General features: G+C 37.0%; 3 protein-coding genes and 1 long non-coding RNA gene across 9 annotated transcripts in view; 1 reads left to right on the top strand and 3 right to left on the bottom strand.

The window, feature by feature from the left end:
• The first annotated feature begins 2295 nt into the window (after positions 1-2295).
• LOC137236626 (uncharacterized protein DDB_G0288805) lies at positions 2296-97450 on the top strand. 2 transcript variants are annotated; one of them, XM_067759471.1, is made up of 6 exons: positions 2296-2472; positions 81948-82359; positions 82458-83042; positions 83526-85353; positions 91734-93160; positions 95952-97450. In XM_067759471.1, the coding sequence occupies exons 3-6, from the start codon at positions 82474-82476 to the stop codon at positions 96031-96033; spliced, it is 3906 nt and encodes a 1301-aa protein (XP_067615572.1). In that variant the 5' UTR covers positions 2296-2472; positions 81948-82359; positions 82458-82473; the 3' UTR covers positions 96034-97450. The 2 variants fall into 2 exon arrangements, with proteins under 2 accessions (XP_067615572.1, XP_067615573.1); XM_067759472.1 differs by lacking the exon at positions 2296-2472 and adding an exon at positions 53152-53275.
• Positions 63915-67654, bottom strand: LOC137236635 (uncharacterized). 4 transcript variants are annotated; one of them, XM_067759487.1, is made up of 8 exons: positions 67362-67654; positions 66909-67036; positions 66656-66844; positions 66134-66296; positions 65900-66070; positions 65470-65835; positions 65035-65367; positions 63915-64968 (listed from the first exon to the last, which is right to left on the bottom strand). In XM_067759487.1, exons 1-5 carry the CDS (start codon positions 67396-67398, stop codon positions 65994-65996), a joined length of 594 nt encoding a protein of 197 aa, XP_067615588.1. In that variant the 5' UTR covers positions 67399-67654; the 3' UTR covers positions 63915-64968; positions 65035-65367; positions 65470-65835; positions 65900-65993. The 4 variants fall into 4 exon arrangements, with proteins under 4 accessions (XP_067615588.1, XP_067615586.1, XP_067615589.1 ...); XM_067759485.1 differs by having other exon boundaries at positions 65470-65823; XM_067759488.1 differs by having other exon boundaries at positions 65470-65765.
• A 514-nt stretch (positions 97451-97964) lies between the features above and the next one.
• Positions 97965-99669, bottom strand: LOC137236643 (uncharacterized). Its single transcript, XR_010948535.1, has 2 exons — positions 98416-99669; positions 97965-98208 (listed from the first exon to the last, which is right to left on the bottom strand). It is a non-coding gene; the product is annotated as an uncharacterized lncRNA (long non-coding RNA).
• Positions 99670-120678: 21009 nt separating this feature from the next.
• Positions 120679-121896, bottom strand: part of LOC137236634 (uncharacterized) — a 1954-nt gene continuing 736 nt past the window's right edge. The window contains exons 3-4 of one of the 2 annotated variants that reach the window (XM_067759483.1): positions 121291-121391; positions 120679-121233 (exon numbers count right to left, since the gene is read on the bottom strand). In XM_067759483.1, coding sequence (XP_067615584.1) covers positions 120827-121233; positions 121291-121391 — 508 coding nt within the window. In that variant the 3' untranslated portion in view covers positions 120679-120826. The remainder of the gene's footprint in view (positions 121234-121290; positions 121392-121896) is intronic. The other variant, XM_067759484.1, reaches the window with a different exon arrangement.

Raw genomic sequence — 121896 nt, 5'->3', positions numbered from 1 at the left:
CCCGATGTCGCCAGAGTAAATCTAATATTATTTTTGACCAGCAGAAGAGAGTGGCGGCTTATTTGCTATTTTAATAAAAAACAAAGTGCACCAAATAGCCGAAAAATAAATGAAAATTTAAATCAATCGTTTGTACCTTTTTGAATTATTAGCCGTGTTTTTTTACAAGCGTATACGTCTACGTTTGCGCGTAAAAAAACGCTTATCCTCGCTTAGATAATGCTTAGGAGACCCACTTAGCGGCAGTGGTTAAATAAATAGCTACAGCACAGGGTGTACCGACAAGCGGAGACACAACCCTCTGATGGCCATAGGGTATAAAAAAAAAAAAATGTAAGGAGCGATAACCTCCGAAGAGATCTAAGGCCGAGCTTCTCTTCCAATTTGCGTCGTGCTCCTCTTGATTTTTCCTACAAATTGGCCGGACGGGACCTACATGTTTTATGCCGACTCCGAAGGGCATCTGCAAAGCAGATGAGTTTTCACTGAGAGCTTTTCCCGGGAGTTGAACCCATGCATGCATGTATGGAGTACTCGCTATGGACCAACCGAGTGCTCCAAAATTAACCACAATTCATACAAAAAATATGGTCCAATTAACATTGCGATGTCCTAGGACTGGACCATACACTCCAGCTCCGCATTACATCAGAGTAATCCATGGAGTACCCACAGTCCAATAAACATCGTGTAGTGATTACAATCGTTAAAAACGAGCAATGATCGGCTTACAACATGTTCGTGTAGAAACATGAGTTGGTCCATCGCTGCATTACAGTGGAGTAGAATGGTAAGTACTCCAGTGGACCACGTGGTCCAACGATTTTTGCAGGGATATAGCTGAATCAGTTGCGATGAATTTTGGACACACATAGAATATATACAATTAGTGTAGAAGGTGAAACATGGACACATATTTCAGTTACATCTGAGTATAATGCGTATTGAAATTTAGTAGGACAAATTTTATGCGCAGCAATTTCAGATGTGAAAAAGAAGTGGTAAAGATGGGTTTGATGGTGAATGAGGACAAAACGAAGTACCTGCTGTCATCGAGCAAAGAGTCAGCGCATATGCGCCTTGGCAACCACGCTACTGTTGGCAGCCATAGTTTCGAAATAGTAAAAGACTTCGTTTATTTGGGAACCAGCATCAACACTAGCAACAACATCAGCACTGAAATCCAGCGAAGAATCAATCTTGCCAATAAATGCTACTTTGGACCAGGTAGGCAATTGGAAACCAAAGTCCTCTCTCGGCGAACGAAAATCATACTCTACAAGTCACTTGTCGTACCCGTCCTGCTATATGGGGCAGAAGCATGGACTATGGCAACAGCAGATGAAGCGGCTTTGGGAGTGTTCGAGAGAAAAGTTCTTCGAAAGATTTATGGACCTCTACGCGTTGGTGATGGCGAGTACCGAAGAAGATTTAATAATGAGCTGTACGATCTATACGCAGACATCAACATAGTCCAGCGAATTAAAACGCAGCGGCTGCGCTGGCTAGGCCATGTTATGCGAATGGAAGATGATGCTCCGGCCAAGAAAGTGTTTCTATCGGAACCCCCACCTGTGGAAGCAGAGGTAGAGGGCGGCCCCACTCCGTTGGAAGGACCAGGTGTAAAACGATTTAAACTCCCTTGGTGTGACCAATTGGCGCCGGTTGGCGGAGCGAAGGAGCGACTGGCGCGCCTTGTTGGACGGCCATAACCGTTTAGACGGTTAAGCGCTAATTAAGTAAGTAAGTAATTTCAGACGTGTATTTAAAGTTTGACGCTTAGCAGTCCATATAAAGTTTAAGCATAAACGTCTATAGATGTTAAAAAAGAACACAGCTAATATATAATTTTTGTTAAAGTTTGCTATGATTTAAGTTTACAGCTGCTGTGGTGTAAGCAAGTAGCAAATGCTTGGCTACGGCTCTCTTCAGGCTTTGCTCTGTTCTTGTTGTGGGCGGTGGCCGCCTTTCCTCAATTTAACCTGGCCAATGGCGGACTTACATAGATTTCTGGCTCTTATCCTTCGCCTGAAAGATGAGTTAAGCAATTGAATCGATTCTAAGGCTGGCTGCCAACAATTTTTGTTGTATGCGATTATTGCTAATTCATCTTCACCATTCAATGTCAGATTAAATTGATCAACTGCTTTTATATTCCAAACAGTATTTTCTCTATCACTGTGACAAAATCACTATTGTCTCAATATTTGCCAACTCTAAGTTGGTATACAAAATTTGATATGGCAGCCTTTGTTTGTGTAGATTTTATGCTGAATCTAGTTGTGGAACGTAAAATTTCGGGGCGAGTGTGTTGAAAAATAGGACAAGAAAATATTTCTGCATGTGAAATTAGAAAATTAAGTTTGCTAATTAGTTGAAAATAAGGAATTATTGTTTTTTAAATTGTAGAGAAAGGCGTAAAGTGCACTGCAATGTATGTTTTTATAGTGATTTTGCTCAACTTCATTCAAGGTAAAGTTGAAAATTGTTACACCTATTCTTTCATCATCAGACATACGCATGTACATAAAAGTAGCACCAAAATGGTGGAGTGTGCAATAGGAAATTGGATTAGGAGAATGTAACACAAAATATTATTAACAGAAACTGCAAGAGCAACATACAAATTTACATGTTTTAAAATAACTTTAGTAATTAGTGTTTTTCTCAATGCATCTCGCCGCTTCTAACACCAGCAAGCGCACGAATGGTCCATGGTCAACATGAGGAGAGTCCCAAATTTATGGGACACTCCATCTTGCTGTCGCAAAGCTATTGTGCGTTTCCTTCTGAACTCCGTTTTCCTTATCTATGTTTTTTGTTCATCTTCGTTGTCGCTTATGTATAGCTCACATGAATATTTGGTATCGTCTCGTCTGGTTTCCAAATGTGAACTCCGTGGTCGGGTGTTTTCGTTTGTGCTGGTTAATATATGCACGAAGCGCACCAGGAGGAGCAAATACGAATATACGGTAAAAGCAAAATGAACGATTGAACGAGGCTAGGCCATGGAGCAGGCCAAACGACAACTATACACTTGTGCTCACACATACAAGTTATGTACGTATATGTAGACCGTTCTTGAAGAGGGTGGCATGAAGGATTCGGAAGACTGAAGGTCGATTCCGGAGTAAATTACATCGAAATAAAATGGTTGGCTATCATAAATGAAAATATGTAGCTTAGTAATTTATTAGTTTTGTGAAATGAGTATATTTGATCATTGATGTATCTTTGGTTGCAAATTATTGGATACCCAAGTGATGCTATTAGTAACAATATGGCTTACATTTTACCATGATCCATTCAAGGAATTACAGCATCTAGATTAATTTCGGTTTAAGCATTGTCAATCCTGTAACATTTTTATTACTTTATGGCAGCTTTCAACTGCAATTCATATTGCTTTCGAAATCTAGCAGACTACTGGTGTCATTTATGCCGTTGAAGTGCATTCGATTATGACTCTCATGAAACCGTAAACATATTACGATGGTAGATGCAGGGGGCCAGAGAGGGATGACAGTTCTTCCTTACGTTAGAGCGAACTGCCGATTTGAATACTACTGAAAACCGCACCTTCATCAATTTCAATAAAGGAAAGTGGGAACAAAACTTGTACAGACAATCGTTTTGCTGCCCTCCCTATCCCGACTGATGCCCATCAAGGGGAGCGTGCTTTCCGCAAGGTTATTGAATCCGCGTATGCGCACTTCATTCCCGGCGGAAGAATCCCGGAAATGCGGCCACATTTTCCAGCTGAGGCCGCAACTCTAGCGAGAAAACGTGGCCTTATAAGACAGCATGACCTCGGCGACCCCCAAATAAGAGATATAAACCAACGCATCAGATTGCTTGTGGATGAACACAAGCGGGCGAAATGGGAGGAGCACTTGAAGAATTGTAAGTTCTCTGCCGGTGTAGGTAAGCCATGGTCCACCGTTAAGTCCCGACTAAGCATGATGACAAAATATCCATCGCCTTCGGCGATAAAGTGCTGTCGGATGCGAAAAAATGCTCGAGTCGACAATATGTAATGCATTCTACGGTTGACGAAACCAGACGGCGGCGCAACAGACGCGCACGCAAGTATAATTACAGCGGGTCCCCAATTACCATCCCTGCCACAGAGGCTGAATATGCCATCGTTCATGCTAAACCATCTGAAGCAGTAGGCCCAGACGGCATAGCCATGTCGGTGCTTAAAAACTTGGCAAAGAGGGATTTAATTATCTAGCGCATGTCTTTAACCTATCCACCTTCGTCATCCCCGAAAAACACCTTTCAAGGTGTTGCCAGCGCAATCTAAAGCTTCTCCAACCCAAGTGCCACCCTCACATACCCGTGGCGAATCATGTATCTTTAGAAGCCAAGGCTCTAGCGAACCCCAAATTCCACGGAATTAGGGGTGTGGGCGGGATGGCCTAAAAACTTCAACATGGCCATATTAAATCGTTCCCGCGATGGTCGGTCTTGTACCTTAACGGTTCTTGTTACCGGAATGTACCGGATCTATACCCGGAAAAAGACCATCAACATCGATAACACCTCAAAACCTACGGGCGTGTGATGCCAGAAGGCAGTGTCCAGTTAGAGTGCCTCTCGTGAGCCTTAAATCTTGTCTCTTTGGAGATATGAGGAACTTTGTGAGTTTAACGTCGTAGGATTTGCATATGATCTTAAAAATGTTGTCGAACCGCGCTGAGTCAGACGGCTGCAGCTTAAGCACGCTTCCTGCAGAATATCTGCTGCCTTCTTTACGACTACAATTTCCGCCTGAACGACACTGCAGTGATATGTCAGCCAGTAGGATCTACTTATTTCGGGATCGACACTGCAAACAGCAGACCCGACCCCTTACGTTAATTTGGAACCATCAGTATACACGTACATAGTGTGTTCCACCATTTCCGTACCCTTGTGCCAACTCGCCGGCTCTGTTGTATTGGGATTTCTTTCGAAGCTCAGGTACGGGGCCATATAGTGCATTCGCCTGTATAAGTCATCGCTATACTGCTATGGCATAAGGCCTATACTCAAGCTGCCGCTGGGCCTTAAACCGTTTTGGAGTTGCTAACGATATACTTTTGTCCATTAGATCTGCAGGCGGGGTAGTTTTTAGGGCTCCCGTTATACTTAGCGTTGATAATCTGCATACCCCCCTCCCCTCCCCCCAACCCTCCCCCCCTATTTTTTTGGTAAACGTACTTTTTTGTGTACTTTTAATCGGCGGCGGCGGCGTGGCCGGCGCGTTGACAAAGTCATCGGTGTAAGCCTCTGAATTGAATGGCTGGACTTCAGAATATCACATTGTGCACAACTAATGAATATGGAAACATACAGCTGACGCTAACGGTATTTTTGACGATCTGAAACAATACCATTGCGAACAGTAGCAATCCCGACCACCAGGCGCTACCACGCATCCTGGCCCTTATACCATATGCCAGCACAGAAGCCATAAGACTGCCACTTCGAACTCATACCTTGTTGTTGTTGTAGCAGTGCTTCGCCCACCTAACAGCCGCGATCGAACACAAATTGTCATCAATATCCTCTAACGGGAGTCCAAAGAAACTTGCTGTTTCAACATGGGTGGACCATAATGAAAGGGGTGTTGGCTCCACATTACAATTAAAGAGATGGTTGGTGTCATGTGGGGACACATAGCAAACGGGGCATACATTTTGTATGTCGGGGTTGATTCTGGATAGGTAAGACAGTATCCAGAACGAAGTTGAGCAAGAGTGACACGCGTTTCCCTGGGGAGTATTCGTTCCTCTTCCACAAGTTTTGGGTACTTTTCTTTGAGTACTGGATTCACCGGGCAATTCCTGACATAAAGGTCCGACGCCTGTTTGTGGAGTTCACCAAGGACCTGCTTGTGTTTTTTTGCTGCATACGGCTGTGTTCTCGGGTGCCGTATTTCCTCAAAATGCTTACGGAGATGACTCCTTAAGCCCCTAGGCGGTGTTGGCTCATCAATCAGATGTCTGTTTCTGGGTATTCAACAGGAACTGTTTGGTTAGCATCTCATTTCTCTCCCTGATGAGGTGTATTCTCACCTCATTATGTAGATGGTGTTCTGGGGACATAAGAAGACAGCCCGTGGCGATTCTGAGAGCAGTATTTTGGCAGGCCTGTGGCTTCTTCCAGTGGGCAATTTTTAGACTTGGCGACCATATGGGTGACGCATAGCACGTAAATGCTGGCCAATTGCTTTTTATGTATGTTTTATATGAGCGTTTTTTTATCTTTTCCCCAGGTACAGCAAGGAATTTGAGGATTTTATTACGGCTCTGGATTTTCGGAACAATTGCGGCTGCGTGCTCACCAAAATGTAGATCCTGATCAAATGTCACACCCAAGATTTTGGGGTGTAGGACAGTCGGTAGCGTAGTGCCATGGACGTGGATGTTCAAAATGGTTGACATTTGGGACGTCCATGTTGTAAATAAGGGCGCGGAAGATTTAGTCGGTGATAATGCCAGGATTCGCGAGGCGAAAAAACTGGAGAGATCAGGGAGGTAGCCGTTTATTCTGTTGCAGAGCTCATCGATCTGTGGGCCTGGACCTGTGGCCATTATTGTGCAGTCGTCGGCGTATGAAATGATAGTGACTCCTTCTGGTGGTGAAGGTAGCTTAGATATGTAGAGATTAAACAAAAGTGGGGATAGGACACCACCCTGTGGCACCCCTTGTTTAATTCTTCTTGGTTTTGATGTTTCGTTTCTAAATTGCACCGATGCCTGCCGACCACCCAGATAATTTGTGGTCCACCTTTTAAGACATGGGGGACCTTTCCAGGTCTTGCAGTAACGTGCTATGGTTGACCGTAACAAAAGCTTTTGATAGGTCTAGCGCTACGAGTACTCTTCTATTGTGGGGTTTTGATTTAAACCGCAATTTATCTGGGTGCTGATGGCATTAAGCGCGGTGGTGGTGCTATGGAGTTTTCTGAAGCCATGCTGATGACAGGCTAGCTGCAAATTTGCTTGGAAGTAGGGGAGCAAAATGGCTTCAAGTCTTTGCTACTGGCGATAGGAGAGATATCGGACGATACGACTCTCCTATGTTAGCTGGTTTCCCAGGCTTTAGTAGCGGGTCCACTTTGGCCATTTTCCATTTTTCGGGTATGACAAAGGTGGAAAGAGACAGGTTGAAGACATGTGCTAAGTATTTGAAACCCTCTTTCACTAGGCTTTTAAGCATCGTCATGGCTATGCCGTCTAAGCCCACTGCTTTGGATGGCGTGACCAATGGCATCTTCAACCTCTCTGGCGGTGATGGTAATTGGTGACGCGCTGAATTTATGTTTATGTGCGTGTCTGTTGGCCCTCCGTCTATCTTTGTCGGCCGTAGAATGCATTACATATTGACGGCCGAAAGCGCTCGCGCTTTTTTTCCAATCCGACAGCACTTTATCGCCGAAGGCGATGGAAACTTTGTCATTGTGCTTAGACGGATTCGATATGGACTTTACGGTGGACCAAAGTTTACCCACACCGGCAGAGAGGTTACAACCTCTTAGGTGCTCCTCCCATTTCGCCCGCTTGTGTTCATCCACAAGCAATCTGATGCGTTGGTTTATATCCCTTATTTGGGGGTCGCCTGGGTCGAGCTGTCTCATAAGGGGTCACGTTCTCTCGCTAAATTTGCGGCCTCCGCCGGGAAGTGGTCCGAATTTCGGGAATTCTCCGGGCGGGAATGACACGTGCCGAGGCGGATTCAATGACCTTGCGGAAAGCACACTCCCCTTAGCGGGCATCAGTCGGGATAGGGAGGGCAGCAAAGAGGTTGTCTGTAAAATATTTGTATTCGTCCCACACTCCTTTTTTAAAGTTTATGAAAGTACGTTTTTCTGTAACGATGAAGTCGGCGGTACGCTCGAACGAAATAAGTATAGGCAGGTGGTCGGATGCCAATGTTACCATCGGCTGGCAATGTTACCATCGGCTGCCAGTTGACGCAGTTTACGAGTTCTGCGCTCACGATTGAGATATCCGGCGAACTGTGACAGCTTCCTACCATACGTGTGGGGGCGTCTCCTTTTATTGTGCAGAACGTCGTTTATTCTATTTGATCCGCCAACATCTCACCCCTACTGTCCGCCCGCAAGTTTGAATGCCATATATCGTAATGGGCATTAAAGTCGCCTAAAATAATGCGATTGTTGCCAGTGAGTAAGGCGCTAATATTAGGGAGGTATCCACTGGGGCAACAGGTGGCAGGAGGGATGTAGATGTTTATGATTTCTAGGTTTGCATCGCCTGACCGGACAGATAGGCCTTGACGTTCTAAGACATTGTCCCTGCGGTCGATGCCAGGATCAAATATGTGATATTGCACAGAGTGGTTTATTATAAACGCGAGGCCGCCTCCATTTCCGCTCTCGCGATATTTTCTGTGGACCTTATACCCAGAGCAGGTCTGCAATGCAGATCGTGCTGTGAGTTTAGTCTCTTGACAAATCCGCAGCAATGCGGATGTTGTGCCGCTCCATGAAATCGACTATCTCCGTGATCTTCCCAGTTAGTCCATTACAGTTAAACTGCAGAATTCTGAAGTGCATAGGGGAGTAAGTGGCGGGTGACTACGCCTGGGTAGAGGAAGGCCAGGACGCAACTGCTGTTGTGGCCCTGGGACTGGGCGTCCTTGGGCAACCATTGGGGTACCCGGTAGATTGGGGTTTGCGACTTGGCAACATGGCGCAATGAAATCCGTCGGGGGGTTGCCGTCACGGAGACCAGAACATCTAGGAAAGTGGCACCGCCCAAGGTAGGAGCTGCATTGGGCGGATGTCGCAAACATATACACACCTGCTCAAAATAATAGTTACACAACAGTCCTTCAATTTCAAAACAGGAAAAATCCATTTTATTAAATCAATATTATGAAAATAAAACATAATTTTATCCTTGTCCTGTTTATTAATGAAAATAAGTAAACTTCAAACTTCACATTAAAGTAACGAAAAACATATTAGTTATTATTTAAAAACATTATTTGGCAGAAATTAACCTGCTCATAAAAATAGGTACAATTTTGATGAGATAGTAAGTATAAAAAAAAATATATGAAACAAAACTTTTCTTTTACACATTTAACATTGCTTAGTTAATAACCAGTATATCCACCTTCATTCTGAACTACTTTACCCATTCTTTTGACCATATTGTTACGGTCTGCTGCTGCGGTCTACGGCCATGATCCCCTTGGGAGCGTGTTCACGCGAACACACCTAGCGATGTGGTGAAAGTGGCGATAGAAAGAAAAATATCGAAAGGAAGGGAACAGACAGACCGGCCATGAGGAAGAAAAATTTTTCTCTTCTAGCATGAGTTTCCGCCCGATACACACCAGAAAAGTGATATTTGCTATATCTTTGCAGAAAAAGAAAAAAATTATTACCGAAGTTACAGAAAGATATCGGCAACGTTATCAATCAATCTGCAGGAAAATAAAAGTGATCAAAAAGGACAACAGTTGGCAATAGTTTTATAATACATTTCTTTACTATCAACTATAAAAAGCAGAACTTCCATTTTATGTTCAATCAATCATATCTTACTAAGTATAAAATATACGAATTTTGCTGAACGCATTAAAAACAGCGAGGAGTCTCACTACAATTGAAAAATTTGTTCACACATTTGCAAGCGGTTATGTGTACATGAATGTGGATGCAGTAGAATTACAACCACCTGTGGCAAACTCTTTATATGCTCATGTGCCCGTTGAAACGGCAACAACAACAAACCGGGGAAATTTTTTTAAATTAATTGCAACTTTATAAAATCGATTTTGTATTGAATACGTAAAACGGTCTTTGGCAACATGAACGTATTGGCACAAATAACAAATGGTAAAATTCAACAACAACAGCCAATGAATTGAATCGGCAGTATCAGCAGCATCAACAACAGCAAGTTCAACCGCAGCAGCAAAGGCCGCTACCTATAGGCCCAACGAAATAAGCCGGGCACACCCAGAGCCGGCCACCTCAACCAGAACAACTACCGCAATAACCACATAAAGGGGTGAGTCCGTTCCAAAGCCCCTTGAGTGGAGCTTACATACACTCCTAGGTACACGTACATAAGGGTAGGCACACGAAACATGATATACGACACAAACACTATTTACATCTAATCGCCACCCATTTACACGTATGATTAGCTACCTAAATTGGGTATAGTTATATGCATATATAGACATATACCCAATTAGAGTGCGCGTTGAGTGCAGCCACCTAGAAAATGTACCAAGGTGCGTAGTGAGTAGGGGTATATGTACATATAAGCATATGACCACTTAGGTTGCACATATGTATGCAACCCCCCTTATGAAATACTTGCCTAAGTTTAGTCAGCTGGAGAATGCCAGCCGTTGTATTACGTTTGAATTCCACCACTATTGTACCTTTGCGTTAAATACGCAAAACTAATGCTATGCTTTGTGGTAACCCTAAATAAAATTTCGCATATGTCCTGGCTATGCCAATTTCGTATAGAATTTTCTGACTAAGATTAGGTAAGGTTTGCATTAACGAAAGACAACCAAGAAGGCATACCCAATTTGGAAATTTCGGATTATTAAATTTAAAATCAAGATAAATACAATTAAAGATTTGATATCAGATGCATATGCATGATGATAAATACCTTGACTATGTATGTATATTTAGCCTTAAAGGACTAGACATGCCAATTTGTATGTTATATACACATACTTGAAATGTAAAAGTTAAATATAATATTTAAAAGGTGTCAGATTATTTTTATTTGTTCTTATTGAAAATTAGTGTATTCATACATACATATGTATATTGGAGTTTTCTGTATTTTTCAACTTCGCAAGTAAACATGTTTTAGATGATTAATTTAGGAAAGTCGGTCTGTATTTCCCCGATGGTATAGCGCGCCTAGTATTTATTTATTTTTTATATATTTTAAATTTTAAATAAAAGCCTAATTTACACCGTACACCTAAATAAAAATGTAAATCTTAAGTACAGACGTTGAAGTATTGCGTCAAACGCTAAACGTTTATTGGTCAATTCTAACCTGCATATGTTTCAGGGTATTTTGAAGAAAGTTCGTGGTTTAAAACGAGAGATTTGTAAGAACAAATGGGTCTGTCCTTACGTATATTTAAGCATATTCATTTAAAACAATGCTATTCGACATATGCCCACAACAAAGTGAGCAGGTATAAGGAAGCTTCCATGTATACCCCTGCCTACCCTCCAATTGGGATGGTCTACTTTTTTTTGAATTCAGTACCAAAGTAAATATGACCTGGATCTAAATCAAGTTTATATCAAAAGGAATGAATATATGTACATACTTTTTTTTCTTACTAATCACTCCTAGTGAACCTCCTTTTTGTACGGCATCATTTCGCTCACTTTAATGTACCTAGCTGTAAACTTATATAAATTAAATCATAATCCTAAGTAATAAGCCGTAATGAAAATGAATTATAAATAAATTTGTAATTGAAATGGGAATGCTGGCGTCGCCAATTATTTAGAAGGCATAAGGTAAGACAGGTAAGGGGCCACCGAAATTATAGGTGCGTCGGTGGCCATGGTTATTTGAGGGTGGGTTAAAGCACCGGGCGTCGCAACACCACCCGCGGCGCCCCTCTGTATATTCGGCCCTTTTTGTGTATTTCCCTTTTGTTTATTTGTCTTTGTATTTCAGCTTTTTTTATTTCATTTTTCAGATTTAGTAACCGGTCGTTTCCGGTTCGGTTAGTTTTTTTTGATCGTTAGTTTCTTTTTTTTTGACAGTTTTTTTTTGAATTTGAATTTTTTTTTTAAATGTTGGAAAGTCAACGGTTTGTCCGTGGCATCCGGTTCGACCGGATGTCGTTTTAATTTTGAATTCTAAGCGTTTTGAGTCGGTCTCTGCGCTTCTGTCGGGTTTGTTTTGAATTTGACAGCTGCTCGTTTTGATAGGCATGATAGGAACATTTTTCTGTTTATGGCGCAGGAACAGTAAGGTTGGCAAGGACCCGCCCCAGCCGACAATGACTAGCCACTGTGCACCAACATATCATGCCGACCGCCTTCCTTACTGCTTCCCTTGTAAATGCGTAACCATAACAGATGGCGCCCAACGGGATTTGGTGCCCGAGGCGCTGTCGCGCTGGTCGTTTTGGTCAACTTGTGAAGTTGACCATCCCATCAGTCCGAGGTGTGCAGCCGCAGGAGCAGCCACCTGCGTTGCGGTGGGATGGTTGGACGGATCAAGTTGTCCAGAATGATCATCGATGACAGTTGCTGAGGGCGCCATAACAGATGGCGCCCAACGTGGCGCCTGAAGCGCTGACCGCGGGGGTCAGTCGGGTCAACCTGTGAGGTTGACCATCCCACCAGTCCGAGTGAGCAGCCACAGAGCTGCCACCTACGTTGCGGTGGGATGGTTAGACGGATCAGGTTGTCCGGGCTGGTCATCGGGGGCAGTGGCTGACGGAGCCACGTGACTTAACGTCAGTTATCGGGATTTTGTATTCACCCGATGAGGCAGTGCTAAACGCACTTGATTTTTTTTGTAAGGGGGTTTTTTTTTATTTTCCCGGAATGTTGTCCGTTAGTCGGCTTTGGTACATATATGTCCGCTAACTGGGTTTTGAATTTTTTTTTTGCTTAAAGTTAATAGTTTTTTTTAATTTTTTTTGCCGAATTTTGTGTTGTTAGTGTGAGTGCGTGTATGTATGTAGAAAAAGAACCCCAGCTCATCCCACGCCCCAGGTGGTAGTTTAGAATACCACCTGGACTGTGACGGGTTGAGCTGGGATTCAAAGTGACACCCTTCCCTGTCCCACCAGTCTGGGGAGTGGCCCTTGAAGCCGCTCCACCCATAGCGGCGGAGGCAGGAGGGGTGTCCAGGGTGAATGGACGGGAGGCCTCAGCACCCCCAGCCAGTCCCACTAGCGCGTCCCCAGAGACCGCCTCTGCGTTGCGGCTGGGTGTGTTGGGACTAACCTGTGTGTGTAGGACATTGACCCTAGTGGCCCCAACCAGTCCCAGAGGCAGGTCCTTAAGACCCCCTTATGCGTTGCGGTTGGGAGCACTAGGGACAAGGATGAATGAGTTTGTGTTTTTTTTTCCTTTTTTTCTGTAGCCCTACTGCCTTCGAAGGGGATGCCAGCATTCTCATCACACCCCTTCCGGGAGTAATGGTAATTTTTTTATTTTTTTTTACCAAAATTTTTAAATAGATTTTTTTTTAAACTTACAATTTTTTTTGTCTGGGCGTTTTGGCGGTCGGGGACATCTCGCCCAGTATTCTCCCCGAGCAATGACCTCATAGGTTGTTCACACGCGTACTCACCGAGGACCGTGAACACCCTGGCAGTCCACGCTTAGGTCGGACTAGCCTTTCGGAGTTTTGACGAGTTCTCCATATCAAAATGTCTATACACCTTTTTTTTTGTCTTGCATTCCGGTGGGAGCGATAACCTCTAGGAATCATCTTTCGGAGTTTTGACGAGTTCTCCATAACAAATGTCTAATTGCCGCAAAGCCCGTATAACTAGGAAACAGAAATTACTCCCAACTTGACTTAATTTTTTTTTGATAGACCTATGTTGCCCGGCTAGCTTCGTAGTGGGACTTGAGACTCTTATCTCAGGGGTGAGTCGTGCCCCACGTTGCTTGTCGTCGGAGATCCCTGGCAGTAGCTTCCCACAGAGGATCCGGGTTCCTGTTCGCTTCATCGTCAGGTCTTCAAAGCGAAGCAGGTTTGTTACGGTCTGCTGCTGCGGTCTACGGTCATGATCCCCTTGGGAGCGTGTTCACGCGAACACACCTAGCGATGTGGTGAAAGTGGCGATAGAAAGAAAAATATCGAAAGGAAGGGAACAGACAGACCGGCCATGAGGAAGAAAAATTTTTCTCTTCTAGCATGAGTTTCCGCCCGATACACACCAGAAAAGTGATATTTGCTATATCTTTGCAGAAAAAGAAAAAAATTATTACCGAAGTTACAGAAAGATATCGGCAACGTTATCAATCAATCTGCAGGAAAATAAAAGTGATCAAAAAGGACAACAGTTGGCAATAGTTTTATAATACATTTCTTTACTATCAACTATAAAAAGCAGAACTTCCATTTTATGTTCAATCAATCATATCTTACTAAGTATAAAATATACGAATTTTGCTGAACGCATTAAAAACAGCGAGGAGTCTCACTACAATTGAAAAATTTGTTCACACATTTGCAAGCGGTTATGTGTACATGAATGTGGATGCAGTAGAATTACAACCACCTGTGGCAAACTCTTTATATGCTCATGTGCCCGTTGAAACGGCAACAACAACAAACCGGGGAAATTTTTTTAAATTAATTGCAACTTTATAAAATCGATTTTGTATTGAATACGTAAAACGGTCTTTGGCAACATGAACGTATTGGCACAAATAACAAATGGTAAAATTCAACAACAACAGCCAATGAATTGAATCGGCAGTATCAGCAGCATCAACAACAGCAAGTTCAACCGCAGCAGCAAAGGCCGCTACCTATAGGCCCAACGAAATAAGCCGGGCACACCCAGAGCCGGCCACCTCAACCAGAACAACTACCGCAATAACCACATAAAGGGGTGAGTCCGTTCCAAAGCCCCTTGAGTGGAGCTTACATACACTCCTAGGTACACGTACATAAGGGTAGGCACACGAAACATGATATACGACACAAACACTATTTACATCTAATCGCCACCCATTTACACGTATGATTAGCTACCTAAATTGGGTATAGTTATATGCATATATAGACATATACCCAATTAGAGTGCGCGTTGAGTGCAGCCACCTAGAAAATGTACCAAGGTGCGTAGTGAGTAGGGGTATATGTACATATAAGCATATGACCACTTAGGTTGCACATATGTATGCAACCCCCCTTATGAAATACTTGCCTAAGTTTAGTCAGCTGGAGAATGCCAGCCGTTGTATTACGTTTGAATTCCACCACTATTGTACCTTTGCGTTAAATACGCAAAACTAATGCTATGCTTTGTGGTAACCCTAAATAAAATTTCGCATATGTCCTGGCTATGCCAATTTCGTATAGAATTTTCTGACTAAGATTAGGTAAGGTTTGCATTAACGAAAGACAACCAAGAAGGCATACCCAATTTGGAAATTTCGGATTATTAAATTTAAAATCAAGATAAATACAATTAAAGATTTGATATCAGATGCATATGCATGATGATAAATACCTTGACTATGTATGTATATTTAGCCTTAAAGGACTAGACATGCCAATTTGTATGTTATATACACATACTTGAAATGTAAAAGTTAAATATAATATTTAAAAGGTGTCAGATTATTTTTATTTGTTCTTATTGAAAATTAGTGTATTCATACATACATATGTATATTGGAGTTTTCTGTATTTTTCAACTTCGCAAGTAAACATGTTTTAGATGATTAATTTAGGAAAGTCGGTCTGTATTTCCCCGATGGTATAGCGCGCCTAGTATTTATTTATTTTTTATATATTTTAAATTTTAAATAAAAGCCTAATTTACACCGTACACCTAAATAAAAATGTAAATCTTAAGTACAGACGTTGAAGTATTGCGTCAAACGCTAAACGTTTATTGGTCAATTCTAACCTGCATATGTTTCAGGGTATTTTGAAGAAAGTTCGTGGTTTAAAACGAGAGATTTGTAAGAACAAATGGGTCTGTCCTTACGTATATTTAAGCATATTCATTTAAAACAATGCTATTCGACATATGCCCACAACAAAGTGAGCAGGTATAAGGAAGCTTCCATGTATACCCCTGCCTACCCTCCAATTGGGATGGTCTACTTTTTTTTGAATTCAGTACCAAAGTAAATATGACCTGGATCTAAATCAAGTTTATATCAAAAGGAATGAATATATGTACATACTTTTTTTTCTTACTAATCACTCCTAGTGAACCTCCTTTTTGTACGGCATCATTTCGCTCACTTTAATGTACCTAGCTGTAAACTTATATAAATTAAATCATAATCCTAAGTAATAAGCCGTAATGAAAATGAATTATAAATAAATTTGTAATTGAAATGGGAATGCTGGCGTCGCCAATTATTTAGAAGGCATAAGGTAAGACAGGTAAGGGGCCACCGAAATTATAGGTGCGTCGGTGGCCATGGTTATTTGAGGGTGGGTTAAAGCACCGGGCGTCGCAACACCACCCGCGGCGCCCCTCTGTATATTCGGCCCTTTTTGTGTATTTCCCTTTTGTTTATTTGTCTTTGTATTTCAGCTTTTTTTATTTCATTTTTCAGATTTAGTAACCGGTCGTTTCCGGTTCGGTTAGTTTTTTTTGATCGTTAGTTTCTTTTTTTTGACAGTTTTTTTTTGAATTTGAATTTTTTTTTTAAATGTTGGAAAGTCAACGGTTTGTCCGTGGCATCCGGTTCGACCGGATGTCGTTTTAATTTTGAATTCTAAGCGTTTTGAGTCGGTCTCTGCGCTTCTGTCGGGTTTGTTTTGAATTTGACAGCTGCTCGTTTTGATAGGCATGATAGGAACATTTTTCTGTTTATGGCGCAGGAACAGTAAGGTTGGCAAGGACCCGCCCCAGCCGACAATGACTAGCCACTGTGCACCAACATATCATGCCGACCGCCTTCCTTACTGCTTCCATAGTAAATGCGTTTCCATAACAATATTATTGATTAAAGTCTGGCAGGTTTCTACGGGTATATCAAAACAAGTTTTTTGAACACATTCCCACATTTCCCCACATTCCCGTTGCCTATTTCTGCTGCTATCACCTTTGATGTCTTAAAAGAAATCCTTTGAGGACCATGATGTTAATGTTTTGAAGTTTCCTAGTCAATCCCCGGACTTAAATCCGATTGAAAACCTGTGGGAGATTTAAGAAAGAAATTGGCAGGTAAAATTTTCTCCAACAAAAACCAGTTATGGGAATGTGTTCGAAAAACTTGGTTGATATACCCGTAGAAACCTGCCAGACTTTAATCAATAATATGGTCAAAAGAATGGGTAAAGTAGTTCAGAATGAAGGTGGATATACTGGTTATTAACTAAGCAATGTTAAATGTGTAAAAGAAAAGTTTTGTTTCATATATATTTTTTTTAATCTTACTATCTCATCAAAATTGTACCTATTTTTATGAGCAGGTTAATTTCGGAATAATGTTTTTAAATAATAACTAATATGTGTTTCGTTACTTTAATGTGAAGTTTGCTTATTTTCATTGATAAATAGGACAAGGATAAAATTGTGGTTTATTTTCATAATATTGATTTAATAAAATGGATTTTTCCTGTTTTGAAATTGAAGGATTGTTGTGTACCTATTATTTTGAGCAGGTGTGTATATTCTGTGCTAGCAAACGGTGTAAACGGGGCTAGGGACTAAGAGTCTGTTTCCCTGACCTACACGATTGCCTGCCGGAAAAGAGGGGGGAGAAGACGGGGGCAGGGGCTGATGCTCAGCATTGGTACCGACTCTACTACGAAGATAGTAGTTATGAGTGGTAGCAGCTGTTTGAGTTGTTGGGAAAGTGGAAAGTAGTGGGAGGGCGCTAAGGCGTAGACCACGGGACGCCCTTGGACGTAAACAGCAAGGAGCCACAAAATATTTATAAAAGTTACGTGGACATCGGGTTTTGGGATCAAGCCCAGAACAACCTGTCCGATGCAACCATCCCTTACACGTGACACACTGAATAGAGTATGACCGTCCTAAAAAGATTCTTTTCCGGCAGATGCAGCAAAACCATTTCTCAGGACCAGGGTCAGGAGACGGTTCCGGATTGGATTCGATACCTTCCCGGAGCAAGAGAATATGGAGCAGTCCCGCTGCAAGGAGCTGCTGGGAGGATGACAATTTGTGGGAGGGACGCAACAAATAAAATGGGGTTACACTGAAATGACAGTCCTTGGTCGGGAAAAATCCCGAGTCGCTCCGGTACATAGAACCGACTGCCTTGGGAAGCGAACTCATACCTTCGTCGACGACACTTTCCTCGAGGGATTCAAGGGGTTGTGTAGCGCAATATATAGCTTCTCCAACCCAACTGTCAACCTCACCTTCGAGCGGCGAATCCCGTTTCACTAACAGACGAGGCTCTGGCGACCCCAAGCTCCTCATGGAACTTGGGGGTGGGGAGGGAGGGATGGCCTGAAGGTTCAATGTGGCCATATAAATCGTTCCCGAGATGGTCGGGCCAGCACCTTAATGGTGCTGTGTTACCGGAGCGTATCGGATCTGTATCCGACAAAGGACCATCACATCGATAACACTCCCCAAAGCCTTCGGGGAGTAACCTAATCGCTACAACAACAACAACAACACTTTCCTCGAAGCTCTCGGTGTAACTCCGAAGACATTCCGACGGATGTTTTTGTCGCGCTATGCTTCCGAGTTACACAAAAAAAAAACATCTTGAAACTTTAGGGAGTAATTATTCGGTCAAGGATGCCGCCCTCGAAATCATAAGCAGTCTAAGTGGATATCATTACGTAACTCATGGGTGAAAATCGTATAATCCTTGGCGCATCTATATAATTTAAACTTTACAAGGACCGTGGATAAAAGTTTAGAAAAGTAGACCAAAATTTGCAGACGTTTGTGTTCGATACATTGACCTCAATAGTCTTCGTTTCCGGACTTATGGTATAAGTGTTCATTATGGATGACCGCCTTCAGTTTTCAGACAAGTTCGACTATCCCCTACGTTAGGGTAGTAGAACACCCGGTGTTCGACTGTCTTGAGAAAGCTTTTGCTTCACCACTTTGAGTGTTCTTGCGAAGGACAAAGCCTAACCTGGTTAAAAAATGTGCCTACGTATTCACATTTGTAACTGGAGCCGTCACGTGTAAAAAAATAAATGTAGGTCGTATTTAAACATGTTTGATAGGCTATATCCAATCTGATTCACTCCAAGGGACTAGTTGGGGGATGGGGCAGCCAACTTTAGGAAATGTCAAACCGGGATATTTGGGTGTTGAATGATGAAGTGTGAAAATCAAAATTAAGGTTGCAGACGCTATTTTATAGTTAAGCAAATAAAGTGATTTTTCAAACCCTTCTCATGCGTGTTGAAGATATATGCAACTTAAGTGTGAGCTGAGAATCTTTTTCAAGGAGAATTTAAACCACTGGAGCCTACTAAAGGATTTTGCATCACTGATTTCGCTTATTCTTTCAGCCAATCGGAATATAAAATTCGGCACCTTTTTCGGTTAACTTGCTTTTTGAACAACTTGAGGACAATTTGAAAATATGTGCGACATTTTGGGACATTTTATTTAAATTCATTGTATTTTATAAATTTTTTGAAAAAATTATGCGAAGTGAGCATTTAAATTTATTATATAACTTTTCTTTAAGTGTTTTGTTTTAATAACTTGGTGAATTCGGTGATGCAAAGTCCGAGATAAGCTGGCATTGAACGGGCCAGTTTTCTCAAATAACTTTTGGACGGTTAGAAAGTGTTAAATTTCGCAATTGGATTTTTATAACTGGCAGTGATGTGCATCCCTTGATACCCCTTTCGACCATATCGAACCAATTTTCGAGATGAACAATACATGGCCTAGACAGTCTTAAAAGAGTAGAAAGTATAGTAACGCCCCGAACGCCGCCGCCGCCGCCGCCGCGCCGATATTTTTGACAATCGGCGGCGGCGGTGGCATTTATCGGCGGCGTATATCTCTAGTATATATATCAAATTGTGGTTCCGCGGTAATAAAGTTCAAGTTATGAAAAGGCCAGTACAATAACCGGTATGAAATTCAACTGAAAATCTGTGGGGGGAACTGTGAGAAGCGCGGTAAAGGGGGAATTAATGGTGACTTATAACCATAAAGCCATAACCAGATAAAACAGCTGATCGAAGCTACCTTATGGAAATCAATGTAATCGAGTTAGCTTTATGGTATGGCACCATTAATCGATTACATTAATTTCCAAAAGGTAGGTTCGATCAGCTGTTTTATCTGGTTATGGCTTTATGGTTATAAGTCACTATTAATTCGCGGCCGCCGTGGTGTGATGGTAGCGTGCTCCGCCTACCACTCCGTATGCCCTGTGTTCAAACCCCGGGCAAAGCAACATCAAAATTTTAGAAATAAGGTTTTTCAATTAGAAGAAAATTTTTCTAAACGGGGTCGCCCTCGGCAGTGTCTGGCAAGCCGATGAAAAGCTCTCAGTGAAAACTCATCTGCCTTGCAGATGCCGTTCGGAGTCGGCATAAAACATGTAGGTCCCGTCCGGCCAATTTGTAGGGAAAATCAAGAGGAGCACGACGCAAATTGGAAGAGAAGCTCAGCCTTAGATCTCTTCGGAGGTTATCGCGCCTTACATTTATTTATTATTTTTTTAAGTGATACTCACATCACTTATCTGATACTAAGTAAATAAAGCCACAACAACAATAAAGCAAGCTGCCACACTTGTATGTACGTAAACAAATTAATCATCATGTACACACATACATACAAGCAGCAGAGAGATACTCACAAACGCATGTCATCGTCAGCTACTACTTCGCTCGAATATACACACGCTCACATATACACACTACAAATACACGCGCGTATGGCTGATGACCAGGTAGAGGATTCTAGAAGAAGAAACGTCTAGACATTTGGGCAGGGTTATAAAAGCAGCAGAAGCTGAGTAGTCCGTAACAGTTTGATTTAAGTATGCTATCAGTTGTGAAGTTAAGTGTTATTGTAAAGTACTTTCAAAGTAGTCTAATAAAGACCATTTTGCATTATTGAATGTAGGAGTTATTTATTCAACAGTTTAGCGATGCGAACGTTAGTAGAAGGTTGCAAATAAGCGGAGGTTCCCTAATTTCGTTACAATATGGCTGAGTGGTTAGTATGAATGCGAACGTAAAAGCTACGTGGGTACCTGTTTTGGAGGACGCAACCCCACGGTGTACTTAAACACTGATCAATATCCGTTGATCACCGGCCCAACAAAGTTCGTACCAATCGTCTGAATTTGGGTGTTCAAGTCAACCATCCTTGGTGAGGCCGGGGAGGCCTATCTATACCCGCCATTCCATTTCGGGTAAATGGCACCCGGTTGCTCGGCAACTCAACCGCGTGTTCCGAGCTTGTCTCAGTATCCCTCTTTATCTCAATATCTGATAAAAATTTTAATCAGCATGAGATATGTATTTGTTTACCCCAATTTAGGAAAGTGACGAATCTATTCTGCCCAGCCATCGCAACAATGTCGACAAACTGCATTTGCTTCGATATTGCTTAAGGCGGTACTTCCTTGCAAACGCTATGTACCTTCTTGCGCTTTATTTTTGATTCAACTTTCACTCCAGTTATCATTCCGACTTTCTTTCCTATTAACACTCCAATTTACACTCCATTTGAGGTCTGTGGTAAACGTTTTCTACACATAGACCTGTTAGCAACGCGCACCTGCCTCAACAATATTTTCGCAAAGCAGTTCGCCCACTGCTGTCATCCGACATACTCAGCCGATTACTCAACATCTTCCGTCAAATCCTGCCACAGTTTTAGATGTGGCCGTCCGTTCTGCAAAAGCATCCTTTCAGGCATCCTTTCTTAACGTAGCCTATGGCAGCTTCACACATCTCAAGAGACAAGATGAGCACTGGCCCACTCGTACAATTATCGATTGTTTTTAGCTGACGATAGGCATCCGTTACTTCATTTACGCACCGTGTTTCTCCGATTGTCACAATTATGGGATGTGACCAACACTTTCGTCTGCCCCTCAGGGTCAGTTTTCAATGATTGAGGTTTATCGAGACAAGCAAGAGACCGAATTTCCCTGGGTTGGAATCCCAAGGAAAAACTTTATTGTCTACTCAGAGCTAGTTTATAAGTGAACTCTTAGCTTGAAACCACAACCACCGCGATTCTCCCACAAGGGGCAAGCATCATGCGATGCAATGTATCAGGTCGCAACTGGCTTCCTGCTCCCCGCGGTACAGTTTTTAAAGACCATGCTTAGTGTCGTGCAGGTGGTACACAGCGTCCACTCTGCTCCCTTTCGAGTAAATACACCTTACTCATGGATTGGTTAGCCATAGTATTATGATCGCCTTTTACGATCGGTATACCTACCGCGGCCATATTCTTTGCCCCTAACACTAGTATGAATGTTGAAGATTCGAGTTCAATACTCAGCTCCCGAACAGCTAGCTGATGAAGAAGTGAAATTCAGAAACGTGTCCTAGTAACCATCGCCGTTTGTAAACTTTGCAATTTTTCTCAAATATCAATAACAAAACAATTGTATAAAGCAATATGAACAAGTCTCGCTAATTAAAATACAGATAAAAATTTATCATTAAAACTCAAAATTAAAGATAAAGCATGATTTAAAATTTGTTTAATATTTCGAATATTTAAAATTTCCCAACCAAAAAAAAGGGTAAATCAATTTTCAAAGGCGAGAAAGCAGTATAAAATGAATATTACTGCTTTTACTCTTTGAAAGTTGGTAATACATAGAAATGTTATATTTAAACATTAAAATAACATAACAAAATTTGACTGCAAGGGGTCGTGCATATATGACGATTTTTGGTCGTTTTTGATCATCTTACTATGTCTAAATTTGAAATTGCATCTATTGATACGGCAATCAAAGAAAATAATCTTTTTGATCATTTTGATTCGATTAGCATTTTAAAATGTAACGGCCGCGACATGGTTAGTTTTTTAGTGTATTTTGGTCGATATCTCCACAACCGGATCCAAATTTTGGACAACTTCTTGAAAACGAGGGTTACAATAGAAAAACAAGTAAAGGTGTCTAAGTTCGGGTGTAACCGAACATTATATACTCAGCGTGAGCTTCAATTGTACATTTCTTTTTAGATAAATTACTTTTCTACATAACACGTAGCACCGCCTGTTTAAAAGAAAAATTTCTCCCCATTTCCTCTTACAATAAAACTTGATAAGTGAAATATCATTGATTTAAAACTATTTTTTGCTAAGTTATAGCTTATTATCTTAGCCTACGACTCTTTTAAACTTGTTTTATATTGTAACGAATTTACTGCAAATCCTCTTATTTGCAACCCTCTGTTATGTTCGAATCACTAAACTGTTGAATAAATAACTCCAATATTGAATAATGGAAAAATGGCCTTTATTAAAGTACTTCATAATAACACTTATACTTTGCAACTAGCTTGCTTAACCAAACTGACTGATAGCTTAAATGAAACTCAACTCCCGCGCCGCTTACGAATATTAGCAACACTAAGGGGTACTGCCATCTCTAAGCCGAAGCTAAGCAGTGACTTGATGCACATCAATAATTCAATCATTATGTCTACACATATGTACGTACACGCAGCGGAGAAGCAACGCACAAACACATGCGTATATCTTATCTGAGGTGCTCACAAGAGCGGGCAATAATTTGTGCAAGTATTACTCACGCGCATATGAGAAGCTATAAACGTAGTTGTGGCTGGTGATTTTGTAGCTGATAACTAACTAGTAAGTTCTGGAATGGAAAAGCCTAGAAGTATGCAACGAGGAAACCAGACAGTATAAAAGGCGACAACAGTAGAGGCGCGAGAATCATTTTGAGTTAAGCAAGCTATCAGTAAGCGAAGTATAAGTGTTATTGTGAAGTACTTTAATAAAGGCCATTTTGCATTATTGAAGAGTGGAGTTATTTATTCAACAGTTTAGTGATTCGAACTTAGCAGAAGGTTGCAAATAAGAGGAATTACAAGCAAATTCGTTACAATTGGAGTCAGAAGAGGAATTGTTGAATAAATTCCAAAGATTGCGAATACAACTTGGACATGGCAAAGTTGAGTGAATTGAGAATCCAGCAACTGAAGGAGTTGGAGATACGTGGATTGAATACAACCGGCAATAAGATCGAACTTCAAGCACGGCTACGAGAGGTAATGGAGTCGAAAGGAATTAATGTGGACGATGATGTCTTTCATCCTGATGGGGACGAGACAACAACAAAAATTGAAGAGAAGAACGGAAGTCCGGGTCCAGTCGCAAGCGGCGAGAATAATGCGATATTGGCTTTGTTATCACAGATATCGGCAAAAATGGAAACCCAGGAAACACGCATAGCAGAAATGTCATCACAAATATCCACAAATATGTCAGCACAGCTCGAAGTACGAAAGACATATATAACATCTCAACTGGCAGAACAGAAGACATATATGGAATCGCAGGAGACACGCATAACGTCCAAGATTGAAGCACAAAAAACGCGTATTTCAGAAATGTCGACACAGATAACAACCAAGATGGAAACACAGTTAGAAGAACAGAAGACATATAAGGCTGAGCAGTTGAAAGCACATGAAACTCGCATATCCTCGCAGCTGGAGGTACAGGAAGCAAGGGTATCATCAAAACTTGAATCGCAGGATGCAAAAATCGCTCAATTTCAGGCAGAAGTCGATGATTTAAAAGTTCGTATGGAGCAATTACAACTAAATCGCCCGGCTGTTTCAGCAAGCAATCCGAAGGTAAAAACTCCATCTTTTGACGGATCTGTTCCTTTCCAGGTCTTTAAGCTTCAATTTGAGAAGACATCAGCAGTGAATAACTGGAATGCTGAAGATAAAGTTGCTGCACTGTTCGTGGCAGCTGAAATCTTACAGACAATTTTAGAGTACGAACGGCACAACTATGAAACATTGATGAGCGCTCTAGATAGACGTTACGGAAGCGAGCATAGGAAACAGATATATCAAATTGAGTTGCAAAATCGTTACCAAAAGGCGAATGAGACTTTTCAGGAGTTTGCGTCGGATGTTGAAAGATTGGCTCATCTCGCAAATGCAGACGCACCCGTGGAATACACCGAGGGGGTTGAAATTCAGAGCTTTATAAATGGAATACGGGATGCCGAAACGAAACGAGCTACATATGCGAACCCAAAGCCAACATTTGCTGAAACGGTATCCCATGCACTGACTCAGGAAACAGCGTCACTTTTGAGTAAGCCCGCATACAAAGCTCATCGCGTGGAAGTGGAAAGACCAGATTGGGTAGACACAATTTTGGAAGCACTGAAGGGATTACAACAAAAAAATGACGGAGTTATGAAGTGTTTCAAGTGCGGTAACCCAAGTCACATTGCACGTCATTGCAGCATCGGTCATGGTAGTTCCAACTTGGCTGGTCGTAAACGCAAAGCTGGAGGAGATAAGCAAGAGCGAGTCAAATGTAAAGATCGAAAACTTGCGCCAGCTATTGAATGTCGTGTGATACCTATCTCGCAAACTGGAAGGAAATCGAGCAGTCTTACCGTCAAAGGATATGTGGTTGGCAAGGAGCGTGTACTGACTGTAGATACGGGCGCATCTCATTCTTTAATCCTATCTGATTTGGTCAATAGGAGAGTAAAGCCATTACCTGGAGCAAGGTTGCGTACGGTCACTGGCGAGTATAATCAAGTCCAAGGAGAAGTGGTATGTGAGGTATTAATTGGAAAGGTCATGGTTCTACACAAATTCATTGTGGCGTAGATTGTTGATGAAGTCATATTGGGAGCGGACTTCTTAGTTGACCATGACATCAGGATCGACATGGAGGACCAGGATATACCACTTAACTTCAGTTTGCCGAAAGGGTTCAGTAGTAACCGAGTACTGGTGGAGAAGACTCGACAAATACCACGAAAGTCAAAGGCAAAGGTTGATGGATCGAATGGGCCAAATAAAGCGAAATCAAAAGTACCTGCGAGAGAAACACTGGCATTGACAAAAACAAATGGACGCAGAAAAGCGAAGGAAAGAATTTTCCAGAAAGAATGCAAGGGTGGTTTCAAGCCAGCGCGCACTACTGTTGTGAAATATCAAGACGATACTGATGATACAAAGTCAATCTGTCAAGATCAAGCTCTGCGAAGTAGTTCTTCATTGGCCAAAGAACAGAGTGTGAGGGAACGGCCCAGGGTACTGAGTAGTAAGATGAAACACTGGCATGACAAGAACTTTAATTTGGAAGGTTTCTTGGAGGGATATTTGGTACTGCTATACAACTCTCACCGGCGGAAAGGTGTTCCATCCAAATATCGGTGCAGTTGGGAAGGCCCGTACAGAGTTGTGAAGAGGATCAGTGATGTCATCTACCGCATACAAACAATTGGGAAACCATAGTAGGGCGGTTAATTTGGAGGTGCAACAGCGGTTAGAGAGATTTGTCTGATCGGGTACTGCCATCTCTAAGCCGATGCTAAGCAGTGACTTGATGCACATAAATAATTCATTCGTTGTCTACACATATGTACGTACACGCAGCAGAGAAGCAACGCACAAACACATGCATATATCTAATCTGAGGTGCTCACAAGAGGGCAATAATTTGTGCAAGTATTACTCACGCGCATATGAGAAGCTATAAACGTAGTTGTGGCTGGTGATTTTGTAGCTGATAACTAACTAGTAAGTTCTGGAATGGAAAAGCCTAGAAGTATGCAACGAGGAAACCAGACAGTATAAAAGGCGACAACAGTAGAGGCGCGAGAATCAGTTTGAGTTAAGCAAGCTATCAGTAAGCGAAGTGTAAGTGTATTGTGAAGTACTTTAATATAGGCCATTTGGCATTATTGAAGAGTGCAGTTATTTATTCAACAGTTTAGTGATTCGAACTTAGCAGAAGGTTGCAAATAAGAGGAATTGCAAGTAAATTCGTTACAATATAAAAGGTGGGCGTGGTTATCATCCGATTTCGCTCATTTTCAATACCAATCTATTCTGGGTTCAGATAAGCTCTTGTACCAAATTTGGTGAAGATATCTCAGTATTTACAACTCGTGTTAACGGACAGACGGACGGACGGACGGACATGGCTCAATACAATTTTTTTCGATACTGATGATTTTGATATATGGAAGTCTATATCTATCTCGATTCCTTTATACCTGTACAACCAACCGTTATCCAATCAAAGTTAATATACTCTGTGAGCTCTGCTCATTGAATTAAGTGGACTTGAAATAGTTGTGTCTGGCCTGTTTCGCTCTTGATTAAAAAAAATTCGGTTAAAAAATTGTGCCTTAATTATGAAGGAAATGTATCGCGTATAAAAAGTTATAAAAAAATCAAACGGGCTAACATTTTTAATTGAAATTTTCATATTGTTATATTTACTTTGTTTTTGTGAATCGAAGGATTAATTTCAAAATCGTACTCCGCGTAGAAATCAGCTGATTTCCGGCTGTCACCTGTTCCTGGTTCCTCCATGATTAAGATGTTGTTTGACACGTACCCAAAGAATTACATTTTCAAAAGTTCTAGTCCTCATGTTATTAACTTTTACCCATTTTCCTGTAATGGTCTTTCAACTTCGCTAGAATATCCAAATGCAAAAAAATTTTAAATTATTATGGAGAAGCCTTAACCCAGATATGCCGACGGACCTCCTGGTGAAGCAATTTCCACAATTTTTTTAATACCGTTCTTTTAAAATGAAATATTACAGAAATTAAGATAAATTACAAAAAAAAAAAATATTTTTAAACGATTTTGTAGGGTGTGCCACATGTAGTACGCTAGGCACATACACAAGGAAAAAGTAGTAATTTTTGGTTATATAGGAAAAATCGTTTTTGTTCTTCTAGAGTACTTATTATTTCATTTAAAGTTAAAACTGAAAAATTTGTTGTTTTTTTTTTTAAATTTTTTTTGTACTCTAATGCCGAGCGTACTACATGTAGTACGCCAGCAAATAAATCCACAAAAATCACATATAATTGGGTTTTACACTTCGACTACTGGTGTACCTCAATTTCTACAACTATTTTTAATAAAAATATACAAAAAACAGAACAAAACAAAATAGGCTTAAATATTTTTTTCTTACCGATTACGCGACATCTTCACACTTTTGACAATTTCACAAAACTCGCATTTTTGATATTAAAAAAGGCAATCAAGGAATTGCAATAGAAATTTTTTACAAAGCCAACTATGATGCCTGTTTTGTACAGTAGCACATCGACAGGTTGGTTACTTACTTTAAATTACTGTTTACGAAATATTTTGAAAATAACAGGTGTTCTACATGTAGTACGCTCGGCATATCTGGGCTAAGTGAACGTACATATGTAAAATTGGTTACAAACATAGAGATAGCCCTGGAATATAAGCAGTATGCCTTATGAGTCTTCTTGGACATCAGGCCCGGCGATTCAACTATGTCTCTAAACGGGCGAGCATGTGTAATTGCAGGAAAACTACTTCACAATGGAAGTTGTATAAGGCCACGGCAGGGGCACGCCGAAGGGTGGGGTATTATCACCTCTGCGGTGGAGGCTGGTAATCAATCAACTGCTCAGGCGGTTCGATAAGGGATCCGTCAAACTTAAGGCTTACGCAGATGACGGTGCAGTTGTCACAAGTGGAAGGTGCTTCCAACAATTAGCTCTTCGATATCGGACTGGCTGCCAAGGCGGAGTAAACGGATATGGTCTTGTTTACTAAAAGGGACAAGGTCCAAAATTGGACCAAACCTAAGCTAGTAGGAGTTACCCTGCAGAAGAAACCTTGCACAAGCTATCTAGGAATCATTCTAGACAGCAAGTTGTACTGGGAGCTCATCGTGGAGGAGGGAGTGAAGAAGGCCTCGACGACCCTTTATGCATGTAAAAGAATGCTGGGGTGTACGTGATATTTATCGCTCTCTCTTTCTCTCATTGGGAATTTACAGTGATTGTAAAGCCTATCTTTTACTATGGAGTGCTTGTTTTGTGGACTGCCACTCTATGCCATTCTGCATATTCCACCTGTAGACCTGGGCCCGTATTATGCGTTACGATCAGTGACTGAAAACCATTTTCACTCGAGCGATAACAATGCAACTGTCTAACGAATTCTAAAAATTAAAATAAGTTATGGATCTAACGAGTACTTTTTGCCGCTAGTTTGCATATACCAATAATCCGATCCACCGTTACAGAGCTATTGTGATTTAAAAAATGAGTTTCGATCACGGATCGTAACACGTAATACAGCCCTGGTGGCAAAAAATAGCTTTAATAACTGCAACGAGGGTCAGTGCTTATAGCAGCTTGAGCACAGGCCTTCAGGCCCTAACGTCATCAATTATAGGACGAACAGACTACCTGATTCCGTATATGCGCCTCGAAGAGGCTCTTAGAGCCATAATAGAAGTGGATGTTTACCCAAGGATGCCCTAATGGCAGACGAAGCGGTACATGTGTACACCGATGGTTCCAAAATAATGGAAGGAGCTTGGTATGCGATATACTGTGCTGATTAGATTCTACAAGATGCCAGATCACGGTAGTGTTTTTCAGGATGAAGTAGTACCCGATACCAAAGCTGTAGAAACATCTATATTGGGTCCAGAGTTTGGCATTATTCGAATACATTTTTATTAAGATAATTATTCGAATTTAAATTTGTCATAAGACAATTATTCAAAGCTAATTTATTCATGAATAAACTATTCCTGAAAAAATTACCTATAGATAATTTTGTGTTTGAATAATTTTCCCATTGGAAATTTATTTCAAATCTCATATCCTACTCATTTAAATATGAAGCAAACAAAATTATTTTGTATGTCAATTCAAAGAAAAGAAGTGTTTATTATTCGAATAACTAACAAAATAATTCATTCGTCACTCAAATAAAATTTCTTTAAATAAAAAAAAATTATCTTCATTCGGGAATAACCAAAAAAAAATTATTTAAATTTTTATTTGTTATTCGAATAAGTTTTGCCCAACTCTGATTGGGTCCCAGGGTATATGGGATAATAAGATTGGGCGATATTAAGAGAAGGCGAGAGTTGCACATGATCGACCAAGCGGAAAAGGCGTGGACCCAAGCGCGCGGCCCTAAAGTGTCGAAGATCATGTGTAGGTCTTAAAACCTTATACTAACAAAGTTACTCCTATCATTAAAAACAGAGAACTTCAGACTCATGACGGTTATTCTGACTGGACACTGCCTTCTCGCGTCACATGCTTTTAAACTAGGCTTGGTCAGTGATAGCAGATGTTGGAAGTGCGGTTTGGAGGAGGAAACGATCGATCACGTTTTGTGCTCGTGCTCTGCGCTTGGATGGATTGAAATTTATATATGAACAAAAAATTAAATTTAGTACTTACATTAAACAATTTTCTTTCTTAACACTTAATAGTCAATGAGAAAGAGTTGCCGCATTGTTCCAGAAAATAAATTTAGCTTAACTTATGAGGGAACCTGCATGTGTTCTAAATGTATACTAAATTTGAAATATTACAATTTCTCACTGCGATGATAACTCGTGACCCTACCACTGACTGCAGTAGCTCCCAATCAAGCAGTGACAATAATGTTGGGTTTAAATGTCATTAGTAACAATAGACGTATAATCACCTATCACAAATTGCTTTACTTTATAAATTTCTAGCGTACCCGGCAGACGTTGTCCTGCCCTACATTTGAAAAGTAGTCTTCCCTCCCGTTACCACTCTACGTCAACTACTACTTCATCTCCCATTTCTTCTGTCCTTCCCTTTATCTCCACTCCCTTCTCATTCTACTTTTCCCTCCCACTCCCAAACCAATTTCCAGTTCCAGTCTCACTGCCGCTCACACTCTTACTCCCCCAGTTCTCTTACCACTATCACTGCCACCTCCATTTTTGGACGGCTTAACACGAGTTTCTTGAACCTAAATGAACCCGAGCTTCAAATGTTTCTAAAAATGTAATTGTGATTTTTGGCGACCTCTTAATTAATTACTTATTTTGTTTAAAGCTGGCTTCAGGTCAAATTGAGTAAAACACAATATGTTTAAGTTTTACTACCAATATATTTCGGCTACTCTTCCGGTAACCGTCTTCAGGGCGTAACTATTGACAAAATCGAAACAAAATAAAATAAAACATTGACAATTGCACATATTAAAAATTATAAAATTGAACAAAATATATGTACATACATTGCATTTATTTACACGTCTGCTCTGTCTGACGTGGAGCTGTGTACTGTCTTGTTGGAAAGTAAATATTTGTAGCTGTGCGCGCAGTTCGCTATATCTGTCTTATAATTGAGCCTAATGTTTGTATCTTTGTCGACGATATGTAACATTTCTAGAGTGAAACGTTTGCTATAATGTTGTTCTTGCTGGAGAATCTTTGTTTCTTCAAAATTTGGTGTATGTGCTCTCATTTTACAGTGCATAATGAGTGCTGTTTTTTGATGTATTACATTATGGCAATGTTTTAAATCCGACTTGTGTTGGGCAATTCTACTTTTCAATTTTTGTTTGCTTGTTCCTACATAAACACTATGGCAAGACTCATTGTTTTTACCTCCTTTGCATGGAATTTCATAAACTACGTTACTTTTTTCCATTTAGGGTATTTTAGATTTTGTTTTGTTGAAAAAGTTTTTCAAGGTATTAATAGGTTTGTGTGCTATTTTAATATTTTCTTTATTGTAACAATCTGACGTCGCGAGTCGTTCAGAGAGTTGAGGTACATAAATAACTGATTTAAAAATTACTGGGTTTTCGGATTTTTGCTTTTGGTTTTGATGTTTTGATTTATTTAATAAGCTTTTAATAGTTTTATCGGGGAAATCGTTATTCCTTAGTAATGTAAATATTTCTTTTTCTATTTGGTTGTGGTACATCTCATCTGAACTTTGTAACATCCTTCGAATACAGCCCATTGCTGTATTTCGTATCATCGCCTTTGGGTGTTTAGAAAAAAAGTTGACGATTCGTCCTGATGCCGTCGGTTTATTGTACCACTTTAATTTGAGTACATTTCCATACTTGTTTATCATTGAATCCAGAAAAGGTAATTTTCCGTCTTGTTCTAGTTCTATGGTGAATTGTATACTTTTGTTGAAAGAATTTAGCGCGTTTAAAGTGTTTTGTACCTCCTTTTCACTTACTATTGTAAACAAGTCATCGACATACTTTGTAAGCAATCTTGGTTTGCATCCCAATTTTTCTAATGTGTTTTCCAAAAGTTTTTCAATTATTATGTCTGCAATGATAAACAAGTATGGAAATGTACTCAAATTAAAGTGGTACAATAAACCGACGGGATCAGGACGAATCGTCAACTTTTTTTCTAAACACCCAAAGGCGATGATACGAAATACAGCAATGGGCTGTATTCGAAGGATGTTACAAAGTTCAGATGAGATGTACCACAACCAAATAGAAAAAGAAATATTTGCATTACTAAGGAATAACGATTTCCCCGATAAAACTATTAAAAGCGCGGCCACCGTGGTGTGATGGTAGCGTGCTCCGCCTATCACACCGTATGCCCTGGTTCAACTCCCGGGCAAAGCAACATCAAAATTTTAGAAATAAGATTTTTCAATTAGAAGAAAATTTTTCTAAGCGGGGTCGCCCCTCGGCAGTGTCTGGCAAGCGCTCCGATTGTATTTCTGCCATGAAAAGCTCTCAGTGAAAACTCATCTGCCTTGCAGATGCCGTTCGGAGTCGGCATAAAACATGTAGGTCCCGTCCGGCCAATTTGTAGGGAAAAATCAAGAGGAGCACGACGCAAATTGGAAGAGAAGCTCGGCCTTAGATCTCTTCGGAGGTTATCGCGCCTTACATTTATTTTTTTTTTTATTTTTAACTCTCTGAACGACTCGCGACGTCAGATTGTTACAATAAAGAAAATATTAAAATAGCACACAAACCTATTAATACCTTGAAAAACTTTTTCAACAAAACAAAATCTAAAATACCCGAAATGGAAAAAAGTAACGTAGTTTATGAAATTCCATGCAAAGGAGGTAAAAACAATGAGCCTTGCCATAGTGTTTATGTAGGAACAAGCAAACAAAAATTGAAAAGTAGGCTTGCCCAACACAAGTCCGATTTAAAACATTGCCATAATGTAATGAATCAAAAAACAGCACTCATGATGCACTGTAAAATGAGAGCACATACACCAAATTTTGAAGAAACAAAGATTCTCTAGCAAGAACAACATTATAGCAAACGTTTCACTCTAGAAATGTTACATATCGTCGACAAAGATACAAACATTAGGCTCAATTATAAGACAGATATAGCGAACTGCGCGCACAGCTACAAATATTTACTTTCCAACAAGACAGTACACAGCTCCACGTCAGACAGAGCAGACGTGTAAATAAATCTGTGGAGTTTTGACAAAACAACTTATCTTAAGATAGGAAATATTTTAGATATTAATTGCATGTAATTTTGTCAATTGGTATGCATATTTTGGTCTTACTGGTTTATTTCTATGATGTTTAGTTAGAAAGTTACAGTATCCGAAAAATCAACTTAACTCATTTTTTTTCTAAACTGCGTCGGTGAAAACAACTTTTCTCAGTTAAGTCGAAAAATTCAAAAAACTTCAAATAATTGTAATCATTGTAGTTTTTCTATAACAACTTATTTCGATTTAAGGCGGCCATGAAAATAAAAATCATATTTCACAAAGCACCCTTTTTCCAAATAAATTGTTATGTCAAATTACAATTAATTTTTTTGGCAACTTATATTGAAATAGTTTGTTTTGTGAAATTAGTATCGGGGTAATTTTAAAAAAACAAGACATCTTATTTTGAAATACGTGCTTTTGTAAAAGTGAAAAGAGTGTTCAATATATTTTTTATCTATAAATAAGTGCTTTTTCCAAATACTGTATTGAAAAAATTTCAAAAATAAGTGATTTCGGTTACAATAAAACCATTAAAACTAAATATGCAAAGGGGACGCCAGATGGCAGATATGGCTAGGAAATTGTCTAAAAATACAAATCTAGTTAATTTATCAGAAACAAAGTGTGTCAAAGCCATATTTTGCTTGATGATGGATTAGTGTTAGAGCCTAAATTCATATAACGTGCAACAAAAAAATACGAAAAACAGTGAAAGTGATACAGAAAGTCCAAAATCTTGTGACAATGAAGATATTTTTTATGACACAGATTTTCTTTACTCGGATTATATACCATCTACTCTGTCGAATTTGAGTTCTACTTCGGAGAATATCGAAGACAGATCAGTAGTCCCAAGTTATAGTACTAATTGGGATCTACCCGAAGAAAATGATTCTCCCCCAAGAATGAAGGAAATGAAAAAACTTAATAAGCAAAACAAAAATTTGGGTAAAGAGTACTATACTAATAAAAATAAAAAATGCCAGCTAAACAAATTGAAAGGTTAAAAAAATGCCGCAGGAAATGTCACTTAAAACTAAACTTTGACCAGCAGAAAACCCTTTTTAAAAATTATTGGAGTTTGGGGGACTACACTAAAGGCCGACAATTTGTATCAAGTTTAATTGAAGTTGAGGCGAAAAATTCTGAAACTTTTCGAAAATCAGCAAATCCTCGCGATCGCAAATATAACTATTTGTATCACTTTGAGATCAGTTCCGCAAGACATCGGGTATGTAAAATGTGTTTCTTAAAAATATTTGGGGAAACCGAACAAATGATCAAAAGAGTAAACAAATACAAAGTTCAGCTGGAGTGTGGTGGACTTATTAAGGGAGATCACCGCGGAAAACACGCTCCATCACACAAACTCTCAATTGAAAATCATAATGAAGTTTTGGAGCACATAAGCAGCATACCAAAATATCAAAGTCATTATAGCCGTAGACACACCTACATGTTGTACTTCCAAAGTGATCTCAATATTTCGAAGTTATACAATCTGTATGCGGAAAAATTTGATGATCCAGTTTCAAAATCGAAATATTGTGAAAATTTTCGTTCTTTGAATATCAAACTCAAAAAGCCGCAGCTTGATTTGTGCAACACTTGCGAGAAGTTTATGTTGCAAATACAAAATTCTTTGGACGCCGAAGAAAAATCTAGTCTTAAGTCACTACAAAAAGAGCATCACGACCAAGCAGACTTTGCCTAAAGCTGTAAGAAAGCCGATAAACAACTTTCTGTAGCCGACAAAACTGTCATGATGTTTTCAATGGATTTAAAACAATGTTTGCCGACTCCACGTATAAATGCATCAGTGTTTTTTTACAAGCGTCCGTTATAGACATATATTTTCACAATGCATGAGGGATCTACAAACAAAGCCCATTGTTTCATTTGGAATGAGACAATCGCAAAGAGGGAATCAAATGATATAGGGTCGTGTATTTTTAAATGCCTTTCAACGGTACCTCCGATGGTCAAACACATTATTTTATATAGTGACTCATGCCCTGGGCAAAATCGCAATGCAAATATCTGTGCAATGTTCCAAATTGTTTTAAAAAGCACAACTATTGAAACTATTGACCACAAATTTCTTGTAGTTGGTCACACCCATATGGAATGTGACACAGTACATGCCCAAATCGGGAAAAAGATAAAAAATCTTCAGGATCTATCCAACATCCACATGATTGGGAAAACCTTATCGCAGCTGCGAACAAAAAGTATATCGTTCACGAACTAAAACAAAACGACTTCTTTGATTTTTCCGGCTTGTTTAAAAATAACTCTAATTGGAAAACAACAAATAGCTCAGGTACACACATAGATTATTTTATCAAAGTCTGAGTGAAAAATCATTTTAGGTCCGCAGGCGTTTCGAGAAGACCCTATCTCATTATATTATCATAAGTTATAGTAGAAAATATTTTCCCCGGGTTCACAAGTTGTCAAAAATGGATTTAAAAAATGGAATAAGCAGCACACTGCAAAAATTTCTTTTGGAAATAGTCATAAAGAGAAGTTTTCAAACCCGGAGGCAGCATTTTAATCTTTTGATGATATGTATAAATATATAATTCATTTATTCACTTTTAAATTATGTTTTCCCACAGGCGAGAAATTCGAATGGAAAAATATACGCTGGTTGCGGTATAAAAAGTCTACACCAGGCGTATTGCATTATAAGAATTCCTTTGACTGTAATGAAAGTTTCAAGGAGGTAAATATTAATCAAAGACGACGAAAAAAATTGGATTTTTCGTTAAATAATTGCTACGCAAGACCCCTGGCTATTTCTTCCAGCAAGAAGAAATGTGTTACCTTTTATAAATACAGAGTTCCACTGTTACTACAAAAATTTAAAAGTTGAAGGCGATTGCGAAGTGGAAGTAGACTCAGATATTGATGAAATCGAAGAAAATGAATAACGAGATTTTGATAATAATAATAAAATTTAATATTTTAAATAAATGCATATGTAACTATTCATAAAAGTTATTGGATTTCCATAAAAATATACTATGTGTTTTTTACGTTTCACCTTATTTCACATTTGTTTGCTTGGCTAAGTCTTACAAAACAACCTATTTTGAAATAGGTGGAAATTATTATCTATTTTATGTAGAAAATAGTTTTGACAAAACAACTTAATTGAAATAAGTATAAGTTTTACATAAAAAAATTTTGACATAACAACATATATAATTTTAAAGGCATTTTAAAGAAAAGTACTGCATTAAAAATTAAGAAATACATTTTAAAATGCGGGGCAAATTTCCTTTTATTATATCCGCTGTATACTTTGCCTTAAATATCTTTCAGTTTAATTCAAATCACATATTTAGCTCTACTGAAAAGTTGTCAGATTTGAAATAAGTTGTTTTGTCAAAATTCCACAGAAATGCAATGTATGTACATATATTTTGTTCAATTTTATAATTTTTAATATGTGCAATTGTCAATGTTTTATTTTATTTTGTTTCGATTTTGTCAATAGTTACGCCCTGAAGACGGTTACCGGAAGAGTAGCCGAAATATATTGATAGTAAAACTTAAACATATTCAGACCAATTCTAAATATTCTCGCGGAATTTTGTTCTCGCGGATTTTTTTATTCCCGCGGAAAAATTCCTCCAATTCTGTTCTCCTAGGGAGAACAATAATTGGGGAACAGGAATTTCGAATTTTCGAAGTCAGCTGTTTTGTCAATTGAAATTTCGTTGCACATTTCTTATTTTGTTTAAAAGATTGAAAAGTTTAATTATTGTTGCAAATTTGTTGGAAATTAAGAAATAAAATATAAACAATGCACAGTATTAATTGCATTTCATGTGGTATTCACTAAATTAGTAATGAATTGGTGCCACAGCAACATCAACAGCGGAACATAAGAAGAAGACGGCCGCATAACACAAATCTGCCGGAGTTGCCTGCTTTCGTTCAGCAAAGCAATTTTCTGGCGGCCAAGTTGAGTTGAATTTCTACTTCTTCATATGCCAAAATCTATTTAAGCCTTATTAAAAAATCCTTGCACAATTTCTGGATGGCTGCATCAAATATGTATACCAAGAGCTCTATCGTTGCTTATGATATACTTTTCGACTTAAAATAAATATTGTGGTTGTTGTTGTTGTTGTATTAACAGTGAGAATATTGGGGTAGAATGTAAATACATATTTTAGCACAAGTTTGTACAAATAAGTGTTCTTTCTTAAAAGAACCAATTTCCTTTAACTATTTTGATGCATTCCCTTTGATTTAACTAGTGAAAAAACTCCTATGAAATGGTAGAGAAATCTCTCTCTCCCTCACATTCATAATACCTACTTTTCTCCCATAACCGGTTTCCGCTTTTTCGAACATTGTTCAGAATAGGAGGAAAGGGAGAAGTGAAAAAACTCACAAGGAATTTTTATTTAGAATACGAGGAATGGGAGAAGGGAAAAAACTCGCACGGAATTTTCGTTTAGAATTGGGCTGATTGTGTTTTACTCAATTTGACCTGAAGCCAGCTTTAAACAAAATAAGTAATTAATTAAGAGGTCGCCAAAAATCACAATTATATAAAAACGGAAGGCACGCCGTAGGCATATAACAAATTACAATGGGATATGCAAGTATAAAAACCAACTATGACAACACCAAAACAACAATCAACAAACTTCAAGCAACATCCAAAAAATTGGTAAAAATTAAGTGTAATATAAAGTTCCTTTTACAATGTAGAAAGTCTAAGCTAATTCCGAATTTCATAAAAAATTCAGATAAATGTTATAAATTATTTGTATCTGACCGTGACACATACACTGACATAGAAAAACTTCTACAACAACACACACATTACTATCAAACAAAAATTTTAAACTTACTAATCAAACATAAACATAATACAATGGGAGATCTAAATAGAAAAATAGAAGAAGCAACAACAAAATTAAAAGAACAATTAAGCGAAGAAGATTTCCATGAGTTTATGGAAAGCGAAGAAAAAATCGGTAAAAAACTAGCAACAACGATAAAAAACCGACAAAGTGTGAAATATGAGAAGCTACGAACCAAACGAAATTCATTTTTTACCAACAACAATAAACAAAAAGAGTGGTTTATAAATACAACGAAAGTAGAGATTCCACATGACGTAAAAGCATTGTTAGCAAAAGGACCAAAGTTTGGTCTACCAGTGGACAACAAGAGCTTTCCTCTCTTCAAATATATAGCGGATGGAGAGGAGCTGATACAAACCCTTAACAACAAAGAGCAGCAAGAAGATGCCCGCACGAAATTCTCGTGGCTTATAAAAAACCACACGAGAACACATCGGCAAAGTGCAATAGATAGAACAATAACAGACACAGTGGAGCAAACACGAAATTTTCTTAGCAAAAATAAAAACATAAAAGTTTTAACATCGGACAAAGGTAAAGAAACCGTGGCAATGGAAATTGACGAATATAATGAAAAAATGACAGATATTTTAAATGACAAAAATACGTATAGAATTCTAAATAAAGATCCCACATCACGATTACAAGCCAGGAACAATAATCTAGTCGAAAAGCTGTTTAAAAGGGAACTTATAACAAAGGCAAAGAAGCAAACTTACATCTAATACGTCGTTACCGCCCAGAATTTATGGCTTACCCATAAGGAAGGATTACCACTTAGACCGATATGTTCGGCAATCGGATCGCCATCGTACGGATTATGTAAATATATTACGGATATACTCAAAAATTTAACAGCGAACTCCATATATAATATACGAAACACACTAGATTTAAAAGAAAGAGTAAACAATGCCTACATAGGTGATGACGAAAAACTTATATCATTTGACGTTATTTCCCTATTCCCGAGTATACCTATACAATTAGCACTTGACGTTATTTTAGAAAAATGGACAATAATACAAGAACACACAATGATACCAAAGAAATTATTTATGGAAATAGTAAAATTCTGTATTCAGGAAAGTAGATATTTTAAATACAACGACACTGTATATTCGCAAATAAAAGGCATGCCAATGGGATCACCTGCTTCGCCAGTGATTGCAGACATAATAATGGAAAAACTTTTTGGAAAACACATTAGAAAAATTGGGATGCAAACCAAGATTGCTTACAAAGTATGTCGATGACTTGTTTGCAATAGTAAGTGAAAAGGAGGTACAAAACACTTTAAACGCGCTAAATTCTTTCAACAAAAGTATACAATTCACCATAGAACTAGAACAAGACGGGAAATTACCTTTTCTGGATTCAATGATAAACAAGTATGGAAATGTACTCAAATTAAAGTGGTACAATAAACCGACGGCATCAGGACGAATCGTGAACTTTTTTTCTAAACACCCAAAAGGCGATGATACGAAATACAGCAATGGGCTGTATTCGAAGGATGTTACAAAGTTCAGATGAGATGTACCACAACCAAATAGAAAAAGAAATATTTGCATTACTAAGGAATAACGATTTCCCCGATAAAACTATTAAAAGCTTATTAAATAAATCAAAACATCAAAACCAAAAGCAAAAATCCGAAAACCCAGTAATTTTCAAATCAGTTATTTATGTACCTCAACTCTCTGAACGACTCGCGACGTCAGATTGTTAAAATAAAGAAAATATTAAAATAGCACACAAACCTATTAATACCTTGAAAAACTTTTTCAACAAAACAAAATCTAAAATACCCGAAATGGAAAAAAGTAACGTAGTTTATGGAATTCCATGCAAAGGAGGTAAAAACAATGAGCCTTGCCATAGCGTTTATGTAGGAACAAGCAAACAAAAATTGAAAAGTAGACTTGCCCAACACAAGTCGGATTTAAAACATTGCCATAATGTAATGAATCAAAAAACAGCACTCATGATGCACTGTAAAATGAGAGCACATACACCAAATTTTGAAGAAACAAAGATTCTCCAGCAAGAACAACATTATACCAAACGTTTCACTCTAGAAATGTTACATATCGTCGACAAAGATACAAACATTAGGCTCAATTATAAGACAGATATAGCGAACTGCGCGCACAGCTACAAATATTTACTTTCCAACAAGACAGTACACAGCTCCACGTCAGACAGAGCAGACGTGTAAATAAATGCAATGTATGTACATATATTTTGTTCAATTTTATAATTTTTAATATGTGCAATTGTCAATGTTTTATTTTATTTTGTTTCGATTTTGTCAATAGTTACGCCCTGAAGACGGTTACCGGAAGAGTAGCCGAAATATATTGGTAGTAAAACTTAAACATATTGTGTTTTACTCAATTTGACCTGAAGCCAGCTTTAAACAAAATAAGTTTCTAAAAATGTTTGTTCTTTATAATAAAAAACCCAAATGTATCGGAAATATCATATATCAAACTAAATACACATGAGGCATAACTTTTGTCCACCTAGAACCTTCTTCATCCGTCCCACTGTTCGGCATATGCCTGCCATTGGATAACTCTCGGAAGAATCAGGCCCTTCAAGATGTACAAATAAATGTAAGGCGCGATAACCTCCGAAGAGGCAGATGAGGTTTCACATGGCAGAAATACACTCGGAGTGCTTGCCAAACACTGCCGAGGGCGGACCCCGCTTAGAAAATTTTTCTTCTAATTGAAAAACCTTTCTTCTAAAATTTTGAGGTTGCTTTGCCCGGGCGTGAAGCCAGGATCTACGGTGTGGTAGGCGGAGCACGCTACCATCGCACCACGGTGGCCGCCAGATGTATACGCCTTGAAAATCTGACGTCAGGTTACCCGCCAGCACAGAAAAGACGGATCTGCATTCCTCAAACTCTGAAGCTGCCACACACATTTTTGAAATGTTACTTAATTTGTTAAAAGTTTCATTCGCTTCTCAGTATTCGTGAATGAATTACTCATCCAAATTTCTTAAAATTTTCGACATAAAAAAGTGGGCGTGTATATCACTCTGTTTCGCTACTTTTCTGCTTCAAGATGACCACTATAACATATTTTCTGATTTTTGTTAAAGTTATCGTGTTAACGGACAGACGGGGTGGGTGACTCAATCGAGTTCCTTTTTTTACCCTGAACTCTATATATATCTCCATTATGCCCCACGAATTTATTGTTATTAATGTTAAATAAACATATATGGTACATCAATTTGTTGCTTTCACTGGATATCCGAAAATACGGTTATTAGCCGGATCTTCATAAATCCGGATATCCGGATAGTTTCACAAACGAATATTATCCGGATATCCATGCCGTCCGGATTTTTTCCGTGTCAACGGATATCCGTATGGATATCCGGATATTCGAATATGCGGATAGTCCCAGCCCTAGTTATAACGTTACAACTCACCCTTCTTAGGTGATTACAATATAAAAAGTGTTACCATGAAAAATATCAATACAGGGAACCGTTATTTGCAATCTATGCTGGTAAGAAAATGGGGTGGATGTCGGGTGCTATCTATGGAAAACTAAATATTCATTTGTTGTTGGGCGAATGTTGGGCTTCGTTTTAGGGGTTTAATATTCGAATTGAATATGTGCCATTTAGTGGATGGTGTCAGACAGGGTGATATGAGATTGCGCTTCCAAACCACAGTGGGCCACGAAGGGGTCAAAAGTGGCCATAATTCAAAATCTTATCGAAATAACTTACAAATTGCTAACTTGAGATTTTTCATTTTTTGTTTTTAGTTTTCTAAAATTTTGAAAAAAAAACATTTTTTTTCGTAATTTTTTTTAATAAAATTTTTTTAATTTTTAATTTTTAGTTTTTTGATTTAAATTTTGAGTAAAAAAATTTTATTTGTTTGTAATTTTTTTTTAATTATATATATTTTTTTTGTTTTTGCTTTATTTTTTTAAATTTTGAGTAAACAAATTTTTTTTGTAAATTATTTATTTTTTTTGATTTTTAAATCTATAATTTTTAATTTTAAGTGAGTTTTCTTGTAAAGTTTGAGTTAAACAAGTAAGGAAGGCTAAGTTCGGGTGTAACCGAGTATTACATACTCAGCTGAGAGCTTGGGAGACAAAATAAGGGAAAATCACCATGTAGGAAAATTAACCTAGTGTAACCCTGGAATGTGTATGACATGGGTATCAAGCGAAAGGTGTTAATGAGTATTTTAAAAGGGAGTGGGCCTTAGTTCTATAAGTGGACGCCATTTCGGGATATCGCCATAAAGGTGGACCAGGCGTGACTCTAGAATGCATTTGTACGATATGGGTATCAAATGAAAGGTGTTAATGAGTATTTTAAAAGGGAGTGGGCCTTAGTTCTATAGGTGGACGCCATTTCGGGATATAGACATAAAGGTGGACCAGGGGTGACTCTAGAATGTGTTTGTACGACATGGGTATGAAATGAAAGGTGTTAATGAGTATTTTAAAAGGGAGTAGGCCTTAGTTCTATAGGTGGACGCCATTTCGGGATATAGACATAAAGGTGGACCAGGGGTGACTCTAGAATGTGTTTGTACGATATGGGTATCAAATGAAAGGTGTTAATGAGCATTTTAAAAGGGAGTGGGCCTTAGTTCTATAGGTGGACGGCTTTTTCGAGATATCGCCATAAAGGTGGACCACGGGTGACTAGAATGCGTTTGTACGATATGGGTATCAAATTAAAGGTATTAATGAGGGTTTTAAAAGGGAGTGGCCTTAGTTGTATATTTGAAGGCGTTTTCGAGATATGGACCAAAATGTGGACCAGGGTGACCCAAAACATAATCCGTCGGGTACCGCTAATTTATTTATATATGTAATACCAAGAACAGCATTCCTGCCAAGGTTCCAAGGGCTTTTGATTTCGCCCTGCAAAACTTTTTCATTTTCTTCTACTTAATATGGTAGGTGTCACACCCATTTTACAAAGATTTTTTCTAAAGTTATACTTTGCGTCAATAAACCAATCCAATTACCATGTTTCATCCCTATTTTCATATTTGGTATAGAATTATGGCAATTTTTTAATTTTTCGTAATTTTCAATATCTAAAAAGTAGGCGTGGTTATTGTCGGTTTTCGGTAATTTTTTATACCAAGATAAAGTGAGTTCAGATAAGTACGTGAACTAAGTATAGTAAAGATATATCCATTTTTGCTCAAGTTATCGTGTTAAGGGCGAACGGAAGGACAGACGGTCGACTGTGTATAAAAACTGGGCGTCAACCGATTTCACCCCTTTTCACAGAAAACAGTTGTCATAGAATCTATGCCCCTACATAAGGATTGGTAAATTTTTGTTCGACTTATGGCAATAAAAGTATTTTAGACAAATTAAATGAAAAAGGGCGGAGCCACGCCCATTATGCAATTTTCTTTTATTTTTGTACGTTGTTGTGGAGTTGAATGTTGACATAATTTGCTTATATACTGTAAATATATTAAATTTTTTGTTAAAATTTAACTTAAAAAAAATTTTTTTTTAAAGTGGGCGTGTTCGTCTTCCGATTTTGCTAATTTTTATTGGGCTCACATATAGTAATAGGACTAACGTTCCTACCAAATTTCATCATGATATCTTCAACGACTGCCAAATTACAGCTTGCAAAACTTTTAAATTACCTTCTTTTAAAAGTGGGCGGTGCCACGCCCATTGTCCAAAATTTTACTAATTTTCTATTTTGCGTCATAAGGTGAACCCACCTACGAAATTTCGTTGCTTTATCCGTCTTTGGTAATGAATTATCGCACTTTTTCAGTTTTTCGAAATTTTCGATATTGAAAAAGTGGGCGTGGTCATAGTCCGATTTCGTTCATTTTAAATAGCGATCTGAGATGGGTGCCCAGGAACCTACATACCAAATTTCATCAAGATACCTCAAAATTTACTAAAGTTATCGTGTTAGCGGCCACCGTGGTGTGATGGTAGCGTGCTCCGCCTATCACACCGTATGCCCTGGGTTCAACTCCCGGGCAAAGCAACATCAAAATTTTAGAAATAAGATTTTTCAATTAGAAGAAAATTTTTCTAAGCGGGGTCGCCCCTCGGCAGTGTCTGGCAAGCGCTCCGATTGTATTTCTGCCATGAAAAGCTCTCAGTGAAAACTCATCTGCCTTGCAGATGCCGTTCGGAGTCGGCATAAAACATGTAGGTCCCGTCCGGCCAATTTGTAGGGAAAAATCAAGAGGAGCACGACGCAAATTGGAAGAGAAGCTCGGCCTTAGATCTCTTCGGAGGTTATCGCGCCTTACATTTATTTTTTTTTTTATCGTGTTAACGGACAGACAGACGGTCGGACGGACGGACATGGCTCAATCAAATTTTTTTTCGATGCTGATGATTTTGATATATGGAAGTTTATATCTATCTCGATTCCTTTATACCTGTACAACCAACCGTTATCCAATCAAAGTTAATATACTGTGTGAGCTCTGCTCAACTGAGTATAAAAAAATGTTTTTCCTATAAAAAAGATTATCTGTGATGTTTTATTCGAGTTCATCATCTGACAGCACAACATCATCCAACATGCTTAAAGTTTGAAATAGTCCACTTTCATCTACTTCTTCCTCATTTTCTTCCACAAATACAGCAGCTGATTTGGATTCAACTTCTAGCATACTGAGCAAATTGCGCACTTCTGCTGGAATTGACAAACATTGTTTATGTTTTAAACGCATTTTGAGACCAATACTTGATATTATTATATCAGATGTGTCCATTGCTCTGTTAAAAACATCCTCAATATTAGATTCTCTGTTATGCTTCCTGCTATGAGCTCGTCTGAAATTCTTGTAGTCCTTATTTCGGGCTTCAGAAGCTCTTCCCCTAAAACACCAACAGGTAGTATACTTGTACTAATTATATCAGCACAATGCAGAAGCAGTTTATGCAATGTTGATGGCATAGGGTACCAAGGATAGAGATTTACATATTTCTGAGCAGCAGAGTCACAAATGCGTTGGAATTTCATAGGATCTACTGGAAGATAAATTGAAATCGCGATCGAAATTGTCTTTATCTCTTTCAATAACTCAAAGTCAATTCCAAGACATTGACTTAGTATGTCTAGATTTTCAAAAGCTTTCCGGGCAGTGTTACCGTCAATGGTATTTCCAGTACCTTCTGCTTTTGGCTTATCCAAAGTAAGTCCTAATTTAGATCTAAACTTTTCCTGGATGTGTTTCTTTCTTTCAGCAAATATTGATTTTTGATCAGAGGTACGTATTTGCCATATCTTAAGATATGAGATTTTAAAAAAACAGCCGAAAACGTTAATCCACGCATGTAAGGGTCTAATTCCATAGACAAGGGATTTTGGGTTCGGTAAAAAAACTCCTTTTAGCTTATTCGAAAGATCGTTAAATAATTTGGGTGTGGCATGACAGATATGACAAATATGTCCTTTGCATACTTTTAGTACCCGTAATGATATTGAGCACCTTGTCATCTATTAGAGTCAGGAACAAAGAGAAATGTATTGAAATTTTCCGATCATCATCCACAGCAGCCTGAAAACTTTCTAACTTGTCGATTTGATCCTCTATATTCAACTTTTGCCTTAGGATGACTTCCGCTGATTCAGAAACATTTTCCAAAGATATAGGTCGACAAAATCTGGCTGATTGTGGTGATCTGTTATTCCACAAAATATTATTTACGGTTAACATTCGTTGTGGAATGAGCGTAGTTGCAAACCAATTTTGGTCAGTTGGCTTCGAAAGGTTTTCATCAGGAATTGATTTATAATGTTGTTTACAAGCTGAATGACCAGAACTGCCATCAAATCCCCATGAACATATTAAAACAGCAGTCGATTCCATAGCGCCGTTTGCAATCATATCATGTATAATATTCTTCTGCAATTCAACAATTCTCTTTGCTGTGTGGTTTAACAAAGCTTGTAGTGACACCTCAATTCTGTTCTCAGAAATAGAGATGTATTCTTTAGATGGTCTACATTGAGACTTCATTTCCCTCACATCATTATATGGTGGCTAGATATCGGCACCACTTGATTTGGATTCTAAACGCATATTTGTGTATACGATCTTAGTAAGATTATTGTTCAACAAAAAGGCTAAAGCTTCTTCAGTGGTTTTTGCTTGGATTGAACTTTCAAACAATTTTCGAACTTTTCTTGTTTGCTCAATATTTTTTAAAACAAAACTTATCTGAATAAAAATCTTTGTTTCCACTTCTACTTGCTGACTGGCGACATGCTATTAACAACGATTCTGGGCTATGTTTTTGATGCGAGTTAATTTTTGAAACTTCACGTCGTTTAAATCGAGAAGATTTGTCATCAAATTTAAGACTCGGACGGCCAGGGCGAGGGCGAGAACCCTGTTCTTGTATTACATAATCTTCAATTTCCAGTTCAGGGATATTAAAATTGGAATTCAACCATTCTGCACGCTTTTGTTCGAATCGAGATTTTATTCTACATTCAGCGCTATATTTCACATTCCGCTTACCATTTAGAGAGTTAATTGATAGTTTCAGTCTAGAAAGAAACTTATTGTCCACTTTGGAAATATCTATATTTTTTTTTCTGAAAAATATAGTTCATGACTAAATTAATATCTTTTAAATCATCTAACTGCTGAAGAATTTCCCTTTTAGTAAATTCTGCCATATTTACGTAAATGTACTTAATCGAAAGAAACAAAATCACGAATATTTAAAAAAATATGATAAAAAAGCTGAGTTCAATGAAATGCATACTTGATATTAATTTAAATATTACGGCAATTCGGTAAACTAAAAGTTGACCATCAATTTTCGACAAACCCACGGCAATAATGTATTTCAAGGAAATAATGAATGTGAATTTGAATCGACTCGACCAAAATTGCTCAGACGGGAGTAGCGCCAGTTAAAAAAAAAAAAAATTTACAAAAATGAGCAAACATGAGCAAGATCATCGTAAAGTATATTAAATGTAGAATATATTTTATGTTAAGCGTTTGTGATAGGAGGTGGTACGTAGGAGTACAGGCAAACGATATGGAGCACGCCTCATAAAAAATGAACATTTTAATCAATAAAATACGCTAAAATTTATAAATAGGGACTTCTTTAAATCGCTTTTTACTATTTTTTATCGTAATGAACAGTGTTAATAAGAAAAAGAAGAGAAACGTTAAATATTTACTATTTTATACTAGGTTCAAACACACACCAAATTGGCAATTTATACTATTTGGGCAATTTATTACGCAATTTGTCATATAATAAATTGTAATAATAAATTGCCAATTTAAAAAAAATTGCGTAATAAATTGTTTCAAACTACAAATGCAACATTGTAAAGTGTGTTTATTGAGTATATTTAAACGTCACTTACGCATGGCTGAACTATATGGTTGGCTCATCTCATCAGCTGATTTTATGTCTTTCATTTCACTGGAGTAGGGATTGTCAAATGAAGATGGCAAACTCAAAATGACACCAAAACATTGAACACATTTTCTTACAACACACAAAAATTTCAAAGTTTTAGGTTTTCATTCCATTTCATTCGCCTAATACCAACACGCACATTTTGACAGTCTGAACAAAGGTATGCTCTTGCTGTAGAGATGAGCTAACCAGCTATCAAATTACTATTGTGTAAGCTAAATCGAGTTGTATGAACAGCACTCAATTCAGATCGAAATTTTCTCAATTTATTTTTCTGTTTGAACATAGTATTAGGCAATGAAAAATTCAGTTTCAATATACACCCCACCTGTAAATTTTAAATCCAACGCTCTTAATCAGATTGAAGTTGTGACCTTAATAATTAAGCAATTGCTATAATATTTTACGAACAGTTGCCTTAGTTATTATATATTTTGGCTAATAACACGAAAAATTAAAATTCCAACATGGACTTTTGACCCTTCCTGGCCCACTGTGCAAACTGGTAAAATAATTTGATATTTTGGTAAATACTAAACACCATTACAAATAGGCAGATGTTTCTGTGCCATGTAATATGTGGTAACGGTGGATTTTACAGATGCAGTCGTTCTCTCTTTGCTCATGAAGTTTTTAAAAAGCATTGTAACGATATTTATGGTGGTGATTTTAATATACATATTTTTTCACTGCGTTGCCACCCAACGGATTTTAATATAAAAAATGGCAGATTGGATTTGCTTGGGTCTCGTGCCAAAAGTACTTTTGTAGCATACATTCAAACTTAATTCATAAACAATTCAAAACCAGTTTTGCGTGATCCTTTTTTATTTAAAATCCACCTTAAATCAAATTCATCTGTGATTTGATTCCTCAGCCAAATCAGAGATACTTCTTATTTATAATTTGATTGTACTTGGGATTTGATTCCTTTACCAAATCAAATATACTTTTTATTGACGTTATGACCACTTCAAATGGCCATAAGTTTAGTTGAAACATTGCACACGTATCAAGGACCGATGACAGGCCAATTGACTTCGGGGCCCTTCAAAATTTGGTGTAGTGACCATTTAGGAAATTTTGTTTGACCATGTGACCATTTCGGTAAAAAGACCATAACCAAATTTTTACTGAAGTGAGTGAATTAAAGCAAACAAGCTCGGTAGGATCAATTTTACTTTCATTTGCAACAGCGTTTTTACTCGATTTCCCATTGGAATCAAATAAAAATGTCGTGAAATTAGCGCTGCGGAATTTTTTATCCCAAATTATCTTTAGGCTCAAACATTAATCAGTAGTCGAGGTCCTTCACGTACAAACAAACGGGCGACGTCTGGACGTTTTCGAAAACATGGAAATCTACAAAATACATCAAACTAAAAAGATAAAAATAAATAATAGTTAAAAACAAGTAAAGGTGTCTAAGAACGGGTGTAACCGAACATTATATACTCAGCGTGAGCTTCAATTGTACATTTCATTTCAGATAATTTACTTTTCTACATAAAACTTGGCACCGCCCGTTAAAAAAAAATGTCCCCCCATTTCCTCTTACAATAAAACTTGATAAGTGAAATATCATTGATTCAAAACTATTTTTTGCTAAGTTATAGCTTATTATTCCAGTCTAGGACCCTTTTAAACTTGTTTTATATCTATGTTACCGTGGTCTTTAATCGATCCCGTCCATTTTTACTAGAAATATTCCCTGCTATAAGGAAAATATGTGTACACAATTTCATTACGATATGTTAATTTTACTTCGAGTTATGGCTCCCGAAACATAGAAAATTGCTTAGTCATAAAAGGGGCGGTGCCACACCAATTTTAAAACATTTGAAGTTTTTCCTATTTATTGTTATAAATCCACTTGGGAAATGAAATACCATTGATATAAAGATCTTTTTTGCAAAGATATAGCCTATTTTATTCGTCCACGACCCTTTTAAAAATCTTTTATATAAAAACGGGCGTGGTCCTTAACCGATTTCGTTAATTTTTCTTCAAAGCATTCCTTATAGTAAAGGCAACCTCTCCGCCGAATTTTTTACGATAGGTTTAACGATTTTTGGTTTATGATTAATAATACTTGTAAAATTGATTTTATCACAAGTGGGCGGTCCAATGCCCATTTTTTAAATTTTTTTCCAATTTTTATCAAGAGTCTCAATATCAGTCCACATGTCAAATTTCAACATTCTAGGTTTATTATTTACTAAATAATCAGGTTTTTTGTGTTTTCCAAAATGTTATATGTATAAAAAGTGGGCGTGGTTATCATCCGATCTCGCTCATTTTCAATACCAATCTATTCTGGGTCCAGATAAGCTCGTGTACCAAATTTGGTGAAGATATCTTAATATTTACTCAAGTTATCGTGTTAACGGACAGACGGACAGACGGACGGACGGACATGGGTCAATCAAATTTTTTTCGATTCTGATGATTTTGATATATGGAAGTCTATATCTATCTCGATTCATTTATACCTGTACAACCAACCGTTATTCAATCAAAGTTAATATACTCTGTGTGCAAAGCACGCTGAGTATAAAAACTACGCTTTTATAGCTAACCGAACTAAACATTAGAAAATAATTTCTAATCACAAATATTTTATGTTACATTAGCAGAAGATGGAATAATTTACCATGAATAATTTATTCAAAATAAAATGACCTATAATGACGTTTAAATTATTAACAGAATAATCAAATTCAGAGTAAAAAGCGTGAAAATTATATGAATCGCAAATACAAATATTTACTTCTTTCACCAAAAACTTTATTACATAAAGATATCTGTACTAAATAAGTTACACTAATGTTGATATTGAATGATTTAATATGTGTATAAAAGAAATATCTGAAGCATAGTTGGTAATAGTAATTTTAAAAAAAAGTATCGATACCGTTACTCATATTAAATACTCCGATCAAAGTATCGTTGCTAGCACTCATACTCAGTAAAAAGTAACAAGTGAGTACTTGGGAAGTTTTATCAAAAGTGAAACAACTTTTTTTTAAATGACATCTTATGTTTTGAATTTAGTGGAAAACAATTACGGAAGTTAAAGTTTGGACGAAACCGAATTGTGTGCTCTTACATATATTTTAAGGAAACGTCATGAACATTAAATGATTTAAACGATTTTTGATCGACTTATGGCATTTAAAAAGGTATTATTAAGTCAGAAAAAAGTTTCTCTAAAACGGGTCGCCCCTCGGCCAGGGTTTCGCAAGCACGCCGAGCATATTTCTACAATGAAAGCTTCCCAGTGAAAATGCCGTCAGGAACCGGCATGAAATATGCAGGCCTAGGCCTCTGAATTTGTAAGGAAAATAACAAGTAGCACGACGCAAATAGTAAGAGAAGCTCGGTCTAGATCTCAGACTAAATATTTTCTTAATGACACCAAACGATTTTTGGAGAAATGAACTTTAATAGAAGGGGATTATAACGGTTTTCCTTTTTGTTTAACTTGTGTACTTTGTACTACCATATATCTACTGGAAGTATTGTTACGTACCAAATATATATGTATGTCGGTACATTCAACTACGGTGTTAGAATCTACTTTGCATATTTGGTATTACTTCATTGAATTAAATTTGTAACATAGTATGTGGTGAAAGGCACATGTGATCTTTCTTTTTTTTACTGGGATATTATTTTGCTAGAAGCAAGCTAAAATAATATTGCTCTATCGAATGTGGCCCTGAGCAATGTGTCAAAGTGAGTTTTATGATGAAAAGTACTTGTTGAATCGTAAATAATTATTTTTGACGGACTTTTTAAGTAACATAATAATTATCAAACAATTTATTTTATAAAAGTCCCAACATAATAATTATGGGTGAAATTCATTTTATTTAAGACTTTAAAATGTTTCATTGCGAAACTGAATATGCACAATTCTGCGGCTGCATTGAAAGGCGTTCAAACAAAGTTCGTTGCAAGTATTTTCAACTTTTTCCATAACATAGCAAATCTTTTGGAGTTATATCAACATAAATAGCATATTCTAGTTTAGTATTAGTGTTTATGCGATACCTCAAGCGGTTCAGTGGTTATCGACCAAATTTTAACCACAAAAAGCTAAGAGGTATCAGGACAATATGAGTATAAAGTAGAGAAGATCATCGGGACTTTGATATGGGTCCTTTGTTTTTGCGAAATCTACTGGCCCAACGGATATCGACCAAAGTTTGGACCATAGAAACCTAATAGGTATTGGTACAATATGGGTATTAAACTAGAGAAAATCATCAGTGCATCGATATTGGTTCGCGATGTTGGCGAAAGCTAAAAGGTACAATATGAATATCTACTAGAGAAGATCACCAGGGCTTCCATATGGGTTCGTGATTTTCACAAGAAGGTGAAAGGTATTAGTACAATATGCGTTTCACACGAAAGATCATCGGGGGTCTTATTATGTAACTCATTTGGAAAGAGATTTGTTTTGGATTTGAAAAAAGGTGTTAGTGATTTGACAGCTTTGGAATCACATTTTTTTGGAAGCGATTTCTCGAGAACGGTTGAAAATATAGTAATGAAGTTTGGTGTGCATCTTCGATATTATAATAAGTACACCTTTAACCAAAAACAATAAAAACCGGTTGATAATGACACCCAGTTTCTTAAATTTAGGTGTGCGATAAGGTATGCGTGGGCTTAGTAGGCGTTTCCTCGCCAATTTCTCAAAATTTTAGTTCATGCCGGAACAGATCAAACTTAAATAAGATATGGTAAATTTAATTACAATAACTATATTCAAATGAAAGTTATTGCAAAAATACACGTGGGTTTGAGCCTTCGGACGGAAGGGCGAATATATGGATGAGCATTGTTTATCTTAAATTTATATCGGTTGACTTAAATCGGTAGAGGCGATGAACAAATCGGTTAAGGATACCGCGAAAACTGGAAGACGCTACCAAAAAAATAGGAGCTGCCGATTTTAAATTTATATAGCCAAAACAAATGTGACATACACACATTCCAATGGACGCTCGAGTTGGATTTGGATAATAGTTACAACAAATTAAACTATTATTGTCCATCTTACTCTCCTACTTTGGCTTCGAATCTATAAGTCACAAACTATTTCTTCAAATATTCAAGGAAGAAAACTCGTAGTCTAGTCCGTGGGTTTCCGAATCACTGCTACAGGATACCATAAGTCAGATTCCAACTCGAAATCTGTGGCTTTAAACTCTGATTCTTTCCAGCTGTATGAAGTGTTCAGAGATTTTTGATACCCGAAAAGAAGACAATCTCATTTACACAGCCCAAAGTTTAACATAATTATTATCAATATATGAGAGGAATAGGCAGACCAAAGCAGTTCTTTAATTAAATGTGACAATATTGAAGTAATACACGCATACACACAAATGATGGTTTTGTATGATTTTGATAGGTAGTTTTGGGAGGAAACAAATTCTCTATGGCAACACCATACTGCGTTAGAAGTATAAATATATATACAAAATTTGTACCTCGTGCAGACGAAGAAGCATTCGTCCATATGTGCAGCTCACTTTAATTATAATGCAGAAAAGACACGAGACAGCTACCACGAAAATTGGTCTGTTCAGTCGTTGGAGTCAGTTGGTTTAGTTAAGTTCATAAAAGTGTTGGCAAGATGTTGGGTTGTACTACAGAACTGAAAAGGATAATCAATAAGTTTTGTCTAGCCAATTTTACTTTGCTTAAAAACAAAATAATACTATGGTAAATATTTATGTATATATGTATGTAAATTCTTATTATAAAACGCTTTTTAATGATTAAATACAAGTGCTTTTGGAATAAGTGGATATATAGACCACACCTACCGGTGTGCATACTAAAAATGTGAAAAATTATTTACATACATACATCTTCATATAAAATGGCTTGAAACAAGGGTGGCTAAATGTGAATATGTATGAAAAAACCGAAGATTTTGCATGAGTTATGAACGAATTTAACTGTTTTTTTTTCAATTACATATTTGCATATTTGAATGGCTAGGCACATTTCAGCGGAGCCGGCATGGTGCTGTTAGAAGTCTGGCCGGTGCCCTCCTCCCCCCTGTGGAGTACACTTTTACAGGTCCGATCAATAACGCTGCCAAATTGGTTTTTGTTTTTGCTATTCTTGATGCACCGACGCTGTATTACATAAAAAAACAGCGGGGCGCGCACAGTGTAAAGATTGATGCTTTTACGTGAAAAATCGAAATGTTTTAAATTTTTATTTACCTCTACGCAGTATTTATTAAACTTTCCGAAAATTTAATAACTTATTCTTGTTGGTAACGTTTTACAAGACGGTGCACCACCTAATTTTTATCAAAAATTATCAAGGGTGGTATCAAAAGATGCGTCTCGACCTCCGTATTAGAACAATTAGGACTGTGATATAAACTGCAAGATTTAATAATTTAGGTGTAAAGTTTTAATGTTAAAAGTATATAATTATGTACAATATGGAATTTTTTTGTCGCAGACGAAAAAGCCTAATTATCGTTAAAGGTTACAATGAACTTATAGTGTTATATTTCTTTACAGTCAATTTATTTTTTACTTTTTAGTTAATTTTATTAACAAATAATAAAAGCTTATTTTTAAAAAAGTTTTTTTCTTTAATTTAATTTTTTACTTTTTAGTTCGTTTTATTAACAAGTAATAGAAGCTTGTTCTTAGAAAAGCTTTTTTCTTAAATTTAATTTAAATATGATTTTTTTTTTAATTTTTAGTAGGGTAAAGTATTGTTTAAATTAGTTTTGTAATCTTTACTTAGTTATTTGTAACGTGTCTCATGCTATCCATATTTCTGTTAATGCATCAACATTATAAGATTTCTTCGAAGTCAACTTTGAACAGTCAAGTTCTTCTATTCGAGTGTTAACTAACTTAAAATCATATTTTATTGTGACTTTGCCTATGTCGCGTTCAGTTTACAACTACTCATTGCAGATCTCTGCTCTGTTCCATCACCAAAAATCTGTAAAACAAAATCAAGTGCGCAGAAAAGTATGCAACATTTAGTGATAACAGCCTAACTTCTACGTTTGTTGCATACACAAACAAAGCGAAGTTACCTGCGTTGTTGAAGACAGGCTTTTATTCCCTTGTGAATACAAATCTTTACCGATAACTCTGTTATCGATTAATTTATCGAATTATCGCAAAACAATATTGCATTGTCATCGGAGTTATACATGTATGCAAAATTTCAGCTCAATCGGACACCGGGAAGTGTATCAAATTTAACTTGCAAGATTTGATTACAGAAAACAGCCAAGTGAAAGTAAATAAAAGCTTATAATAAACGGCTCTGCAGATATACAACAGCAAAAACCGTATTTTATTTTTTCAATTCTGTATAGCAAATCTACAACGGTGAACACAAAACAAAATATGCAAAGAAAAAATCAAAAATGAAAAAAGTTGTTCACGATTCGTAGCTTTCATTTGCTATAGCAACGTTTCCCACATCAAATACACAAAATTCTGAACTCCTCTTGTGAGTTTTTTTAATGGTTTTTCTATCACAAATGTCTCGATTGGTACACAATTCGTTTAATTTGGATGAGCCGTTTCTTGGTTATGGGGCCGGACTTTGTTCTGTCCTTAGAAAATAAAAGTCCGGATTTTACTTTTATTTTCAAACTTATACAATAAAAGTACGGGTTTAATAATTTCTTTCGGACTAAAAACTAAAAGTCCGGAAAAATTGATTTTTGAAGGATGGCACCAATGACCACTTATTGATTTCCATTAGGTTGTATGTTTGGATCAGCTGTTTCATATGGATATCGATATGGCAAGTTTGCCAGGCCCTTTATCGACTAAAGGGCCCATTACTCATACTTAGCATAGACTTGACTTGACTTGAGAACTGTCACTTACAGTTCTGTTAAATGAACATTGCATGTTACTGATTACTCAAAACTTAGCAACACTTAACTTGACTTAGAAGTCTGTTGAATTTTGATTTTCTATGTAAGTTCTAAGTGACGTTTATATTTTGAGATGCCATTTGTTTGTTTCCATTTCATCTTGACATTTTGTCATACAAATTGATATTTATTTTTATTTCATTTATTAATTTTTACACTCATAAATTAATTGTAGTACTCAAAATTAATTTTGTTTAAAAACCACCACTTTTTGTAGCAAATATTTCACAATAAAATGACAGCTGATTATGATGCCAGATTGTATGCGCTAAGTGGAGTATAATCGTGGCTAAGTTGTCAAGTTTACGCCAAGTCAAGTCTATGCTAAGAATCAGTAATGGGCGCTTAAGAGTCAGTTATGTGACATGGCGGTATCACAGTTATGAAAGGCGGTTGACCCTAAATGTCCAGCGGGTCAGTTTGTCGCAGTTTTTGATGTAAGTAATTTTGACCTTATGAAAACAAAGTATAAGAAGGATGTTGCAGGAAGAAAATTCGGAACAAGTGCAGTATACGGACAATGCTGATATAAAAAAACGAAAAACTGAGATCGATAGGTATTAATAAAAGAAACATAACGATATATTTTTTTGTTGGGCAAACAACAACAACAAAAGTTATTAAAGGTCAAAGTTCATAATAAGCTTTTTTTAAATCTAAATTACTTCTAAAGTATTGAACCGATTATCAACGTCGTTGGATAGGTATTTTCAATACCTTTTATTTGATGTATATCTTAAGTATGTAACTGCAAAGAATTTCCTGAGATAATATAATTTTTTAAAAAACATATCAATATTTTTAAAAAACTAAATTTTTTTTAAATTTAATTGCTGTATTAAATATATGAAAATATAGTTTGGTAGATGGGAAATAATTTAAGCTTTCATTTAAAATTATATATAATATCGTTAGTCCCATCAATGCAATACCAACTGTCCTGTTCCTGGTATACCAAAACTTAATTTTGGGCAAATTAACAGTAATTCTGCGCAGAATATCTGGTATTTGTTTCCTTTATGTGCAGAACACCTTTCCGAGTTGGCGGCCTTTGGCCGCCCTTATTTAGATAACCCTGGGCTACGCCATGCCAAGTCCGGGTGGTTGTCTGAACCGTGGCAACATGCCACGGTACGCACTATTTTGCGCGTTTTTAGGTACAGCCTAATGAAATTACCACAACCATGTTTTGAAATTGGCAATAAGGCCATACTGACTTTATTTCCATTAGCAATTGGAAATAAGGCCATATGGCTTTATTTCTCAAACTGATTGGAAATAAAGCCGTATGGCGTTATTGCGTATGGCTTTATTGCACCCCACCGTCATCAACAGTATTTCTGCGCAGAATACTTTCATACATACATAGCCCCTTAAAAAATAAGTATTTATTTTGTAACTTACGTTTAAATCACGCCGATCATCATCTTCATCTTCCTCCTCTACAAGTCGTGGGTTGCATGGGTTGTAAAGGTTCCCAGCCATTTTAAAAAATGTTGTTAAAGGGTCAATATTAGTAGCCTTGCAATGCCGCAAAAAATAAATTTTGCCAAATAGCCGCAAAAGAATTGCTTTTTGCGGTGGAATTGGGGCATAAAGACCTTGGCATGCCTCCATAACCCTTCGATCGTATTTGTATGCTGGCCAGTTTCGGGGTCTTTAAAGTTGAGCGAGTGGTTCACTTTAAAATGTACATAACCCTCATCCTGTAAGCAATCATATGCCTATAAACGATATACATAAATGTATATTTATAAATGAATGAAATATATAATTATCAAATCAACGAACCTTCCAGAAATCGGACACAAATATGCTACCGGGTAAAATCCATTCTTTTATGATTTGCAGCAAAGTATCTTTGTCCCTTTTCTCCACAGGTACCATAAAACATCGGTTAGTTCCCCTCTCCACCCCACCGAACACCCATTGCCCTTCTACACGATGACCGCGGTGGTACTTCCGACGACCAAACTTACTTTCGTCGATTTCAACAATCACCCCGTCCCCGCCAATCTTAGTCTTATTTATGATCATACCATCAAACACCACCTCGCGACAAAAGCTGCTCCAATCGAACGCCGTATGTTTTGCTATCGTGAGCTCATCCATAATGAAATCGAGGGTAGTGTTTTTAATCCATAAATACGCGAAAGCTACCATTTTGAAAATGGGAAGGTTTGATTTATCGAAAAATGTATTCTTTCTTAACGAGACTTTAACGTTACATCTACGTTTGCCCTTGCCCTTCTTGAGAGCACAACACCTAAATAATTTTAAAAATTAACTTGTTACATACACATAATCACATGCTAGCATATATAAGCTAACCTCCAAGAGTAACCGTCACCGCTATCAGCATTTTCAATTAACTTGAGAACATGGCCTGCACTACACAAATACTCGCCCTCGCTGGGAATCAATCCCCACTCTTGCAGTGTATGCAGGGCTGACTCTCTTATGGGACCACTTTCACAGCACTCAAATATTTGATAAATTTGCAACAACTTTATATTTGCCATAATAATTTGCACTTGTATTTAACAGTTTAAATTAACACTTTTCAATAAATTGATATAACGGTTATTTTCCAAACATCTGTTAAGGTCCAGCTAATCTTCCAACCAACCTTATAGAAATCAATTAAATCGATTAATGGCGCCTTACCATAACGAATACATTTATTTCAATAAAATTGTTGGTTAACGCTATAGAAAATTAATTTAAGCTTTAAATATCAACGTATTAACGAAATATACATACACATACATAAATATGTACAAATAAATATGCGTAATTTACATAGTAAATATAGCACTTTTAAACATCGAATTTTTTAAGTATTTTACGAGATAGGAATACAAACAGCATATCAAATGAAAGGTAATTTTACTACCTATACAAAAAAAAAATCGGTTCGATACTTAAAGAGAAATTTAGATTTAAAAAAATGCTTCATATGAACTTTGACCCTTAATAACTCCTGTTATTGTCATTTGCCCACAAAAAAAATTGTGTAGTTATACTCACCTTGACCATGTCTATCAATCCTCATACTTCTTTTTTTGATTTTGGAATTGTCCGTATACTGCACTTAAGCCGAAAATTCACCTAAAATTTTTAGCAAATTTTTTAAGAATTTTTTTGATTCATATTTTCGATGATTAAAAAACATTAATAAGTTGGATAATAAAAACTATGTAAACCAAATTCGAAAATATTTTCTAAAAAATATGAAGATTTAGAAAACTTTGTGAGCATGAAGTTCTCAGCCAAACCTTCAGAGTTGGCAAACAATAAAAGTAGCACAATACAAATTGCAGTAGAAACTCAGCCTTAATATCCTGGGAAGTATATCACACCAAATTTGTATTACTTAACGTATTTTTTATTTATCACAATCGCCTGCGCCATTTTTCCGAGACTGCTTCCTTTTATCATTATTTCAATACATTGCGAACAGTCTGTTCAGAGGGTGAAAAAATGTACGAGTATGTATATGTAGTTAGGCAAGATATGAATATGTGTATTCACCCCCTATGTCACAGAACAATGACGAGTTTACAGTGAAATCGTCAGGTTGAACTCGAAACTAAGCCGTTTTTCTAAATAAAGTTCCATCCATGTCATTACTGCTTAGTTCAGGGGCGGTAAATATGATTCGAAGCCGTTTGGCAGATTATTATAAGTAAACTCTCTCTTGTCATATTCATAAAATTATAAAACCACCTTCCATTATCATGTATTATATATTTGAGGTGTTGGTTCGTTGTTGTGTTGCCTTCGACGAATTTGTATAAGGGATGCTATTTTAATAACAAATTTTTTTGCGCTAACCCGGTTGGTTGGTCAATGACCCTGCTGAAGGTAGTGTTGCAGGATTTTGTTTGCTACTGGCACAGGCTGATTAGCTTCTGCGATTTTCTTCCTTGATCTGCTAGTCCCCTGTGTTTCGTCATTTCTAGTCTGAACCATTTTGTGTAGTGATCTTATAGGTATAGGTATCCGCAGACGTATCGATTTTTGAGAGGCAACTGTCACATCCTCCGAAATAAAGATAACCTATAAGCTGCAATATCACTGTTAAAGTTTTTCTGGCGGAAGTAGTAGCCGTAATCAAAGTAGTAGAAACACTGGAAGAAAACAGTTTAAATTAAAGCCGCGTTATGGGTATTCTGATTGGCCTCTGCCTTTTGGCGTCACATGCTTTTGAATAAGACCTCGTCAGTGATGGCAGCTGTAGGAAGTGCGGGTTACAGAAGAAAACGAACGAGCATGTTCTTTGCTCGTGTTCGTCAGGCTAATGCTCCAGCTATTATAACAGACATACATACATATGCAGCTATTAGATCCAGAAGCAGTAAGTAGGTGATGTTCTGGACAGTTTCTAGTTTTTGCCAAGTGCACGGAGTTATTTTATAATATTATGCGTGTTTTTTGACGGGTTCTTCAGTTTGGTCCTCGAGCAAACTTCTGGATACATTTAGTATATGTGAGGTTGTCAGGGGCCGACCAATTCAACCAAACCTACCCTTGCTAACTTCGTAATTTCTATAAATGCTATGAAGTGGTATTCTGCAGACTAATATGTATCTACAAGAACTCCTCCTAACATAGTTTTGTGTGGTGAGTCTGATTGGTTCAAGGCATTTCATTATTCTACCGCGTGCTAAAAGTGAAAAATGAAGTTGACTAATCACTCTTTTCGCTGTGCAGCTTCCTGCACTTAATTTATTTGTATCGAAAAATTGTATGAAAGTTGGCGATTGAAGTTTTGTAGTTGTACCAAATCCTGGGGTTGTTAGACAACGCGTTACAACAACCCCAACATAACGCATTACGTCTTTATATATTTTGTGAAGCCTGAATATGTGCATCACGTTGATAAGCATTATTTCTTTCAACAAACCCTTATTATTTAGCTCGCTTCAGGGGTTGAAGATAAGTATACACATACGTTATGGAAAACCGAGCTGCGGCTCGTTTCACAAAACATACAAGTAAACTTATTGTGGTAGGAAAATTTCGTCAGAACAAACACACTTGTTTTACAAGATTTGTATTTCTGTGAAACGGGCTCTGAACTGTTAATACCTGGCAACAATTTGTTTTATTCAAAACCATATGTATTTGTGTATATCATAAATACAAAATGTTCTGGTTGAGCATGTTGCCAAAATATTTCAATTTAAAATTTTACTAGCATACCTCGCAGACGTTGCCTTGACTTCATTTATAAAATGGTCGTTCCTTCCCTTCTTCGTTCACTTTCTCTGTTCCTCTCTATCTTCCATCTCGATTCCCTCGCCTACTCTCGCTCACTCCTACTCCCAGCCTCTCACTTTTCTCCTACTTCTTTTCCGCTTCCTTTCCTAAATTGTATACCTGTACCTCTCTGTGTTCCTCAATATATCTTCTCCCTCACGTCTCTTCATTTATATCTCGTCTTTTTTCTAAAATAAAGTATTTTATGTCCAGGTCAAACTTATTATTTTATCAGCATATTTTAAGACAATTGCAAGAAGTTTTATTCTTCAGCCCTCTTCTCTCCCACTTCCTTCAACGCTACATCTTTTCGCCCTTTCTTTCCCGTTCCCCCTCTACATTTCCCCTTTACCACGCCTCCTCTCTTTCCCTTCTCCTTCTCCTCCACTTCCCGCAAAGAAAAGTATCCCAAATGGTCAATTGATTGGTCAAAAGGTTTATGACCCACCTACTGGAAAAAATATCCCCGAAAGAACCAATGACAAAAGAAACCTTACTTACTTAATTGGCGCTTTACCGTTTAAACGGTTATGGTCGTTCAACCAAGCTCGCCAATCGCTTCAGCGGAGTGGGGGACGCCCTCTTTCTCTGCTTCCATAGGCGGGTTCCGATAGAAACACTTTCTTAACCGGAACGTCATCTTTCATTCGCATAACATGGCCTAGCCAGCGTAGGAGATGCGTTATAATTCGCTGGACTATGTTGATTTCTGCGTAAAGCTCGTACAACTCATCATTAAATCTTCTTCGGTACTCGCCATCGCCAACGCGTAGAGGTCCATAAATTTTTCGAAAAACGTTTCTCTCGAACTCCCAGAGTGGCTTCATCTGATGTTGTCATGGTACATGCTTCTGCACCATATAGCAGGACGGGTACTATAAGTGACTTGTAGAGCATGATTTTCGTTTGCCGAGAGAGGACTTTACTTTTCAATTTCTTACCTACTCCAAAGTAGCATTTATTGGCAAGATTGATTCTTCGCTGGATTTCAGAGCTGATGTTGCTAGTGTTGATGCTGGTTCCCAAATAAACGAAGTCTTACTATTTCGAAATTATGGCTGCCAACAGTAGCGTGGCTGCCAAGGCGCGTATGCGCTGACTCTTTGCTCGATGACAGCAGGTACTTCCTTTTATCCTCATTCACCATCAAACCCATCTTTACCGCATCCTTTTCCAGTTTGGAGTAAGCAGAACTAACAGCGCGGGTGTTTAGGCCGATTATATCAATGTTATCAGCATATGCCAGTAATTGCACGCTTTTAGAGAATATTGTTCCAGATCGGTTACACCCAGAAAAAAAATCGTGTTGAATCAACACTTTTTTAACACTTTTTGTGTGTAAAATTCTTCAAACCGAAGCATAGTGTAATCCTCGTGTTAAAAGTGTACTTAAAGTGCTTATTCAGCACTATGGAAAGTGTTGATTGAACACTAAAATTTGGTTAATTCAATATGATATTTAACACGGTGGTTACTGTTAAATTAACAGGAATTATTGTAAAAAGTGTTAATTCAACATTAACTTAAAGTGTGTATTTAACACTATGAAAAGTGTTGATTTTACACAAAAATATTGTTGATTTTACATGATATTTAACATGATACCTATGGTTAAACTAACAGGAATTAATGTTGAATTAACACTGCATGATCGTGTTAAAACAACAGTGAATCCTGTTAAGTTTAACACTATCCCCTGTTGTTTTACCCTTAAGTAAAAGTCTTGTTTTAAAGTTGACTCCAAAGTGGTTGTATTTATTAAACACATGCGATATACATACATTTTTAACTTAAATCTTGTGATAAATGAAATTAGTTCAGCGTTCTTATATTAGTATACTTATGTAATCAGACTTGAGAAAAATCTTATGCGAATAATGCCCGCTATATATAATATATAGTAATAATAATAATTAAAATAATACATTTTGGCCAACCATTTTAATAATACTTTACTTCTTTTAACAAACTTTTTAATGCTCTTTAAGGCGTCTTGTTTTACTAACATATTTTACGGATTTTTTAAATAATATGTATATACTTAAATAAGTTTTACAATTTTTTTTTTTAATTTTTATTAGTCCAGGCATATTAGGCGAAAATTAATGAATGGTGGAACTCTTTCGGACCATAGCTTTCTTTGGCTTATGGAATTCTCCCACTAATGAACATGAAACGTTGAAAAAATAAACCAAAAATTTCCAGAGCATACTTTGCTGCAGTCATTTAAAGTGCATTTTTTTGGCGTTTTTTTTATTATTTCGAGAAGTAACTTTCTTTATAAAAAATATGAATATAAAACTTGTTCCTATACATACATATGGGACAAATCATGTTTTTAAAATGTTGTATTCATTTCAAAAACTTTTCAAACGTATAACCTTTTTCTTATTTCGTAAAATATGTATGTATGTGCATTTAGGGGTGGAGAATATATGTCCCCACTATTTATAATAAAAAAATTGGGTGATTTTTCCCCCAATATATATGCTTGAATATGTGGACTAAAACTTATATTATATTTTGAACATATGAAGAAAAGTTTTTGTAAAGGGCAACAAATAGCAATATCTTCAATTTCAAATAAAGTACAAGTTGCTCGTTGTGTAACAAAAAAGAAATTTCTCTTGAATTCTAAGCCTTTGTAAGTTATTTTGGAATAGAATTGATATTTCTGTAACTCATATTTAATTTGAAAATCCGTAGTATATTTTGATACGTTACTAGAAGGTAGGAGAAATTTAACATTTGAAATTAAATCTGGTTGAAAAAATATTTCGTTTTTTAAATTGTAAGCATATTTTAAGGAGGCTTTTATGGAAAGACTCCAAGGCACATTTATTCTAGAATTCATTGAATTTGCATAAGTCTTGAAAATTTTGTGAACTGCTTCAAATCTGTTTTTTAATGGCCCACATTTTTTTATTGATGTAACGTAGTGAACAAGAAAATGAAATTTCGGTTTTAAATGTTTATTAAAAAGGGATATATACAAAGTATTATGCTGTCTAATCAGAGAATCTAATCGTTCCAAATAAACTTCATCTATATCAGACATCATAAGAATATGCACAATTTGAATTAGAATCCATATTTCATCATTTTCAGAAACTAAGTCACCAATTATTAAAGGAAGATGGTGCAAGGGAAATGAGCTGACATACGAAAGTTAGAAGTTTTTAAATTAACTAAAGTTATAGGAGGACAAATATTCCCGATTTCTGTCTCGCCATACTGAAACATTTGCTTACGATAATTAAGGGTTTCAATGCTGAAATACTTTTTCGTTACAATAAAATTTAAATGAACTACAGAAATATCATATCTACAAACACCTTCAAATAGGTTCAAAGGTAGCTTGTGAGTAAGACAATATTTGGAGTTGCTATGCATTCAATATCAAAAAAATAATGTTGTATAAAGTTGTACAGGTTTTTCGCTTCCGTAGGATACTCAAAATTCAGGACATGAAATAACTTAAATATAGTATCAAGTGCTTTTAAAAATGTATGCACCTTACCTGTACCTACAAACACCTTCAAATAGGTTGAAAGGTAGCTTGTGAGTAAGACAATATTTGGAGTTGCTATGCATTCAGTATCAAAAAAATAATGTTGTATAAAGTTGTACAGGTTTTTCGCTTCCGCAGGATACTCAAAATTCAGGACATGAAATAACTTAAATATAGTATCAAGTGCTTTTAAAAATGTAGGCACCTTACCTGTACCTACAAACACCTTCAAATAGGTTCAAAGGTAGCTTGTGAGTAAGACAATATTTGGAGTTGCTATGCATTCAATATCAAAAAAATAATGTTGTATAAAGTTGTACAGGTTTTTCGCTTCCGCAGGATACTCAAAATTCAGGACATGAAATAACTTAAATATAGTATCAATTGCTTTTAAAAATGTAGGCACCTTATATAGAATACCATCGAAAAGAATATAAAAACTAGCCAAACTAACTATATCTGGTCCAATAACTAAAATTATAGGTTGCAGTGGAAGTTCTTTCCCCATAGCCTTCAACTTAAGTTCTTCATATAGTCTTTGGTAATCATTAATGCATTCACAGTGCAGTACTGTAACGTTTTGAACATCGCCTATAGACGGCTTCCATTTCAGACGTTTGCCGGCATTTGCTTGCTGGACAGAAATCATTGATGGCTTGAGCACAGCATGTAAAAGCAACGTAATTATAAAATCTTTTGAATCTGCGATAAAAAGTAAATTACATGAATACATATATACTTATTATTTATGCTAAAGTATTAAATTACCAATTTTAGCCAATAAATTTTTGGATGCTGAATCCTTTACCTTTTCCTTCATGTATGGAAGTATAGTCGTTGTAAAATTAGGCCACTCGGTGAACAAACTTTAGGATTTGCCCGGGTATTTAAATTCGAAATCAATTCCAATCTACGTACATATATAGTATGTATGCAGGAAAAAATTTTATGAATATACAATTTTTAGTTGGGCCAAACTCTTTTTTAAAATGTTTGCTGGGTAGGAGCTGCTTCGGCCGATATATTAGTAAAGAAAAACCAACAAGTTTTTACTTTTTCCCTCTATGCATTTCGGCGCTTTCGCGTCATCATCAGGAAGGTCTACATTTATTTTAAAAAACAGAAACATGAAAACACAAAATGAAATATAAGAATACAGCACAATCAATAGACATAAAAATTAACATTTGGAACTTTACTCACATTAATTTGAATAATTTTTTAAATTACATGTTTGATGACAGCTGTGTAAGCGCTGTTTGTGTTGTCCACGTCTTCTTTAAAATTCATTACGTTAGTGAGTTGCTGTTGAATTCGGAGACTTTCCAGTGTCATCCGTCTTTTTTCTCTTCTCTCAACATCCAAAATCCTAGCGTTCGCAAAATCAGCTGTGTGTTCGTTTTCGATCAGGTGTTGAGAAAGCGCTGTTGTTGTTTTGTTGTTTTTCAAGTCCATTTGATGTTCGTATAGTCTCGATACTAATGCCCTTTTTGTTGTGCCTATGTAACAATTATTGCAGTTATTGTTGTTGTTGTAATCTATCGGCCGAAGCAGCTCCTACCCAGCAAACTTTATGAATATGCTTTTTACTTACATATGATCATATTCAAAATTCAAGGTCAATTATTCTTACCAAGGAGTATCCAAGTGAATGTTTTAAAAGCGGCCATTCAATAAGCATATTTTTGCTTTTATTTTTGACATCTTCTATTCTTAAAGCAATCGTATCACCAGTTTTGTTCTACAACACTCCATGGTTCCACGTTATGTGAAAGCCATACTATTTTGCCCAAAGCATCTTCATCTACCAATATAATAAAAATAAATATAATAAAACACAAATTGTACATTTAAACAAAATTTATACCTTCGGTTTGAGTTTCTGTCTGCTCGGTTACTTTATAACTATTTATATCGATTTCCGCAGCTTTGACTTTTGTACCCCTTTTCATTTTACGGCGGACATTTGTTGCTTTGTCATATAATTTTCCAGTAGGATTTTTTCCACTGCGTTTGTTGCAGTAATATCTCTGTATATATGTAAGTACAATAATGAAGCAAATGTTTTATAAGGGAGGCCCGAATTCAGATGCCATTTTGGAATAATCATAGTATTAAATCTAAGGCTTTTTATCGTTGGTGAATTCACTTTACCATTACGCGCCCAATACATTAAATCAAACATGGCACAACATTTTATCTTTGATACTACTTATAACAAAACTGACAGCTGGATATCGGGATAATACATAGCCAATATTAAAAACGTTTGTTCTTAAAAATCTTACCAAATCTTCTATAGGAAATAATAATATAATTTGTTCTGAAAAAATATTATCATTGTCATAGGGATCGACCGCTCACAAAAATGTTGGACTATGATATTTACCAGGGCTTCGCGATGTTCGTCTAGCAACAAACAATGTTCCTTATATTGTTGCAAAATGCTTTGGCCCCATGGAGTTGCTTTTAGTACTTCACCTAGACTCTTTACAGGTGTACTTGCTGCGACAGGTTGAGATTTGTGGCTGCAGCTAAGCGAACTATTTGAAGATTCCAAAAAACAAATAATATTTTCCTGCAATAAAAAATGAAATGCAAAAAAATGTACCTTTGTACATTTAACTAAAACCAACGCTTACTTTATTTTCCTTCAAATTGGCTAGCCTTTGCTTAAATTTAGTTCTAGTCCCAAGCATTGAAACAGGGAAAAGTTCAGTGATATCGTCTTCTTTAATTAAAAACAGGCTCTCAGTGTCCATTCCACAGTCTGAAAATATAAAATCGCAATATGTATATTTATGAATATGCACTAAGGTGGGCCTTCTTTTGCAAATTTGTCCAACAAAGCAAGAATTTGCTGACCTTTAGCAATTTCTGGCAGGTTGTCGCATTGCCATATCTTGAAATATTTCCACAGATCACGTTTTCACTACCTAACATAAATTTCCGAAAAGTTCTTGATTTGTTCCTTAATACAAATTTGCCTCCATACAAATATGGTGCACCCCAATATGCACACTTATTAACAAACATACAATTGAAGATCGAATGAATAGGTTCCTGTTCATAAAAACTTAACTAAATTATCTTACCTATCATTCTTTTGTACACTTCTTCGCCAAAATCCATTTTTCCGCAAATGATGTCCTTTAGATTCGTGTTCTCGCACGTCGGAGCTGCTTCCGCAATTATCAAAACAAAATAGCTTTTATTAACAACTCATAATATTATATTGCAAGCGACGCTGACATTTCGAGAAAAATGACGGAATTTATAACGGGATAGTTGCCGTTGTTCTTTTTTCAACACTTTTCAGTGTTACTTCAACAGTAAAATATTGTTATTAGACTGCTTCATGTTACATGAAGTCTAAGCAGGGATGCATCTTAACGTTAAGCTAATCGTTTATCAAAAAATTTCCACCGTTTCCGTTGAAACACTTCGAAATATTATCGATAAAGAAATTATCAAGATAAATTGTATCTCGTTTTTAACCGAAACGAAAAGCTTTCGTTAACGTTAAAAACTTTAACAAAAACGTGATACTTTATGTTTGAATTGTGCTGGCAATGCTATAGCCATGGTGAAGCCGTAAGGTGGTAACATCGAGCGGACATATACACACCAACTCCATGTAATTTGTTTGTGTAATTCGTTGGTGGTAATGTCAAAAATACTCTGAGAAATGTTCGTACTGTCAAAATTCGTGAGCAAAGTTGCAATCAGCTTGGCTAATGCTTTCACGTTTAATGACTCCGCCATCAATCAGCTTTGCCAGCATAGTTTGAAATTAATAATCAACATAACCGATTTGATTTCGTTTTGATATGGCAGAAAACGAAGCAAAATCATTTCGTTAATTTGACGTTTTTAACGTTAATAAACGAAACGAAATGACTTTGTTTCGTTTATTAACGTTAATTATCGTAACGAAGTGATATCGGTTCGTTGGTTAAGCATGCCTGAGTCTAAGTCAACATTTTTAAATGTTACTTCAACAGTAAAATAATGTTATCAGACTACTTCATGTTACATGAAGTCAAAGAAGTTGTTGTTGTTGTTCTTTTTTCAACACTTTTCAGTGTTACTTCAACAGTAAGATATTGTTATTAGACTGCTTCATGTTACACGAAGTCGAAGAAGTAAATATCTTGTTTGCCAGATCGTGTTAATTTGAAAAATTTTTTAAAATTGTTGTTGCTTTGCATGTTAAAATCGATCGTGTGAAATTAACATGAATCGTGTTGCTAAAAAATTACGATTTTTTCCCTGGGTGTAAGTTCTGCAGCTAGTATAATTTTCTCCAGCATCAAATTAAAGAAATCGCACGATAGGGGGTCACCCTGTCTGAAACCTCGTTTATTTTCGAACAGCTCGGAGAGGTCCTTCCCAATTCTGACTGAGCTGATAGTGTTACTCAACGTCATTTTGCACAGCCGTATAAGTTTTGCAGGGAAACCAAATTCAGACATAGCGGCATATATAGGCAGCTCCTTTTCGTGCTGTTGAAGGCGTCTTTAAAAACGTCGAAAAGGTGGTGTGTGCTGATTCTTTTTTCGCGGGTTTTTTCCAAGATTTGGTGCTTGAAAATCTGGTCGATGGTAGATTTACCAGGTCTGAAGCCGTCCTGATAAGGTCCAAGCAGCCGATTCACGGTGGGCTTCAATATTTTGCACAATACACTTGATAGGACCTTATATGCGATATTAAGAAGGCTGATTCCGCGATAATTGGTGCAGTTTGGAGCCCACTTCTTTTGGACTAGGCAAAGCACACTTAGATTCCAATCGTCGGGCATGCACTCTTCCGCCCATATTTTGCGAAGAAGCTGGTGCATTCGCCTTACCAACACCTCGCCGCCGTATTTAAATATCTCCGCAAGCAATCCATCAGCGCCCGCGGACTTGTTGTTTTTCAATCTGGTTTTTATTGCTATTCTGACTTCGTCATAATCAATTGGGGAACATTTATTCCATCATCATCGATTGCAGGATCGGGTTCGTTATCTCTCTGCGGTAAATCGTTGTCTCCATTTAGGAGAGCAGAGAAGTGTTCCCTCCATAATCTAAGTACTCTCTGGATATCAGTTACAAGGTCGCCGTTTTCGTTCTTACAGGAGTTTGCCCCGGTCTTAAAACCTTCCGTCTGTCGCCGAATTTTTTGGTAAAATTTTCGGGTGTTATTCCTGGTGGCTAGCAGCTCAAGCTCCTCGCACTCACGCCTTTCTGCCTCTGCTTTTTCGCTTCCATTTTTAACTCGCGGTAGCGTTCACACACTCCTCTTGTTGCGCTCGCTTTTAACGTAGCCCTGTAGGCAGCGTCTTTTCTTTCGGTTGCAACGCGGAATTCTCCATCGTACCATTTGTTTTTCCGTGGTCGCCGTTAACCAATTTTTTCCTCGGCGGCAGTACGAAGTACTTTGGAGATATGCTCCCACTGCTCCTGTATTCCTTCAGGCTGAGTTGTGCTCTCAGAGAGCAGGTGTGAGAGTCGAGTTGCGAATTCATTGGCAGTCGTTGGGATTGCAGTGTTTCGACGTCTAGCTTTACTTGTGTTTTTTGTTCCTTGGTTTTAGCCGCGCAGAGACTGGTGCGTATTTTGGGTGTGACGAGATAATGGTCCGAGTCGATATTCGGTCCTCGGATCGTGCGCACATCTAAAACACTGAAATTCCGTCCGTCTATTACAACGTGGTCGATCTGATTTCGAGTATTTTGATCGGGGGACAGACATGTAGCTTGATATATCTTTTTATGCATGAACCTCGTGCTGGATGTGACCATGTTTCGAGCACCCGCAAAGTCAGTCAGCCTAAGTCCATTAGGAGAAGTTTCATTGTGTAGGCTGAACTTTCCAAAAACACTTTCTTTGCCCACCCTGGCGTTAAAGTCGCTAAGCACTACTTTTATATCATGGCGGTAGCAGCTTTCGTATGTGCGTTCTAATCGTTCATATAAAGCATCTTTCATCTCATCGTTTTTCTCCTCTGTCGGTGCATGGGCGCAGATGAATGATATATTAAAAAAATTTGATTTTATTCGGATAGCGGCGAGACGTTCGTCAACAGTCGTGAACGACAAAGTCTCTATCACACTATGAATCCGACGCCGAAACTGCTATTATTTGTATGGCCACTCCAATAGATGTCACAATTTTTAATCTCTTTCTTCCTTGCTTCGTCCAACGCATTTCTTGAATGGCGGTGATGTCACATTTTGCTTTGACGAGGATATCAATCAGCCGGGCATCTGCACCAATCCCATTCAGGGATCGGACGTTTAAGGTGCCTGCTCTCAAATCGTTGTCCTTCAAACGCTTGCTATGGTCGTCATCAGGGTTATCTTTTTATTCGAGACTGGTTTTTTCCTTTCATTGGAGTGTGGTTTGACGTAGCGGGTCCCATGCCCAGCGCACAACTCGCTCAGCGGGGATGAATATATAATTTGCCCATTTATATAGCGAGTCGCTTGATCCAAGACAGACCACCCGCAGCAGCCGCACCTCGTGGTGGACAGACGCTGCTGATAAAAGATCACCCCAGCTATCCACTTTTCTTAAGCACATGAGATCAAATTTTGAAATGGCGAACTTTCTGTCTCTGCTCGAAACCTCGTACATTCCGACAGCATAATAAATGTTTAAAAAAATGTTGTGAATAATAACTTCAAAGTGGAATGGAAAATGTGCTTTCTGAACCCAATCGACTTCGGCAGTCTCTCAATCATTCGATTAAGATATTGTGTTGCTCGGAATCCCGTTCATTCCGACAAAATACTTAACATTGATATATAATTTATTTGCTGTAGCCGGCATGTTAGTAATATAAAATTATAATAACGATAGGGTAAATTTGAAAATGATTCTTTCCAACCTTCCAATGAGCTTCACTTTGGTGTTCGAAGTCACGTACATTCCGACATTATCAAAATTTAATTACAAATTCATATGAACTCAGTAATATGTTGAAACATAATTTGAACTACAATTTAAATTGTCTAAATTGGTTGCTTTTACATATCTACACGAATAACTGCATTTTGTCCATTCTGACTTGTACAGCAAGTCTGTAGGATTTTATTTATCTGTTGATAAAATAAATAAATACTAAGTATATCTCCAGCGTCATTCTCAAATGATTCTCCAAACTAATTGAAATTTATAGTTCTCAAATCTACATATTGTAACGAATTTAGTGAAATTCCGCTTATTCCAAATCTTCTGCTAACGTTCGAATCGCTAAACTGTTGAATGAATAACTCCAATATTCAAAAATGCAAAAATTGTCTTTATTAGACTACTTTGAAAGTACTTCACAATAACACTTAACTTCAGAATCAATATCGTGCTTAAATCAAACTGATTCCTGACTACTCAGCTTGTGCTGATTTTATACTCTCTGCCCAAATGTCTAGACGTTTCTTCTTCTAGAATTCTCTACTTGGTTACCAGCTATATGCGTGTGTATAGCCATATGCGTGTGCATATGTGAGTACTACTTCGACTGATGACTACATCTGTGTGTGAGTTATCTCTTCGTTGCCTTGTAAGTATGTGGGTAAATGATGATTAATGTGTTTATGTAGCTTGCTTTAATGTTTTTGTTGTTGTGCATTTACTTAGTAATATTCGTCACAATATATGCAGCAAATTTCTCCTGTTGATATCCCATCATATCGAATTGAGGTGAAGTCGAAAATAAAAATATTCCCCAAGTGGTTGGAAGAGTTAATGAAGCGTTATAAATTAAAAATAATGTATACATGTCTTATTTTATTTTCATGTGAGTAATACAGTATTGGAATATTACATTTAAGTCCAATTACAGAATCGCAATTGATTACAAGTTGAGGACTATCTATTTCTCAGCTTGAGAAACAGCACTCTTTGTCTTATATAATAAATAACATGCCTTTTTGGTTAAGAAGCCATTCTTGAGAATCAGCGCTTGAGTGTTGGGAAGTTAGTTGCTAGTTATCAACTAGAGCTCTAATGTGACTCAGGCCCAAAACTTTATTGGGATTATAGTTATCCTCTACGCTGAAGTTAGAGCGCCAGCTGACTGTCCACGCATTTTTGCAATGCAGATAACTTTTTGCATAAGTACGAATGGCCACCTAGAAGGTGTCGAAGCTTAGCAACTACCAACTACTATTTGTAAATATATTACAAATTTGTTGCTCTTTTCAAAAGCGTTTACGCTTGGTTAAGTTATCCGATGCAGGTACGGTTAATAAAAACCTACTACAAATAATAATACATGTAACACATTTAAGGAGTTAAAAAGAACTTCATTTTTGTACTCGAACTTTTTGGACACAGTGTAAATTAATGCTGCATGTATTTCATTTAAACCCCGTTTACATTAGGCGCTCTCAACAAACACAACTGTTGTTCAGTAGTTAGGTGATAACTTTCTGAAAGTACCGTTGAGTATTTTTGGTGTACTCAAGGGTTGGTATTTGATGTTGTTGTTGTGTTAACAGTGCTTCGACCCATTCAAAATCCTCTAACGGGAGTCCAAGGAAACTGGCTGTTTCAACAGGGGCGGACCGGGGAGATGGGTGTTAGAGGCGTAGGTTCCACATTACAATTGAAAATATGGTTGGTGTCATGTGGGGAAACATCACATGCAGGACATACATTACGTATGTCGGGGTTGATTCTGGACAAGTAAGAGTTTAACCTGTTACAGTATCCAGAACGAAGTGACTCGTGTTTCCCTTGGTAGTGTGCTTTCTTCTTCTGCAAGGGTGGGATATTGCATATTAATAACGGAGTTCACCGGGCGCGTCCTGACAAAGGCGTTTACCGATTCTGTGTGGATTTGGCTAAGTGCCTGTTTATGCTTGCCTGGATCAAACGGCAGTGTTGGCAGGTGCCGGATCTCGTCATACTGCTTTAGGAGATGGTCCCTTAATTCCCGTGGAGGAGGTGCTAAGATGGTGTTCGGGAGTCATAAGGAGATATCCGGTGGCAGTTCTGATTGCAGCATTTTGACAGGCCTGTAGCCTTTTCCAGTGTGTATTTTTAAGACCAGGCGACTAGACTGGTGACGCGTAGCTTATTTGCTTTGTACGTGGTTAGCAACGTTTCTTTATCTTTTCCCCATGTGCTGCCGGCAAGCGACTTGAGGATTTTCTTGCGACTTTGTACTTTAGAAACAATCTCGGTGGCATGAGCCTTGAAGGTTAAAGTATTATCGAACGTTACCCCTAAGATCTTTGGGTGACTGACAGTCGGTAGTGTGACATCATCGGCGCGTACGTCCAATATTTGCGACATATGTTCCTTCCACGTCGGAAACAGGGTGGCTGTGGATTTTGTCGGTGATAATGCCAAGTTGCACGAGGTGAAGAAACAGGAAAGATCGGGGAGATAGCTGTTTATTTTAGAAACTAATTCATCAACTGAAGGGCCAGCTCCTGTATCCATAATCGTGCAGTCGTCAGCATAGGAAATGATTGTGACTCCTTCTGGTGGAGAAGGGAGTTTTGATATGTAAAAATTAAACAGAAGCGGGGATAGGACACCACCTTGTGGAACCCCCTGTTTAATTTTTCTAGGTTTAGAAATTTCGTTCCTAAATGCGACCGATGCCTGCCGACCACTCACGTAATTAGCGGTCCATCTTTTTAGACAAGCAGGAAGGTGTGAGCCTTCTATGTCTTGGAGTAGCGTGCCGTGGTTGACTGTGTCAAAAGCTTTTGACAAGTCAAGTGCCACGAGCACCGTCTATGACGGGGTTTTTGCTGATTTAATCCGTAATTAATCTGAGTGTTAATGGCATTGAGCGCGGTGGTGGTGCTGTATATTTTACGGAAGCCATGTTGGTGCGTGGCTAGGCGTAGATTTGCCGTCAAATGAGGGAGCAAAACTGTTTCCAACGTCTTAGCTACTGGCGAAAGGAGTGATATCGGTCGATAAGACTCGCCTTCGTTGGCAGGTTTGCCAGGCTTTAGAAGCGGGATCATCCTTGCCATTTTCCATTTTTCGGGAATGACAAAGGATTCCAGTGACAGGTTGAAAACATGTGTTAGGTATTTTATTCCCTCATCGCCATAAGCATTGGCATGGCTATTCCGTCGGGCCTATCGACGTGGGGCCTGGCCTTACGGATGACTGCTTCAACCTCTGTGGGTTTGATGGTGATGGGGGACGTCGTGTATATGTTTATGAGCTCGTCTGTTAGCACGACGTCTGGCTTTGTCTACAGAAGAATGCATTATAAATTGTCGGCAAAAGCCGCTCGCGCATTTCTTCAAATCAGATAAAGTTTTATCACCGAAAGCTATAGATACTTTATCATTGAACGTTTTTTGTCAGTGTTGTCAAACTCTGGAACTCTTTACCAAACAAAATTAAGTCGATAACAAATCCCAGGCGCTTTAAATTGGAAGTGTTTAAGTTTTTAAATATCTAAATATTTCTTCCTATTTTCTTTTACTTTTTCATTCTTATGACCTTAATTTCTGTTTTTCATATTTTAAGGAATAAATCTTTCTAAACCTAAAATATTTGTTATAAGTTGTTAATTATGATTTAAATTAGTGCAATTTTTTATGATATGCATATACAGTAATTATTATTGTTATTAGATATTATTATTATTAATTATATATGAGACTATTGTAAATTAATTAATGATGATGGGCTTAAAAGACATTAGTCTTACGCTCAACCAACGAGTCTTATAAATAAATTGAATTAAATTGAATTAGTGAAGTACGCGATAATTTTAATTGTGAAGTATTAAATAAAGACCATTTTGCCATACTGAATATTGGAGTTATTTATTCGACATTTCAGCGATTCGAACATTAACAAAAGGTGCATAATAAGCAGATACTTCACAGAAGTCGTTACAGTATCAACAAAAATTGTGCCTTTTGATCGATTTTCCAATCAACTTTCGAAAATCGAATGGTGTAAACGGGTTTACAATAACTGCATGCATGTTTTTATTTGCTTTTGTTAGTCTATTCAATTCAGGCGACTTTTCCTTGGAAAAATTTGTGTTTTGTGTAATTATAGTGAAATTTCATTATCTCAAATAATTTTCGAAAAATTCGACGAACGTGAATCAATTTTTTGTAATAAATTTTTGTCGTGCAAATAAAATTGATTTTAAAATTGAACAATGGCCATATCCATTACATTTCAGGTGCAGGGGTAAACATTTATTACAATAAATTGCTTCACCGTTTACATAATTATGTAAATTTTTAAAAAAGGAAATAAATAAAAAAATAAAAATCCGTACACACAGTCCCTTTCGTATAAACATTTATCAAAATAACATTATTCACAAAACTCGTCGGAATTAGAGAAAATGGTTTTTATCAATGTCAAAGTTTGAGCAAACTTAGCGGTGCACAAAACAAAAAATTGAAGTGATTCAAAAGTCGCCGGGCCAGGAACTTTGTTACATGCAAATATTGCACACCCGTTTAAACCATTCAAGTTTTAAAATCAAGAAGAAATTGATTGCGAAATCGATCAATGCAAATAACATTAAGATTCAGTATGCACTTGAGGGTGTCGCATCGTTTTCCCATCGGAACTTTGAAATTTAATGTAAGGAAACTTAAGGCTGATTCATAGTTCTTGTTCGGACACATTTTTGTTTACATTTCAATAGCAAGGTTGAGCCCTAGTCATCTTTAAACTCATACTGATAAACCGGGCCTTAGAGTTGATAAGCATTTCAAAACGAAACGATTCCAATCCGTTCCACTAATGTTTACGGTCGGAATTGAGAAAATTAAATTGAAAGTTAACAAAAAGGCAAAAAGAAATTACGCTTTTAGTAGAGCTAAATAAATAACGATATTATTTTCCGTACTGATGTGAGTATGGCAAACTTCACAAAAGCCTTCCTTTTTCAGCTTGTCAAGTATGAGAATCGAAATTAACGTTTCAGACGTCGCAAATAAACTGAAGGAACAATTTTACGAAGGTTCGAGAAACATCTAAGCCTCAATTTGGTTTCAGTATAAGACCTAACGATGTTGATATAAAAAAGTGTACGCTAAACTTCATAGTAGATGCAAATATTAAGGGCATCATTCTCTATTACGAAACGAAAGTTCGTTTCGCCACAGAGACGATTCGCTAGTGTATTTACACTGAAAGAAAAATGCTGGTAAAATCAACCGAAATACGGGTCAATTCAATCGAAATTTCTGTCAATTTTTATCCATCGCAACAAGATGTTAAATTAACTGCGCACAAATCGTTGATTCATAATTGACCGTTTTAGTAGCCAAATGAACAAAAAAGTTGTTGCGACAGCTTTGTACGAAAGTACCTATGTTGCCAATATACATACGTATGTAAATATGTGAATACATAAATACGCATGCTTGCTACATATACATACATATGTACGCACTTACTAACCGAACTTCAATTGTGCGTACATCAAATATGCTGGCACACATTAAACATTATACACTTTATTATTTTGTTTTATTAAACGCACTTTCACCAAATTTTATATTTTATAATTTATTTTATTTATAGTTTTGAACTTCGCTTTTCAAATAGAAATGAAAATAGTAGTCACAAAACTGATTCTCAATTTTTCAGTTGCAGCTCAATTTCTTCTCTTGCATGCAGTTGCCACACTTGATTGTTTCGAACAAAACTTGTAGTATAAATGTTTGACATAACATTTTAAATAGAGAATTTGTAAGTTATAGAAAAGTAAAGAATCAAATCGCAGGAAGGTAATTCACCACTGGAGTAACTTTACATGTAATTCGGCAAGTTTAATTTTCGTAACACTTTAAGTTGAAACGATTCCAAAACAACTCAAACTTTTATGTTGTCGGAAACATCAACATTAAAAAAATATTTTTTTATTATCTTATTAGATTCGTTCGCGTCAGTGAAAATTCGTAAAAACTTGAACAAAATGTTACTAACTTTGGAAAAATCCTGTTCGTTCAAACAAAACTTTTGCAACAAGAGGGCGCAATTTTGCATTTCGCTTGGAGGAGAAGTTGCAAAATTGTACCCGATAAATAGGTGTCCCGGTATCTCATAATTTTTGCACAGTACATTCAAAAAACTGATAACTGGAAAACTAGTTTTTTGTTGTTTTCCCATTTTGTGTGTTTTTTCCATTCTGGGGTTTTCTTATTTTGGTGTTTTTTTTTGTAACAAGTGGCACCATCGTCATAAGTACAAAGTAGAGAGCGCAGTGAGCGTAAAATTCTCTTTGAAATTTGCTCACGTATTGACTGTTTATCGCTGTTGAAATGACCAGTGAGATCAGTTGTGTTAACAGAAAAATCAGTTAGATTGATTAGGAATCTGTCAATTTTACAGAATTTTGTTAACTTAAGAGCGACAATTTCTCTGCTGTTGAAATGACTAAACTAATTTGTTCGCTTGACAAAGAACTCGGTCGAATTAACCATAATTCGAACAATTTCACCGAATCTCCGTTAAGTCAAGAACAACAGAACCGATTTATTGATTTTACTAGCACCATTTCTTTCAGTGTACACTTTGTAGTAGTGCTGTAAAAATCAAGTTAATTGTTACAAATTGCATGATGCGATTATTGTAATATATTACCCGTCCAGTTTAATAGACCACAAGAACATTTAAAATTAGTAAAAAAAAAATGTAAGGCGCGATAACCTCCGAAGAGATCTAAGGCCGAGCTTCTCTTCCAATTTGCGTCGTGCTCTTGATTTTCCCTACAAATTGGCCGGACGGGACCTACATGTTTCATGCCGACTCCGAACGGCATCTGCAAGGCAGATGAGTTTTCACTGAGAGCTTTTCATGACAGAAATACACCCGGAGCGCTTGCCAAACACTGCCGAGGGGCGCCCCCGCTTAGAAAAATTTTCTTCTAATTGAAAAATCTTATTTCTAAAATTTTGATGTTGCTTTGCCCGGGGTGTGAACCCAGGGCCTACGGTGTGGTAGGCGGAGCACGCTACCATCACACCACGGTGGCCGCCGTGGTGTGCTGTTTGCTAAAACTAACTTTATGCCACAACTCAAACTCTTAGGACCATTTTCTCAACTGTAGGACACGTTATCGAATGCTTAGTATCGATCATATCAAGTATTGCTCTACAAGTATCGAGTGCCCGAGAGTGTCGAACGTTCCATAAAGCACTGGGCAAAACGTTCTATGTAAATCCCAATGATCAATAGCAACTTTGGTTGTGTAGTTGTCTTCTTCATCGCAAAATTTGCTCCAATTCGCGAAACAAATTAGAGAGGGACAAACATAAAGAGCTGTCCATTTGGTCGTTTAGTTCTTTCCTAGCATGTATGCAACCTTGTACCTAAAATTCGATACGATACTGCGGTCGAAATACTCGAAGCCAAAAAGTATCGAGTATAAAGTACGATACGATACTGTCGTATGTCAAAAGTATCGATATGGTACCGTATCACATCGATATTCTTATCGCTACTCGACTGTTTTGAAATTTTTCTCTTCCTATGGCCCGGTTCATGGCGGAACCAATAACAGTTGACGGCCGGAAATCAGCCGATTGGTACCTTTAATATGATTTGACACTTCAACTACTGGCGCAGTACGACGTGAGTAGTCCATCGATTTTCAAAAACAAATTACACGGAAATTTTACTTATGTTTGTAGGTATGTCACCGCGCTGCCACCTTTTATGGTTCCGCCGTGGTCTGGTTTTTCAGTTCGAGTTTAAACTCCAGTAAAAGTTGTTCGGGTTTAACGGTGCAAATTCGGCCGGTTAAGCTAAGATGAGCAGCAAAATTTTAGTATGATATTAGAGAAAAATCACAAAATTTACACACGCGATGGTCACTAGGACATTTTTCTGAAATTCACTTCTTCATCAGCTAGCTTTTCTGGTGGGCAAACTAATAAAGTTGTTTTGATTTGCAGATTGTTTCCGTGTTCGTGTGGGGAATGCAACTTACTCGTATATTTGAAAGCGCAATATGGGAACCACTGATTATTTGTGGACGACCGACTTTCAAAAATGTTCACAATTTTTCTTGGATTTATTCATATGCATCATTACGTTATTATTATACTTGGGCTTGGGCATCACATTACGACTTATTAAGTTGAATTTGCATCTTCCTGAATAATTTGCATTTTATAATTAAAATATCCAGCGGAAATTGTTATTGAAGCAATTATGTAAGGTGAACATTATCTAAAGTAAATTTTTAGTAGCGCACTGCGTTGAACCTTAATGTATTGGTGGTCTTGCAGTGCAAATTCCATTTCTTGCAAAGTTTTTTAGCGCATTAATTAAAGTTGCTTTATTGATACAAATTAATTTCCTTTTATTCAATTAAATGCGTGGTTATCGTTTATTAATCAATAGTTAAAAGGAATGAGAGGTAAGCAGTTGAATACAAATTCAATAAGAAATACCCATTATGTCGTGTTTTCATGCCACTACGTAGTTAGGGCATTTAAGAGCACCTCCGCGCCATCAACATCTACTAATAGGCATGACTCTCGTAGCAGTAGGCCAATTATAATTTTTGATGTGAATGGTTACATGACCAGTACAAAATATTTGCCCGGAATTATAGTCATGAGTTCATTATGAATATACGCGGTCATCACTTCAGTTTCCCGACAAGTCCAACCGTAGCACACCCATTCACTTGCTAATCTGCATTGGGAAAGCTCAGGTTTTACAACTTCTTGGGGGTAGCCAGAACCTCACTTAGTAAATAGATGCGCCTACACACTCATATTTTTAACAGGAGTCGCAAAGATTGGTGATGTACACTTGGTTTGTGTGGGCTACAATCATGGGAACTCACTCCATGGATAAGTGGGGAGTACTGATGTCAGCTTGTCAAGTATAAAAATCGAAATTAACGTTTCATACGTCGCAAATAAACTGAAGAAACAGTTTTACGGAGGTTCGAGAAACATAAGTCTCAATTTTATATAAAAAAGTGTACGTTAAACTTCTTATTAGATGCAAATATTAAGAGCCTCATTCTCTCCTACGAAAACGAAGTTCGTTTCGCCACAGAGAAGAATCTCTAGTGTATTCACACTTTGTTAAACCATGGCAACATATCATTTGACAATTACTTTCACCTTCCTGTTTGACATAAAGTAAGAAACGTTAAGGCCGAATGAAAATGATAGAAAATACCTTTGCTTGGCGAAATCGTTTAGAGGCAAATCCTTCGTCTGAGTTATCGTTTGCAATACAGAATGAAGCCCTCTGTTTTGAAAGATCACGCCTCTAGAGCTGGAGACTATTGTCCAAATCCCGGAGACCGTAGAAGCCACCTTAAAACTTAGAGTCTTCGGGCCAAAACCAGAGGACTGCGGGCGCTGGTTGAAAGCTACAACAGCACAATTGCATCCCAAACTTTGTTTTTTTTTTACGCAGAACTGTTTTCAGGTTATCTTTTGAAAGGTTGCATGGAAAAGTTTGAGTTCCTCTATGAATCTTCGTTCAGAAGCGTTTTTAGCTAGATTTCAATAGTCATATCTGGAATCGATTAGCTTAAGCCGGTTGTCCATATGTTGGGGTGACTGCCATGTCATGGTCTCACTTTCCCCGGCTGTTAGTATGTCGCATTTCTCATTCGAAATCCCCCACAACGATAAGGTTGCTAGACCCCTCATATCATCTTCAAAAAGTCCTTGCACATGGTACAATTAAATATGATCATTTGAGTACAAAAGTGGTGGTAATAACACACAGTTACGCGGATGTAGCCGGGTTCGCTAACACGGTGCACAACATTGGCATTGTGTTATCTCTCTATTTCGTAGCGAAATAAAAACAAAGAAAGTCAGCAGAGTATTAAGTATGTTTAAGGCAACAGACGGCAAAGCTAACAGCCTAGAAATCGCATAACTGTGATTACTGCAATTGAAAATTTTTAAGAAGAGTCCTTGGCACCCATCTTTTAATGAGTGGCTAATAGTTATATGGATAATAACTAAATACTATGCTTTTGACATGGAACGCGTCTCTGCGTGTTAAATAAATCACGATTTATATTGTGACGAATATTAGCAACACTAAGGCATACTAACTCTACATACATACTCTAAGCCGATACTAAGCAGTCACTTGTATCTACGTAAACAAATCAATCATTATGTCTACACATATGTACATAAAGGAAGCGGAGAGATATGCACAAACCCATGCATATACCTGAGATGCTCACAAAAGTATGCAATCATCGGTCGAAGTATCACTCACATATACACGCGCATATGAGAAGCTATAAACGTGCATCTGTAGTTTATAGCTGGTGAGTTTATAGCTGGTAAACAAGTAGTAAATTCTAGGAGAAACGCCTAGAAGTATGTGAACGAGGAAACCGAGGAGTATAAAAGCAGCACCAGCTGAGACATGGGGAATCAGTTTGATTTAAGCACGCTATTAGTTGCGAAGTGAAGTTTAATTGCGAAGTACTCTTAAAATAGTCTAATAAAGACCATTTTGTAATACAGAATATTCGAGTGTTTTATTCAACAGTTTATAGCGATACGAACATAAGCAGAAGGTTGCAAATATAAGAGGAATTTCACTAAATTCGTTACATTCGTTATCTTATAAACTTAATACATATTTACATTTGTATTACGCACACCACCACTAATCGGTACTTTTTTATCTAGGTTTATTTATTATTAATAAAAGGTTAACTTCATTCCTTTACAGGTGCACTGTCAGGTAGCTCGAGTGTCATACCCGGCGGCCATTGCCGTGATTACAATGGCAAACTTTACGAAACGGGCATGCACTATATGCCTGGACCTGACTCCTGTCGCCTTTGTATATGTGACAGCGGGCTGCCAAAGGCGTGCAAAATGGTCCTCTGTGAGGCATTTAGCAAGTGTAAATCCTTTCAAGTGGGTAGCGGTAGCAACTGCTGTGAGGTGATTTGCCTTGATGATCAGTTCACGGATGGCAGCACTGATTTTGGTATTTGACTGGTGGCCAGTGGGATTACGGCAACACTCTCATTGTCTTTACTTTTTTATCTGGTAAACCGTTTGAGGCAACGTAAGATACGTGCACGTGAGAGTCGCCAGAGTGCCGAAGATCAACGCAGCATTGTCGGCAGTATTGGGTAAATTAAAAAAGATAACTTTGTCTGTGTACCTGTGGAACATTTAGAAATTTCAAATACAATTCAATTTAAATTAATACATTTTTTTTTAATTTCAGCTACATTGCCGGCAATATGGGTTACATGGAGGGTAATATGAGCGGTATGGATTATTCGTATGCCAGCGGAGCATCACACTATCCACTTTGGAAACCGGCCAGTGGTTATTTTCCTAGAGGTGAAGCACCACCACCGTACGAGGAGGCTGTTGCGATTTCACAAGCTGAAGCTTTGAGCGCTCAATGTACGGTTAGTGTAGCAACGACAGCACATCGTGCAATTGGTCTTAATGCTACCGTGACACCAGTTGAGCTGACAGCTGAAATGAGGCGTAATATGCAGCAGCAACAACAACAGCAAACATTAGTCCAACAACATGCTATACATTTACATCAGCCAACAGCACATCATGGTGTTGGTGGTGGAGTGAATGGTATCAATTCCGTTGGTGGCATACCCAACAGCACACAACCGTTGCAGCATCATATTGGCGGTGCATTAACGACAACAACACAACCGCAACATCATCAACAATCGCACAATCAAATAACACAAAGCACAACTAATTTAATAAATATAAATATTAATAGTGGTGGAAATGTGACTACCATTGCAACAGGAGAAAATCATCAACCGCCGTATAGGTAAGCGATCAAAAGGATTTTTTAGTAATTACAATAAACTCCCCACCGATCGACACAAAGGGTGCATCTGAATGACGCAAAGATTTTGTTCATTTTTTTCTGCCGAAGTCATTAAAAAGTAGTAGTTTTTGAGATCTGGAATTAGGAGCTCTCCAAATTGTTAATGATGTTAGGGAGTCAGGGTGGATGAGTGACCGGGGGACGCAGAATATGAAATGTGTAGGTAGTGAGATAGAGGGAAGGGAGAGAAATTGAAAATAACAAGTGTAGCATGCGTAATCTTAAAAAACGATATGTATACTTTGATATGAAAATTTTTTTTAAGTATAACTGCAAGAAAGAAAATGATGAATTTGATAATATGGGTCCCTCTGGTCCCTTTTGATATTTCGGACTGGTAAAATACTTCCTCAATACGGGCCTGCAAAGTACGTAGTTTAATTCAAATAAATAATGCTTTTGTTTGTACTATCTCTTTTGCAGTTTACAACATGAGAGTAGCGGTGGTAGCTTACAGGAATCGCAGCACCATCAGCAATTAACGCAACCAATGCAACAACAGCAACAATTAATAAATACCACGCACATAGCCAATGGCAATGATGGACGTCCGCATTTGACTGCCGCTGCGCCCAGCAACTCAATTTGTGTGCAAACACTTACAAGTGGAGGGGTTGGCGGAAATTGCGTTTCAAATTCTAACAATCTATCATCCAACCAGTCTAACAAAGCAATTTACCACCACCACCAGCAGCAGAATCAACAACTAGCTGCAAACGTTTCTTGTCAAGGCCTACAGCAGGCCTTGACGTCAACGATGGGTTCTGCCTCCACAAATAGTGAATGCAGTTACAAAAATTGTCATCTCAACATAAGTGCTACAAGTGCCACATCGTCTTCATCAGCATCAGCAACTGTAACCGGCAGTACACAACAACGTCGTTCGCAACAACGCACCGCACTGCCCATTCAAACTGCCACACATGTAGCACACGATATGTTACAACAGTTTGTGACTGTTGCTGATGTAGAAATCAATGGCACTGCTGCTGGTTATCATCAACTGCCTAGTGGAAGTGGGGGACATGGAGGAAGTGGTGCTGGCAGTGAAATTGACTTGCTTTCCACCGCTGCTGTGCTCACATCGTCACCATACGCTGGATCACATATGAAAGGTGCCATTTCAACACCCAGTATTGATGTGCTACCATTGATCAGAGGTGGCATTGCTACTATCTCAAATAATACCAGCGATTCCATTACTCAAACTACTTTTAGCGCTGTAGCTGGTTCTCATACATTACCCTCAAATTCACATACGCAAACACTAAAAAGCAACAACAGCAGCAACAACTCCAGTAGCAGTCATAGTAACAAAACACCCTCCTCTTCCCGCCGTTATCATCGCACAATACCACGATACTTTGCTCTAACCGATCCCTTAACCGCCAAGGCATATGGTGTGAGTAAAAGTAAATCGGATAATAGCACACGCGTTGGAGTAAATAGTATTGCAGCCGGAACACCAAAAAAGTCTACCTGTCAGTGCCCAGTGCAACATGTACCAATGTCATACATGGCTGCCGCACAACTGAGCAATGCAGCCCAGTGTGCCAGCAACAGCGCTCTTCTCTCAGCATTGAATAACAAATTAAATGCGACTACCCATTCATCAGCTGCATCACAAACATCATCACCCTCATCAACATTATTAACACCACATGGTAGTGGCAACAGTTCGGAACGTTCAAATAATATTCAAACTTTGAGTTACTCAAAGCGTGCCAAATCCTCCAACAGCCTACAACATTCAACAATAAATGGCATGAATAATCTGAATGGACCAGGTACATTGAAACGGAGCACACATACAACAGGCACCAGTACAAATACTAATACTGCCGATAGCACCAGCAATAACAACAACAACAATACGAATAGTAATATTACATCATGTAATTATGATACGAACATTGCAACTATTTCTAAACAAGTTGGTGATATTACAACTGCTGACCTGAGCGTTAGTACTGTAAGTGGTGGTCATCATCACCATTCTGGTCGTCATACACACCATGCACATCATGTCCATAGTAATGTTGTGTTGCCACCACAAGCGCATGAGGATAATATGCCAATAGTATTGGGCCGTGTGCAAAAGCGATCGAGTGGTGAACGCGAAAGAGAGCGTGATCGAGAAAGAGATCCTGAACGCGAACGTGCACGGAGTGCTAGTAGTGGTCGTGCTAGCAGCAATAGTAGCGCACATCAGTCTGAAAGTAGCTCAACTGCAATTTATTTGAATGACAAAGTAAGTAGTGGTCATATATTTATGTATATCTATGTATACTCTTTAGTAGTTATCATGTGCTTGTGTCACATAATGGCATAAAAGACACAATATAGGCAAAAACTTATAAATCTCTATGGGGTTCAGGGCCATAAAATATTACTGCAGTCGTAACCCCAGCGGGTTAGGGGGCTTAGAATGTACCCCCGGTAGGTATGCCTGTCGTAAAATACCAAATTGATTCATGGGGTTGTGTAGCGCAACCCTCTCAAGGGATTGCCAGCGCAATATATAGCTTCTCCATCTCAATTGTCAACCTCACCCGTGGCAAATCCTGTTTCATTAACAGCCGAGGCTCTGGCGACTCCGATGGATCTGGGGAGTGGGAGGGCGTCATGGCCTAGAAGGTTTCATGTGGTTATACCAAATCTTTCCCGAGATGGTCGGCCTAGTACCTTTATAGTGCTTGGTACCGGAACGTACCGGATCTGCATCCGGCAAAGGACCATCAAAATCGATAACACTCCCCACGGCCTTATCGCTACAACAACAACAACAGCGGTCGTAAGCGGCGACTAAATTCCACAGACCAAATGGTTCCAGGGGACAAACAAACTATCCCGTGGTGGTCGGGCTGGTACCGGTTGCATATCTGGCAAAAATATCGGCAATACAACAACGTATAAAATGTTATGGTAGTTCTCATAGGCTCCAACCAACATGTATATAAACTGTTTTCTCGTAGCTCTGTAGGGATTTGTATCTAAACATCGCTCCGAGCTTAGTTTTCGAAACGAAACGAAGCTTCAAACAAGGGGATTACCTGCGGTGCGACTTCTATAACCTTATGTTAGAAAAGATAAGATATTACTACTAAAGATAAAACTGCAATTGCTGGTTAATGCTGAAGATATTAATGTCATTGGCCCTAGATATATAGACAATCGCTCAGGATTGCAGAAGTGCATTTACTGCCTTTTAGAAATTTGAATGCCGATGAATTTCGGCGATTACAATTTATTCATTAAATAAATAAATACTTAAAAACGCAGTGAAAGATAAAGGTTAGGTTAGGTTAGGTGGTAGCTGCCCTGGTAGTGGAAGCTCACGGACAGCATGAAGGTCAGTTGCGAAGGCACATAAAATAAACCTGACGTAGTGTTAGCTACTTAGAGAATCGTTGCGTAGCAACAATATAGTTTCTCTTGAGACCGATCTCAACCTTGGATAAATCCTCCGGAGATCCAAGTGAGTTGCAACCGAAATACTTTAGCCTATTTCTGGAAAAAGCTGTGCAATTAAGCATAATGTGACTCGATGATTTCACCTCATCATCCTCCATGCAGCTGCAGCAGGATGGGGTTTCCAGTATATTGGGACGTACCACATGGATTCCCTTTGAACAAGGGCCCTGTCAAAACCCCAATGACCATTGATAGATGAGACTAAGTGAACATAATCATTTCGGCAGACCTACCATCCACTTCCAGCCAGAGGTGGTGTCTGCTAAACGCTTGCTGAACTGACTAGAGGCCTATTTATGCAGGAGAAGACCACAGGTGGCCAGCGGAGTCTCGAAATCCCGTCAGTCATCTTCGATCCGTTTGACAGTTGCCCGGGATATCACTATGGCTCGGGACCCAGATAATCTTAACCATAAAATAGTTCGATGCAATCGCAAGCGAGGTCAGGCACTCCCAGATCAACCTCGATCGCACTATAGTTGAACTCAAGGGTTTGATAGCCGCTTGGCTATCCGATTAGATGTTAAATTCCCTAACCGTAGTAGCGCTGGATAGCATTTCATCCACCGCATCCTTAATCGCAGCAACATCCGCTTGGAAGACGCTGCAGTGATTAGCCAACTTAAGTTTTCAGCTTACATTTAGTTCTTGACAAAACAACCCCCACCAACCTTTCCTTCCAGCTTCGACCCATCCGTGTACAAGTTGCCATGTCCCCTGCCCCAGATGTGTCCCCTTCCCCATTCCTCTCTCGGGGGAATGACTGGGGTGATGGTTGCACAGGGAGCAGTTATCGGTTCTTAATATTTTGTCATGTCAGGGACAAAGTTGAACCTAGTAAGAAGTCAGAAAGCCTATGACACGAAGCCTGACCAGCGACCGACAGAAAGTGAAATGTAAAACAAGGTCTTTAATTTGAAGTTTACTTGAAAAATCTTAAACTTCCCAAATAAAAATCGTTAGCTTAATGTGAAAATGTGCTAAGTCACTTTTTTGAAAAATTGTATTTTAATGCAGTTTTGAAACTGAATTCAAAATACATCGATCACAAGAAAAAAATATTTTAATTTTTAATGTTTACGTGCTGTTTGCAATGATGTGTAAATGTGCTAAGTCGTCAACTGTTCAAAAAAAATGTGCTAAGTCAACCTGTCAATAATATCAATCTGAATTACTAGTCATTTCTTTGTGCGCGCATTTTATTTACTTATTTAATTCATTCAGTCTAAAAGTACATGCTTTGTTGTTGTTTTTGTTTTAACGATAAAGACACTCCCTGAAGGCTTTGGGCCGATGTTGATGGTCCTTTGTCGCATATAGATTCGGTACGTTCGGGTAACAAAGCACTATTAAGCAGGCATGCTTAACCAACGAAACAATATCATTTATTTACGATAATCAACGTTAATAAACGTTTCGAAATGATATCGTTTCGTTGGTTAAGCATGCCTGCTATTAAGGTACTAGTCCCACCAACTCGGGAACGATTTATATGACCACATTAAACCTTCTAGGCCATCCCGTCCTCCCCGCCCCCTAGTTCCATGAGGAGCTTGGGGTCGCCAAAGCCTCGGCTGTCAATGAAACAGAATTCGCCACGGGTAGGTGAGGTTGGTAATTGGGTTGGAGAAGCTATATATTGCGATGGGAACCCCTTGAGAGGGTTGCGCTACACACCCCTTGAAATTGGATTCACCTAATTGAGACATAACTTTGGCGTTTGATAAATGCTTTGCGCTGACCATAATTTATTTCAATTCTTACATGTCGATAACAACATGCTTTCTTACAGACTAGTTAAAAATAGAAAACAATTCAAGCTTAAACGTATATAAGCTGTTATTTAAATCAAGAACACTACTGAATCGATTTGCTAGGTGTATATTCCTAGTTATAGGCTCATTCATAGCATAATTCGTTTTATTGGTTATTTAGATAAATAATCTATTATGCCGAAGATCACGCATTGGAATATATGAACAAATTAGATAAATTAGAGCAATTCGTGCTAAAGTTTAATACATTATAGGCAAGCATGAGTGAGATAAAAGTTCTTCTGTCATGCAAAGCCTGAAGACCAAGCAATTTGTGCCTTCTGGTATATGATGGGAGGCAATTTTTGTAAAAAAATGTTTGAACTCTCTCAATTTTATAGGAGTTATATTCATAGAAAGGATTCCATATTATTGAACAATATTCAAGACGACTTCTGACTAAGGATATATAAAGTGCATTCAACGTCATAGGGTCCTTAAAGTCACTGGTGTTAAGTTTACTGACCCAACCATTGCAAAGAATTTTGAAACAACGAAGTCAATGGTACTAGAAAAAGAGAGTTTGGAGTTAAAAATTACACTCAAGTCTTTACTCTCTTGACAACGATTTAGAGATTTAGTATTTAGTTTGTAGATAAAATATGTGGCAATTGTCTTTTTGGAATAAGACACAACACAGCATTTGTTTGAATTTAAATATAAATTATTGTCTGCGCACCATCCGGCAAAAGAGTCCAGATCAGAACCGTTAGAAATAGTTTGACAAATAAATAGTATTTATTGTGAAATATATAGTTTTAGTGTTATATTTCAATCATTAAAGGGGAGGAGTGATGGGAAAATATATTGAGTAAAAAGTGCTAAGTCAGAGAAAAAATGTGTTATGAGTGCGGAAATTGTGCTAAGTCATATAATAGCTGCTGGAATGGCATACATGATCTTTATTTATCTTTTTCAAACCTTCTACACTCAAAAGCACTGCAATTAAGGTATCCTCATTCACAGCTTTGAAAAAAGAAGGTTATTTCAAAAGTTATTCATTTTTTTCGTCTCCTGTAAAATTCGTAAAAGTTGACTTAGCACATTTTCACATTAAGCTAACGAAATGGAATTTTTCCGATTTCACTTTTTACACTTACTGCCTTGCTATGGACGGCAGTATTGTGCCCTCATCTCCTTCACAGCACATCATTCAAGCCGACTTCCTTGATGAAGCTTAGTAGTTCCCTTGGCTTGAGTGATTAAATGTGGGAATACTATGACCATGGCGAGCCCAAACACTTTGTCCTCCCCCTTGAGAATATCCCGCATTCATGAGGACATGTTCCGCCGTCTCCGCTGATCAATAACAGAATCGGCATTGGCGCCGAATGGTATTGGCGCCTTGGCAGCCACGTCACTGACCGATATAAATTCCGAAAATAAAGTCAGCCTAGAAATCAAACGGGGAGAATTTTTAAAGCTACATATTTCTTCCGTAAGGAGTTTGCAGTCGCCTTATCTTCGCCTGCCAAATATGCAGGGATGCATTTATATTTTTAACCGGATTTGCCTTGCGTCGGTGGGGTTGAAACCTTGGCTGCAGGGCGTTATGGTTTTGAAGGTTCAATGCGGTCATAACAAATCTCTTCCGAGATTGTCAGGCTGGTACCTTAATCGTGCTTGTTAGCGGAACGTACCGGATCTATATAAAAGGAAGTGGAAAATTTAGGGCGCAGTTAAAGAGAAAGGGAAAGGTAGAAGGAACCCCAGTGGGTTAGGTATGCCTGTCGTAAGAGGCGACTAAAATACCAAATTCAAGGGGCTGTGTAGCGCAACCTGTCAGGTTGCCAGCGCAATATATAGCTTCTCCAAACCCAATTGTTAACCTCACCTATCCGCGGCGAATCCTGTTTCACTAACAGGCGAGGCTCTGGCGACCCTAAGCTCCTCATAGAATTTGGGGGTGGAGGGAGGGAATGGCCTGAAGGTTTAATGTGGCCACATAAATCGTTCCCGAGATGGTCGGGCTAGCACCTTAATGGTGCAATGGACCCGGAGCGTACCGGATTTGTATCCGGCAAAGGACCATCACATCGATAACACTCCGCAAAGCCATCGGGGAGCAACCTTATCGCTACAACAACAACAACAAGAAGGAACAAGCCCTTCTCTAGAAAAAGGTGACGGGAAGGGAAGACCAAAAGAGAGTGGTGCTGAAGGGGCAGAGGGCTAAGGAAAGGACCCAAAAAAAACGAAAGAGAAGAGAATGCACCTCTTCTTAAAAGCAATGTTGTTGTTGTTTTAGCGATTAGGTTACTCCCCGAAGGCTTTGGGGAGTGTTATCGATGTGATGGTCCTTTGTCGGATACAGATCCGATACGCTCCGGTAACACAGCACCATTAAGGTGCTGGCCCGACCATCTCGGGAACGATTTATATGGCCCCATTGAACCTTCAGGCCATCCCTCCCTCCCCACCCCCAAGTTCCATGAGGAGCTTAGGGTCGCCAGAGCCTCGTCTGTTAGTGAAACGGGATTCGCCGCTCGAAGGTGAGGTTGACAATTGGGTTGGAGAAGCTATATATTGCGTTACACAACCCCTTGAATCCCAAAGAGCAATAGTAAAGCTATAAATAAAATTAAGAGCTAGATACATATTGTAACGAATTTTGTCGAATTCCGCTTATTCTAAACCTTCTGCTAACGTTCGAATCGCTAAACTGTTGAATAAATAACTCCAATATTCAATAATGCAAAATGGTCTTTATTAGACCACTTTGAGGTACTTCACAATAACACTTATACTTCACAAATGCTTAAATCAAAACTGATTAGTGACTACTCAGCTTGCGCTGCTTTTATTCTCTCCGTCACTTCATTCGCATATTTCTACTAAAGACTAGACGTTTCGCCTTCTGCTGCATCTCCTGCATGGCAATTGAGCTACATATATGCATGTACATGTATGAGAACCAACTTCGGCTGATGATTACATGTGTTTGTGAGTATTTCTTCGTTGCCTTGTATGTATGTGTGTACATGATGATTGATTTGCTTACGTACATACGAGTGGCTGCTTAGTACCGGCTTAGTGAGGCTAATATTCGTCACAATATATATAGCTGACATTTCTTGTTAACCAAACCGCAGTGGAAAAAACGAAGGATCTGCCATTATTTTTTTTATAAATGATCCTTTAAGTTGTACTGCATTAAATGCGTTGGGTTTAAACTGTTTTAATGGGCTGGAAAGGTATTTTCCTGCATATGTTGCTCTGAACTCAGACTTCCTTACTTGGTTCATCTAAAGCAAAGATCTGTGACATTCCTTTGGAAACATTTGTATACTATCACAATTTTTTGTATTGAATATAATTCTTCTTATATTCTCACCGTAACTAGGCCGACGCATACTTAAGCTTTCCTCAGCCACAACATTTTAGCTCTCTGCATTCTCAACAACAACAACAACAGCAGCAGCAGCAGCAACAGCACCAAAGCCACCACCACCATCATCATCAACAGCAGCAAACCAACGATACAAATCCTGTATTACCACCGAAATTACACAAGTCTTTAACGAATTTAAAATCTACATCTAATAACAATCATAGTATTACGACCCCAACAACAACAACGCATGTTTGTTCTGTTGCTGCCACACCCACACACACAACTACTGCCACTGCCATTGTTTCTTCTAATTGTACTACCGCACAAACGATCTACACAAGCAGTAAATCAACAACATCCACATCAGCATATGCGACGCGCAAAGAACACAATAATCATGATGAATCAGTATTAGGTGGCACCAATAACGGTACACACAATACCAACAAGAATTCACCACCATCACTCACATTGCCACTCTCACCGCTGATAACAAATAATTGTGGCGGCACGTGCAATGCTAGCGGTGTTGGCAGCAGTAGTGCTCACAGCATTGTTTGTAGCGGCGGCACGCATACGCATTTGAATGAAAAGTCTTCTTCAAAAATAAATTCAACCACATTTTATCCACTTCAGAATAATCATGTGACTTATACACTGCCAAAACATATTAGTGGCAAAGTTTCATTTAATAGCACCATTACAAATGTGGTGAGTAAAGTACCTTCCGTGATCAGTATACCAGTTGGTGGAGGCGAAGTCGATTTTTTTGATAATAATAATGGGTGTGCAGTTAACACGAATAAAAGGCACGAGTCATCAACATCGAAAAATGCAGCTGTAAATGTGCGCAGTACAACATTGCCAAAGATATTGCGCGCCAAAAGTCCACATGATAATACCAACAGCAAAAGCAATAGCAACAAAAACAATAGCAATACTATCAAAATTGTATCATCATCATCATCCAATAATACATTATCGAAATCATCAATGTTGCAATGTAATATGCCTGCCTATCCACAGCAATATACTAGTTATCATTCTAAAGCAACAACAACTAGTTCAACAATAACAACAGCCAATGCAACAACTCAATTTAATTCCAGTCTTTCTTGTGGTGATATTTTATCTTCATCTGCTGCTGCTGCAGCTGCCAAACATTTACCTGTATGCACCACCTCAAAGAACTGCTTAAATCCAAAAGAACATTTTCTGCCAAATGACACTAGTTTAGATGATGACTATTTGAGTGAGTGTGAGAATTGCAAAATAGCACAAAGCGCCAAGTATTATTTGAATGTTGAAGAGGAGGAGGCAGCACCGCAAGAAACAATGACACTACAGCGCAAATCGATGGAAGACAATAAGGAGGAACAAGAACAGGCATATTATCGAATTTCGCATACACTACCAACGAATCCCAAGAAGAATGCGTAAGTAATAATAACAATAACAACTTACTGCGATATAAATATAAATAAATGTAAGGCGCGATAACCTCCGAAGTGAGCTAAGGCCGAGCTTCTCTGCCAATTCGCGTCGTGCTCCTATTTTTTTTTTCCTACAAATTGGCGGGATGGGACCTACTTGTTTAATGCCGACTCCGAACGGCATCTGCAAGGCAGATGAGTTTTCACTGAGAGCTTTTCATGGCAGAAATACACTCAGAGTGCTTGCCAAACACTGCCGAGGGGCGACCCCGCTGAGAAAAATTTTCTTCTAAGTGAAAAAACTTGTTTCTAAAGTTTTTGATGTTGCTTTTTCCGGGGCATGAACCTAGGATCTTCGGTGTGGTAGGCGGAGCGATACACCTCCGAGTATATTTAGGCAAACTGTGGCGTACTACTGTTAATTTTTTCCTTAGAAATTGGTAGGAGCTAAACATTTTATGCGGAATCCGAAAATTATCTTCTAAGGCATAGATTCTGAGAAGCTTTTCATGGCAGAAATACACTCCGAAACCTTGGTGGTTGTATGCTGAGGGTTCTGAAGTATATATAGTGTCGAAAATAACGGGATTTAAGATTTCATTATGATTGAGAGCAAACACTTTTGCTAAATAATAGGTATTTACAAAGTTAATAAAGATTTTTTGAGTAAAGCATGGGTTTTATTTGAATATTTAGGAATCCTTGAACCCTATAGAAGGAAGATTCAGTATATGCTGGTATTCTTGAAATGTGTTTTTACAACAAGAGAATGAAATGAAAGATGTGGACTCAATATCTGTAGCCGTTACAGTTTTTAAGATAAGGAAAATGTGGGCCTCTGCACATTTGGCCGTCTAATCATAGTTACATTTTCGTTTCGCCGTAAATTTTGGTCCGATCAATACATTTCAATGTAGCCATGGACTTTTGTTGTTGTTGTTGTAGCGATAAGGTTGCTCCCCGAAGACTTTGGGGAGTGTTATCGATGTGATGGTCCTTTGCCGGATACAGATCCGGCACGCTCTGGTAACACAGCACCATTAAGGTGCTAGCCCGACCATCTCGGGAACGATTTATATGGCCACATTAAACCTTCAGGCCATCCCTCCCTTCCCACCCCCAAGTTCCATGAGGAGCTTGGGGTCGCCAGAGCCTCGTATGTTAGTGAAACAGGATTCGCCACGGATAGGTGAGGTTGACAATTGGGTATGGAGAAGCTATATATTGCGCTGGCAACCTGAAAGGGTTGCGCTACACAGCCCATTGAATCTGGTATTTAGTCGCCTCTTACGACAGGAATACCTACCACGGGTATATTCTGACCCCCTAACCCGCTGGGGGACTTTTGGCGTTATCGACTAATCAACCTTGACAAAATCGAGGACAAAGCTGTAGCGATCAATATTTCCGTTCACTAGTTCTTCCATTCCAAAACAACAAAGTAATTTTTCAATTGTAGAAAAATAAAAAAAAAAGAACAAAAATTGAGCTCGAATCGAACCTGGAAATAAAATTATTTAATTTAAATTAAATCAAGTTAAATTAAAATAAACTAAATTCAGTCGATTTTAAGTCGTCGAGTTATCTGTTTGTTATCGAAAAGTCTTGAATTTATCATCTAAAAACTATTGATATATTATCAATATGTTCTCGATTTGACATCGGATTGTTACCAATTTCTTATAGGACTGTTATCGAAAAAGTATCGATTTGTTATCTAAAATTTAACGAAATATGGTAAAAAAAGAATATCAATATGTTTTCGGAAACATGAAATGCTATCGGAGTGTTACCAATTCGTTATCGGCGTGTTATAGAAAAGTTATCGATTTGCTAATCGAAAAGTTCGTGAGTGTTCGGAGTGTCACCAATTTGTTATCGACAGGTTACCGATTTGTTGACAACTAATCAGTTTGTTATGAAACAAATGCCTTTCAAAGTTCAGTATAAAATCGATGGCGAATGTGTAACTCTTCGATAACAAGCCGATAAGAAACCAATTAGAAGACGATGACAAGCTGATAACAAATTGAACATTCGATGATAATAATATAACTATCGATAATAAACCGATAATAAAACAATAACTTGTCGATAGCGGCTTACTTAAAAAAATTTGCTTCCAGACATACACCTGTACCATTACACATCGAATTTTACGAGTACTTGGTACTCACGCCTTTCTTTTTTTCAGAAAATATCAAAGTGGCTTCTAACAACTACAAGACACTGAGATCAATGAAGTATACTTCTCTAAGTAAATAGCGAATTAATAGTTTCATCGCAATTTATATTTCACAAATGTAAGTGGGAGTGACAGTGGGAGTAAGAATGACAGGAGGAGTGAGATTGGGAGTGTGGGAGTAGAACTTGAAGACAGAAAGAGGAAGATCCTGGGTTCGCGCCCCGGGCAAAGCAACAACAAAATTTTAGAAATAAAGGTTTTCAGTTAGAAGAAAATTTTTCTAAGCGGGGTCGCCCCTCGGCAGTGTTTGGCAAGCATTCCGAGTGTATTTCTGCCATGAAAAACTCTCAGTGAAAACTCATCTGCCTTGCCAATGCCGTTCGGAGTCGGCATAAAACTAGTAGGTCTCGTCCCGCCAATTTGTAGGAAAAATTAAAAAGGAGCACGACGCAAATGGGAAGAGAAGCTCGTCTTAAAATCTCTTCGGAGGTTATCGCGCCTTACATTTATTTATTTTTTAAGCCAAATTCCGGGTATGCTAGTGCTTAATATAAATAAAATACAATTGCTTAAACCAATGTATATTATTTTGCTCTCATCTCATTTCAGTCCAATTAAAAATAACAATCGTGAACCATGGTTTTCTACAATCCCTGCTAGCTCATCATCTGAGGAGGATGTTTACGAATGAGATTTAACGCACTTTCTTTAAAATAAGAGATAATAAACGATTCACGCCCCTAAGCAGCATAAAAAAATAAGCATCGCGCGCGCATATACATACATAGCATATGCAATCATGTTCATAGATGCAGCTGAAGGATTATCTATATGGACAGAAAAGCATCCGATATGTTTGGTTTAAATAGAAGACAACCACTACAATATTATTACGACAGCGGCGAAGTGAGGTAAGTGATGTATATTATGATGAACCGATATATAAATATTTAGGACGAAAACTTATTTAAAGAAGGTATTTACTAAAGAAATATAAATATTAAAGCTATGTATATATATGGAATTAGGTCGACTGTCGAATGAGAGCCATATTGTTATGTAAAAATTATAAAATAAAAATTAAAAAAAAACGAAACGAAAGTCACAGGTTTATGAAATAGTGCAAAAGCAAGAAAAAACAGCTATATTAAATATTAAAAAAGCACAGAAATTATATTAAATCATAAAACTTATTCATACTGTTTTTTACTCTTTGCACATTTCATCATAGTTATGCCGTGAACTATTCATTAATTTCAAATGCAATAAACAAAACTTTGCACCACTCACACCAATCATTCAGACATAAACAAATAATAGTAGCCATTAGCAAAATCTCACAAAAACAAGATTTACGTTTTTCATATCGTCGCACTGATGCTATACCAGCATGAATGTGGAAATTTTTCAATTTTGTTCTAACGAATTCATTTCATATTGACTAGCAATTAAATGCAGATTACCATGTATAATGGTAATCCATATTATTTGACTATACAAATTGTGTGATTGGAAATAAGTATACTAAATAGTATCTCGGAAACAATTCAATTTCGCAATATCGCCTTTATTGACCATTCATGCTGCTTTGTCAGAAAAGGCGACAAAAAAAAAAAAAATAGAGTATTCAACAAATTATAAGTAAACACGTTGTACAATTAAACGATACCAAAAATTTATTGCTACATTTTAATGTAAATTTATAGATAAAAGTTTTTTAAGTGTGCGCTTCAATGATATTGTAATCCCCTTATTCATAAAAAATAAAATAAGTTTATAAAGTTCTTATAATTGAAAAAATTGTATGTAAATGTTATATTAAAAATCATTATAACTTTTTGTTGTATTTTGTATGAATAAGGGGGTATGTATGTAATACCAAAATGTTATAAGTTTTATTAAATACTGGATATATTTATTCATTATGTATAGAAAGGATATGAAATTATTACGCATATAACCAATACGCATATTCACCATTTTTGTATGAGCATTTCAGCAACATAAAAAAACGTTATTTTACTTAGGTAGTGTGAATATGCTCACAGTGTTAATGTTGCCATGGCATAAGATTAATGTACCAACAGAAAGAGTATTTGTGAATGTTATATTTTTGTTGTTTAAATGTAGTCAATGATGCTTCTTCAGTGTACACGGTGTGCCTGAAGCAGCCGAAAGTTTGACTAAAATGGACTCGAAATCGGTTATCGCTGAAAGTTTCTACATTGTTTGGACATTTAAAATCACTTGAATTTAAAATCCTAGTTGCTCCCTTTCGCGAGTTATGCGCATTTTAATATTTTCGCATAACAACTTTTGGGTTCACGCTACCGTATAAGAGCATCTTCTAACTTATATTGAATTATACCTTGAATTTGTGTTATTGACATTCACCACGGGTCATTTTCACTGAAAATGTGGCTAATTTCTACAAAACGTATAATTTTATTCAATCCCTCAAACAATTTAGTTGAAAAATCTCTGTATTAATACCGTTTGTTTGAGTAAGCGTTTTTCGCTCAACTTTTTGTTAGTAAAGTTATTTCCATGATATTTTATTTGCGAACCACTTTCAGCCGAACCCAGAACCAACGACGGGGACGTAGTGGTTATATGGTCCCATTTCTTCGTTTTTTTTTTTTGCTTTTTTTGTATTTTCTTTTATGTTTTTTGTTTTATTTTTTTTTTATTTTATGTTTTTTTATTTTTATGTCCTTATGTAGAATCATAAGTGCTTTTAATAATTTTGTTGAATATGACTTATGTTGAATACTTGTTACACTATAACGTTTCCAGAATTTCATGAAATCACGATGTATAGACTCTCTGCTTTGCTCCGACCAATAGCCTAATCCATTATTGTTATCTATAAAAAGTAAACTTTCTTTAATGTGAGAAAGAATTATATGAATTTTTAGTGTTTCGGTAAGTTTATCGATGCTTTTCAAAGCACAATCTAAAATTTTTATATGAGTATCAAGTAAGCTCCCAACTTTTCCAGATGTAAAACAGCAATCGACAATTTTGTTCATTTCATTGAAAGCATTAAGGGCATAAGTTTGTAAATACCTACCTTTTCGTATATTTCTAGATCTAATAACTTGTCTGCCTCTTTTAATAACGTTCTACAAGCATTTCCTACGAATGCATCTCCATGGTAGTTTTTGGAAATCAGATTTAGTTTCTTAGGCCACAATAAAGCTTTCTCTTAACCCACAAAACCAACTAATCCCTTCCAGAAAAGGTGGTTTACAAAACCCTGTAAAATATGAAGCTCAGGTATAATACACTTTTGTAAAACATAAACATCGTCATCTTCATCAAAAATAGGAGGATTGACTGTACTGTGACTTTCCATACTAAATTTTTTATTCTTACCTGAAAGACAATTCTTTTCATAATCAGCTCGTAGATTTTTAATTGCATACAATTATTTATTTCTGAAGCATCCGTTGCATCCGTTAAACTCATTGTGTCACTATCACTTTCAGTACCTCTTAAAGTTCTTAATGAAACAAAACAGTATGGACAGGATTTTTTTTTTAGTATGGACAGGGATACATAGAAGTTGCCGTTGGTTGCCCATCAATTATTAACAAAAGCTTAAAATCTGCAACAAACTTGAATGAAATATTATTAAGCTTTGTTAAGTCAACTAAAAGTTTAACATTATCATAACTTTCAAAATGCGCATAACTCGCGAAAGGGAGCAGCTAGGATTTTAAATTCAAGTGATTTTAAATGTCCAAACAATGTAGAAACTTTCTGCGATAACGGATTTCGAGTCCATTTTAGTCAAACTTTCGGCTGCTTCAGGCACACCGTGTGTAATCGATTGGTTTAGTCATACAAAAAATTTTAGCAGGTTTTTTATAGTTTTTGTTTGCTTAACATTTTGATTGATATGTTCGGAATCGGTTGAAATATCAAAATGAAAATCACACGAAAACCTTCCTAATGAAGCCGTTCAGCATTTTATGAGTTTCACGCATTCAGCAAGAAAAAGGAGCGGTAAACATTTTTTTAACATTTATTTTAGTTCTTTACACGAACGTAGTTAAAAAGTATGTAAATAACGGATAAATTCAAACTAGTTGTATGTGGGCAAAGAATAAGAAAAAACGAAACACAGTGTTGCAGAAATATGTTCGTTGTTGTTGTTGTTGTTGTAGCAGTGCTTCCCCACAGTTCACTGAGGACCTGCTTGTTTTTTTTTTTGCTTCATACGGCTGAGTTCTCAGGTGCCGTATTTCCTCAAAATGCTTACGGAGATGACTCCTTAAGCCGCCTAGGGGCTTAAGCCCCTAGTCATCTCCGTAAGCATTTTGAGGAAACACGGCACCTGAGAAATCAGCCGTATGTTCGTCATATATAAGGATACATTTCACATGGTTTAACACACCTCAATGTTCATATTTGTGCATTAAACTATTCAAAAAAATAAAAAAATTCAATGCACAAATGGTTAACTAATTTTGTAAATTTATCTTACTACTGCAACAATATTTCAACCCAATTTTGCCTCCGCGGTCGACCTTTCTTACATAACGATACTTAATATCAATATGTTTGCTCCTCGAATGATACACAGGATTCAATGAAGATCCATTATTCCAACAGCTGTTTCAAATAAACGTGCCTACTTTCTTGCAGAAGTTAGAACGATAAACTCCGCTTCGTTACTAGTCAACACTACCGTCGCTTGCTGCTTCTTCGACTCATATGAAACCACACAACCAGCGAAGAAAAATGCAAAACCCGTATACGATTTGCTGTCTCTACCATCGCCGGCCAATATGCAACAACAAAACCTTCTATTTCTTTGCCGGCGCTTTAATATCGTAGCATTCAGATAACAGTGCAAGATTCTTTTTAGCTTTCCATATTAGTTCTTCGTTGTTGTCGCCATTATCAGCATGTTCTAGACAAGCTTCACTTTCAGACTTTACTGTCTACAATTCCTGATGCACTAATACTCTCTTGAGCTGTATGCTCCACGAGTCATAATTCAACTCGTGCAAGATCGGTTTTTTGCATCACACTTCTAATTGGACTTGCTCCCATAAGAACACTCTTAAATACCGCTTACTCACTCTCTGTTTCCATAAGTGTTATACTCCGTGCCTGTAAGAAATACTGAAGCGCCCGTTACTTATACTTAACATAGACTTGACTTGACTTGAGAAGTGTCACTGCATTTAATTGATTAGAAATACTTGGCAGGACTTAGAAGTCTGTTGATTTTGACGTCGGCATTTTTGTATGGCATTTATGCTTGTAAATATTATTTTGATATTTTTTTTTTTGAAAATTTTGTTATTAATTTGAAAGCGAATACGTTTATTTGCGATTTTCTTTTAATTTTGGGAAAAATAAGTACAATGCAGTTCGTATGTGCTAAGTGAAGTATAAACAAGGCTAAGTTTCCAAGTCAAGTTTATGCTAAGTATAAGTAATGGAAGCTTAAAGTGAAATTGCCATGACATAACTCTCTACTGCTTTACATACAACCAGCGCTCTCGGCGGCCAGTGAACTCCTGCTCTGTAATATAGCAGTGCTCTCATGATGCTATTAAACGCCGCCATGATGCTATAAAAACATCAGAGAGCAAATCTGCTTACGCGGGTGGCCATCACTAGTTTGTGGGCTTAACTTTACATTCAACTAGCTTCTCAGAAAAGGATTTAGGTAATAACTTCCCACTTCGTTTCATGAAAGGTATAAAGCCTTAAGGATTTGCTTTTAGTTTACATTTCGTAGCTTTTTGTGACGCTGAATATAAATCCAAGCAGGATTTATTTTCTATTCAAAATGCATGAAAGTTTTCTTAAACCTATAGTTAGTTAATTATTTAATATCAAAACTTTGTTTTATTAGCACTTGGATAAAACATTATCTAAACTTTTCAAAATAAGGATAGTATTGTAGCCCATAAATTAAACAACTGCGCTCGTCCGATTTCACTTAACGACTGACTTTATTTCCTCATATTTTCTTGAAGCTTGTCTGACATATCAGCACACATACATTTTTAACAAAGCACTCGATATATGCTTGCACATGCGTAAGAACGAATAGTATCTATTATTAAAGAGACATGATGAACCATACATTTACATATGCTTTAGAGTGAATTACCTTACAATAGTTACAAAGTTATTAAGAGTAAAAGAGACAATAAATAATAAGCTTGAGCTAACGACTATTATTTAAATTGACACTGTGGTACCACTTATTTATATACGTATAGCATATACATGCTTCGCACGTACATGGATTCGCTATCTACAACATATACATGGGCTAGCTTGCTACAGTATGTATATACATACAAATTGAGTTACCTGATTTAAAAAGTTAACATATATATAAAAAAGGAATTAAAAAGTAATATCGCTTATAGCTCGGTAGTATTACTATAAACTGATTAATGCAAAAATTATGTTTATTGGTTCGATCATTGAAAGTGATTTGTCTTTATTTTGGAAATGCTTCTCTTTTTATACAAAATATTCTTATTCTAATTATACCTATTTACACTTATACTTATGAACTAAAATGTACATATTTCCTGTATGTAAAGTCAGCATATTGGAATGACCTTGTTTCGGTACTTGAGTACATATGTGTGTATATCGCCAAAGTGTATAAGTCACCGTGACCAATTGACCGATGTAAACAAATATTTGCAGTCAATTAATAAGTGCATACTTAGCAATATGATATTAATAGTTCTTGACGTGTGAGGTCTGCATGTGTATAAATTATTAAATTTATATTATATAACACCAAACCAGGACACCGCAATCCAAATAGACCAATCCTCCTCCAGCAACCAGACCACCACAGGCAGCAACTCCTATGCAACAAAGACAACAACAGCAACCAAGATTTCCTTTATAATAATCAAACTTTAAGGAACACTTTGTACACCATCGTACAGAGACAATAAAACATAACACATTAGCTATTTATCAAAATTTATTGATTCCACTTAAATTTCTTTTATCTTTTCTTATTTAATTCTTTCAGAAAACTTGTCACACCGGCGTTACAAAACTGAATCAATCTTTCAATGTTAAGTTTTACATAGCATATAAACTTAACATTGCTATAATGAATATTGCAATTTGCTTTTGTCATGCAATGTAGAACATTCTTGAATATTATCTGTGTTAACTAACATAGCTTCACATGTATGCTTGCCATGTATCTTCAAAAGTCAATATCAAATACATGAGTTGCCAACACACCTCCTCAAATTGCAATAATCATATTAAAGTTTAGATAAATATATATATCTATGAGTTAAATTACATATACTATCAGTCCAAATTCATTGTTTTTAATCTTATAATTAAAATATAGATGTGACAAGCCTGATATTATCTGGGAGTAATAATAATAGTCCAACATTTGTTGCAAGGATTAGGAAAAACCCAGAAAAACCTAATCAGACCAAAATAAAAAAAAATTACATATATTATATAAAATATTAATTGAATACTGTATATGCCAAGTTCAGTCTCATAGTTTTCTTCAGTAATATCCATTATTCAGTTAAACCCATTTGGCATCTTAGTTCATTGAAACGTGGAGCTGGAAGTGGTTTAGTTAATATATCTGCAATCTGTCTCTCTGTGGAAATATAAACAACTTTTATTAGTTTATTTTCAATTTGTTCTCTAGTAAAATGATATTTTATATCTATATGTTTAGATCGTTTCTGACTAGAGGGGTTATTTGCAATACTTATACAACCCTGGTTATCTTCAAACAATTTAATTGATTTTGTAAATTCTATTTTCAAACTTTCTAATAATGATTTAAGCCACAGTGCTTCCCTAACTGCCTCGAATAAAGCCATATACTCTGCTTCAGTAGATGAAGCAGCTACAGAATTTTGTTTTCGTGTATTCCAACAGATCACATTCGATTCAAACATTTTGAATAAGTACCCTGTTGTGCTCTTTCTATCACTCTCACTACCACCCCAATCTGAGTCTACGTATCCAATTAAGAGATTTTCATAGTTAATATTCTTTCTATATACTAATTTTGAATCTATTGTTCCTTTTAAATATCTTAAAACTCTTTTAAAACATTGCCATAGTTCTTGGTTATTTTTCTGACAATATCGACTTAACAAGTTAACAGATGTACTTAAGTCCGGTCTTGTACATATCATAACATACATTAAGCATCCTATCAAACTACGACACGGTGCATCATACTTATTATCAGAATTCAATGCTTCCTGATTTAGTTTGCTTGGAAGTGGAGAATTTACTGGATTACATTCAACCATTCCAAATTTATTTAAAACCTTATTAATATAAGCTGATTGACTCAATCTTATTTGATTATCATCTCTATCAATTTTTATTCCGACAAAATATTTAATTTCTAAAAGATCAGTCATCCGAAATTTATTCTTCAAATAATATTTAAAATTGTTCATTGTATGAATATTTTCTGTTGATATAACTAAATCATCAACATACAATAAAACATATATATTCTTTTTAATATTCCCTTTTACTAATATATATATACATCGATCCACAGGCGAATTTATGAAACCAATTTCTTTTAAAGCTTATTCAAATACCTCGAACCAACATCTAGCAGCTTGCTTTAGCCCATAAATAGCTTTATTCAACTTACATACTTGATCTTTTTCACAATCTACTCCTTGGGGAACTGTCATGTATATTTCTTCTTTTAAAACACCATCCAAAAATGCAGTTTTTACATCCATATGATGTACTTTCAATCCATATTGATTTGAAAAAGACATCATAAGCCTAAAACTCGAAATTCGAGCAACTGGCGCAAATGTTTCATCATAATCAATCAAGTATTCTTGCGTAAATCCACGCGCAACAAGCCTTGCTTTATACTTAATTGGTTCGCCAACTTCATTTTGCTTAATTGTAAATACCCATCTGCAATCTACTATATTTTTGTTATCTGGTATCTTAACCAATGACCACGTTTCGTTAATCAAATGGGAGTCTAGCTCATCCCTAATTGCTTCTTCCCAACTTTTCTTATCACTTCTATATTTTATCTCATCAAAAGAAAGAGGGGTATTCTCTATAGAAGACTGAGCATTCATAATACAATTTTCCAAAAGATCTTTATATGAAATTTGTGGTTTATCTTTTAACCTATCACTTTTTCTTATATTTGTCAACAGTTTATTATTACCTGGTTCACCTATATCTTCACATATAGTATCACCAGTCGAAACTGGATCGGCATTTAATTCTTCTGTTACCATATTTCTAGGCTGTTCATCTAACTGTTTATTATTTTTCTTATTTACAGTTTTATTCTCACAGATACCTGAGGAAGTACCCATATCTGAGAGTGTATTCTCGTTTCCAATATCAACCATGCTTTCTTCATTATTTAATTCAGCATTCTTATGGTCAAACACAGCTCTAGAATTAATCATATTTGCTTCATCTACAATGACATCTCTAGCAATCTCAAATTTTCCAGTTTCCGCATCCCACACCTTATAACCATTTGGTTCATATCCTACCAGTATACCTTTCCATGATTTTTCATCAAACTTTCCTTTTCTTATTTTTTTTATGAACGTATACTGTTGAACCAAAAACTTTTAAATATTTGAGACTTGGCTTTTTATTATGCCACATTTCATATGGTGTTTTATTGCATTCTCTCAATGCATTACTTGGGCTTCTATTAATTAAATATGTAGCTGTCAATACAGCTTCGCCCCAGAAATATTTTGGTAATTTCGCTCCTATAACCAAAGAACGAGCTTTTTCGGTTATAGATCTGATCATCCTTTCGGATACACCATTCAATTGTGGGGTATGCGGAACTATTAAATGGTAACTAATGCCTTTTTGAACACAGAACTCCCTCATTTCATTCGACAAATATTCCCCTCCATTATCAATATATAGATTTACAACTTTAAGGTTAAAATGTGCTTCACTTTTCGCAAGGAAGTCTTTAAATATAGCAAAAACATCAGACTTATAAGTTAGTAAATATGTAACACAGAATGGGTATATTCGTCAACAAAAATTACATAGTAATTTCTTTTATTCATAGTTGAAGGTGATATCGGTCCACATACATCCGAATGAACTACGAACAACGGTCTGTTTATGTGGTCTTTATTCTTGTATTTTTCAAAACTTAGCCTAGCCTGTCTTCCTTTTATACATACCTCACATAAATCATCATTAGGTTGTATATTTTCAATTAACTCAATGTTATCAACCATTTTCTTTGATTTCATTTCTACAAATTTTCTTTTACTCATATGACCTAACCTCTCATGCCACAAACTATAATTATTTTTATTTGCAGTCGATACGTATGCCCTATTTGGTAAATTAAAATTAACAATAGGAACATTGTTACTATATTTACCCTCCATAATAGTTGTATGACCTTTATTGATCATTACACCTCCTGGATGAAACATAACTGTCAAACCAGCATCCTGCATCTTTTTAACAGATATTAGATTGTGAGGAACCTCAGGGCAGAACAATACCTCCTTTAAACAAATTTTAGCTTGAGTACTACTACATAGCTCAATTTCTCCTTTCTTTGATGCATATATAAATTCACCACATTTTGCCACAGAGATTTTGATAGGTGAATCCAAATACGTAAAAATGATAAAAAGATTTTCGTCATTAATTATATGATCTGACGCTCCGGAGTCCAAGAGAAAAGAAATATTGTCATTTGCATAACACACACGTTTTAGCATAAATGCAAAGCCTGACTGGCCTGACTGGCCTGCCTGGCCTGACTGGCCTGACTCTGGTTGAATAGACACCATTTGCACTTGTTTGTGGCTTGCCTGACTATCTTCTCCACCTTTTTCTTTTTTATATATAAAGCAATTCCTTTTTAAATGTCCTGCTTTGCCGCAATGAAAACATTTTAGTTTACTATTAAATTTAGTTTTATTAAACTTGTATTTGTTCTTTTGAAAATTTTGATTTCTGTGTTTTGTTATTGCGTGTTTATTTTCGTTTCTAGTCGCTTGCAAAACTTTAAGACTAGTGTCCTTACAAGATTGCTTTAATTTAATTTCCTGATCTAATAATCTGTTCTTCACGAAGGCTAAAGTCAAATTGCTTTCAGACAAAGTTTCAATCGCTGTAATAATCCCATCATATGGGGAAGGTAGGGTTAAAAGCAAATAGGATATTTTATCCATTTCATCCACTTGAGCTCCGGATGCCAGCAATTCTGTTACTAAATCATCAAATGTATTAAAATGATTTAGCAATGTTGTTTCACCCTTTAGTTTTAATGATAATAATTGTTTGCGTATAGAGAGCTGTGAAGCTAAGCTTTTCCTTTCATATATTGCATCCAGATTTTTGAAAATTTCTCTAGCACTGCTTTCGCTTTTAGCAAAACCAAGAAAGGAATCACTTAGATACTCTATAATCAAACTTTTAGCGCATCTATTTAGTTTCTCCCACTCATCCGTTTTTTCACCATCTTGATCAACAACTTGAAGCGCGTCATTTTCACTTAAAAGTGCTCTAACACGAAATTTCCATATGGAATATTTTTCCCCATCAAATGGTTTAATATTGCGCTTACCTTTCTCCATTTCTATTTATAAATTGTATTGATACTTATCTGCAGTTCCTAGGCATGGACTGGGCCCATAACCTATTAAATTTATCTTATATAACACCAAACCAGGACACCGCAATCCAAATAGACCAATCCTCCTCCAGCAACCAGACCACCACAGGCAGCAACTCCTATGCAACAAAGACAACAACAGCAACCAAGATTTCCTTTATAATAATCAAACTTTAAGGAACACTTTGTACACCATCGTACAGAGACAATAAAACATAACACATTAGCTATTTATCAAAATTTATTGATTCCACTTAAATTTCTTTTATCTTTTCTTATTTAATTCTTTCAGAAAACTTGTCACACCGGCGTTACAAAACTGAATCAATCTTTCAATGTTAAGTTTTACATAGCATATAAACTTAACATTGCTATAATGAATATTGCAATTTGCTTTTGTCATGCAATGTAGAACATTCTTGAATATTATCTGTGTTAACTAACATAGCTTCACATGTATGCTTGCCATGTATCTTCAAAAGTCAATATCAAATACATGAGTTGCCAACATAAATATCTAACGAACACTTGAATATAGTGAAAGCAGAACTAATTCTAAGGGCCCATTACATTACACACTTTGTGAAGAAAGCTCGGTACAAGACTGGCGTTCTGGTTGCACAGAACCTTTATAGTAAATACTTTGGTCTAAATATCCATATGGGTATCAATACTTGTTAGGAAATGATGAGAACTTTTAAATTCGTACTTTTCGTTGTAATTTATTGTTGCATCTGTTTTTATTTCAACTATCCCCACGGGAGAGTTTTAGATTTCCCTATAATTTTACCACATTGGGGATCCTGCCTAACGAGTTCATATTTACTGTGCTCAGGGCTTTATTACAATTATGTTACAATAATGCCCATTGTTGCTTCCACATAGTTGGGGTTAGGAGTGGCGGAACTGGGAGGATTTCCAGGATTAGGGGTCCCATAATAAAGGCGGAGCCATTGTAGTTCCTGCTCGGGCGCCAGGTAATTTTATTCACATTTAAATTATTAAAAACAAATTCCGTGGTTTCCGTGGTGTTGTATTCATAAAATAATGTAATATGTACCAACTTGTATGTATTTGGCGTATTTCCCATTTTCAAAGTGATACTCGACGATAGGTTTAACATTCCCGAAGTTGAGGGACTCAGTTGGGACATTCACTGTCATTATTCGCTTACAATTAATAAACGTGAAGCATTACTTAAGGGGCAATCGTGGACGAGATGCGAGTGGTCCCCATGCATAACCAAAAATTTGAAGCAATATCTTCCTTCTTTGAATGAATCCCCAAGTGATCTTAGAATAATCATCAAATTCTTAAATTCGTTTATCTCCAGAATATTAAATAGTTCTTCTTTTAGTGCTTCGTATTATAGCTGAAATCGTTCCAATAAGCTAATTTCTTGATTCTCCCATATGTCTTTTTAGTTCCTCCATCTATTTCCTTGCAGGTTTTCCCAAATCGTGCAGGATTGGAAAATGTATCTTTTCGCTCTCGATATTATCTTGGGAGTAACCTTTTAATTTTTTAATAGGTTTTATTTATATCACTCCCAGTTTTAAAGTTCCTCCAGACGGTATTTCTGGACTTTTCCTGATTTAAAAATTAACATTTATATAAGTTTTCAATATTAAGAAGTACAGCATATTTCGTATTTTTAATTGACAATAATTTCAAAATGTAGTTCACTTTCAAAACTGCTCCAGTTAATAATATAAGTTTATATAAGTTAAACCAATACTTGGTCTATCACTTAAAAAAGTATTATTTTGTTATCGGCTATATAAGTCTTTTATTTTTTATTAAATGTTAAACTGTGCTTACAAATAAGAACTTAACAACTACAACTCGTAACTACTACTGACCAACTGCTATAGGTAAGCTCTACTGCTGCTGCGCCCGTTGAGGAGATGAATTTGCTGCCATGCGTTTGCCACTTATAAACATAAGTTTAAAAAAGGAGTGCACGAATACAGACTGAAAGTTAATTTAAAATTTTATAATCGCTGCACTGTCTAATTAATAATACTCAATAAAAGAGGTTATTAAAATAAACTCAATAGGCAAAGAAAGAAATGAAGTTCTTGCTTCTACATAAACTTAGCGATGCCGGATGGTTAGCTCCTTTCCAGAGGATGAGCTGATGTTTGTCAACTTATTTCAGCACTACACAATCCTTAAGTTCTTGACCGTGGGTTGAAGAGCTTCAATTTCAGCACTTTCGTTGGGTTTCCCCACAACAAAGTTGCTATACCGTGGGTTCATAGCAGTAAAAGTATATATGTGGCAAACATACGTACGTACACTTCAATGTGTGTGTTAGTGACCACAAGCCTATCTAAGTGTTAGTTAATTATGTTACGAGTTACGAGGGAGGGCAGATATATTTAGGCCTGTGACCTAAACAACTAAGCATAGCTTTAGCAATACCGCTTAACCACTAATTTCGGTTATAGCCTTTTTAAAATCTTTTCTTCGCAACTGGTGTTGTTTCCACCCTATTTTGTTTTTAAGATTTTCACCACTACACTGATGGATCCTACCCGGGCGCCAGTTAAGCGCTGAATGTTCAGATTCTACCACTTGTTCGTTCTCATCTTTCGAAACATAAACATTTTTCAGCTAAAGCGGTTTCTTTCCCTGCATGGGCCAATTATGAATTTTCCTCCATTTTGTAAACTATTTTGGAACTATTAAGCTTGGCATTTTTTTAACGCCTCTCCAAACTGAAAAGCTTTCCCTCCACCTCTAAATCATAAGAGCAAAGCTCTGGTCTTTAACTTTATTTTTCTACTTTAGCTTTTATGAGTTTCGTTGGTGCTTCTAGCCATGTAGTTTTGTTTGTGTATTTCTTGACCGCTGCAACCAGGAAGTAAACTTTTTGGCTTTGATTAGAGATTCACTAGTGCCAATAGGTGAACTATGGATAAATATTTCTTGATTGATGTTAAAAAAACAAGTTTAAATAATGAATACACGAATACGAATTGTGACAATTAATTTCAACTTTTATAATCACTGCACAGCATAGCCCAACTGATAACATTCAATCCAAATGTACATCGCTGGTGCTATAGTGGCATTATGCTATACTACTATGCCTACTATAGCTAAAATCCATGAGACATCAAAACCCCTTCATAAAAATGTAAAAACGGGGTCACTCCTCGGCAGATGTGGGCAAAGGGTTAGAGTGTATTTCTGTTATGTAAAGCATGTCTTCATTAGTGTGCGGGTGTGATCTCTGGAACAAGCAGTAATGCTTATTAACCTGAATAATAACAATTTTGCAAGATATCTTTGCAGTAGTCACTTGAGCTTATATTGCTGACTCAGGCCACGCGCAACAGTTTGATGGTAACATAATGTCTGTTTATTCCGGTGAGTCAATCTCGCGGACTAAGGCCACACGCAACACTTTAGTTACTTTGTTGCTAATGAGCTTCCTGTGATAACTTGTATGCCAAATGTTCTGCTGTCTCCTTGGATCTCCCAAGGTTTTGACGATCCATTACGTCCTTGGGTGTTACAGGTAGATAGACATCCTCGGCGCACGCAATTATTCCCATTCCATAAATAACCTTTTCACTGGCTCGGGTAGCAAGGTGATCCGCCTACAGGATGGCTCGAAATCTGCATTGACTTGAAATCGCATAGCATGATTTTGATAGCTACTTGTAATAGGGTAGTATTCCTTAACTATTCATTTGGTAATCATATAATAGTGCATTTGGCCGCAGCTCTTCGAAAATTAGCGATGTAGACGTGTAACCTATACGAACGTGTATTTCATAATACAATATTGGAAGAGCATGGTATGGGTCTTATATATTAGGCAACTGATCGTAATGCCATTGATATTTTGCAATATCCAATTGAAGCTGGTTTGGATGGTAATAAAATAATTTATTTGAAACTTTCGGTCAAATCTATTCGAAGTCATGCTACTATATTCAGAAGCTACTTCAGATTTTTGAATAGATAAAGTCTCACTTTGTCCTTTGTTCGAAATCTATTATCAGCTTATTAATCAACCTCTTGAAGCCTTGAATGCTTTGATAAAAAAAAACATGCGAATCAAAAATCTTGGTTTAAAGCTTAACATTTATGTTACCCAAAAAGTGCAGAAAATATTTTTAATGTATTTTTTTAAAGGGAGTACACGATTCAGACTGCACCGACTATATTGAAAAGTTTAGTAAACGCATCCCTTATTCATATTTTGTGGAATTATACCGCTTGTATTTCTTTGTCTTAAAACAAGAGTTATATTGAGTGGTGGCTATAGCAATTTTGGTTAAATAAAAAAGTGCGAAAAGTCCAGGCAAGTTGGATTCCTTGGTGGAAGTTTTCCGAATGAAACCTTGAAGAATAAAAAAATGCAGATCTTCTTTTGAAGGCCGCCGTGGTGTGGACATAGCATGCTCGCGTACCACACAAACACCATGGGACCAAGACCCGGGAACAGAAGCAGCAAAATACTCTGGAAAAAGTTTTTCTAAGCGAAAGTTAGTTGTAAAAAATTCTTATTACGGCATATTGTTTGAGATGATTGGGATTCTGGTAATCAGATGATTCGCCGATGCTTAGATTATAGAGTTCATCAATTGGCAATGATGATTTTTTTTAAATTTATATCAGTCTGGATGAAAACCTTTTCAATTAATTAAGTTTTTAGAAAGATCAGGTGAAAATGAGATACTTACACTTCGTATCGGCATCGAAAAGCCGTTTTGAGTGAAAAGCGGACTGAGCAGGTTTTACCGCATTGGCGACTATCTTTTGTTGTTTCCTTGTAAGGGAGTCAGTAACTAGTGAAACCAATTTCTGGTTCAGAACTAGACCTAAGGTATCAAATAAGTAAAAGTAATAGTTTTGGATTTTTATGTACCTTATTTAATAATATTTGATAAATATGCTATCTACAAAAAAATGATGCTAGCTTCAAGAACCTTCGACTTTTAGTGTAGTTTCTTTCTATACACTTGAGAAAATTCTAATCAGACATACTTAAGTCCTTCAGAGGGCAACTTCGGGAATCCGAAACATTACATCGCAACTTGAAATGGGTTTTGTTATATAATCTCTGCAAAAAGGTACCAGTTTAATTTTTTCGAATTTTATAAAATGTATTTCACTGAGTTATCTGATTTAAAACTTAACATTTATATAGCCCAAATATATGAAGACGACGAGAAAATTATTTAATTAAATAAAAAAAAGGGTATGTATTTTACGTTTCCGACTGCGCCAGTTATAAACATAAGTTTAAGTAATGATTACACGTATAAGACTAACCTCGCGTAATAATAATTTCAAGATTTTTAAAAACACAGTCGTTGAAGGAATTATTTCCAATATCATCCACATCCATTACACGATTAGCACTAGTATTACTGGCTTTAATCCTTCCATCGTAAACTATTTAGCATTCATTTTGAGCTATTCCAGAAGCTTTGGCTTGTTCACTATCAAATTAATATTCAAAGTAAAGCTACATCGATTCCTTTATGTTGCTTTATATTGATGCGAAATTTTCGCTTAATATATAAAACGTCATAAATTTTACTCTAATGCTTAAGAGGTATGGCAAAATCCTTTTGTAATGTGTCCTGTTTTAGAGAATAGAAAAAAGTTTTATAATAAACATAATGAGTACACTTTATAATAAAAAATTTGTAGCTCAATGATAATGCGCTTATCTTTTTTCACTGTACTTTATCATTGTACGCTTCATTGCGCTTCGACTACGCAACTCTTGATTTTTTTTTTCGATAAGCTCGATATAAGGGCAATGGGTACCCGCATACCTGTTAAAGGATGTCGGGCTCTTCGAGTAACTTCAGCAATACTTTTATAAGTTCCTTGTGCTGTTTTGGCAGGCAATTTTGTATGAAAATTAAAAAAAAATATCTGCAAATAAAATTAACTTAATCCATTTCCTTAAACTTTATAAATAACTGAATTAAAGCAAGTGTGTTTATTTTACAAGCAATTTTATTTTATTATTTAAAGGTAATACATGATCTGCACTACTTGTACCAGACTAAAACGATGTATTAGTATTAAAAATTTAAATAACATAATACTACAATTGATTATAGAAGATCAAAAGAAAAAACTAAATAACCTTATATAAAATTGAGCATGGATTAACGGCAAAACGGCGCTTACTCTTCCTTAGTGACCAAAATATCGCATCAATTTTACTGCTTTTAAATGAGGTCGCTACCCGTTTACGTGTTCGTAACCCTTTGTCGGGTATTTTGTACCAGGAAACGTTTTAGATGATTACACGCTTTTTTCTGTTGAAATGTACAAGAATTTTGTTTAATTTTACATACATACTAATATGTATAAACACCTAGTTATATAAAGACTTGACCGCAATCCGTTTACGTGTTCGTTTTTACCTTACTCAGAATTAAGTACACGCTCTATGGAATGCTTGCTACGATATAGAGATGGTTGCTTTCTAAAACACATATATTATAATAGTCATTGTGCCACTGTTACTCAACATAATGTTTATTGTCAGGCGATAATTCGACATCAATAATACTTTAGGTCACCTTTCTATCTGCTCCAATCATCATATTTACGAGTATTTCTCAATTACCAAGTAAATGTCATAAAACGTCTTTAGCAAGACGTGGGAGCTTTCGTATACGGCGAACTTTTCGAACTGGTGGTTATGGTAATCGGGAATGCTGAGTGTTGAATTAGTACCTACAATTCTCGGTATTTCCGGTAATGAACTAGGCGGCAACTTGAGTAAATAATTTATCGATAAGCTATCTGTTTTTTGCATATTTCCACTTTCATTCAACATTGCATATTTCTTTTCTAGTGAAAAAAAATTAAAGCGATTTTGACATTTTTATGGCCAATTTTAACTCTTCAATGCATTTAGAACTCAGGATCTTCTAAGGTATGCGTCACAATATCGTTAACACTGTGTCACGGTGAAAACAACCCTCAGCGTAATGTAGCTGATTTTGTATATGAAATGACGCAAAATGTCAATGTAGTTTAAATGATCTGCTAGCAACAGACTTTACTAAGCATCTTTGCAAACGTCCTCATTAAGAAATGTTCTTTATTGAGAAACGAGCTGTCATTTAAAATTTGTTTTTATAAATATTAAGTTAAACCAATACTTGGTCTATCACTGGTGACTTATAGAGCTTTTTCTATAAGTTTTTGTTGCAAAAAAGTCGCGAGATAATTTAAATTGCGTTTACTTTATTAAAAGAAGGTTAAAATACGAATGATCTTAAAACTAAAAAGAAGTTCAGTGCAAGCTGACAATTTTACCATAGGAATTTTCCATGGAAAAGTCCTGCTATTTTAAATTCATGATTTACAGCAAATTTAATATGGATTGATTTTATGAAATGGCTAAATAATAAGACAATATGTGTGAAGAGTATAAAAGCGAAATTATGTGAGTAATTATGTACTCCCGTGACCATGCAAATATGTAGGTATGTACGTTAACCTGGGTCGATTTGTATGGACGAAAGTTAACCGAACATGCCATCGCCAACGTTTTTATAACAGTTTTTTGAAAAACGTCGCGTCGGGCGATGACATTTTTCAAATTACGCCCAGACATTTCGTCTACTTAAAACACAATGCTGGGCGAAATTGACGCTGTTTATTCAGAGTGGCCATTATTTTGAAATAAAGATGAAAACAATTAAAACTTTTTTAATTCCCTGCTTTAGCACTTGACTGCTAAAACACGCCCAAAATGTTAATATATTAACAAAACAAAACAAAAATGTTAAGAAATTAAACTAAAAATTATAAAGAAAAACAATTTGTTTTTGGATATTATGTTTTCTTTTTTTATACTTAAAAAACTGAACAGCAGCAACCCTTGGGATGTTTGTCGTCATCGCCCGGCGGCGACGATAGAAATAAATCTATCGTCGCAAAATGACGTCGCGTAAATTTCACTCTTGGCGTTCATTGGGTTCACCTTCATGTAATTATGGGGATTCTATTTTTGACAAGGCGATGTTCGTCGCGTTTTTTTTCGGCGCGTCAGGGCATTGTGTTTAAGCTTTAGGTATGCTGCAGCGACGAAAGCAATGAGGGTGGATGGACAATAGTTATGAGCTCAAAGCGAAGAAATAATTTGAATGCAAGCGACGACAATAACAAAAGCGATGAAGATGTGTTAAAATGAGTGTGCGTGCAGTTAGAGAACAATTGCAATTTCGATGATAGCGAAGACTGATTGGAAAGGCAGGTGTGGCGATGATAATTTATTAGGTAGGGACGCGAACAATCACTTAAAAATAATTAGTTTCTTATCGGCTATGCCGATTTTTTAATTTTTATTCAAAGTTAAATGCACTTACAAATTAGAACTTACAATTACGACTCGTAACTACTACTGATCAACTACTATAGGTAAGCTCTACTGCTGCTGGGCTGTTGATGAGTTAGCTAACTTGGCGTTTCCCACGGTAACGGCAATCGTTGCTGTGAAATTTTTGAGTTGCGCGTGTGGGGTATTGTGTTACCCAGACACGGCTCTGCTGTTGAAGAATTTTCAGTATGTTATGAGTGGAGTGAATTGTTACTATCACCTCTGTTAGTGTGCATATATGCACAGTTGGCAACCCTTTATAGCTCTAATTTCATTAGCCCATTTGCAGTGCTGTTTATCAAAACATTTTGCTTGAACTTTTTCCAATAGCTGACAAGTTCCCCGTAATTGCTAGCAGGGTTTGATTGGGAAAAGTGACGGCAGCATTGTTGAGCTGGTACTTTTATCAGTTACGGGTTTTGTGTGCACCATCAAAAATGAATATAGCTCAAAGAGCCAATACTTAAATTTTCTTGTTTATCATTCCATAAATTGCGATGCTGTCCACGCAGTATCTTCACACGTAGTTTATTGAATCAACAAATATCAATTTGACTGTTTTGGTTATAGTTAATGCCTATATGACACTACTTTATTTTGTCTTGGATTAGCTAGAAAAACTGACGAAACTTTATCGGAACTTCAAAATACACAGGGCTGTCTTGGAATCCAAGACGGTTTTGGGTTTTGTCGGAATTACAAACCAATATCGATTTAAACTGGTGTCATAAAACCGTATCGGTTTTGTTCTTTTCGAATGTAAATAAAAGCGATGTTCGAATCAGCTGTTTTGCAGTTTTATCGGTGCACCGGCAATTTTGATGTACATTTTTTTGGCAAAATTTTATAAAATAATTGTTTTGTGCATCTAAACAGAAATAAACCAATTTATTGACATCAAAATGGCATCAGCAGTTGTAGCATTTATGTTATTGGAAGAAGAAAGTTGCGAGAAGGTCAAAAGGAAAATTTTGAGAGATCGCAGCAATCCATTTGAGTTGCCAGAGACAGCGTAATTAAAAATATTTCTTAATGTAGATTTCTAAATATTTATAGTGCATTTGCAGTTACATTGCGTACTACCGCATAAACAAAGAGGCTTTCCGAATGGTATTGGACACCATTGAAGGACGCTTAGCTCGCTCGAAAGTTCTGCCAGTGCTGCAACAATAAAAGCAAAAAAGGTCAGTTGGCAAAGGATTATAGCATGAGTGTAGGCAGAAGCACGGTGTCAACGATTTTAGATGATGTGCTTCGTGAAGCCCTTAGCAATAGCTGGATGTTTCTCCATAAATTCAATCCAAATACTGTTTTGCATTGAATTTTTATGCTTTCCCCTATTAAGATTGAAAATATATGTAAATTTACATTTATTTTTATAAAATAAACCTATATTTAATTACATTTTTAGAAAATACTCAACTGCAAGAGAAATACAAAAATAACAAAAATCTATTGTGAATGAAAACGAAAACTGGCTAAACAGCTGACTTTTGTTTACAATTTGCCTTGGACTTAACTGAGACGCAAAGCTTCAATTAGCATGGAGAAAACGAATTTCGAATAGTATAATTGTAATCTCTAGACGGGACTCGAAATTAACGCCAACTGAAAGTGTGATGTAATGCGTTTATTTCTAAGACAATTTTAGATTAGCTATCATCCCGTCGCAAAGAAGTATGGTTCAGTTTGTGTGCCAGATAAGTTGTTAGTTTCTTATCTTAAGCTTGGCAACGCTGCCTTTAATAAACCTACTTTTTTTCAAAAATAGATGGCGCTGCTTGACCTTTAGCCGTATATGTTATATTATCACAACTCATATGTACAAAAATATCAATACCTCTGCTTCTCAAGTCTCCCAATGACCCAGAGCATTCCCGTGAGAATTGAGCGCGATACGGAGCTAGAAAACTCACTGGATGGTGGCTATTATTACAATTAGAATGACAACATAAGAGTAGATGAGAGGGTTGCCTACAAGCGAGCTGCCTATCCGTATCTGGTTCATGTGTCATTGGAACACGAGGAATAATAGATTTAGTATGTCAGCAATAACGGGTTGCCAACAGTGCATATATTCTTACAATAAGTATCATCTTGATATTCGCATATTAATGCAATTGGATTGAGAATTGCGGGTATTGAATTCTTTCATAAATTGCCTAGGGGGCGCTGATATAAAATGTGATAATTTAAGCCGCCAAGCAAACTTATTTAGGAGGTGCATAAAAAATATATGTGACCCGGTCTATGAAAATTTTTTTGAGTCATAAGCCTCCTTTTCATAAACCGGGTCACATATATTATATGATAGTTTTATTTTGTTGATCCTTGCTTGTTTAGGCATGATTTGAATAGCTTTGGTGATGCTGTTTTCTTAGTTTTAAAGCTTGGTGTTTGAAATTAAGACGGGCGAAAAAAAAAAAAACTAAACTTTCTCTTATATGTTGATTGATTGTTTCGGAAGCGCTTATTTACGCTGTATTGTTTTATTAGGCATTAACTTTGCTTAGAAGTCTCAGAATTTTGATTGTTGTTAGTTTACTGTTGATTTGTTTGACATTTGTTTATTTTAGCTTGATTAATTTTGCTTTGTTAATTTTTCAATATACATTTTAAACTTCTCTAACTTTTTGCTGACTATTTTTTTGTTATTACTCATGCGCGCAAACTTCACTGGCTTAAAAAAGTTAGTACTGTTTGCATTATTACAATGTTCGTCTGGATCTCGCGGCTAACAAAATGTTCTTAAGATGCTGAGTAAATAGTTATAGCTGTGTTGGTTGAAGTTAGCTTCATAAATCGAAATACGAGCATATTTTTTGTCAAATATTTGAACCTATTCACAAATCAGGGCTCTCGTTTACAATCGATGATTCCAGTAAATAATATGCAATAGAGGTTTACGCCGATCACTTTATTGACGGCGGCGGCGTAGGCTCTATTATATACAGGGCCGGCCTGCCGACAAAGTTCTCGGCGTAAACCCCTAAACCGAATGGCTGGACTTCAGAGTAACACATTGTTCACAACTAATGAATATGGAACATACTGCTGACGTCAATCGCATGTTTGATCATCTACAACAATATGAGTATCTGGGAGGCTTGTAATACGAAAATTAAAAAAAAAATTTTTTTTGAAAAGGTTTTTTTTATATGTACGAGTATTTAATGAAACCGACGTGTCGGCCATTTTGGAAAGATCCGGTGTTTTTGCTTCAAAATCTTGCGGATCGTTCAAATTTCAGGAGTAGCTCCATGCGGAGGGAGGGAGAAATAATTGAAATGGTCACACTTTTGTAGCTGTTGTTCTGGACTAACTCTAACGCCCTCAAAATCATAAGCAGTCTAAGTATATATCCTTGCGTTATTCATGGGTGAAGACCGTGGATAAAATTTAAAAAATGTAGACCAAAATTTGCAAACGTTTGTGTTCGAAGCATTGACTTCAATAGTCTTTGTTTCCGGCCTTATGATATAAGAGCTCGTTATGGATGACCGCCTTCAGTTTTTAGACTAGTTCTACTATCCCCTACGTTAGGGTAGTAGAACACCAGCTTTTTCTTCACCACTTTGAGTGTTCTTGCGAAGGATGAAGCCTCACCGGGTTAAAATATATGCCTACGTATTCACATTTGTAACAGGTGCCGTAACGTGTAGGTGATATTTAAACACGGTTGATAGGCTATATCTAATGTGGTTCACTCAAAGGGACTAGCTGGGGATAGGGCCGCCAACTTCAGGAAATGTCAAACAGGGAGTTGGGTGTAGAATGATGAAGTGTGAAAATCAAAATTAACATTTCAGACGTTATTTTATAGTTAGGCTGTGTGTGAATCAAAAACTTTTTACTCGATGGTAAATCGTGGTGTCTAAATTTTCTATGGTGAAACAAAATTTTACATATTGCTGTGTGAAATGAAACATTAATTTTGACAATCGTAAATTTTGACATCTGAAAATTGCGCGTACGAAAAAGGGTTTTGTGAGTATATTTTTATATTTTTTAAATAAAATGAATGCATTACTGCGAAAAAACTTTTTTTTGCTTATTTCTATATTAATGGAAATAGAAGCAATGTATTCTTTTGATGATTTGGTGTTAATTCAAACACTTAGGGAACGCCGCCAAGTAATTTTTCGTTAGGAGTAGCCAAATCTTTATATCTCATTTTGAATAAATGTTTTAAGGGAGTTGTGTACCTTCACCCGAGGACTATATCTGAGGATCTGAACGACATTATGTCTGGTGACAGAAGAAAAACACGTGAGCATTTGCGGATATCTCCTACCACGTTCAGGAAAGTAGTTATGATTCTTCCTCGAAAACATCATGGATGGTCGTGCGAGTACGAAGTGATTTGTTTTTTGTTTTGGATGGCATGCGGTTGCAGTTACCGGGTTGCAGGTGCTTTCATGGGTTTTAGTAGGTACACAGTTAAGACTGTCGTACATAAAATGTTGGACGAATTCGTTAAACTGCGCCACCTGATTAATCACGGTTCTGCAGTTGACTACGAAAGGCTTGGCTTAAAATTTTGTAGGAAGGCTTAGAATAACGCCTTCTCCAGATTCATTGGCGCTATAGATGGTAGTCATGTAAGGATTAAATGTCCTGTTAACAAGCATGATGAGTACATTAACCACAAAAAGTTTTACTCCATTCAAGTCCAAGCAGTTGCAGATAGCGATTCGAAATTTACTGACGTCTTCGTAGGGTTTCCTGGTTCTGTCCATGATACGCGTGTTGTCCTTAATAGCCCGTTGTATGCGAAAGGTAATTATCCACTAAATGGAAATTATTTATTTGACGATAAGGGATATCCGAGTGAACTTTCACCAGTTCCAGTAATCACGCCTTTTAAGGAACCTTTGACACCAAGTCAAGCTAGGTTTAATACTGCACATAGCAGAGGCCGTATTATTATAGAACAAAGTTTCGGGATGGTAAAGACTAGATGGAGAAATATTTTCAATAGAGATCTGGAGCTAACTATAAAAAATTGTATCAAAACGATCTTTAGTGCATTTGTTCTACATAATATTTGTGTACTGAACGAAGATTTTAATCCATCTAACATTTCAGTAGAGGAGTTTAGCTATGTGCCTGACCGAAATGAAGTAATGCTTTTTGATTCTGCTGATGGTTTGAGAGAAAGAGAGCTAATTTTTTCATCATTTTTGGAAAATGAAAATTCCGAATTTTAAAGATATCTCCCGTGCTACAACAAAACCATATATACTCCAGCTACCCAACAAGCAAAGTAAACGTAAAGTAAGATTTTTCAATAGATTGATTTTTTTTTTCAAACTTTTCATTTCGATTGAAAAATATTTTTTTTCAAATTTTTCATTTCGACTGGAAAATAAAAAAAGTTCTATTTTCAATTATTAAGGCATGAGATCAGTATCACTATATATTTATAAATAGTCAGTCTGAATCAGATTCCGTGGACGCTAACAGTCCATCCACGTTAATATGTGGATAATCTGTTTGCACCATTTGCCCAAACACTGCGAGCAACGACCCAATCCTTTTTTTAAATTTTCGATCGCGCTTCATCACATGCTGCTCCAAACTATGAAGGCGCTCGTCTCTGCTGGGTAGTTGCGGCGTGCCCGATCGAGATCGTGGGGTAGAAGCACGAGAAGTCGATGGTGCTGTCGAACAGCCAGAGGTAGACGAGGTCCTCGGCCTCATGGACACTTCCCCATCCCCACTGCCAAGCAAATAGCGGGGGTGGTAATTATCTTTTTTGGACGCGTAATTCTGCATGGCGTCAAAATACTCCCAATTCTTTGCTTCCTCTGCCATGGCCTCTTCTCCTGTTCCTTCGGCTAGTAAAGAGAAATTAGCAAAAACAAATATTGAAGTTTAAATGTTAACAGGTGTACCAGTTTTGTATTGAAAGCTTTTATATTTTTTCGCAAGGTTGTTCCATTGGGACTTACAGGTCACCCAATCCTTGGCCTCGGGAAATGATTGCGCCACTTTTCTGGAAAGAAATAGTTCTAATTAGATGGATAAGCGATATATGTACATAGATTTATATTAGGAAAAAAAGTAAGGAAGTCTAAGTGGCTTTCAACATTCCCATACGAAAACTAATTTTCCGAATGTCCCGGTCCCTGCATCACCTAGCTCAATTTTGTTTTCTAAAAATTGTAAAGTTAGTATGTCTCGAACTTTATGTTGATTTTTAAGCCGCTAGGTCACCGAGAAGTTATTTAAAAAGGGATTACAAGATTCCCAATAAAAAAATAGTTTTCTGGATGTTTTGCTCCCTGCGCGATCTACCAGAATTTTTTCAACTTGCATTGCACAGTCCCGAAGGTGTTGTAGGAGTCCTTAATTTTGCCCTGCATATCGAATAAATTACCTGCCCTGTTGTAGCCAAGGATGCATATTTTACTTGTGGCACTTGCAAATGTAGAGTGCCGCAAAAAACACAAAACACTACATCTTTTGGACGAATTGGAACCGCCATTATATACATATGT

The sequence above is a fragment of the Eurosta solidaginis genome, chromosome 1 (genome assembly GCF_040869045.1).
Source record: "Eurosta solidaginis isolate ZX-2024a chromosome 1, ASM4086904v1, whole genome shotgun sequence".
Lineage (NCBI taxonomy): Eukaryota > Metazoa > Arthropoda > Insecta > Diptera > Tephritidae > Eurosta > Eurosta solidaginis.
Note: the sequence above shows the minus strand (reverse complement) of the source record. Positions and strands in the feature narration are given on the sequence as shown.

Bases quoted from the DNA above. Each gene is read 5' to 3' on its own strand.
- LOC137236635 (XM_067759487.1), bottom strand. From the start codon at position 67,398: ATGGATTTTGGCGAAGAAGTGTACAAAAGAATGATAG. The intron at 67,037-67,361 runs GTAAGATAATTT...TTATATTTTCAG, and splicing joins AGTGTACAAAAGAATGATAG to ACTGTGGAATGGACACTGAG. The intron at 66,845-66,908 runs GTAAGCGTTGGT...TTTTTATTGCAG, and splicing joins CCAATTTGAAGGAAAATAAA to GAAAATATTATTTGTTTTTT.
- LOC137236626 (XM_067759471.1), top strand. From the start codon at position 82,474: ATGGGTTACATGGAGGGTAATATGAGCGGTATGGATTATTCGTATGCC. The intron at 83,043-83,525 runs GTAAGCGATCAA...TCTCTTTTGCAG, and splicing joins AATCATCAACCGCCGTATAG to TTTACAACATGAGAGTAGCG. The intron at 93,161-95,951 runs GTAAGTAATAAT...ATCTCATTTCAG, and splicing joins ACGAATCCCAAGAAGAATGC to TCCAATTAAAAATAACAATC.